Raw genomic sequence first — 127,238 nt, forward strand, 5'->3', positions numbered from 1 at the left:
TGGCATTACAGAGAATCATTAGCATTTTGCTAAGAAAATCCTTCACATTTTAATATTTAACTTAGCCTAACATGTAGAATTTATATTTTAAAGCAGGACAAAGTATACACCAACCAAGCCACCAAAACAACCCAGGAAAAAAAAAAAAAAAAAAAAAGGCGAAGCATTCCTGGATTCACAAAATCAAAAACCTGTAGCATACTGACACATTTCTGAGACAACAGGATTTTTTCCAACTGTTCTTACTGGATACCATCAACAGTTGTTACAATCTCATATAACACTATGTGCTGAACGTTTATTTTAGATGAACTATATAATATAATCTGCTATGGGTTATATATGTGTACCAAAATTTTTGCGGCTACAATTGGGATAAACAACTGTCATACTAAATGACAGTTAGAAAGAATCTTCCAAATACTTTTGTGCCTGGTTAGTATCACGTTAGTGGTTTCAGTTTTATACCTCCCTTCACTGCTGCATATTAGTGGACTATGATAAATTTTCATGGGATACCACAGATATACTATATCAGAAACAAAGAACACATGGGCTTCTACCTATAAAACTGCACATATATGTGATTTTGAAGACTTGCTGTATCTCTGATGTAAAAGTGTTTGAGTGAGTGAAAAACATACTGCAAAAGCAATGTATTTAGTGAGAACAATTTTTAATATAAAACATATTTCAAAATTATCTGAGGAAAAAATACCTTCCCCACCCCATAATTGAAGGATCTGTGCTATGACCATATAGAATGTCAAGCTTTAAGTGTAAAATTTAGACAGCAAAGTCTGCAATATATATTTATAATTTTGTGGACAAGGATAGTATTTATTCAGTTCAAAGATCAAAGAAGACCTATGCAGTCCATTTACCACTGAGTTGAGGAGTCACCTAACTGCAGAATATGGAATTTGTATATACATTTTTAAAAAAGAATTGTTTCATGAATTCATCAGTGAAGAAGTCCTACTGTTTGAAAAGGAGTAAGAGTCAGTTAAATACAATGTTTTATCAGTAATAGTGTCAAATGTAATTCATGTGGCAAGTCTGTAGTTTGCAAAACATTTGATGATTGGAAAGTGCTAACAAGCTTAATGTACATTCAAGTACATTGCTTCAATCTGAAGTGTACTTTCTCTACTGGAGCGTCTGGATGTATCATTGCTAATGCTAACACTGTGAATTTCCCACTTCAACCCACCAAATATTCTAGGAATAAAGGTGTACAAAATTTCTCCAAAGTGATGAACAGTGAGTCAGAGACACCCTTCCTTTACAGATAAGGAAAAACCCCTGAATCCACATTTTATACTTGAGCACCTAAACCAGTGCGTAGGCGTCTAAACAAAAAGCCCAGTTTTCAAAGGTAGCTTTTGTAAAAGTACAGCACGTTTTTCCATTTGCATGATTTTTCTTTCTAGACTAATCTGTGTATTCAATCAGGCCCAAACATTCATACCAGAGTATCCTCTACAGAGAATGGACACCTTTTCTTCATGCAACTGCAGTTCGTCTCTGACTGCAATCAAGCCAGCATGTAGTCAGCTGTCCCTCAGTCCAAGGAGAGAACAACTGTGACAGTATGTGCTACTGGGACAAAGCTGGACACCAGAGGGATGTTTACCAACGTAAATATGTCATGCAAACTATCTGTGACATCCTGACCCCACAGTGTTTGGTTCTTTCATCTCCTGAAGCGCTTTGATCCAGTGATGGACTGTGAGGAAATCCGCATGGCCTCTCAGGTGGGAAACCATTCTGACCGATGCAGACATGGCTGGACAGACAGCCTAAAGGCCTTAACCTTGCCTCCACTGGGCAAAGAAAAGTCCTTAGTGAAAATATGCTGGTATCCATTGTTCACTTAGCATAATCACCAGTGCTATTATTGTTAAATGAAAGAGAGCCTCCCTCCCCTAAAAGCAAAATCATCTATTTAGACACAGCAATGTTCTGCCTCCTTGTGTCATGCCACTCCATGGTCATTGCTATTTCTCCCACAAAAATGTCCAGTAAGGGTTCTTTTCCTTCTCAGGACTCTATTTCTTCCATCACTTCCATCACAATTGTTCGAGGGCCCGTCAGGATGAGGTTGCTCACTGTCCTGTAATCCACGTGGAGAACATTGAGGCCATTGACAGATACAACAAACTGGCAAACCTGATGAGAAAAGCAAGCAGCAAAAAACGTTAGACTTTTTTGGTAGGGTTATTTACACAGATGTACTATCGACTCCTGGGCATGCAAAAGCTCCAGAACTCTTCACATCATCTCATTTAGCACTCTTAAGAAAAGCACATTTCTTAAAATTAATTGGGCAAGTTAATTTTCAGCAAAATTTTTTTAAATATCACCGCAACTTTCAAATTGGGAAATTTTGAAGTCCTACATCAATTATTTTTCTTATAATGATTATATTCTTCTTATAACAATTATATTTTTCTTATAACAATGGTATTTTCTGATATCAATGGTGCTTTGCAAACAATATGGGACAAGACAGCTCTGGCTATTGCTGTTATCCTTAGTTTGTCTTAAACACTTCATAGAAACCATTTTGAACGACTCTTGATAGTCATTGTGAAAATATGCATCATGTTTCCAGGCTCAGGGCAAGGTCTGGATGGTGACTTCACTAGATCCAGTGCCAAAACCTCCACCGGTACAACACGAACCCAAAGGTTCCAAATTCTAAGAAATAATATCATGGAAGATGATGTCAGTACTAGGATGGATTAAAATGCCACTGCCATTTTCAGGAGATACTCCTACACAGATTTAATTCTTTTTACTTTTTATGTGAACAGTTTTTGGTTTTCTTCAGCAAGTAAATGAACTCTCATTAATTAATTTCAAATATGCTAATATTTTGTTTTTAAAAGCCACAACAAATTCAAACATTGAAAGTCTTGTATCATCAGAGGCTGTTTTCTGTCCCAAAAGTCTTGATAGAAATATTCTGACCAACATCACTGTATATCTTAAAAGAGTTAATTGGAGAAAAAGTCACATCAACATTGTAAAAAACTGAGGAGGAAAAGAAAGATAACAGTATTGATTTCTCAAAAACATTAAGCCTTCTCTGTATCTAATCATAATATTACAGTATTTGGTAAAAAGGCCAAAAATGTGTAGTATCTAGATCTGTGTTTTTAATTATAAAAATATGTGGCCTAAAGCAACAATAATATCATCCTGATGTTTCAATGAAAACAATACATTCACTAGAAGGTTATGTTACTCATAAGTCATCTTGAGTCTGTAAGAAAAAAGCTACGAAGCAAGTATCACTAGAAATTTTCACGCTTTATTTTATATTTTCACCTTTCTTATTTAGGCAGGAACACAACACAGAAACATATGCAGGAGAGGTGGGAAGCAGCTCTGGTGTCTTCCAGTGCTAGCTCTAAAACAGATTTTCTCTCAAGCCAAGTCATTTAACTTCTGTGCATCAGCCACCTTCCCTCTCAAGTAAAACGTGCAGTGAAACTCAATTCGTATTTGTGCAAAATGTACAGAATGTAGCTATCAATGTTCCATTTAAGCAAAATTATAGAGGAAGCAAAGCCAAGCCAAAAATGTAACATTTCATCAAAAACGCCACTGATGATTTTAATCTCTGCTCCTTAGAGCCTCTACACAGGAAGAGCGGCAGCAGCAGTCCCTGAAGGGAGGGCAAACTTCTCCCTTGCATCTGCCCCTTACCCTCAGAACTCCTCTGCAGAGCTGAAGATCCTGGATGGCCTTACTGATCACCAGATTCAGTAGCCTAAATGGTCACCAAAGTATGGCAATCGGCAATACCACTTAGCCAACTTCCATGGCAGTATGGATGTATCTTTCCTATACATTCATAGGCTATATTTAAGCTACAAGTAGCATTGGGAAAACGGTTCCATTTTTTGCATGCAGACAAAGCCTTCTAAATTTTAAGGATTTTGGTTGAAAAAGTCACCCATCATCCTCTGCAGTGTGCCTCAGTATTTAAGAGGCATGTCTATTTAGTTTAAAATGCAGATTATTGCAGTATCTGTAAGTCTCTTAACTTCCAGCAGTATTTCCTAATGCTTTCTATGGCTTTCCAAGATTGTATCAAGTTTTACTGAATTACAGCTCTGGCTCCAGAATAATATTTTAGTTGATTTAAAACAGACCTGCAGAAATAACATTGTCTCTTCTGGCTTAATGCAATTTTTGGAAGTTGAATGGCTGATGTTTGTTTTACTGCTGCATATTCTCAGACTTCTCAAGTTACTGGAATCCCAATGCATGGGACTCATGTTTGGCCAGGAACAGGCATGCAAGCATGTGATGGATAAATCTGCATGCTGGATCATATCAGGGACATTCCAGGGCCTTCAGGGAACATCCCTGCCAGAGGAACAGACTTTCCAGACCAGCCAGCCACTCGCACCAGGGCTGCAATGGTGTAAATGTGAATGGTACAGGCACCGCAATAGTGAACAGCAATCTGGATGCCAAAGAGTGAATTTCTTACACACAAGACAAGAACTGGCATGTCTGCATTCTCAATGTGTTTGGTTTAATGTATGCCCTTGGCAGTATTATTAATCAGCAATGCATATGGACTGAGAAGACTCCCCTTCATGCCATCCTTTGGACTGTATCCAAATGGTTTATTAGTCATTCCAATATTCCAATATCCATTTCCATTCCATATCCATTATCCATTCCATCCAAGCCATCCAAATGTCTTATTAGTCATTCCAGTATTCTAATATTCCGATATCCATTTCCAGTGGATAGGATTAGATGCAAAAAGCCCACCCAAGACAGATTAAAAGAGAAGTGTACAGAGGACAAGGCACAGAAAAGCATGCTTCTGTCCTAGAATTTCATGAAAAGAACAATGAGGAACAGGAGATGATAACAAAGAACCAGTGACCCTGAGGGTAAAAAGCTCTCTCCATGGCTCCTAGGGCTGAGTTTCTGCAAATTCCAGATCCAGCTCCCTCAGGAATAAAGAAATGTGGAGCCATTTGCTGTGTCCTCCACTCCTGACGAGCGGAGAGAGTATTGCACAGTCCTGTCCCCTTCACTATGCTGAGTGCCCTCGACTCACCCAGTTTTCTCCTCCCTACTGCCATTTTCCATCCAGTGTTGCATCCAGCAAAGGGAAATGAAATGCAGCACTGCTTCATGCATTTTGGCCACCATCAATCCTGCCCCCCAAAAGCCCACATCATGCATTGCTCTCTTGGTGGAGTTACAAAACGAGCGAGAGCAAGCGAGTACTCACAAACCAACCCTGACTGAGCATATCAACCCACATATTATTATCTCAGGAATTTTCTTAAAGAGACTGGTTTACAAAATTGCGATGATTTAATGTTACATTTATAAAAACACATTTCAAAAAGCTGTAAGTGCTCAGCTCATAGCTATAGCTGTTGAGGGCTTTGTAACTATAAACATGTAAATTTCTCTGTTGGTTTCCACACATCAGTAACTGTAATAGATAATAAACTACAGTTAAAAGAGCCTCAAAGAGCCTTTTATTGCTCATTTCCTCATAGCTCTCCAAGGAGCCTGACAGGAGATAAGCATCCATTTTTATCCCTCAGACTTCAAGAAATGACAAAGCCCAGAATAAATTCCAACCATTTTGTTGGTCAGGATGTGGTGATCTAAAAACCACACAAACTATAACAGTTAAAGTAACACTGAAATGAAAATATTCCTTAATTAATTTCAAATATTTAAATGTTACCGTAATAAACAATTATTGTTAAGTATTTCAATTTCCCACCTTGGCATACAGCATCTCAGAGAAGAAAGGATAGCAGAAAAGGCACCTCTGTCTTTCTGTGTTCTTTCACTGGCACATCCAGACAGTTTAACTAAATCCAGGTGTTCCCAGGAAAGGAAAACTTCAACTTTGGGCTTATATTTGAGCAAAAAGAATAGGGGAACCTACCACTTAAAGAAGTTAACAAAGATTTGTCATGACATTTATCATCAAAGTGAAGATGGTGAGAAGATGAATTATAATTAATTTAATGGCCAAAATCAGGATTGTGCTGCACTTGGATCTGTACAACCCTTACTCCCCCTCACTGGTTATTTCTCTTCCCTCCATGGCAAGCCTTGGCTGCCTACCCCTCCTTGGTTTTTCCAAGCTGCCCTGGAGTTGTACATCAACACCCTTTGATTTTCCTGCTGGGAGAATTGTCTGCTGGGCAAACCAAAGCCCCACTCCCTCACAAGGGGCTGCCTGCACCGGGGCTGGATGCATGAGCCTGTGTTGGTCAGGAACTGTGGTCAGAATGACTGGAGGATGCTCCCAAGGGATGTCAAAGACCAGCTGCAGGCACGGATGTGGAATTGCACAACTACCTTAAAGCAAATTATTGAATAAAAATATTGCATACCTATCACTAATTCTTAGCGTTCTGCCTCAGGATGACCTTAATATTTATGAATCCTACAGGAATATTTTTTGAGGACAGGCAGTTAGCCTAGATCCTCAGATATTCAGATGCTGTTTGTGCTATAGGCTTTAGTCATCTGTCCTTGTGAAGCCAGGCCTTGCTTGCTGGACTTTTTAAAATTTTATATATATATTTAAATACTTTAAAATTTTCCTTTTTTTTCTCTAGACACACTTTTTAGAAGGGTGCTGAGAAAGATCATGAAGAGCTGGAAATTCCCACCACAGAATTCAACTTAAGTGATGATTGCAAAGTTCTTTGGGACAGCCCTAAAAAAGCATTTAAATTTACAGATGTAGTGAGTACAATCATTCATCACTGGTCAAGAAACAACTAACAGCCATGCAGAGTTAACAGATAAAATATCTCAAAACAGTCATATAAGACCACGATTACACAGTCACTTTAACTTGACATAAAATTTTAAAAAAGCTTGAGATGAAGAGGAACACAAACGCCTGCGCCAGCATACGGGAGGCAGCATGGCTGGAGGTGGCTGGGGGACTGCCCTTCTCCACAGCAGCACACGTGTGCGCCCCAATTTCAGTGGCCATGGGTTAAGGCTCTAATTCTCAATGGATTTATCATTTATATTTTGGTGTCAGGGTCAGTGTCCAGAATCCACTCTGGGATTTCTTGCTAACTTCTCTTTAAGAAAGACTGTATAAACACTATTACTAATACAGATCAAATAGTTACCAAAGAAATCAGTGTTACCAAATACAGCATTGGCTTGAAATTCTTGAATAAAAAGCTATATTATGCAATTACACATTAAAGATAGTGGCAAAAATACTGTTTTTCATCTGTACTGATATTTAACCCAATTATCTGGGCAGTGGTGGGACCATTCAGGGTTTAAGACTGCAAAGCACAAAGTCTCTCAAAGCACACGAGTTTTCTCCTCCAACAGCACCAAGGTCAACCAAACAGCAAGGTTTCCATGCTCTGGCATCAGAGTAAAGACATGCTGAAAACATTGCCACTAATTCATTTCCATTGAGGGTGCGAATATTACTGTACGTGTGGCAACTGCATGAAGGAAAATCTTAAAAAATGCTGGAGAGAGAGTGTGAAACCCAGTCCTCCACTAATCTTTCACTCCAGAGCAGCCAGGATTTCACCCCTGGACTCTGTGCAGATCTGAAACAGATTTCTAGCAGCTGGCAGCTCAAACCAGGGCCATGTTCTGCTGCAAAGCAGATCCCTTTGAAACCAAGGTACTGCATAAGTTATTAGCACAATGCCAGAAACACACAGTTGTTGTGAAAGCTGTGTGCTAATCAGGGCTGGCTTGGTCATCCACCATGAGACAGACTGGATTTAACCCTTCGCTCTGTTCATAATTTGTACACACATTGATTTACATATAGTTATCGGACAGTTTAGGACACGGTCCCTTGACTACTGTTTCTTCTTATTATCTGATGTGATGTCAAAGTCACACAGATAATTTTTACTTTAAGACAAAGCATTCCCAAAACACATGGAAAAATGTATTGGCTTCTTTTTGTGGTTTGTTTTTGTTTGGTTTTTTTTTTTTGTTAAACCTCATTAGCATCAAATAGAAATTATTAATACAGGCAAATGTAGGAGTTATTTTCAACCCTGGAAAGTTCTTCAGCAATTTTCCTAAGAAGTAAAGCTTCTAAATATAACTTCTTTCAGAGCTGTCTAAGGAAAAGTGTATTTTGACAGTTTTACAGAATAAAATTGATACCAGAATTGACAATATAACTATTTCAAAAAGAATAGTCCAATGTTAGTGGTTTTGCTTCTTGCTAATGAAAATTAAAATGAAATCCATCACAGAAACAGGCTGCTTACATTTCTGTTCTAGAGATACCCTCAATTATTATAAATAGATGCTTTTTTCATGTCCTACTAATCCTACAGGGACAAGGATCAGCTGGTCAGTTTGAGTAGTTCAAGCTTATAATTGTTTCATTATGGTATTCTGAAACTCACTGTGATCTTTCAGAGGAAAGGTTCTTCATATGTGGTTAGCAAAACCATCTATTTTCTATGTGTAATCTGCAGGAGAGACCTGCGATATCCTGATTTTTATTAAATATCAGGCCATGCTGTCAGTAAGAACCCTTCCTTACAGGCACCCATGAAAACTGGGCCTGAAGGATTAACATTTTGCAATTGTCAGTGACCTGGAGATGTTTGAAGCAGAATACCCAAGAAATCAAGCTCTTTACACTTTATAGATACTTTTTTAAAACTCTGGGCCAGTACTAAGATAGAAAAGTTACTGTTTGATTGCTGTGGTGTGGCCACCGCTATCACCTATGAAGGTTACTGAACTGCTGAAACTGAGAAGGAAAAAGCAAAGCAAAAAAGGAAAATATATTCTTTACCAATGCTTGTTTAAAAAGGCAATAGATCTGCTTTGGCTTTTCTTGTCTTGCTGACAGATTTCAGCAAAATTCAGGCAAGGCTTAGGTGCTAACAAGAATGTAATATCTGAATCGCAGCTTTCCAGCCTTCAGCAAGGAGGAAGGGACATTCAAGCTTCCAACATTTTAAAGGAAGAGTTATGCTTCCAATGGGATTTCCCCTCTGACATTCCCCTCGCTCTTCAGGGGATGCTGGGAACTGCTGCTCCCATTCCTGCCTCCTGAACACTGCTGCATTCTCAACAAACAGATGGAAATCAAGGCATCACTTTTAAAATCTAATTTAAATATGAAATATGAAGGAGCTGAGAATAGAGTGAAAGTACACACTTACCCCCATCTAAGGCTGTTATTTTGTCACTGAGGAACAAAAAATTACACTGTTTCTATTTTTTATTGCAGTTACTGAGCGATTTACAAGCAGGTAACCATGCAGGTTTAACCTGACGGTTGTTCTTTTGAATAAATCTTCCGAGCTAGTTACCACTTCATCACTTTCTACATCACACATGGTACACAACCCCCTTAAAGACAACACCAGAGAATGAGGGTTCCCTCTCCTTAGGGTGTAAAGAACTAATCTTGCTTTTAAAAGAAACATGGAAAAAACAGGTTTGATTACTAAAGCTGGAGCAATAACCTGATCTGGGACCCCACAACCCTTTCTGCCAGCAGAAAAGGATACCCTTGGCCTAAATTGCCATGGACTCTGTAGATCCAGGTATCAAACCTCTTCCAAAGGGTAGGAGAGTTCATAGCAGGACTTGGTACTTGCATTCCCAAGAGGTGCTCCTCTCGCTTTGTGTTGGCTCCAGGCAGCAATGCACCAAAGGCAGGCACTGCTCCCTTTTAATCTTGTGCCAGCAAAAATAAATAAATGAAAGGACTTGTCTCCAGGCAAAATAAGTTCCCTGAAGTGCCTGACATGGTTGGAGGAAGGAGGCAATAGATACATATCTAGCTGGAAGCAAAGGGAAAGAGGGAGATGAAAAGGAGGTGAAGATAGGATCAACCTTTCTGGCAGCAGCTTACACTTAGATCAGTAAACTGCAACATAAGTTTTCAGATAACTTAAAGTCCCAATGAAATCAATGGCAAGATGGATGTTAGGGGAGAAGGAACAAGCGCAGAGCAATCTGAGGCAGGAGAATGATGACACAGAAGAGAGGATGCAGGGCTCAACTTCTTTTATACCTTTACACACACAGCCTACATTTATGCTGGTACACGGGCTCTTCTATTTTAATAGGTAACTCATAGCCATAAAGCAGAGGAATACCCCAGCTCAGCAAAGAGCCCAGGTCACAGAGGAGCCTAAGACCCAAGACTAACCTCCTAAATAAAAGCAAACACAGGCAGCACTGAAGTATTTGCTACTACTCCACTAAGCTTTACATTGTCACCCTGGAATGAGGAAAAGAGATGAAAAACAGAGGTCCTAAAAGCTGTGTTTCCAGTTAGATTTTTTTTAATTTTTTTTTTTTTTTAGAATTTATGCAGTCTTGCTAGGATTAGTAAATCAAAACTGGAACCTAACAATTCAAAACCTACTGCATGTTGCCAGAAGGTTAAAAAATCATGCAATGTCCTTTTCTACATAATTGAGGTTACTGGATGAAACAGAATAAATTGCAGCTGTGTGTTCCGCTCTGTAAATATCTCTAGCAAATGTGTAATTGGCTGTAGAGTGGGTGGTGTGGGAGTGGGCAAGTATCCAGGTCTTTCATAAACACAGGATTTTCTCTCTAAAGGGACACATTTCTTGTTCAATCTTTACACTAGTGTTAAGCTGGTCCACTGTCCCATCAGCAGGATAGAAGAGCATGGTACAATGCATAGCAGAGAAAACCAACCCCATGTAAAGAATTACAAACATATGCATGTAATTCTGGCTCTCTATCTTGGTCTGTGGCTGCAGTCTGGTATGGATGGTTTGCCTGAGCAGGGCTTCATTACATATTTTCATTACATACTTATTTTTTTGTTTTTAAAAGAGAGGCCAAATTTTTTATAGTATGCCAAACTCATTGGTCTCTAACTGAAAAAATCAAAAATTAAACATAATATAAAAATAAAAACCAAATACATCTAATAAAATAATATATCTTTTATAACATAATAATTCACATAATATAAAACTAAATCATAGATTCTCAAAGAGCCTCATCATTCGTCCAGATAGTGTCTGTCTCCCTCTCTTCCCACTGATGGCAATTAATGGGAATTTAAACCTTTTTTTTTTCACCAGGATTAGAATGAAACCATTGCTGTGCAAACTCCACAAATAGCATGGACAAATTAGAGGGGAAACCAGCTGACCTAATAGCGCAAGAGAACAACTCTTGTTTTGGGGAGGGCAGCTTTCGGTGTGCTCACAAGTCTCAGCTCTGTAGCAGCAGAGCTTCCCCAACAGATTGACTGAGCGGTCAGAGAAACACTGACACAGCAAATGGGAATTACTCATGTAGGTGAAATAAAGCTATCTGTAGATACCTGGAGGGTAATAACATAAGAACCTAATACCCTGAAATGCAAACCTTCCATAAATACAGAATAGGGAAATATAGGTCACTGCTTCTCATGGCCCTAATTGGGAACTGGTGTATAAAATGACTGACTTAATCTGAGTTCCAGTGGGCAATACCCACAGGTAAAATCAAGTTGGACTGGGCCACATCAGGAGAGTAAACTAGTGACTGCATGCTTAACTTTATAAGCATTTTTATTGTATACTGCAATTTGATACCCACCACAGAAAAGCTCTGAAAATGTTAAATAACCTGAATGGCTAGATGTGGCTCTGGGTTAAATAATACATCAGTAGCAGAAGAACACAGAGTCTTAGCTTAGAAATAATGTCTTTTTATGCTTGGGTTGACATTTTGGTGTTCTATTTTTTTCTTGGTATATCTACACCTAAACTACAGTTGCTGAAGAAAAACACACATAATGAATAAAGAACTTAAAAACTATGTATCAGTTTACCTCCAAGGTCAAATATAATCAGCTAAACTAACTAAATGTAGTTCGTTTAGGGCCCATATTAGTTTAAAATAGTCCCTAAACCAGCCCAAACAAGGGAGTTACAAGGGCAGTCGGATCTATGCAGGGCACTCTCGGCACCCTCTGCTATCAAGACTGCAATGAGCAGGAATGGTCTGTGCCATTTGAGACAAACAGCTGCTCTCTGTTTTCACAGACAAAAGTGCAATTGTTTTTCCATGTGTTTGACTAGCTAAACAGAGCCTTGGCTTTAATGCAACATGTTTCCCGAATCATTCACTTATATCATGAAAGGAAGCCAGCTTGTGTCTTGAGCAGCAACAAGAAAAGACACGGAGAAGTGCAGAGAAGGTCTGTAAAGCAGGCAGCCGGGGAGCAGCAGCATCACTGAAGCACTCGGGGCAGACAGCTGCAACAGCCACGATGCTGTAAACCCAAACAGCATCTGAGGACCCCTTCAAGGTTTTGAGTGAAATGAATATTGCAACTAAACCTAATAATACAAAATGCTTTTCATCCTCAATTGAGAGCAAAAGTAGTTCAAAATGCCAGCGTTTTGCTGGACTGGCCTCTAATTTCATGTCTTTATAAACACTTAGGATACACTTTGTAAGATTTCAGCCATTCTGCAGATAAGTTTTCCAGATAATAGTCCTCTCTTTAGAGACTAACTACTAAGAGTGACCTGCAATAGCCTAAGAAAGCTTGATCAAGGGTAAGATCCCAGCTGTTCTGGCAGGCACTAGATCTTGTCGTTCAATGGGCTACAGATCACTCTGGAATTTGGATGCTGTATCAAAATACAAGCACAGCCCTGTTTTACAGTGCAGCTGACAGCAAGACTGCTTTCTCTCCTTCTGAATGGCTACAGCTGTAAGACTTCACAAACAATCAAGAAAGTACTTTCATAAATGCACTATGTTCAGATATCTGGGTTTTCCTGCCATAAAACACCACTTACTCAAAAAGAATTTTAAACTTACTTTTTATTAAAATAATGTGACTAAATTTTTTTAAATCCACTGACCTCCGATTACAAACCTGCAGACAAATTTTTTTTCTGAATTGTATTTGCTCTTGATGCCAAGGAACCAATGTACAGACACAAGTATAGTAGGTCCTTGTTGCCCAACAGCACTTTAGGTAACTGGCCTACAAACAAGTTCAATTCTAATGTCAACTATATCATTGTGAATGCAGAATAAAGAGCTCTGAGGTATTATAAAATTTTCTGTATTTGCATAAGGCTTCAGTTGTAAACGAACAAAAAAAAGCCATTTTATTGCCCAGTGAAACTCTCTCTGTTAAAAGACTTTAGAAAAAAATCACAGTTATTGGAAATCTAATACTGTTCTGCAGGCCAAAATTCAGGTCTGGGATAAGCAAGGAAGACCTTGCTAAACCTGTGTCCTGTAAGTTGCGGGGGGGAAATTCACTGTTAAAGGTGAAATTTTTACTCAAAATCTGTACCCACTCCTTTTATATTTCACCTAGGAATTCCCGCTGCCTTCATTCCTTTCTCTATAGTGAGTAACATAGATGCTGTTTTTCAAAAACAGGACTGAAAATCATAAAAATAATTTTTCTGTCTTCTTTTGGGTGTTTGCAGTTTACATGCTGCTGGAATGACATTTGAGCACTGCACTGCCCATCTGCATGGAAGTGGATCTTTCCCCTTATACTTCGGGGGGTGACTTTTCATGCGCAGAGTTATGGTTTCTTTATCATAGAACAGTCCCTGATAGTCACAGCAAGCACCTAGTCTCTAGTCCAGTATAAAGCTGTCTGATTTTTTTAACTGATTTTATGTCTACTGACTTAGGAGAACAGAAGCCCACGGTCCATACAAGAGACCACAGTCCCACACCCCATCTACTTGGGGGTGACTGTGCATTTGGAGGCATCTGCACAAGGGCAGAGTTCACTTAACCATCCAAAACAACTTCAACAGAAGTATTATGGCCTCAGAAGAGATGTCTTCAAAACAAACTGATCCTCAAACAACTCCATGGGGAAAGAGCAAGGCAACCAAGGAAATGAGCAGAAAAAATGGAGATCCACCAAAAAAAAGTAGAATGTAGGATGAAATTTCGACATTCCCAAAGACCACGGGAGCTTTATCATGGCTATAAAAGAACCAGAATGTCATATTAAGAGTCTAATAGCTTATTAGTGGAAAACAGAGCAGAACAGAGGATAATTTTGGTAAAGACTAGCAGAGACTGGAATATGGTGCTATTGGAATTAGAAAGCCTCTACTCACCCCCAGAAGAGTTACAATCTGGGGAGGAATGGCAGGACGGTACATCACAAAAAGTATCTGGAGTTGATACAAACATAAATTCCTCATCAGGAGGAGGAGGAGGATGGCTTAGCAAGAGGAGAGTTGTACAGACTGAATTTTGAAACTCAGTGCAGCCTGTGCTGGTGTAACATTGCTGCATGGGAGTTGGTAGCTCCAGTCTATACATTTGGATCTATGTGTTGCTCTGAGACTGGGAAACCTAAACCATACACTGTGAACAACAGCTCCAGGAAACACAAGAACACTTTAGCAAACCTGGACTTGTATTCATTTGTACTGTTACAAATATGGATCTACCCATCAAACTTCTTGATTATGGCATTTTCCATCTGTCTAACCTCACAGTACTTTACAAGAATATCTGTGTATTCTGGTAGGAAAATGGTCAGTGAATATGTGACAAGGTAAAGAAGAGACTCCAAATCCAAGTTGTGTCTTCCATGTGGCCACCATGGGGCAGTTTCAACCAGCAGGCCAGTGGTAGAGTGTTTCTAAGGTAGTCTCCTGTCACTCAGAGAGGTCCAACAATGATAGGGGTTCCACCACGGAAAAGGAATAAAACAGAACCGAGTAGCTGGTGCAGCAAAGGGGCAGAGGAGAGACTGATTAGCAGCTCATCCAATGCCAATGCTGCACTGGGATTCCCAGTGACAAGGAGAAAGAGGAACTGCTGAGAAAACATTTTATGATTTCAATCAACCTAAAGACACTGTGCTAATGCAAGGATGATCAAGGACATAAGGACTCTGTTGTTGCACTTGTAGTATTCTGTAATGAAAGCAAAGAAGAGATTTGCCAAACCTCGTCTCCTTTTGGCAACCAGACAAAATTCTGGCAGTGACACACAATGCAGCTCCCAAAATCACATTTTCCTTCCATAAGAGAAGACCCTAGTTTGGTGAGAGGGCTGAATTCACAAAACTCTCAGACAAGAGGAGATGGGTGTAATGAAGTTTCCTGCCCAGTACTCATAGAACTGTTATTATGATCATGTTGATGGCAATAATCCCAGTATAGTTAGAGTAACAGGGTTTTAAGGTAGGTCCAACCTATTGAAAAGTGCTAACAGGACTCACTCTAAAAAAATTGGGAGCTACATTGAGGTTAAACACACTCACTGGAAATAGAAACTTTGGGTCAGTTGCAGAGGCATCACCACAGCTCACCAGCGAATTCCTTGAGAAAATGATGACCACAGACCAAAAGGAGAAGGCAGACATAGCGTAGGAACACCCAGGCACAGATTCATGCATCGAGTGGGAAAATACAGTGACTGCTATACATGCTCTTAAACAGTTGTCAAGGACAACCAACCACTAATCCTTTTTCAAGTTCAATGGCAGAGTATTTTCACATTCAGAAATATTTGATCTCTTCCAACTTCTGTTGTATCATCATGCTACTAGCACATCTGTCAACTAAATTTTTCTTTAGAGCCTTTTAGAAAGATTTCTACTAAAGATCAAATTAAAAAAAAGTATCAAAACTGTTGACCATTACATTCTTACTATGCTCTTAACACATCCTAACACGTTCACTCTTCTTGAGCAAGATTTACAAGATGTTCAAGGATAATGGCTACCTTACTCTGCTCACTCTCTCCAATCTCTGTGATAGATAGTAGCACAAAAAATCTGAGGGTCTGGTTACAGCTGAATAAAAGTGAAACACAGAGCTTTGTTTGAATTTTCTTTGGTTTTGCAAAACCAGAATTTATTTTTATGGTAAAATATGAAATTTTATTTCTTAAAATTGGATTTCTCTAAAGTCATAGGTGCTTGAATACAGCTTCCAGATTTCTATGGAGGAGCATGGGCCTTTACATTATAGTTTATAATTAAATACTATCAGAAAATTAGGCACTCACTTATGGAGACATGTTTGAAACTTATATATACATTTATATTCAAGCCCTACAGTAGTGGCATTCATCGCATGCAGTGCTATGTGCATTTAGTTCTGCTGCTTCTCTATTTATGGACAAGCTATGAAAGCATTTTGTCAGCAACTTTTTTTGAGTGTTCACATTACCAAATACATTCATTCTGAATTCACTCTAATGTAATTATCAAATTCAGCAGCCAGCTGATAACACAGCTAAAGGAAAATACCAACCTGCCTCAGTGTTTTCAGCCTGTAATTAAAAACAGATGGCAACTCGTGTAATTTATGCTTTTCTACAATCAGTAACATGTTGGTATAAGATAAGAATTCTAAGACTGAATTGCATCTGCTTCAACAACACCATATGCTAGTGCACAGTATAAATATTTATCCAAACCTACTTCATCTTCTCATTTAAAGCTCAGTCACATGTGATAGTGTAAGTACCCTTCAGATACCTCAACTAGCACTGAAGCATCTCCCCAGTACCAAACACTGAGGTATATTCCCTTTCCTAACTTCATGGAGGGTTAAATGGAGGCATGTTTGTTGTGCCTTATTTATACAATATAAAATACCAGTCTTCAAGCTCCCACTAAGATGCCTTTAGGAGCTACAAAGAATCTTCTCACTGACAATGTACAAGCTTCTCTACTTTTCCCACTATCCTGTAAAACACTGAAGTCTGACCACAGCCACAAATGGGATACTTTCCATATCCACTATTCCTGGGGGAATTTTTTTTTTTTTTAGGATTTTTAGACTGGTTTATCTTGCTTGTCAAACAGTTAAGCAATCACCAGGTTTGAGGTCAAATTGGCAAGGACCATGGAATGGGTTTTGCATTTCTCTGCAGCACGGGGTACGTTCAACCTCCCAAGAACCTCACAGTTCAAATTTCTTCCTATTGCAGGAATCTAAGGCATTGGCAATTCCTCTGATGTCACATGTTTTTGGGTTGGTTTTCCCACCACTTGGCATCTTATAATCCATAGCTTTTAGTCCTTTTATATTACACGCTGTAATATATTGTGATTGTGGCAGTATTTGGACTCTTTGGACTAATCAGATAATTTCAGGGAGATCGGGCATGATGACCTCAATGAACCTGACAGCAATCTGCTCCATGAGACAGTGGTTGCTCAGTTACACTTGAGATTTGGCTCTTATTCTGCTAGTGAAATCATTTGAGAACCTGGACCTGAAATAATGATTTGTGAATGCAGAAGACGATAGCACAGGCAGAAAATTTATGAGGCTGACCTCCTCCCTTTGCCAGCTTTTAAAGATCAGAAGGAGAGCAGAACCACGCTGAAATGGTCCTGGCTGTATGCCACAATCAGAGCTCAAAACAGAAGGGGTTAGTACCAGTGACCATATGTAGTCCTCCAACTCCCTGCTACTAACTGAAATGAAGAACTAGAACAGGATAGAAAAGCTTGAGTGACTACTGGCAATTTGTATGATACAAAGACCTTAAGCATAAAATCTACAAACACAAATTTGCTCAAAATCAGTTTAAGGAATCAGATATTCTTTAGCATTCCTCAAAGGTTAGAGCTGGACACTGATTTATCCAACCAAAGGGAAGAACAGATAATCAGCAAAATGAGTGATTAATTTATTTCTTTCACAAGCCTCACACAAAGCTATGTCTGCTTGCTTTGTCACACTCTGTTGCAGTGATGTCACACTAATCAACATGTGATGCAAAATTTAAGTCACTAGTTTGAAGTCAAGTTGTGTAACTTTTCAAAGAATAGTTGTACCTTAAAACTAGAAATTAATTTATAGAGTAAAACACTGAAAAAAGGGGGAAAAAGAGTTTTCCTGACAACAACTGGAAATATTTAGCAGTGTCATCCTCAGAGACCCAAATTCTACAGCCAGTCAATACTGAATATTAAAGCAACCTAGGAACTTCAAAATCCTGCTGTCCCTGTCTTCCACTGCTGACAACAGCAGACAGCAAAACAGAGCTGTAAATAACTTAGAAGTACGCATCGCAACACTGACTCCTTTCATAGCCCTGTGTCGCCTCCAGCTCCCACTTGTTAATGGGCTTACAGCAACCACGCTCTTCGCAAGGCTGTCACAGGCAACTGCACTTCAACAAACCCTGTCTAAAAATACTTTAATAAAGCTAATTTACAAGATATTTATTAAATTATTTTCTCAGCTTCATACTTGAAACCTCAGACTGCAAATACTAATCCTATTTACCAGCCCCAGAAGAGGTATCAAGACTTAAAGCCAAAAAACATAACACCCTCTCACACCTCTTCAGCAGACCATGCTTGCAGGGATTTTCTCCGAATTAAATTGTCTGAAAATTTCCCCAGAAGATGTCACGCATAAGGAGATGGCAAGTGCTGCCACGCAGAGGTGCACATGTGAGACAGAGACCTGTGCATCCCAGCCACAGCTGCTGTGTGTGGTCAGAGCTCCATCCCCAGCCCATTGAGATTTTGACTCAGACTCCCAATTCACAGCACTTTGGAACAGGGCAGGACCCCAGCCAAAGTCAAACTGAAAGCAAGCCACCAGAGTCTTCCAGGTAGGTTGTGCCTGTAATGTTTACTGCTTTATAAAATACATGGTAGAGTATTAAGTGCACAAACTGAGGTCCTAAAATGAGACTGTAGGCAGCAGTCCTCTCTCAACAGTTTGTCCAGTGTAATGCGGAGACGGGAATATAGTGCTCTCCAACAGAGGTAAAATCACAAGCTTTACAAATAAAGACACTTCCAAAAACGATTACACTGGATACATCTCCTTAGGAGGAAAAACCCTGCTGCTACTGCCAAGAACTTTTCTACAAACTGCAACGCCAAGTCTTGGCTCTTCTTCAAATTCTTGCCCTTTTCATCATAGCCAACTTTCCTTGTTAGCACTTCTTTGGTGTAGTGCTCAGAGCAATACTGGCAGACAAAAGCCTCTTGCACCAGCCCACCAGAAGTTACCATGCCCCAAAGTCTATTTTCAAAGTGCCCCTCCTGCAGCTTCCACACAGGGGAAGGTTTATTTTCAAGGAGCTGTCATATAAAGCCTGTCATATGATTCCTTTAGATTTGCCAGATTGAAGATTCTGTAAACAGATGGATTAAGTGACATAGATTTTTAAAATTTCAAATACTGCACTATAATTTACATACCTATTGCCATGGGAACACCTCAACAAAACCTCTTATTTTCCAAGAAAATTGGCATTTCTTCACCAGGAGCTAAAGGTATTCAGTGTTTCTGAAAATGGGGTGTCGATTTTGGTGTCTAAACAGGGACTCATCTAAAGTACTGCCATAATGTTTCATGTGCAATTCTGCTCTGAAAAGCTTTATATAAAGTTAGCATCTTTGCAAATAATCAGATCTGCCCTTTGTGCAAATTCGAGGACATATATACCAGTTTTACTGTTTAAAATACTGCTTGCTCCCCTCAGGACCATGGACTATTTTACATTCTCATGTGTTGAATGGTTCAGGTAAACCTCTGTGACTCCATCAGAGTACATGAGTGCATGGGGAGCATGAATGAAAGATACAAGGGCATAATTTGGTACATAAAACCAGTTTCAGAGGTGAAATACAGAAGAACCCAGCTTAACTGAAACATCCTAGTATGTAGTCACAGGATTGCCAGCATGAAACCAAAAGTAAAAACAAACCAAAGCCCTACTATATTCAGCTCTAAGCTGCCGAGTGCAGAAGTGAAATCTCTAAGATTATACATATGACACCATAGTGCTATTTTTACAAGTCAGGTTTCAGAATAGATCTATTTTGTTGCTAGCTGTTATATTCAGAGACTAAACGATACTGTAAAGTAACTCCCAAGTTCAGGATCTAGATCATACACATGAATAAATTCATTATTTTAAAATTTAAGTCCTTTAAATTTTAGGCAAGATTACTGTTTGAAAATTATACTCTTCATATAAAAATTGTAATTGTATATTATATTTAAGTATTGTATAAAATGCATTAAAAATTCCAGCTCCCTCAGGAGTCAAGACATTTGCCAGCAGAATGTGTCAGGGCCTTGTGCACCAACAGGCTCTGCAGCTGCCATTCCCCCTCCCAGGGGTTTTTCTTGCCTGTGCTCAAAAAAAGTAAATGTTTCAAAGTCAGTACATCCTTGTAGGTTTCATTTTAAAAAAACCCCAGCAGCTGGAGAGGAGAAACTCCTGTAGTGCATTTGCTAAGGAGGGTGCCACGGCAGGTCTGGCATCATGTGATGGGCAGGATGCCCATCCCTGGACTCGTGGCAGCACGCACTGCATCCAGCTTGGTGAGTGTGAATATATAGGCAAGAGGCAGCTGGGGTGAGTGTGATGGGAAAGGGAGATGTATCAGAAGGCAGGGCAAAATTCATGGCAAACTGGGCTGCGTGTGGAATACATCTGAAACCTTCAACTGTGTTCTTAACCATACAATAGAAGACGACACAAACTGATAATGTGATCATTGTGTCTGGCTCAGCCTGGACGTTGGAGTAAGTGTCGCAGCTAATTTCCCTTTCTTGCTTTTATCTGTACTTGGCATAATGTTTTGTTTTTATTTTTCCCACTGTACAGGACATTAATTCACAGATATACGCAGGATGTCATCCAAACCTGCAGGTGAGTCAATGGGCTCTGCATTAGCAGTACAAAAGTCTTCATATGGAATTTGTATTTATTTATTCTTAAATCACGTATGAAACTATTTCAGCTCTTTATGAAATATTAAAGTATCCTATATGCTTCCTTCTGAAATGTCTTGAATCTTAACTGCTTTACAGTGAACAATAGGTTATGCTAGCTTCACTTTCAATAGGTATGTCTGACTTTGCCTCTTCCTATATAGGTAATGTCCAGAAGCTGCACACCAGCAACCACATAAATTGCAAAGTAAAAGAGGGAAGTTAAAACTGTGCAGAGTTGGAAAAAGGTCAAGATAAACAAAAAAATCCCCCCAAACCCAAAACAACAACACCACCACAATGAAAAAAAACCCAAAGAAACCCCATGAAAGGAAAAAGGTCAAGAAAGCAACTTGGAAAGGATAAACAAGCTTCATAAGGAAAAAGGGCTTGAAGAATCTCAAGGACATTAGAAAAGAAACAAGAGGAGAGTGAAAGGCAGCAGAACTCACTGTTCACAAATGCCTGACACTGAGACAAAGATACTCAACCCTGGAAACAAAAGCACCTCTCCCTCCTCAAGTACAGGCAGCCCAAGACCTTCAATGAGCAGGACAAATACTTCTGGTAAATCATCCTGGTTTGAAAACCCACCTTCATCCCAGCCGCGGCTGCAGGCCCGCTGGGGTCCACAGCCTGGATGTGGCAGGGCTTGCTCCCCCGCACCACAAAGCCCCAGCCCACTGCATCACCAACGATCTGAAAAGTGGAAAGAAGGATGTGGTCACCTTCAAGCAGATCCATGAAATTCAAGGGAGTAATAGATAAATGGTTGAAGATATAATTTCAACATCTCTCTACTTCCAACACCTAGTAAAGCACATTGTGTACAGGCTGCTATATCACTCAAGAGAAAGGCTCTATCCAAATGATTCTTCTTGCCTTTAATGAACCTCTTTTGTGGAACTAGGAGGCTGTTAGAAACAATGCTTCCAATCACTAGGTTCAAAAATGTCTTTACAGAAAGGCTTTGTCTAATACGAATCAAAATTTCTGTCCCATCATAGTCTAGGAAGACCTAAGTAGAAAACTTCAATTTGGGTGGGTAATCCACTCCTGCAGAGCAAGTATTACCAGGAGCACAAAGTCTAGATGAGTTTGTATAACAATTAATAAATGTTAATTGCTTTATGTAATTTTACAGTCCATTTAAGTCAGCAGTACTACACTGGCATAAAGACAGGATAAACAAGTGCAGAATCAGACCTGAAATGTGTGGAAGTACTGATAACGGAGTTTGGGATTTTAAAGTACAAACCTTAGCAAATGCAAATAAGCTCTGATTATCCCATCAGAAAATGTCTGTTCAGATTACTTTATGCATACAACACGCAGAAAATTTAAAAAAAAAAAAATTATACTGGAGACATACCGTAAATGTTTTTCTTACGTATGGGGCTCCAGGCATCAAGAGCTCATCAGCACTCACAGGTCTCTTCAGTACTGTGGAGGTACATAAATGAGTATTCAATATAAACATTCCTCTGGAGTTTCTCCTAATAAGTAAGATACAGTGCTGGGATACATCATTTTGGTCACATTTCCCGTACAATCTTTCAGTTCTTGCAGACTTGCTTGAAAGTAGTAAAAGAGCCAAGGAAAGAAACAGCAGAATAACTCTGAGTACAAATTATGAGATCTTTGGAAAATCAGGGCATTTTTTGCCTGCAATCAAGATACGCTAAACACTACCACAAACATCAGAAGTGGCTGTTGCAGTGTTGAAACGAGTGACTAACCTTCCTGACATTGAGCAGCTTTTCTTCAGGGCTCGTTCTGTGCATGTTGGGTGGTCTCTGCTATTTTATGAGTTAGGTTTGAATCACAGAATTAAGTAATAAGAAAATTCTGCTTGAGTCAAGAATTATTCTAACAAAGAGATTTCTGCAATTGTAGGCACTGATATCTAACGCCATCTGATCCAGGGACAGCCTAGGTAACCTAGAGCTGACTGGGATTTTACATGAAAGGAAATACCAGTGAGTTTCTGCAGGTGATTCTCCATTGTCTTGCTATGCATTGGAATAATTTTCCCCTGAACAAGGTAAATTTAAAGTTCTGCCAAATCAAATCGATACTATTCTGTGTACCATTTCTTTGTCTACAAATGCTTCAAAAAATGGAGGACAATGGAAAGATATATGCTGTTCACTGTATCTGCCCGCTTCACCTCTAAAATTATGGCTGCTTTTCATTTAGTGATAAATAATTTTGGTGATGTCTGCCTTTTCAGTCACAGGTGGAAGATAAAATTTCTCACAGATGGTGTTCGAAGACATTCACAAGTTTCTTAATGACATTCATGGAAGCAGGGAGAATTCTAGCATACAAACCAATATGGGTTTTTTTGTCTTTCCCATGGATTTTGACAACCTGTCATTTAGCCAGCATGACACTTTGCAGAGCATGCCTAGTCAACATGAAAAACCTGAATGATTATGTTCATTCGACAAGTCAGAATCGGGTAAATCATCCATGCAGGACTCCCTTGAGCTCCTCCCTTCATTATACCTCCAGAAATTTTTTTTGTTTGATGATTTTTTTTCTGCATGACTGGCCAAGTCATGACCTGGTGGTTTTTTTAAGTGTTTGTCTGCAAGAGAACTCTTCTGACAATACATATACCTCTGTCTTGTGCTTATTAGCACGCAGTTCAGTGACATGTTCTGGTTCAGTGACATGTTCCGGGTCTGGATAGCAGGAAACTATTTGTGAAAAAAATCACTTTATAGTCCAGCAGAGTATTAAGAATTCCTCCATAACATCTACATCTGACAGCCTTCTGTTAACCTAAGTGAGATGACATATGGATCTGTACTTGTGCTATGGGAGAAATTACCTTACATTGCATAATTCTTTAAAATAAGTCTGTTTATAAGCCCATTGCTGTCTTCTTTCAAATATGAGTCTGTTAAAGCTATTCAGAGTTTGAAAAGTAGTCCTAAGGGAGAATTTCTCTTAAAAAATAAAGGATTTATGCAAGGGTAACATCAGCCTATCCTTTTTCTTCCAGTGTTGTGTAATCAACTGCATGAAAATAAATTTGTTCTCACTACTCATGGGTTGCCACTTCGCATATAATCAAAACCATAAATGAACAGAATAGTTGGCATACTTCAGATAACACACATTTATGGGCAGTGCATAAATGCTGTTTCATCTGTCCCAGAAAAGTTTCCAGGATGTAATTAATGATGTACTGGGGCCAAAGAGCTCCCCATACAAAATCTATCACAGCATTTCTGGGAAGTATACCTGAGAGATATTCTGCCAAAATGTGATAATGTGGCACTCTTCATATAGGCACAAACCCATTGCACAGAGGGGTAAACACATCAGGTGGTGCCGCATGCACAAGAGCAACGTATTCCAGGGATGCAATGACCACCAGCACTGAGAGCATTTCCCCAGCCTGGACAGCAGGTCTTGTGTAGAGGATTAAGGGTTCTGGGCATGCAATCCTACTGATTCCTTCAAATTATTTTAATTTAGAGCCTCATATTGAATTCCAGCAGACCCTAAGGAGAGGGAAGGAAATGTGCTAAAAGGAGAGAGAAAGAAAATACCCCCATAACTACACCTCTCTTTCTGATGGCCAGTCTGCACAGCAGGAATGAAATGCACTTTAGCTCACTCATCTCCAGAGTAAATTGACAACGTTTTGAACAGGATTCATATAGTGCTTGAGGCACTCTCTAGTAATCACTTCAAATGCCAGCATCCCTTTGAAAGCAAAGCTTACACACATCCACTGAAGCCTTCTCCCATTGCACAACACTCCCCACACTATCAGCAGAGACCCGGTAAATTTGAAATAATAAGGAGAACAAAGGGCAGCAGGGACTCTGCTTTGAAATTCAGGTCTGTTTCTGAGGGAAACAGAGAGGCCGAAACAATATCTATCCTGGTTTGTTTTTCCCTTCCCAGATGTACAGTAAGGAACAATTTTAAGTGAATTGTGGAAGAATGGGTGTGTTTAACCTTCTGGCGTGGGATAGGAAATCCTTTCAAAAGGAAAATAAGCTTCAAAACTACTTTTACCTTCCTAAACAGACTGGTGTAAGACCTAAACAAATGAAAATGTTGAAATGGTCGCTGACAGGCTGAAACAATGCTGCCTTTTTATAGAGGCTGATGTTTTCTGAGTTGTATCATTTCATAGCAACTCAAGCGGCCACTGGATAGTTAAACTCTCCTCTGACTTGCACTGAAGGAATGTTTCTAGGAGGAGATTTGAATCGGTTCAGAGCTTGGCAAGAAAGAGGCAAATCTGGGCCTCTGACTGCATGTCCTCCTAAGAGATAAACTGCAGCTCAAACCACAATTATGGGCTTGATGCAGAGATTATTGGAGGCAGACGTCTGGCTTGTGTTCAGCAGGACTTCAGGCTAGATGATAATAGTCCCCTCTGGTCTACAAAACCTGTGACACTGTGTATTAATGTATCCTTGAAAAGATAAACTTAGACACAATGCTAGACATTCTTCACGTTGCCTTCTCCCCAAAGAGATGTCTGCGCCCTGGCTCCTGTGCATCATAAGCAATGCCGGTGCTCACCAGATTTGGGGTTGCAGAGGACAGGGGGGCTGCTGCTGAGCGTTGGACTACTGCTGAAGTACCCGCTGCTGCCACAGCTACTCATGCTGCTCCTCCGTACTGCTGACACAATCTTTATCTCTTTGGTGGGACTCACTAGAAAGAGAGAAAATGCAGAGAGAAAGGGGACTGGTATCAATGATTAACCCATTTCCGTGCTTTCTTTAAAACAATAGCACCAAGCCATCCTTTTACTGACAACACTGGGAAGGGGTTAGTGTGTTCTACATAGTTAGAAGAGTCACCGTATGAGTATAATGCTGTAGCTAATGCAACAGCTGAACTGCTCCCATTGCAGTGTCTTCTAGGAGGCATTTCAATGCAGGGAAGTAACTTTTTCCAGTTTTCCTTTTACTTCACATTTATTCTTTCAGTTGTTACTAGATATTGCTGTACAACAAACGCTGCAGGGCCCCTTCCCCTCACTTTTACTCATCTTGAAAACTCCACATAGAATGTATGACAAGTTATTTTGCACTTGGGGGATTTTAACCTGTTCTGTTTGTTCATGGACACCAAACTTTGATCAGCATCTGAAATGCTATTGATACAGATACAAAACCACCCCCAGAAGCTAAAGATTTGGTAAACTGAGTGGATGGACAACCCCTATGAAGAAAGACACATGATACCCAGCCCTGCTTTTTTTCAGACAAACACTGAAACACCCCTTGTCCGAAAAGGATTTTTTACCATCACATGGAGTCACCCTACAGACAGCAGTATAGCTGATGAGTCACCTGAGAGAAAACTTGTGTGCTTTCTGTTGTCATGGTTCTGCTTGCGCAGGCAAAATGGGCTGTCATGGCTTTCTGGCATCAAGCGAGACTTCTCAGTGAGGAGCTCCATTAATCGCCGTCGCCGGCGGAAATTCATTCTGCACTGGTAGAGCAAGTTGCTGTCCATAAAATGGTGCTTGTTGGACACTAGGAAAAGAAATTAATAGAAAGTCTATGCCTGGTAGGACTGAAATCAGAGCATACCTATCTGCAATGCGTGCCCTGCACAACTTGGTGTAAGAAAGCAACACCCAGAGCTCTTCCCTCCCTTCTGCAGACTCAGAAAAATGAGGAAGGTGGACAGCTTCACACAGGCACCTTCAATACACATGCTTTTATAGCATCGATAACAAAGTAGGGACTTTAGTGGCCACTGCTGAGAGGAATCTTCTACACTACTTCGATTAATGACAAGCACTTCGTATTGTCAAGTGGAAATGGAAGTGCTTTATCTTTCTGTGACAGGTTGCATAATGGTCCATCTCCACGTGTGCTTCCTCTGTATGCCATTTTCTGCTGCTGGTCACTACAGACCAGACTTAGCTCCTTACATCATTTTTTTTTGTAAATTCATCAGTCCAGGGCAGCCCCTGGGAGCTCTTACTGACTACCTTGTTCAGAGCTACAGTGCAGCAAAGAATCAAGACCTGTGTATTTCCTCTGTCTTTTTCACCACAGACACCGTGTCCCAGACACTTCCTGTAGGCCACTTCCCCTGCTTCACACGGATACGCAAGGTTTGGGAACAGGCACATAGCCAAAAATCATTTCTTACATAATGAACAAAAGTCTTAATTACAACCTGTTTTGACACTGAGAGCAAATCCCAGGTGACTGGTGTGAGAGCAAGAGCGCCGAGCCTACCCTGCGGACTGCAGCACCGCCATGACGTCTGCGTGTTCGCTGCCACTGATGCTGCATCTTAATGAAAAATGCAGCAGCTGGACAGAGATCTGTGCCAGTACCTGAAAGCACTCTTACTCCTTCAGGGCTTGACTGCAGGAAAGCCCTCTGGAATACGCCCTGCATTAGTACTGCAGTGTCTTAAATAGCTGCAGTAGATGTTTTGGCTGCACTTTCTCCATCCTCACCTAGCTCCTGTGGTCACGTTTCACAGAAATGATTTCCCACAGTTGGCCTTTTCCACGAAGGATCTAGATTCTGGATTTACCAGGTTTATAAATTGCATTTCTTCCAATACTGAATCATAAGAACTGGTGTGTTACACGTATTTATATGTAAAGTGTAAACAGATATGCACTCAGGGGTCAGTCAAGTCTTTGAGTACATGACTCAGTTATTTGGCCCCAGCTTCTTACTGCAGACACCTAACTTTTGCCTTGCTCTTTGCTCTGCCCAATGTGTGGGGTCCAAAAGCAGCAGAGCCCAGGGTGCCGCAGCAGAGCCCAAGGTGCTACACCAGATCCAGAGGCTGGAGGCCTGCTGGCCTGCTTTCCCTTCGTCCTCATCCCCAACACACTCTTTCTTGCTCTCATCCCTTCTTAATACCTCTATGTGTCTCAGACTGCCCTCCATGAACCCCACAGAAGTACACCACATACATGATAGCCTTGTAAAAAAGGCTGTATTTAGACATGAATTGCCAGCATGTTATTTGATGCTTGTGAGCTGAAGGAATAGCCCAGCCACCTTCTTCAGTATATTTATGCCAGGGATGTCAAATCATCCAGACAATAATGAAGACGTCTGTCCTAGACCTGATCCTCAGGGCACAGGCCTCCATATGGATACAGAAACTGCCATGTGGAGTCAGACCATATGTCCATATTGCAAAGAAGCATGTCTCTTGCCTGCCTGGGCCACTGTCAGAGAGGGAACACTGTACAAATGCACTTTTTTGCCTTTGGGACACAAGGAATAATCAGGACACGGGAGCTTTCTGAACTGCACGTGCTTGTGCTGATAACTGTTGTTTCCTCAAATCAGCCATGTGCATCCTCCATGAGCAAAATGGCTTTGCTACGTTAAATTTAGCACTGCAAGCAATTCATTACTGTGTTCTGACACGTTAATTATTGCAGGCACACAGTGCTGCTGTGCTCCTCTTTTTGGACACATATAGTATGCAATACTATTAAATAACACTTACTAACAATCACTATTTCTGAAGAACAGAAATAAAGGAGAATACATTTGGAGACTTGCCTATATCCACAAAAGGATTTGCTATCAGAGGCAGAGTTAGTATGTAGGTGTTCACAGCTACCAGTCTCATTTTCAGATCACCAACACAATTAGTAGGAATATCTAGCAATATCCTACCACATTATTAGAATAACCTGATGTAAACACAAAAAACCCTTCCTCTTCTTTTTTTAATGACATCTTAAAGAGTTCCCTGAAACTTAAAAAGACAAGCTCTACTTATTCAGCTTGCTACTGGGATTCACACAATCATAGAATGGTTTGGGTTGGAAGGGACCTTACAGGTCATCTAGTTCCACCCCCCTGCCATGGGCAGGGACACCTTTCACTAGCCCAGGTTGCTCAAAGCCCCGTCCAACCCGGCCTTGAACACTGCCAGGGAGGGGGCAGACACAGCTTCTCTGGGCAACCTGTGCCAGTGTCTCACCACCCTCACAGAAAATAATTTCTTCCTAATATCTTATCTAAATCTACCATCTTGAAGTTTAAAACCATTACCCTTTATAGTCTCACTACACCCCCTGATAAAGAGTCCCTCCCCATCTTCCCTGTAGCCCCCTTCAAGTACTGGAAGGCTGCTGTAAGGTCTCTCTGGAGCCTTCTCTTCTCCAGGCTGAATAACCCCCACTCTCTCAGCTTGTCCTCGTAGGGGAGGTGCTCCAGACACCTGGACCCACTCCAACAGGTCCATAATCTGTAATGAAAGAGGGTCCCAGAAATACACCCTTGGAAGTAGGGTTAGTGTTGCTAACCATTTGCGATATAAGAAATATCAGTATGGTTTCTGATTCAAGTTAAATATTATGGCACAACAGTTTTTAATTAAAACTATTCTGTTCTATTTGTGTCATTAACTGAAGTGCTCTGCCAGTCTTCAGAAATTATGACAAACAGAAATCAACACACACTAGTGTTGCAGACATCATAAAGCACTCTGAAATTTGAGAATAATTACTGACCATGAAACTAGATAATGTAAACTTTTTAATGCTAATAAGCTGAATATATTTTAGTATAACAATACTTGTTTTGACTGAAATACTGTAATATTTATATACTTGCAATAGCAAAGCTTAGGCCTTACAGTGAAGTAATTCATCACTGTTGTAATTCTTTTAGTCCATGGAAGGGTGAATTTTTAGGTAATAAATGAATACAAGTGGAAAAGGTAAGACCAATGACTGCATGTTGTAACATATTTGTATATGGTTTACACAACAAAGGGTTTGTAGCCAAAATGCTTATGACAAGTTGTATTAGTACCAAATCTTGAGTACTCGTTCATTTTCATAGTTCATTTCCTTATTTCTACTGATAGTTCACATTGCATGTGAGAGTGTTAGAATTACAGTGTGCATCCTCAGTTTGAGCAAAATAACATATTTGTAGCACCATTTTTTGCATATTTAAGAAGAAGCTAAAAAAATACACAAGAGTAGTTAGTTCAGACTGCCTCCTCGTACATACATCATCAAACAAAGTATCTCACCAAAATTATTGGTGTGCCCCACGGGGCTTTTATTTTTTTTTAATCATCTGACGTATTCATGAGTTAGGATGAAATGTCCATGCCATAACTCTGCCTAAGGAAGAATGTATCCATCTGGAACGGTGTTGAAAGAGGGATTTCCAGACCATGGATCAGAAGGAAGGGGTTGAGGAGAGGGAGGTAGACACTAGTGCAAGCTCCCTCTGAAGCACTCCTCAGTGGCTGACTTTCAATCAGCATGCCCTCGTCCTTGATAAATCACAACTATGTGAATGCCAGACACAGAGCATGCACAGAGGGTTGTTTTTGTTATGCTTAGTACCTTCTAGGTGAAAGGCATGGGAGCTCAGCTCAACTACTTTAACAGTCCATGTTTTGCTGCAATCAGCAGAGAAAAATGGGAGTGAAAAATTTTTCCAAGCTGAGTGTAGAATGCTGAGAGGACTGCACAGACTTGCTCAGGAAGGATTTCTTTAAAGGTAATTTAGAGGTTGTTACCTCGAGCTACCGTGAGGGTTGACTCAGAGGCAGCAGCAGATAAACCTGTGGCAGCTGACAACTCTCCTGCTCCAGGTATCTGTCCCTCGTGGAGAAGTTCCTGCCTCCAGATAGGGATTGACTTAACTGCTCCTGAATTAGTTCACTGCCCTTCATAATGCAGCATAGAAAAGCAAACTGGCACTCATTTCAGTTTGTCTTAAAAAGTGAGGCCATGGCTGACGAGTATCAGGACCTGTATTTGTACATGATGAGGGTGCTGTAAAGAGCAAGGTGGGGTGACTTCAAGGGTTTCTCATTCCAACTTAATTCACCAGTGCTCGTGTGGGAACATGTTCAAGTTACGATGTACACCTTATGAAACAGAAGGAAATGTACCAGAGAGTAAAGTAAAAATATGGTGACTGGCGACCTCCAAAATCTTACAAGTGCACAAGGGCATTTATGGTCCTGGAGGGAAAGGCACCAACATTTAATTCAAAGTCACCATTGTCAAAATTTTGGAGGTACGGTCACAACCCACAAGTCTAATATCCTACATACACAGGCCACAGAATTTCTCCCTGAAACAGAATTTTAAAACTCTCATTTAATCTTATAAAAATACAGTTTACTTGTACTTTAAAGCAGCCTGTAATGACCACTTTACTCTTCCCCTTAGGAGCTCTTCAAGCCTTCAGTTACTTTCCCTGCCAGACAATAAAGATTTATCTCAAGGTTGAATTTGTTTAAATTCAGTTGCTAATCCCTGGACTTTGTCACACCTTCATCAGAAAGTTACATAAAGCCTGGTCAGAAATCTTTGTAAAGAAGTCTGTGAAGTGATGAAGCCAACTCTCAAACATATGTTTGATCAGCTGAATAACACCTCTTAAAATCTGACATTTTTTCAGGCCTCTTCAAGTCCTCTTCAGAATTTCTTTATCCTTCCTAAAATACAGCTATTAGCATACTCACAGTTACAACCTCACTCCCCTTCTCTTACTTGCTGCTGTCCTTTTTGTACATCTCAGGCTCATAGTAACAGTTACTACAACTGTGCTGCACAAAAAGCCTAAGATGGGAACAATTTGTACCCTGTACACCCTCCTTTCCCCCCGCACAGCATTGCTTCACACCAATGAGCAGAGGCTGTATTCTCATCTCCTAGATGTATTGCCTTCTAGTTGAACCATTAGTATACAAAAACTTATTTGGGGTAATGACCACTTAATTAATAGAGTTCAATTATTCGTTTACTGTTTCATCTATCTCTGGCATTTGCAAACTTCATTGGCAAAGATTTTAGCTAGTCATTCTCCATTTACATTACTGTTAAGAAGAGAAAAATCAGATTTATTTTGGCATTTCTCTGATTGGGAGCAGCACCCACTGTTGCAGCTTTGGTGCTGATGTGTCTGGCTGCTTCACAGTTTCTGTCCAGATACATAAAATATAAATTGCAATGTCCATGCAAATCTTCTTTCAGCTTCTGATTCTGACATAAAATCCCAGGATCTGAAAGGGACTCAAAGAGCCTTTTCTTTTCTTCTTTTACAAGGAGGCTGATGCACAAGAGAGAGAGAAATATTAGTTTTACATTAATTTCATAGAGCCAAGGAGGCTTTAGAAAGTACAAAAGCCTATTTTAATAAATGGTGTGACTCATGCCTTAAAAATTAGGCCATTTTCATAACTGCCTTTTCCCCCAGATCCCTCCCATCATTTCAATTCCCTGTGATTTTTAGTGCTGATAATCTGCGTACATCTTCACCACAGTGATTAATGTTTTCTACCATCCAAAAGCTGCAGCTCCCAGTAGGCCACATCCAGTGATGCACTCCAGCTGCTCTGCACATCCCCAGAAACACAACGCTGTCACCAAGCAAGCCTGTGGCTGGAGCTGGGGAACTGCTGCTTCGTGTTGAGGGAGCGGTGGGAAAGAGATCAAAGTCCCCCGAGGAGCCGGATGAGCAGCTTTTCCCAAGAGAGCGGAGGACATGTTGAAGTGTGTGCTTGTTTGTTTGTGTGAGCGTGTGCTTGTGCTGAGGTTAAGAGGAAGAGGTTATAAAAGCATTAGCAGAGTATATGGAGTTTTCAGCAGTGGTATGTCATGTCATTCCTCACTTAAAGACGAAAGCAGCACTGAACTCTTTCCAGTGGTGCACAACACATTTTCAAGCCTCTTGCTGCATGAGGCAGCAGCCCTAGTCTATTTGCAAGTATACTGTATCTTTTTACTGAGGTAGTTTCCTCTATTAAAATGACGTTAAACCCAGTTTGAAATTGCAGGAGATCATTCTGGACCTTCACTATTACTGGCTGCAATAGTCTGTGCCTTCATATAGCAAGTCACAGATAACCATATCAGTTTTGACCTCTGAAGTGGCAGGACATTGCCCCAGAAGAGTTGACATCATACTGAAAACAAGTGCAGGATGATGAGACACACACTGGTAGGCTGCATGGAGTAACAGGGGCTGCGGGTTTCTCTGAAGGAGGGCACAGCCCAAGCTGCTCCCGCCAGCTCCCAAGGTGTGTCTGGGGAAGGGCCTGGCTCCAGCCCTTGTATCCTTTTGCTTCCTCACTCCCCTCTCCTAAGTAGAATCAGTGTTTAAACGGGAAGGAAACAAATCAACTCTGTAAAATAATGGTTCCTTAAAAAAATGCCTCTCTCCATCGATAGCACACAACTTGCTGAGCCTGTCTCCTCTGTGCCTCAGGCCTTTTGCCAGCTCTGTGTCAGCCCCTTGCCAGAGAAGCAGTGGAGGTGTGTGTCCACTTTGGTTTTCACAGAGCAAGGGTGAGCCTGTGAGCTTGGAAAACACTGATCGGCTGCTGAGATTGTTGGTCCTCACCCTGGCTCCACGCTGCCCACCTCGGCCGCACGACCCCTCCACTCCTGCCCATCTCTCCTCCACTCCTGTCTTGCACCAACGCATGTGAGGCTGGAGAATAACCAACATTTTATTTTGCACTGGACAATGCTTTTCCCACTTCTCTCAAAGCCTTCCTGTTTTTGTAAAGCTAATCTGGCATCTGCAAAACATTTTAATAATGGTACCTATTCAGATTAGTTTCCTTTTATACATTGATGAATTCCACCTACTTGGAGCTACCTCAAATCAAGGAAGAGAGACTACAGATGTTCAGCAAGCACAGGGCCTTGGATCTTGGATTCCCTGCACCATATAAATACAACACCTGCATTGCCACCTTTTATGAATCTATATATGCTACATAGACTGTAGATAAGACCACCTGTGAATGTACTCAGCTGGCATGTGCATACTCTTGGCAGTGCAACTGTAGTATTTTTTTCTCATTTGAATTACAAGGAATTTGCTTTGAATGGACAACAGATCTAAGCTCTAGTTTCCACCGACCCTCTCATATAAAACTGCAAGGCAGATCCTGGCCCTGAAATACAAAATCCAGAGAGCTGTTCCAGCTTATCCTAGCTAAGAGTGAAGCCAGTGTGTCAAGAAGTAGGTAGGTCCTGGACCTGTAAGTAGGTCCAGAAAAAAACCTGTGGTGTAGTTAGAGAACCATGTCTTCTGAGCTGTTTCAACGAACTGTGGTGTATTCATGTAGTGCAAAAAAGTCTAGACAACTTTTATACTGCCTTTAAAGCATCAGGATTACAATAGACAACTGTCAAAAGTTTCTTGGGAACTGAAATACAGAGTATCCTGCTCTTACTGAAGTGGTATGTTCTGCTCAGTCCATTAATATTTTATTTCAGCTGCCTTAAAATAGGTATGCAGATAAGTGTTTCTATACACATTTTGTCATTCCAGTAGGTTTGCCATCTATTTGCAGTCTATTTTCAAATACACACAACTTACTCTAGTATGAAAGGCCATTGCTGAATCACACACATTTCAGCAGTCTTTTCAGTTTGTATATGAGGATTTATCATCTTTAATTTAGCAAGTTTACAGAACACAGCCAATTGCTTTTCTTTGCTTCCAAATAAAGTATGGAAAGTGCAGTCTGAGGCAAGGGAAGCAGAAGATGAAAAGGCCCATCTGGGTATCTTTTTTTCTGTTGCAGCTGTTAAAAAATGAAACCCATTCTCTGTCAGAAAAATAGAATTCGGTAGTTAATACGAAAAGAAGTCTTCATATGTTATTTACATAATGCATAGAGTGTGTGCATCTTTCAAAAACCAAACCCATTCCTGCTTTAGATAAAGACAACTGCAAGAAGAGCACAATGAGAAGCAGATAGAATAGGAAGCTGGAAGATTATACAATTACATATAGAGTTCTTATTCTCTGACTTTCCTACCAGGTCAAAATCACGAAAAATATGCAAAGTGGTCTTCAGATTTAGCAGAGGCAGTTGAATTACTGTGAGTGAGGTTACTGTCCCTATGTATGGGAACTGCTGGGGAAGAACTGCCACAGAAACAACCGAGTGCCTCTGTATGGCATCGGCTCAGGGGGAATCGGGCTTATAATAAAAACAAAGTTGTGTTGCAAGACTTCAAAGACTAACTGAAGGCTTCTGTTTTACTGAGATAAATTAAGGCACCGGCTGTAAAAATGTGATGTTTTACAGTTTTTAGCATGGAGTATACACAATGAATGCTTGGATATATCCAAGAGCTGATGTGATCCAGGTGTTAGATTGACTAGAAAAAGTACATAAAAAAATCTATGTGTTAATTTTGGAGAAGAAACCTATGACCATTTAAGTCAAGGATTTATGGGATGGTTCAATGGCACTTAAAAATTGCTACTTGCAGTTGATATTTGAAGAAAAGACGTTCCAAAGAAAAATCGCAAATTAAGGAAGAATTGCTTATTTCACATATATGGCAAGTTTTCATTTACAAAGTAAGAAATGTCAGCTAATCATAAGCAATTGGCCATCTAAGGTAAATGTAACAACACATACTTCACAATTTACAGCAATTTTAGATGAGAGATTTTCCCATGAAAGCAAAAATATTGTTAATCTACTTCCACAATTATAACAAACTTTCAACTGCATCATGTATCTTGATGCTTAAAACCAAATGCACTGATCACCTCGTTAAAAGAAACTTTGCTGATAAAGGTACAGAGTCCTTGCAAAGAACAGTGAAAATTAAATAAGTTTTAAGGCTTTTCTGCAGAGACAGTGAGATAGCGTATGTCAATATTTATTGTTCTCACTATGTCAATACAAAATGTTTGTTTTCATCTCTGAAAGTAATTTGCAGGGTGGAATTTTGCTGATAAAAGATTAACTCTTGAGAGGTGGTAAGCACCAGCTTCTGTGCTAAGTCAGCAGAACATGTGCCTGCCTTGAATGCACCAGGTCTGGCCAAGTGCAATTAACTCAATAAAATTTTTTTAAGCTGAAAGGTATTCTAAAGGAGGGTGGGGGCAGAAGACACTTATATCATGCCTACGACATCTTACCACATATTTTCTACCATTATAAAATCCTAGGACTAATAAAATGTTTCAAAGCAGATACCTGCTAGCCAAAAGAGATTTTTCCACCCCTCACTCATTGAGGAAAACAAAGCCTATGGCCTTTCCAGAACAATCACACACGTGTTCCTCTGTTGGTCTGAGGTTGGGAATCTGCATCCTGCCCGCCCGGAGCAGAGTGGACAGCCACACAAACTGCCTCGTGCTGAGCCGTGCTGCGGTCACAGCCTGGGGAAGGTGCTGGAGGGATGTCAGAGAGGAAACAACACCAAGCATACGCACCTGAAAGTAGGCAACAGCCTGGGAAAGAGCAACAGCAAAAGAGAGAGAATGTGATCTGGCACAAGTAGGTGAGCACTGCGGTTAAGACCCACACTTCTTGTAGACTCGACCAGGAGAGCGGCACATGCTATACTGTCTGCAGTGCCCGGCAATTCATACGTGTTTACACTCCACAACGTATTGAAAAGTATTTCTAAATGTGATATGATTTGGTCACTGCCACAGAGGAAATGCAAATATTCATCTTTCAAACTTGCTATCCTAAGAAGGCATAGGTTCTTCTTAACAGTATTAACCAGATTTTTAAATGGAAAGTATTTATCACTTGAAATTCTAGACCTTAAATCTTTCTGCAAGGCAGGCAAGACATTTTGCCATACCCCGAGCTTCCGTACCTGAGTCCTTGGAGGAGGACAGGAGGACTTAGCCTGTCATGTCAATGGTGCTCTGCTGCTGGGGCTGCAGGTGCAGGGTAAGTGCTCAAACATGTGCCATGCACAAGTATGAGCCAAAAAAAGGATTCTAGAAAGAGCTCTGTGGATACCCTCTTTCCACCTTAGACATCTCAGCATCTCTGTTTTCCAGACTGAGCGAGGGCTGTGACTGTGACTGGATGCTCACACTGTCCTCTGCCTGCCCCCTGCCCATCCTTTCTTTGGTCTGATCTACTCTGGAGTTGGAAGAGAACTAAGAGAACTTCATTCTTCTCTTGCTGCATGTGAATTTTGACCACGGTAGCTAATCTTTCTCACCATTTCCATATGAAGAACTAGGAAGGATCCAGTCTCCTAGATGAAAGATTTATCTGTTAATATTACAAAGGTCTACATACCTCACCATAGTAGAAATGGGGTTTTCTACAGCTGAAAAATGTGTTCTATATGCCTTTTATCCTTGGCCTTATTGGATGTGCGTCACCATGTTTATAATTCTTCACACAGTCTTTATTCCTATATTCTGGGGAAGACCATCAGTGTTCACAAATACAGAAAAACGATTGTGTTGGCAATTACACTGCCAACACAAGCCTTCAAGAAATATACAGTGCATAATACTGCACCTTATTTTTTTATTATTATTATTCCATAATACCTGGGGGTACCAGTCCACAGGAACAAACATCTGGTTCCTATTTGTGAAAATGGTGGTTTGTGGATTACAATTTGTATGCACCAGTGGGATTTTGGAAGGAAGCAATTCAGCTCTTAAGCACATTTCATCATTTTCATGCATGGCAGGGGAAATATGTATAGTTACATATGCCCAAAGAGATCACGGAGATTATTTTTAAACTGAAACATTTGATGGTTTTACAGCATTTATGCAATTCCTCTTAAACCACTGTTTTCCTTTTTAAAATTAGCATCAGTGTTTGTTTCCTGTGTGAAACCTCGTTTGTGTCTGACCAATTAAAGTGAAGATAAATGTGTCAGGAAGCTGTTTTGAATACAGTACCTCAGCTGCAGAATAGAGCTTCTCTGAGTAATTGAAATGAAAGTCAGTATCAGTAAAAATAAATTGCACAATTCAGTTGTGGCTGGAAAATTACTACTGAGATTGCCAACCTGATGCAACTATTTCTATTACTTTCTGTTGCCTTAGGTAAGGTAATAAATACTTCATAAGACCAGTACAGTAAGGGGTTTTTTATTCTGTATTGTGGATATCAAACAATACTGCTAGCAAAAGATTGCCTTTAGGGTAGGAAAATGTTTTATTCTCTACTCCGGCACAGTCAAGAGTCTTTCTGCTGGTTCTGCCAATGAGGATGCCAATTAGTGTCAAGTAACATTTTGGTACTACTGATGAGATACAAAACAAATGGTGCATAGTATGATGAAAAGAATTTACTGTACTAAAAGATAGAAAAATATCCTTTTTTTTTTTTTTTTTTTGGTAATTGGAATGCAATGAGACGGGGGGGAAAAAAGAGAATACCAAACCTGCCGTTTTACAGTTTATAACTCCGGTTCTATACTGGGGGTTTTCATTTCAAGCTCCCTTCTTAGAGGAAGCCAGCATTATATGACCCTTCAAAATGCACAGATTGTATTCAGTTGCTAAGGTGAACCCCAAATCAGCTCTGTGTTCTGATAGTACCCGCATCTTTATTCCTAACACTACCTAGACACATCAGTGAAATCCAAAGGAGAATTCTTTCTTAGCATGTCCACTTGTAAAGATAAATCTCAAGGACATCACTCTGTTTTATTTTACTTCCAGCTTGCCCATCAAATCAGTATGAAATCCCCACTGAGTTACCTGTGCCCTGATAAAAGCTGCGTGAGGAAGATGATGGTACCTTGGAGTGAGAAGGACATTTCCTCAGCCATCAACCAATTCCCAGTGCCCCATTTGCAGTCACTTCATGAGTTTCAAACCTCTCTCTAACAAGACCCTTTGCATGTATTCTTGTCTGCTAGAAGAGGATGGGCAGGCGACAAATCTGCAAAACTGGATGGGGCAATCCATAAAGGTGAGCAGGGCCACTGTCCCTCAGGAATCTCCCCAGAAACCCATCTTGACAAGGGCAAAATTATTTCCCTGCCAAGGTGAACTGCTGAGCATTTGCCTCAGTTAATGAAACAATGGTTGATCTGCAATAAAAGCCACATCCTGACTTTCTTAGCTCTGCAGAGATTTCAGTATCAAAGTAAATCCATCTTTGCACCAAATGTCAAGTTCTGACTTTATTTCCTCTGCAAAAACACCAATAGCAGTGTAAATCTCACTTCTGCCTTTTTTTTTTTTTTTTTAGGAAAGTTTACATTGTATATAATACACAGAAAATGCTTGGGTAAAAATAGGAATGAAATCATTGCTGCTATAAAGAGGAGGGGTGGCATACCTTCCCTGTCCATCAAGCTCCAAGCAGTTGGCATTCTATAAATCATAGGAAGCACAGAGGTAATTATAGAACTGGAAGAAGATTACTGTAAACATTCAGAAGTAGCTCCTAGTAATTGGAAGCTAAAGATAATGTGAGCATGATTACAACCATAAAGGAACTGTGCAGGTCGCTTATGCCCCAATTTTTTTCTATTCCTTAAAATGACATTTCTCACAAAGCAACAAGCAACCTAGTCAATCTAGCAGCTTGTATATTAACAACCTGTTAATACCATGAATTGTTTGTTCTCTGTCAGAATTAGTGTTGATGTGACAACATTTGGATGACCAGGATCTGCTTACTTTCCCGTTGTGCATTAAGCAACGTAGCTAACAGCTACTGCCAGCTTGTTCTGCCATCTCCTGGCACCCCTTCATCACTCCCAGAATGCCCTGCAACATGTTTATGGTGGAGAACGTGTGGTCAGAGAAGGGCAACTTGCACTGAGAGTAAATTATGACAACATGTAAAATAGGCTTTAGTGCCAGGGGTGTTCATTTCTTCACCCTCAGGGCAGTAGAGAGAAAAGTGTCTCCTCCACCCTTAATGGAGGGAGCTCCTAGGTGAAGGTGCATCTGCCAGCCACAAGGTGCTGGACCACAAAGAAATATTTCATTCCTGCCTCAAAAAGTTACACACCAGGACAAATACAGTAACACTTCAGCTGAAAGCGATACCCTCTTTCTTGCCCAAATACTCTAGAACAACTCTGCAACATGACTAAGAGGAAAGCTGCTTTTCTAGCACTGGATTGTGCTCTGCTCCTGTCCTCAAGTAGGACAATATAGAGAACCTGTCATTTTTATTCTACATAGAAAATTTATTACTCTAATCCCTACTTGATCCTTACAAAGCTATTTACCTTAATTCTACATATTGCTGGTAACAAGTTTTACAAGTTAGTTACCACAAGAATACAAGAGTTGATTTTCATCCACATCTTTATGTTGTTATTATGCAATCTCAAATTCTAGCTATGTTCTGCATTTGAGGCAAAATTTTCAGAACTAAGACAAGCTTTTGAAAAAGTCACTCTTTCATTAAATAAAGTTAGCTAGACTCCTTCCTGAAATTATTTAGAACTTGGACATACTATGACGAAGAAGACAAGAGCCCCTTCACATAATCCAACCTGAAGAAAGTACTTTAAAAAGTGTAGCTTTTGCTACCTGGCAGTAGCTTTCTCACCGTGCTGTATAATCCCGTGCTCCAAAAGCCTGCGGCCGAGCTGCTCTGCTTCAGTCCGTGTCGTGGCTTCTCCTTCCTGGATCAGCCAGTCAATGAACTCTGATGCCACAAAGGTCCGTTCATACTTGACTCCTTCCTCTTCCCTGGCTTGCAAAAGGGTATTTTCAGAACTCATCAGCCTGTTACAGGGCAGGGGAAAATTGGTAGTGAAAATGATTCTTCAAAAAGCAACTCCAGATCTATTCTGGCAAACCTCATTGATATTAAGCAAACATATGTGAACCTTTCACTGATTACTAAATCTTTCCTCAGTCTATTAATCTAAATTTAGGTTGTGAATTATAACTGCTTAGTCAAAAAAATTAGGCTTTATATCCCTGTGTGAAGTTAATGCCTTCTTGTTTTTTCCCTAAAAGAAAACAAAGTTCTTCAGTTTCACATTTCACCTATTTAGTTCTTTAGTTTCTCTAAAAGTCAATGTATAATCAACTTGGAAACAAAATTAGTCTAAAAGCACCAGATTGTGACTAATGTGTTCAAAAATTAATTTTTACAGTTAGCAGGACTATGCCCTGAAGTCATGTAGGTGGTTTTGAAAATTCTTCCTGTAAGCTTCAGAACAGCTGCAGAAAAATTCAAGAGGAAAAAAAAAAGGTAGTTCTGTGGTTTGGGTGGTTAATAAATGTTTAGCATCCAACACAGTGATGCAGCTGCAATCAGTGAAGTTTCACACCTGAACTCATTTTGACATCTGAGTCTCAGAGTCTCTGCCTCAGTTGGTTCCACGTAACACCAGAGTTCAGAGGAACACCTTGAGGTGTCTCTAAATCTCCTAGCAACTGGTATGTACCTAGCTTAAATACACTAATAAAATTATTTTCCATTCAAGTAACATACATAAATGACACAGCATTAAAAAAAAAGTCTCAGTAGTTTGTTAATGCAACAGTAAGGTTGACTGAGAAGACAATTTGAAAGAAGAAATAAGAATCCCTCCCTTTCAATACAGAATCTTACTTCTTTTTTGTTTTGTTGGGAGACTGAGCACCATAACCTCCATATTTACTAATACAATTTTTTTTCATAATCATTTTATTTAGTATAGTTTAGTAATAGGACTAGTGGTAAGACTTAAAATAACAGCTCAAGAATGGCATGAGGGTTTTTTTTCCATGTAAGACTAAGCCCCTTCCCATTCACCAACTATTTTGAAATAAAGGACACAACTGAACAACAACAGGAAAATACTGAAAGCTTTGCCATTCTGATCAAAACTTTGAATTTGAATCCATACATGGGCCATCTCTTTTGAACTGCCAGCAAGTCCAGAGATCGTGGAATATAATGTCACCTATTTTGGGAGGTATCAGAAAAGTCTGTGCCATAAGAACACAGGCAAAATTTTCACTTGAATTTACAATGAGGAGGTTTGACAGGACCCAGCCCTTGTTATTTCACCTGAAAGATTTATTCCCTTGACTTTAACAAGAGCTAACCACGAGCCTGAACTGACTGGATCTGACCACCAGGCAACAGATCATCAAACCAGGCAAAGGCTGCTCAGCCACAGCTGTATGTCAGTGGCAGATATAACAGAGTGCTCACTTAGATGTCGGTGCATCATTGCTAGCACCGCTGAACTGGGTAAGGACTAAGGAAGTCAAAATTAGCCGAAGGATGAGGCCAAAAGCAAGAGTATGTGCCACAGGGGACAAGGTATTGACTCCAGACTTCATTCTTTTTCATATTTTGTTTTACAAGCATCTGCCTGCAAGACAGCATTTTGTTCCACACTAACCACAGCTAATAGAGACAGCGCTCCAAGGGACCATCATTAAATGTGTCTCATTCACCAGGCTTTCTCCCCCCCAGAAAAAAATTCAAACCCAAAGTTCGCGTCTTTTTGTACCATTTGCTACGTGGTTACCCAGAACTGGTTACCCAGGCTCAGCAGACAACAAATAAAAGATCCTTAGGATTGTGTTAATTGTTCTTTGATGAATCTATAATTAGTTGACCAACTCACTGAAGTCGCAGATAGAGAGGTCCTTGAAAAAGAGAAGCTAATTGTTAGATTTTTACAGAGACACAAAAGAAATCTGGAAAAATATCAAGTGGAAAAACACTCAGCTTGACATTTCACACCCTTCTGTGTGTGCCCAGAATAGCACTGCAAAGGATTTGGACTTGTGAACAAACAGACATGACAAATTGACAGTTTAACAAACCCAGAAACAGCAATCCATAGACTTACATTGCTATCTGAAGTAAATCACTGTAACTCCATGGCTGTCAACAAAGCTGCACCAATTTACATAACCAAAAATCTGGCCTTTCATTAGCCAGAATAGGAAACTGTCTCCTAACTCTTCCATTTTCTCCTTGTTTCAAAAAAAATGAGGCTATTCATGTCAAAACACATTATTTGCTAAAACTGGTGTTATCCTGCATTAATGGAGTGTATTTAGCCAAACACTGAAATTCAAACATTTTCCAAAGAAAATTTTAACCTTGTTTTATCTAAATAACTGCACTAGAGGATAAATTTGACTTAACCACCATTAAGTTAAAATGGAAGTGATTCAAAGAATGCAGTCTCAAAATTACCTGAATTATTTCCTGAAATTAAAACCATAAATCTGCACTTCATTCACTACGAAATCTGGTTGAAACATCTCAGTTGAAGTCGGCATCATGAGATGACTTATAGCTCCTAAACCCAACTGCACCAGAAACAACAATGTGTGCCTGACCAAAACCTACTGAGAATTGCAAACATCGTAAAAATAGGATGCTTGCACAACTTGATTTTGTTAAAAAAAGAAAAGCTATGAAAGGTCTGTGCTGGATTTATTTAAGATTTGCAGGGAGGGTTTTGCTGAATGGGAAACATGTTTATCTCATGCAATCTATTTGGTCAGTCCTGTAGAGTATGAAAACTGATACCATCTTTGGACCTAGTAAACTACTCAAGAATTTTCACACAAGACTGTAAGAAATCCAGTAGGTTTCATCTCTAGTTATAAACTTGAACCTCAAAGCATGTTCACAGAAAGGATTACCAAAGCTTGAAATTATGTGCAGGGAATCTGAACTGATTTATGATTTTCAGTGCAAATGAAGGGAGAATACTATCAGAGATAGATTTTAAATCTTGTAATCACAAAGGTACAGACACTGAATATGTTCACAGTAGATGAAGGAGGTAATGCCACAAAGGAGGAGAATTCAAGCTACGAGGAGCTTTGTGGTCACACAGAAGGGAGACAGGGAAAGGGACCTCCTCAGTGGGGGAACAGCCCTAATGCTCCCGTGCTCCAGAGGGGAGCACAGGCCATTTACCCAAAACAGCTGTCTGAATGCAGGAAACCTACCTAACGCATCCATTCCTCTGCCCATGCAACAACCTGCTGATCTTCCTACAGCATTTTGCTCATTTTACCCATTGCAGGTACAAATCTGCATGGACTGATGTTGGATAACGTGTTTGCAATTTTGTCACATACAAACCACACTGGCTTCTGAATGTAACAGTACTCCAGCCCTAATGCGGTGGGTGGAGAAGAGCAGGAAACTGTATTATAATGTCTATCTCAAACTAGCAAAGTGTAGTGAAGATCAGGAACATCCACAAAATCAGACACAGATTTTTAAAATATATTGGATTCAGATAGATATCCTTTGGCATAGCTGCATTTCTCCTGAAATTAGGCCTACAGACATTTTGATAAACAAGTTGAATATACTGGTGAGTGACTTCAAATTTGTACATGAATACTTTTATCTGGTTGTTGCCATTTAATAATTATTTTAATTGCACTGAATTAATATTTTCTTTTTCAACAATATCAGCAAACTAATACAACAGATATATTACACATACACACATTTCACTGCAGAAATGTAGTATGTAGTATGTATTCTTTCTGTAGTAGCCTGACTTTCAGTATGAGATTTTGAGTTTAAAATGCATTCATGAAACTGAAATTGTTGCTAATAAGCATGCATGGACAAGGCACCTAATGAAACCCAAGTGCTCTGCACGCTGGCTTTGCTACAATAAACAAAGTGAAGCCCAGATAGCCCAGGTATGCATTCTTATCTCCCATGAATATAAAATATTTCCAGTGATCCATGGAGAATTTTTACTAGCTTTGACTGTCACAGACTGGTTTTGAAATGACATATACTTTTGCTCTAGACTATATTTAGCACTCAGGGTTGGTTTTAAAAGTTTCTGAACACTTTAGATAAATTGCCAAGGAGAAACAACCTCATGAGGATGCAGTTATATTTAGATATAGATGCTGTTTTTGGCATTAACTCCTTTTCCAAGATGGGAACAATCCATGGTGTTATGAACATTTTTCTGCTGGTATGGTGTTGGACAAACTGGACACTAGACATTGGCTTGGGTATAGTTCTGCCTGCAGAGAAATGAGGATGGAAGCAGACACTGGTAGAACAGAGTTCTTTCCACTATGGCTTCTTTCATGCAGAGGACTATTACCAGCCTCACCAACAAAAAATTATTTGTCTCACAGAAGAACAGAAAAAGAAATATAAAAAACAATTAGAAAAAAAGGTTTGCTACTGTAAGCACACTGATTGGCTTATGGTACTATGGGTCAGGCTTGCAGGTGCCGCGTGTTACAGAGTCTAAAGGAGCCAATGCTGTGCTTAGTAAGGCACAGAGGATTTTGGAGGTGGGTGATTCAATTCATCTGTCCCAGTGAAGGATTTTTTCCAGTGGTGTATTTTCTTGTGTCTTATGTGATTTATTTTTTTACTTTAAATAGTCACAGTCACTGAGTCTCAGGGAGTTTATATGATGGATGCAACAAAAGGAGTGGCATTTACAATTATTGGTTTATATTTCAGTTTAATTGCTCTTTTACCAAATTGACCTTCAGACCCTTGTAACCTTGAAAATAGTATTTATCATCAGCTTTTAAACTTGGGATTTTCCTGAGTGCTTTATTCTAAGAGGAAAACAAAATTACTCCAGCCAGAAAACACAGCATGTCTCCTGCCTGCTGCACGCTTCTGCTCTAACCGAGCAGTAGTGGGTAGAATTCAGTGTAGAGCAATTACTTCAAGCTTTTTGGTAAATAACACATCACAATTTTTGCATTAGTTTGTAGCATATGCCAACATGCATTCATTCTCTCTAATGAAAGTACCATGTCACAAACTGGACATGCTGAATAAAAGTCTCATTAATTATAGATTGGGAAGTTTGGTTAAACCGCCTAGTTATTCTACGGAAGTAATCCAGCAGGATATTCAGTATCTCAGCATAATCATATCTTTCAAATCTTACTTAGATGCACTTGGCTGGGATTTTTTTGCAACTACTTTTAATATAACCTTTGTGATGTAGAAGCTTTGCAGAATGGAACACTGAAGATTAATTTCACTATTATTTAAAATCATACCTCCTGGTGAAGCTGTGGGTATGGAGCCTCAACAGATTTTTAGCCACTTGTTCAGTGCATTTTGATGTACCAACGGTTTAGGTCTTGTGATTACAGTTTTACATGACAAGTCATCCTTTAGTAATTATTTTTGGAGAATAGAGTGCAAGGGCTTAAATTTACACTAAGTTCTCATATAGTATGTATTTACAACCCAGAACATCAGGAAATACTGGAAATCATTTTAAACAATATGCTACAAGTGAACATAGTAGAAAAGCAAAAGAGAAATGGGAAGAAAGGAGAAGAGTTACCAACTAAAGTAACAGGATTACCCAGACCCATTCCTGCATGATTTGAAAGCCTCTGACTATTCAAAAATAAATTAAGAAGTATAATTTGCCTCCCTCGGTACTATTATCAACACATTATGGATACTGAATGCAACATACTTTTCATACAGTCTTTGTCCTCTCATGAACACCTTCACTTCATTGTCCAGTGGAAACGTCCCGTCATCTTTTCGGAAGCGATAGAACAGTTTGACATCCTTGAATTCCTTATGCTCATCACAGACTGAAACGTAAAATAAATTAAAAAGTCTTCATATCAAAGTTAAGGAGCTGAGGATCCATTTAGAAGGTATCACTGCTGAACTTCAAAGTGAGCACATATGGAGCCTAACCCCCTGTATTTCTGAGCATAAAACTCTATTCAGTTCTAATCACCAGTGAAAGGCTGGATAAAACTTTCAGATAAGTAACCAAATTTCTAGGTGAGGGGGATAGGTGTTTATCAGTTTTGTGAGGATTACTGCAAACATGAAGAGAAAAAAAGCATCCATTTGCTATATACCCAGAAAACCTTTTGATGAAAATGGTCTATTAGCTTGTTTGTTTAAAAGGTCACCAGTGTAGAACCCCAAATAATTTAAGTATTGGCAAGCTTCTTAAAGTTACTTGTATCAGTTGAGCAATACTGTAGGAAACCTGAGATTCGCTGCAGAAACAGTTAAAATCAAAGCATTCTGCTCTATTAAAATTGTCTCAATTCCTCTGCCATGCCAGCTAGCAAATGGTAGGTACAACAGGAGCACACTGAGAAATGCTAAATAAGGTTTAGAAGACAGCAGCTGACGATGGGCTCTTGTAAATGCAGAACAGAGCTCCAGCAAGGGCATAAACTTATGGGAAAGATATCCCAACCAAGCTGCTCCTATCAGAGTTGTCAGCCCACGTACATAGGCTGACCTTCTGCACCCCAGAAGTGGGTGCACTACACCCTTTTACCTGACACAGGAGTTGGAAGAATGCTCTGAGCATCCTACAGAACCTAATGGAACCTCTCTGAATTTACACAAGCTCACTTCGCAAACTATTTTATTAAATTTGAGTGCAATACATGAACATTTTCAAGAAACACCTGTTCTGTGAGTAATATATACACAAACATATATAAAATTTGTATGGAAGTTACAGTGTGCAATTGGATCCTGAGGCAGAAAACATCTGAAGGTTGTTAAAACTTTAAACAAGCATTCAGTGATAAAACATCCATTGCTCGATTAAATTAAGTCACTCAGGCATCCACGCAACTCTTCACTGACATTTTCTCAATAGAGGATTAAGTAGTCAGATTTGAATACCCTATAATTACTTTATTCTTTAACTATCTACCGTGAGTCCCAGTTTCCATAACAACTCAGAATTTTAATTTAATAGCCAGGAAGAAGCTGTAGAAGTGGCACTCATTCAATATGTGCATTTCTAACTTTAATTAAGGTGTCGTTAATGTATTGCAGATAGCAGCAGTATTGCTGCACATACAGTGACCCCTGCATAAAGTCAATATTTGTCTGTTCGCGGTTGCTCAGTTTTCTCTTAAAAAAGAAACAAATGGTACTTTTGCCTTTTTGAAATGGGTAATACTGTACATTTGAAAGCAAGGGCTTGGATCTTCTTTGTTTGTGTGTTCCCTAGCCTTTATGTGCACCAAAAGGCAACTAAATGCTACCACTGAATTGGAAGTCTTCTTTTCATCAGCGTAAATTGTTATTCAAGAAGCTGAAAGGAACAGATCTCAAATAGACAACAAGTTTAGGAGAAAATTCATCAGGGCACAGTCAGAGCACTAACTTTCTTGCAGCTGTACCAGCACTAATGTTTGTGCAGCTGGTGTGAGGGACAGGGCCAGAGAACTAATCCACATGAGAAAAATGACCTTTTTTTCCAGCTGATTTTTCAGATGGGTTTTTCAGCTAGAAAACTGTGCTCTGGGGAGTGGGGAGGTGAGGGCAGTGAGAAGAGAGGGGACAGGATCCAGCTGGGGCTGCTCTGGAGGAAGGGAAGCAGCAGCACAGTCTCCAGTGACTTCCCCTCTCTGTACTGACATAGGGAATGTCACTCCACACCTCTTCAGCCTCTCCATGACCCTCAGGACACAGGTGACCTTGTGGAGCAGCACAGTTCAAGTGACATGCTCCCTTTCTGGCAGGGAAAGGATTCCACCTATCCAGTACTTGGTTGAAGAGCAGGAGCAAGATTTCTCTGTTTCACAGGAGTCAATAGAATTTAGCTTAGAACCTTTTATCAGCTGATGTTGCACTTACCATGGTGGATAATGCTGTGATCCAATAATTTCTGCACCAGTTTAATTGCCGTCTCTCGGTCTGAGGCCTCTTTATGGTCAATCAGCCAGTCAATCAGTTCTTTGGCAACGAAGCAGTTCGGGTACGTCTTAAGGTGGTGACGCCGATCTTTAATGACCTTTTCTTCATGCAGTCGGAGCCTGGGGTCAAATCATCATATGAATATCATGTGTAAAGAAAGAGCCTTTGTAACTAGCAAGAGTGGGATGAGAGTGGAGCAGACACACCCAAGCCCTGCTCACAGGATGAGCTTTGCAGGTGTTGGAGGGAAGAGGAAGAGACTCCATCACATGTCCAGCGCTGGAGTCTGACAACCAGGCAATCCACAGCAACCATTTGTTACAACGTTAAACCCCACACTTGGAAAAAGTGGTTTTCTGCCCAGTAGAAAAGATTAAAAAATGAAGAACAACACAGCATACTAAGGCCATTAAAATACTTCCTGTAAGTCAATTAAACTGTCAATAATTTGGAATTAATTTTCCCACATTACCACTAATACATTCCACATAACCCTTTAATTTTGTGGTATCATTGCCATTTTTTTTTTTTTTTTATATATCTCATTCATTTTTTTGATGTAGATTCTTCCTTGTCTGGATAACTGCATTTTGCCTCCAGCTGCAGAAAACATAGCATTTATGATTTAAAATTCAGGCACAAAGTTGTTCCAACACAATAATATTTAGCATTAAAAGTTGCCTTCCACTCCAAATAAAGGAGACCTGATTTCTCACTTGGGGAATTGTTGGTAAATGCTATCTAACTGCAAAATCTGCCCTACCACCTTGAAAGCAACTTGGTTGGGTGGTTTTGAGATGCTTGAGACAGAATGCAGGATCCTGATGAGAGTACTGCCTTGTTATTAAAGGTAACTTTACTGGGATTCTGCATCTTTACTTTTAGTCAGTTTTTCCAAATAAACAAAATGAGTAATATTATCAATGAATTAATGTATAGAGGTTTTTTTATGTTTTAAAAAGTTTTCTGCTTTCTTGTTTCCATTTTAATTAATAATTTTAATAATTCCGGTTTTTTAGTTCTGAAGAAACCATAGAAATCACAGTGATGGGCTGTTCATTTTCAAGTGTCTAGGATCCTACCTTGTAAACACTCTCACTGACTTCAAAGAAGCTCCAAGTAATGCTGTATTAATTGCTGGAGTTATAACTATCTCTATTTTCTAGAGAGGGAAATAGCGTAGAAGAGCATTAATATGAGCCTCAAGAAACACAGGGCAGGAGTCCAACTGATTTTCTTTTCAATGTGATTGCAGTATGAAACAATTATTTCTCTTTAGAATCAAAGAAAGGGAAATCAGTGAAGAAATCACTAAAGAACATATTATTAGGGCATTAGACAAGGCTTACGTATGATTCTACTTAAAAATAGTAGCAAAGCAATGTGTGTTTTGCAGCATTTAGCCTTGAACTACACTGGAATGGCCAATCTGTGATATAAATTCAAAATCAGCTTTGCAAACATCATTAAAAAATGAAGACTTCTATATTAAAAATACTGATAAATCCAATCAGTATTCTGGAAAGAAGTTCTGGTAAATATTCCATGTATTATGAAATTCTCCAAGCTAAAATACCTTTGCTTAAATCATATTTTCCAGATGTGCTCTAACAGCTGTTGCCATACTTAGAAAGAAAAGCCTACACAGTTTTAATTATAGAACATGCAATTATCAGTACGTCTGATGGAGCTGTACATTTAAAATATATTCCAGCTTCTGTTAATGTTCATCCAGTCTTACGTCTCACAATAACCTCCAAGAACAAAACTAGGGATTGAGTGTATAATACATAGGCAGATGGCTCGACCCAGCTCTCAGTCATCAGTGTAAGTCTAAATGGATAGAATTCATCTGATACAAAAGGGAAACTCCCTTTTATGAAATTCTTTGTCCAAACATCACGTAGGAGTATGCCAGGACTGATCTGTCATTCCACAAAAAAGCCAGTAGCCAAGAGCCCCAGAAATGAGTATTTATGTCTGAAATTCTGACTGAAAGCTTTCCTACAGTTGGTGGGCTTATAAATATTTCAAGTTCTCTGTCATGTCAAAAGACATAGGTTCCCACTCCAACCTTTTTCCTCACTCAGAGAATTTATAGGGTCTCTCTATATACCTTTTTGCCTATATTCATAAAACTCATAGAAATTTCATTATCTTAATTATTTCCACCCACTTCCTAAAGTGGATCCAAATTTGCTAAGATGTTACGAAATCATTAAGTCAAAAACAGTATGACCACATAAGCCTCAAGAAACCTGAAAAAACAAATTTATCCACAATTTCCAAATGGAAGTGAGAACTTCTGCAGTCTATAGCAATTATATCCATAATGAATTATGTCCAGGCTAATTTATTTGGAATAAAGAACAGAAAGGGAATTCCTATCTTCTCCCTGATGGTGTATGCTGTTCTATCCTTCTGGGCTCCCTCACCTCTACAAACCTGCTAAAACTGAAATTGTATGAAGGAGAAGTAGCTCAATAAATTGAAATGGTACCTTGTGTAAACTACAAATATGAAAGCCTCAGGTGAAGTTGTTGAGCATATATTGCAGTATGCAAATCAAAAGTTTAGGCAGAAATTCTACAAATGTGTTCAGAAATACTTATCAGGAGCCAAATTAAATGAGATAAAAAGGAAAAAAAAGTAGCAGTGAATGCAATTACACACTGAAATCAATGCTCAAGTGAAGTGGTAAATTCTTTATCCCTTGGCATGGGGAAACAGGCTTCTCACCAACAGACCTTGATGTTTTCCCTTTAAGTAATGTTAATCACTCTTCATCAGCTAGCCTGCATGATGACTGGAAAAGACCTAACGACACCAGTCACATTTCTCTTGCTAGAAGAAGTTTTTCTCAAGAGCTGCTTAGAAGAATTACCTCGCTGCCAAACCCTGACCAGTTTGAGGGGAAAAGGGGGAAGAGAGGGCAAACAAGGGGTGACAGGGGGACACCTTGATTCAATACGCCTTTGAAAAGTTGTCCTGTTCTCTACAACTTAATAGCTTAAGACCAGAAAACAATCTTGTGTACACCAGTACATCATCCATATATAATTCCATATATTATTCAAGATTACCTACCAGATTTTGCACTTGGGGCCTCAGTCTCCCCTCCCTGCAGAAAGCAACATGAGAATGAAAGCATTTGAGCAATTGCCTATGAACTGTAACAGGCATATGCAACCCTTTAATATTTACAAATTGATATCCATGGCTCTTATTCATGCTTACAACAAACAAAGACAGTCTGTATTTGCAAGCATCAATGCCAGAAGAGTTTTCTTGGGGGCTTGTCTAAACAGGAGTCGCTCCTAATTAACAACATGTAGGGACTCTTGCTCCAAATAAAAGTGCCTTCCTTCTGCGTAGCATGAACAGACTAACCCAGAACACACTGCTTCTGCTTTGCAGTAAGTGTATTCAGATTTAATCAGGAACAATGTTATTTTGCTGAGAGGCCATTAGGGATTTTCTTGCCAACTGTCAGAAGTCATGATAATGGAAAAACCAAAAATCTTTGCCTAGAAATGAAGAATCAGGCACTAACTGAGGAAGAAATCGCTCTTGCAGCTACATGAAACTTGCAGTTTGTTTTCCACCAGGGAAAATACACATTTTGAAGTTTCTTGCATCTTTTTCTGAACCAATGGGTAAGGTTTTTGCAAAGGCAGTGCCTGCACAGGAGTCTAGTTTTCCTTTTAAACCCAAGAAAAGACCAGCCCGCTGGCTGAAGACAGTAATGATGTCACTAACTGGACCACGGTCCAAATATCTCACCCAGCTATTTCCCTCTATTGAGTCTAGCAGTTTCTGCTTGGCTAACACAGAATTTGCAGAGCACCATCCAGTCGTGATTTCTATGCATGAAAAGACAAAAAGCCTCCTGCTCTTCTTGGTAATTTTCTGAATAATTCATCTACCATTTCCTAGTACATCCTATATAGTCTCTCTGTTTATCCTGGCAAAGGCTCAGTAAAAATGTGCAGGGAACAGGTTGGTTCCTGGCACTCAACAGACAACATGGCATGAAGACTTTCATATTGTGCTCCACTCCTTCACATCTTTTAATCTTCCTGAGGCAATCATACACACACACATACATATGCATATATCATAGAATCACAGAACCACAAAATAGTTTTGGTTGAGAGGGACATATAAAGGGCATCTAGTCCAAATCCCTGCAATGAGCAGGGACATCTTCAGCTAGATCAGGTTGCCCAGAGCCCTGTCCAACCTGACCTTGATTGCTTCCAGGGATGGTGTATCTAAAACCTCCCTGGGCAACCTGTTCCAGTGTTTCACCACCCTCATTATAAAAAATTTCTTCCTTATTTCTAATCTAAATCTACCCTCTTTTAGTTTTAAACCATTACCCATTGTCCAATCACAACAGGAACTATTAAAAAGTCTGTCCCCTTCCTTCTTATAAGCCCCCTTAAGTACTGAAAGGTCACAATATGATCTCCCCACAGCCTTCTCTTTTCCAGGCTGAACAACCCCACCTCTCAGCCTTTCAGTACCTTCCTTCTGACCATTTTGGCCATCCTCTAGACCCACTCCAACAGGTCCATGACTTTCCTGTGCTGGGGGGCCCCAGAGCTGGACACTACTCCAGCTGCGAGCACACATTGCCAGCTCACGTCCAGCTTTTCATCTTCTTCCAAGTCCTTCTCAGCAGGCCTGCTCTGAATCCCTTCATCCCCCAGCCTGTATTGGTACCAGGGGTTGCCCCAATCCAGGTGCAGGATCTTGCACTTGGCCCTGTTGAACCTCATGAGGTTCACACAACCCACTTCTTGAGCTTGTCCAGGTCCCTCTGGATGACATCCCTTCCCTCAGGTATGTCAACCATGACACTCAGCTTGGTGTCACCTGCAAACTTGCTAAGCGTGCCCTCAATCCCACTGTCTACGTCACTGATGAAGATATTAAACAGTACTGGTCCCAGTACAGACCCCTGACGGACATCATTCAACACTGATCCCCATCTGGACATTGAGCTGTTGACCACTACCCTCTGGATGAGACCATCCAACCAATTCCTCATCCATCGAACAGACCATATATCAAATCCATAACTTTCCAATTTAGAGAGAAGGATGTTGTGGGGGACTGTGTCAAAGGCCTTATAGAAGTCCAGGTAGATGACATCTGTAGCTCTTGCCTTGTCCACTGATGTAGTCACTCCATCACAGAAGGCCACTAAGTTGGTCAGGCAAGAATTGCTCTTGGTGAAGCCAAGCCATAGATTTATATAAATAGATATATAGAAATGTGTGCATACATATTTGTATATATGTGATATATATAAATAAATCATAAATATACAAAATATGTATATATGTAACATTTGTATCATGATGTATATTATACATCATATATATGAGATATATATATATATAATCTATATCACAGGATACATCATTATAGAGCAACCTTTTTTTTTAATGGAAGAACAAAACATCAGTGAAGAGACCATTTAAAATGGAGATTTTTAGCAGAATTTACTAATTGCTGAACAATATACACTGATATTGTACTTAGTCATGGCACAAAGTATGTCTTGCTTCCGAGTGCTCAACTGCTACTGATGAGTTCCAGCATGCTCACAAGTTACTGCTGCATTACATCTCAGTTTAGCCCATATCCTTGGTTTCAGTGACTATCCCAGCTTGAGCACTGCATTGAACTACTACCTTAAGGTAAACTCTGAACAAAACCATATTAGATCCCTTGAAAATGAACAATGATATGCAGATGGGAAAAGCATTGCAGGGGTTTCTGCTATCTTCAAATTCATTCACACATTTCATATATTTTGGAACTTTTGTTAGAGAAGGACTTACTTATTTTGAACTAAAGCAAGTCACAGTGTCCTTTGTGACAAAAAGATATGGACAACAAAACCTATCTTGCCAAATATGAGAACAATTCATGGTGGCTAAAGAGCATGGCATTTCCACACCTCTTCTCAAGGGACATCATGGGTGCTCCACTGGCAGGTACAACTGCCCCTTTCCGTTGGAAACAGAACAGGTTTGTATCCTCCCAGAGGTCACAAAGTTTGGCTGTTTTCTGAACATAAGTGTATGACCTGTCTACAGCACGGTATCCAGGCATCTTACTCAAAGATGGCATTTTACAAAGTGTCTCAGAGACTTAGAAGCATAATTCCCACTGAAAGTTAAAATTCACAGGTCAGCTGCAGAGCAAATTCAACACAAAATAAGTGAGCATATGGCAGTGTTTATATATATATACACCCAGGAAAATACAGAACTACTTGAAAAGTCCTTTACACTAAATGTTTGCCTTTGCATTGTCAGAAAAAAAAAAAAAAAAGGTCAGTGACGATATAAACTTTGTACACAGAGGCGATCATGAAGGTACTCTGCAAATGCGATGTGTATTGCTGGGACAAGCATTTCCAGCCAGGCTTGCCAAGTCTCAGCTGAAGTGTCAGCAGTTTGCTGCTGCCTATTCCTCTTTTCTATTTATGCTTCAGCTCTGCAATAACTTACTTCTGTTACTTGACATTAACAGGAGCTATAATACCCTTTAAAACATGGGGTCGTACTGAAATAGAATGAAGATATTTCTGTGCTGGTAGCTGTGGCAGAGAAGGAATTTTACCATCTGAATTAGTGTTAGAGAGGGTGTCTTCAAAGCAGCTCCTGATATCAGTTCTCATCACTGTGTTTATCTCCACCTTTTTGCCCACAGCCATGAGGAGATGCCAGGACACAGAGCCAGATAGAGAGATTTCAGATAAACCATCTCTTGGTGCACTGCAGAGGAAAGCCTAAAGCTTCCACAGAAGTGACAGTTTGTCAGTGCCCCTGTGGCTTTAAATAAAACATTGGGGCTGCCTCTTTTATGAAGTCCTTTTTCATAAATTCAGAAAGTAAATAGGTCACTGAGCCTGCAACTGAGCGTGCACAGGGACATCCCCAATACTCGTAACACCTTAGTAACACTGGCAGGGGTCAAAGCAAGCTCTGGCAAACAAACACAAGCATGGCTCAGGGTTTAGGATGAAATCAAAATGACGCCTCTTGGAGACACTCTTTCAGCCCAGAATTTCAGGTCAGAAATTCAGACCCACAGCCTCCCTTGTGAGTACTCCATACTGCAGAGGAAATTAGATCTGTGTGTTTGTATCGACCTTTCATAAAACTAGAGACCACTTGCAAAACTAAAGTTTGGAGTTTTAAACCTCAAAGGTGTATCATCGGAGCCTGTATCTGGTCTTCATTTAAAACAACACAGCATAACATTATTGATTTGGTAAAACAGTGCATGTAAATAGAATCCTTAGGTAACTTTTATATCAAGTTTTGGAATGTTTATGCTGGAATTTTTATAGGGTTTGACCCTGTAAGGAAAAGGACGTTTTCAGTGGACTGCTGACTCCTCTCCACTTTTTTCTTTGTGATGTGATATACCCACGTGTGAGGGCAGTCTAATAGTATCACCAAATCAGAACAATATTTGTTCACCTCTGTTTTTCAAGAAGCAGAAAAACTCAGGTTTTTGCAAGGTTACAGATCTAATGACACTCTTCTTCTCATGTCCACAGGAAGCTGTGAAGAGGCTGATCTTGCATGCCAAGACATTTCACTTTCATTTCACTTTTAATCAAAATGTGTACAATTATAAACAATACTTCGAATTGCCTGAGCACTTGAACCTTGAGAGCTTCTGTCTCTCTGGAAAGTATACAACTGGGTTTTACAAAGACAAAAACACAAAATGCAGGCAAGTTATTATTTCACCTAGTCATAAGGAAAGTGGAAGTCTGCCTGTCTTGCTCCAGCTTCTTGTTTTCTGGGCTGAAGCTGTCAGAAAACAGGAACTCACAGTTTTCCTCCTCTATAAGGAAGTCAAGTATAATTGTGCTTCTCACTCATGTATGGATGAACTGGGATGCACACATGGGATAAATGTGTGCAGGTCAAGGTCTATATGATGCTGCTATGTGAATCTCCAAAAGAACCAATGTACTCCTCACTGAAGAACAAGCCATCTTTGCTGATGTACATTAACTAGGTTTTATTCATAGTATTTTTCTGTGTCTCCATTGCAAGGATATTCTTAGGCTTACTAAATCAATAAGTACTATGGGGACTAACTTTCTTGGGGATGTATTCCCAAATCTAAACTGAAGACTGAAATTTTGAAGTACAGACCAGAAACCATAGGATAACTGCTGTTACCAACATCCTTTGACTGGATTAATACAGTAGCCATAAGTCCACCAACTGTCGTGGACTTATGCTGAAAATCACTCTCAATAAAGTAAGAATTTCACAGAAAGAAAGCTGAGGAAGGAACAGTGTAGGTCTCATGGGAGGCCAGTGAAAATCAGTGAAATTTGTGTCCAGGAATGCAAACCTGTTATCCCAGTAACATAGCTGGGAGAGGTAAATGTTCCTTTGAAATGCTAAATGGGGCAAATAAGTCAAACAGCCCAAGCCCTACTGCCACAGCTATTCCTGCTAGCACTGCCATTCAGGATCCTGACAGAGCAGGAACTGGGGTAGGATGCTGGACTACAGGTCTGCATCAGTGGAGTCAAGAAGAGGGGCTGCAGCAGGGACACAAGGGGCTGTGGGTGCCAGAAAGCTCTGCTGTGTGACTACCACTCTCTTGGATGCACATTGCATCCCAAGGAGGCAGGGGAGCCATAAAAAGCTACAGGCTGAGGTCCCTTATGCAGCAAGGCTGACATCTCTTTTACAGTTATCCAGAGGGAAAAGCTGAGTATGACCTTGCTATGCTCTAGCGCTGAGTGCAGCAAGTTTCAGATCTCCTGAGAAACAAGGAGGTCTTTCCACCCACCCATATCTCCCAGCACATCTGGGGAAGAGCAGATCCATGACACCCAGAAAGGACCACAGTACAGAACAGGTTTGCACTGCAAACAGTAAAAGGTGTCATTACCTACCAGAGGTAACCCAAGAAATCCACAGGAGAACTGAAAGCAGCCAAGTGCCTTATCTCAAGTGCAATGGGATATTTCTCCCACCCTGTCAATGGGACAAACAGTTTTGATGAGATGTGTTATGGCTTTGGGTAACCCCTCATCTCAAAGTCCTTCCAGGCCTGGCAGCTCTCAGCCTAAGCACCACAGACCTGCAGAAGACCTCCCTAATATTTTATGCTCCTCGAGGAGTACCGTTTGCACTCATTTCAGTGGTCCTTGACAACCCTGCTGAAAGCAAGAAAAAAAATTCCTGCCTTCATCATTAATAATATGTCATACTGCAGTAATATCTCAATTGATTTTAGCAATTGTTTTCCATCTCTACACAAAACTCTTGACCAATTACTGTGCTGTGTAATCATGAGCCTCATTAAGCACAAATAGCCAGTACCTGACAGAGAATAAAATGAGTACTAATATACTTAGTGCTATGTACTGTTGTTAACAAACCCAATTCAAGACTTTTTGCTCACTTCCAACAAATACGTAGGTTCATCGTAAAATGAGTATAGATGCAATACTCTTTCAATATACTGTATGTTGTATTAAAACAACCACACTTTGTTTCTCTCTTCCCATTCTAAATTAATATCTTCCTTTTTTTCATGTTTAGTATAACTGCATTACTGGGCTTTATTATTATTTTGAAGAAGCTGTGAAAGCAGTAAGTGAAAAAATACTGACTAGAAAAGGAACTCTGTATTGGATTTCATTAAATAAAAAAATAATCTTACCATATTTTGGCACCGATTCATGCTTTTTATCTCCTATGCATGGCAATACTGCAATATGCAGGGTGTTACACTGAAGAAGACATGATTCAAAGGAGTTCTTTCCACTGTCTTCCAGAAGTCTATTAAAATCCAGTGGTTGGTCACTAAACTATAAAATAAAACTGGAACTGATGCAAATTTTTAAACACTGAGAATAACGATCCATGTGACTGGATCACCTAGAGGTGAATAAATTGCTAGTGGATGACCTTCACGGTGCAAAAATAGAAATGAAGGAACAGGTAAGACTATAAAATGCAAGGTTGTGCACTAACAACCAAATGCTCTGCTGAGAACTGAGAGCTTGGAGGCTGAAAGCAGCAGAGACTAAGAAATAGCTGAATATACAGTAACTAAACTTTCACTGACAAGCTATCAACAGGCTGAGACCATACAAAACACAAAGGCAATCTTAGGTTGTACTGAGATGTTTCCAGAAATCATGTGAAATCCAGTTGTTCATGTCATTGCATATGATATTACAGGACATAATCTAAATATTGTATATTGCTCATGCCATCCTCATTCAAGAATGATAAAGTCAAAGATACACAATGAAGCAGTGCAATGCAATGAAAAATGATGAGCCCATGTCATAAGCAGAGAGAAACAGATACTGGTTTGGGAGTCTAGCCTTATCTAAAGAAAAAGTGAGAGGAACAGAACTGCTGTCTATAATCTTGTAGGTGAGTTCAAAGCAGAGTGCAAGAAAAGCAATTTAAATCATGCTGAGTGATCCTAAGGTAAAAATTAGACAAAGGTTTGGAGTAAAATTTTCTAATTGTTACTCAAGGCAAGAACTTATCTCTTAGAGAACTGTAATAAATATACCAAAGGATGATGAGTTATAGTATTCTGCAGAATATCAGTCCTGTTTTTTATAATTATATGACTTACACTGATTTCTATGAACAACCTTGGGAATACTACAGGGAGGAAGAATATCAGAGGTTGGCCCTGGAATGCACTATACCAGAACTGACAGTCTTATTTAAGTCCTGCTTCATGTCAGCTGGAAAAAAGAAAAGCTCTAGTGCTGCCTATATTCGGACATTTGCTCTTTATATTAAGGCTTTTAGTAAAAGTGGGTATGCAGATAAACAGACATTCTTCATGTGCTTGCCAAGGCACAGGAGCTGTAAGTATGATGAAAGACGTCTGTATTTGTGAGCACGCTTCCTTGCTTTTGTAACAAGATACTACTTCTTTTTCATTTTTACTGTACATGCATACAATAGCCCTTATGTGGCTGATTGGAAGGATGGGTATTTAACTGGCCTGTCAGTATTGTACAGTTAACAACAAAATAGTGGCATGGTTTCCTCCTAAGAACTTTGTCATATACAGCAGCATCAAAAAATGTCTGGGGAACTGCTGTTCTGGGAAACCCCAGCAGTGGGCAAGCAGCATGCATAGAGACCAAGGGTCTGGTCTGCATACTTGCTAAATCAAAGTGCCAGGAGAAGCCACAAGGGCAGAGGATCCCTCTGCCAGCTCCACATCCCAACTCTGCATTTTACCTTTAAGTGAAGCCTCTAAATGCCTGTACTCAGTTGGCTTTCCTGCCTTTATGTGCAACACCCACCCATCCCGCTGAGACCCAAATAACCAGGTTTGCAGGAACCTGCACCCTCTCATCTGAGATCTTGTGAAGCTATCACAGAGAACCTCACTATATAGATGTAGTCACCCAAGTCTTTTCAAGCCTGGAATTTGTCTAATTTTATATAGTGGCATATGATTTTTTGTAAAAAAATTATTGAAATAATACAGAGTATGTAATTATTAAAGTAAATAAATCAAAATAGAAGCCTAAATAGACTCATGTTACAGCCTTTTTCAGTTCCCTTAAGTTGTCATGTTTGCTTAAGAAAAACATTGCCTTGAGTGTAAAATATAAGCCAGTATGACCTTCACAACCAGCTAGAGGCAACAAATCAGTATAATCCTAATTAACATTCTGCTCATTTATATATGTTTTTCTTAAAGAGAAACCTGTAACATCCAAAAAGGTTTCACTGCAATTGCCAAGTGAAAAAGAAGAAATGAATCACCATCTACAGAGGAAAAAATAAAAAATGTCTTGGAAAGCTATCGATTGCCCGAAACTACAGTGAATGAGTTTCAAATGGTAACAATGATTTTACTGAACAATTCTGCAACATAACACTACAGTATTCATTTTTTAAACATAGAAAGGATTGCTCTCTGACGCAAATGTTTTAATGATAAAGAACCATCCTATCTGCTTTAAATCTTCTTTATCTAGGTCACACAAAGATGTAACATGAAGAATTATGGTTTATGAATTTAAGGAGATTACTCAACAGCATGTAGTTACTCACTGCTTAAATTCTGGCAGGCTAATGAAGAACTTTATCATTAAAGACAATGGATTAATAAAAATCCTAGTTGAAGACTAATTCTATTTAAAGGATTTTACTTTTGCAAAAAACTAGCCTGGAGATGGTTCTTTGGATGAGCTCAGCGTTTTTCTACATCTGATATATGAAATGAACAGATACACAGCTGCTACATAACCACTCGTTATGAATAGTTCCTTCTGTTCAGGATGCTATCAAGGATCTTGTCTTGTTTGATTAGGCCTTGTTAAATGTTCACAAATAGATGAGCTTTGAAAAGAAAAATATTACAGAAGTGTTCTTCCTCTGCCTTTAAAAGTAAATGGAAATTTTCCTTTAAAATAATAAATAAATCAGTAAAGAGCCCAGAGAAGTTCTGGTGCTCTGTTGAACAGCTTGCTCCCATTTTGGGCCATGTGTTTGCCATTTCTCATCCTAGGCAAAATTCTCTCTCCATACACGTGGAAAGCTCAGTGGACAGGTACTTATGTATTCTGACAATAAACTCAAACCATAGCTTCTTACTACTTTAATAAATCAGAACATGCACGCTGATCCTTATTCACCAAGTAACGGCATCAGCTTTACATAGGCTGCCAACCTCAGTTGAATGCTGGTAGACTTAGATTACAACAACATGGTTACGTTTACAACACGCTTCAAACTTTAGGTCAGGCCTGAACTTGAATCCAAAACACACGCTGCACAGAGTTAGGGATAGGCTTTAGATGGGCAACAGGACAAGAGGAGGTGAGAAGTTAGGGCCTGCACTGTGCTTTTACACAGGCTCAGATATTCACCTATCATCAGTGTAAATGGCCCAACACTGTGTGTTAATTCTAAACCCAATTCATCTACTCAAGATGAGCCTTGGCATCACCTGTCCTGAAAAAAGGCAGGATCTGTAGGAGCCTGGGTATGGTTGTTCCTCAGATGGTGTCAGCGACCACAGTTGGGCACATGGACCACAGGCACTTCTTGCTGCAGCCACGCAGACCTGTGGAGGCACTCTAAAGAGCATGCCAAGGGTTAGTCAGTTACCCACCCTGCCTATCAAAGGCTCAATACAAACAGTGCCAATTAGGTCTTAATTTTAACGTAACTACAAGGAGCTTTCTGAATGCTGAATTATACAAGATTTCAGTCAATACGTAAGTAGGCTGTGCATATATGAACTGCTGAAACTGCAAAAGGTTTGTGGCCACTGGAGACATGAAATCACTGATCAAGTGGCCAACACCCTTCTGTGCCTTCTTCCACAGATCTATCATTTTCTGAGGTGGAATACTAATATTTTACATGACAAGTTGTGCTGTGTACAGTCTTCAGCCTGCAAGCAAAAAAATTTTCCTTAGCCACTATATGTTTAAATAAATTATTCTCTCTGTGTTTATTGTGCTCCTCCTAAACAGCATACGTGACCCTTTTTTCTTTCTCCTTTGTCCCAGTAATATGTCTCCCAAGAGTACTGTTGTTGTTGGCCTCATAAACTGAGATGTTCCATATTCATCAGAAAATAAATCAACACAGAATACAAACATATTTCTCGTGAATTTATGTAGAATACACTGTTTCAGCTGGTGATAATTTACAGATTTAACAAAAAAAAGACATATGAAGTTCTTAGTATATTAGTTTGGAGCAGGTCTAGCCCCTCTGTAGTCAAACAAAGTGAATGCAAGCAATTGTCTTTCAACCACCACTGTTTGATTCATTACAGTAGGCCCAAAGTATAGCATTTGGAAACACCACCACTTTATAGAAACCTAAACTGATTGGATTTTCTCTGTTATGAAATATTTTTAAAGGATCTAGGCCTTGCAGCATTGTGATAAAGCACAGTGGCATACAGAGAAAGCAACAAATCGCATTCCTTTGTGCGTGTTGAAAGAAATATTATTATTAGTTTCAAAAAGGTGGGATAATGGTTGGACACACACCTGATTTAATCATGTCTTTGATTGCATCTGTAAAGGCAGGAGAATATATCTCATTACATTCTAAATGAATTACTGGATGAGACATGCCTCTCCAAGGGGAAAAAGCGTTAACAGTTCTAACACCTTCTTCCCTCAACAGCGGACTGAAAATCCACTTTCCACAAAGTTGGAGCTGCAGGATTATGGAAACGCAGGAATTTATACACACAAATAAACTCCCAAACTGGGCCCTTTGTGGACAGTGTGAGAGGATCTGAGAGAGAGCTCAATCCGTTTGTTGTATTGCTGTGCAGGCAGTGAGCACAGAGGAGCAGCTGGTTTGCCCTGCGATTACTGTTGCTCTTGTAATGCCAGCACGACACAGCCAGCAGGATTCCTGGCACTAATGTGATCTACTGGCCTTCCTCTGTTACTCTGTACACTGCCCGCAATCTTTTCTCTATTCTTATCCTTAACAGGCTGATATAAAACCAGTAAGTCCCAAGTATGCAGTTGGTTTCTGTCGTTCAGGTTCTTAAGAAATGGATCTACAGAAAACCTCACAGACACCTTGAAAATCTCGGTGTCAGGAAGAGTTGTGATGCTGGCATCTCAGGAATCTCACATGATCTGGGGTAAAATCCTGACCTGACTTAAGACAGCGTGGTCAAAGGAATCAGGTTCTCACCTTCACATCTTCATAAAAATCTCACTTGAAACAGAAAGATTTCAGAAGTTCTTCTCACTTGAAACAGAAAGATTTCAGAAGTTCTTGGCCATTCATTTGAAAATTGATACATTACCCATCCTTAAATTTGCTAGAAAAGCTGGACAGGTGGTACTGTCAAACACTGTATCCGTTGTACAAACTAACCCAGTTGATTTTGCACTGAGGTATGTCAGGAAGCATTCTCACAAGCCCTCCCAACACTGCAACTGAGTGGATAACAATCTCTGGTTACCAGCCTGTAACAGAATGCTGATAACATCAGCCACCACAGTTTAAAGAAGACATCACACTATGCCTTCATGAAATATAGAGTAATTCAGGTTGTAAGGGACCTCTGGAGGTCATCTTGTTCAAACTATACTGAGAGCATGTCCAGTTAGTACAAGTTGCGCAGGGTCATGTCCAGGCAATATTTTAGTATCTCCAAGCTTCTCTGGGTCCCTATTCTGATTTTTTTACTTACCCTCATGGTGAATAATTCTTTCTACCTCTCTATCTCTTTTCCTTTTCTTTTTTCCCTTTTTCTTTATTATCATTAGGTAACGCAAGGCATACTATATCACTTGCATAATTCATAATACATTGAGTCAGTTATCGTGTATCCAATTAGTACATTGTGGGAAATCAAAAAATGTCTGGACTTTGAGACTTGTCTCACTGTTGTCCACTCTGTTGGGGATTTACGAATCTAAGTCACTTGTCTCCCTCGTTTGAGCGTGACATGACACACCTTTTTGCTGTCTATTTTAGATAATTGCATAATTTTGCATAAATTAAGGTTGAGATTATAAGCTTTTAATAAACCTTGGTTTATTTCTTTTGTTTCATGTGCTTTTAAGAACCTACTTTCATTGCCCTGTCTAATTAGACAAGCAGCAGTATTATACCAACGGCTTCTATAATGGAGCCATTTTTCTTGTCAGAGATCTACTTATTAATTTAACTTCATCTATTTCTACCATTTCCTAAAAGACTTGAAAGGTCTGAGTTTATCCAAATGCTATTAGTTTTGAAAATACTTTAGTTGTCCACAAGTCTTTAAGTTTCTAGCCCCAAATAATTCTCAAAATGCAATCTGTACAACCTCTTTTGGGATTTGTACACGATAATGCTACTTTTAGCCTCTTCACATCACAATCTTCTCTTTTGCACTGACCAAGAAGAAAAATAGCACTTTAAGCTAGAGTTATGCTTTCTACATCTTACTAAAAATAGCTAGAGGAAAGTGTAAGTTAATTACAACCTGAGCATCAGGAAACAATTAACAACTTTCTATTATATCACCCTGATTTCTAAGCTACATAATTATACGCTACTGCAGAAAAGGATGTGTGATTATCAAGAGAAAGATCTTTACTGAAAAAAATGAAAGGAAATTGTTCCACCGCTGACAGTCAATGCTATAAATAATGTTTAGCTAATATCTTTCCAGAAGTCATTTCCATTATTTGCAATCCTAACTTTGAGTGATATGTTGGCCATATGTTGTCAGATTCTCCTCCCAAAGAGGATGAGCGTAAGTGCTGGACTCTGATTCCTTAGACAAATGCTCACAACTTAAGCTTCATGTGAATATTCTGCAATACTCATTGGAATTAAATTAAAAATCATTGGGTTTACAAACTACTGTAATTATGCCTGCATTTGGTTTGCCTCTTAAATCAGAGCTAAGAATGGCTTGTGAAAACACGAAGGAATACACAGGCCTGATTTAAACAGCCCCAATGCTTTGAAGACGCAAGTAACAATGTGAAGAGCAACGGATACAACATATGAATACCGTTTTTTAACCCCTGACAATAAACTCATTTGGGCCAACATGCAGGAAAGTGCTGCAAACACAGAGCCAGCAGATTCTACAACAGTTCAGACAAACACCAGTAAAACACTATGGCAATATACCCACTTTGGCAATGGCATTCGGTGTGAGAAGCAATTAAACAAATCCACGTAAACCTTTACAAGTCCAGGTCAAAGGCCACTGTGCTAGATGACAGCTGTGTTACCAGGGATGGGAGAATCTTTCCAAATGAGGGATTAGATTATATAAAAATCCATAAAGGATAAATATTATAATTTTAGTGCTGCTTATGAGCAGAACAACTCTGGTCTCTGCAGATTCCTCGTGCAATGCACCTCCAGGACAACTATCCCTCTTCCCCAGAAAGTTCAAGTTCTGTTCTAATTTCTCCTTCCCTATTATTTTACACCTCAAGGCTGCTTCTATGCACTGTCCTTGACAAAAATCAGCTTGTCTGGCTCTAATCTAGCTGGAACGCTTTTGGAAAGGTAGTTTCCACAGCTCTTGATCTCAGTAACATTGCCCATCTTCCTGATTCCTTCCATTGCCTCCTCCTCTTCTGTCACACAAAACACATGTTCATCTTCTCTTACAAGCTCCAACCTTTGCTATCACCATCTCTCAGATGGTATTGGCTTTTGCTCTGAGAGGCCATTTAGTTCTCATTTTGCCATTCAGTTTTAAATATTCAAGAAAGAATCTTTGTGCTTGTGGATTTAATACACAGGAGGCACCCTCACCCAAACAGCCACTGAGCTGTCTGGACGTAGTCCCCCAAACCCTGTCCAGCATTGCTACGATCTTTATCAAAAACTTGACATCTAAACAGAGGTTGAGCAGGGAAAGAATGGAATAAAGGGGTGAGAATGGGGCTCCTGGAGTGGCACAGCTGTACTTTAACATCAGGGTTTCACTCCATGAACATCCAGTCTCACTGTGGTTCTCCAGTAAAAGGGGGAGTTTGTAGAGCTCCTCACCCCCTAACCCCAGGTCAGCTGACCTTATTCCTTGCACTGTCATTGGTGCTAGTTTGACACGAAGGTAACCTGGCTGAGCTCCCCAGACTGCTCACCGTGGGGTCAGACACACACCAACGCAAGGGCACCAGTCCAAGCAGCAGGAGCTCTGGTCCAGGGGCACTGGGCTGCCCTTTTCTGCAGCAGCAGCTAGACACATTGGCTCAATGCTGCTGTAAAACCTACAGCATGATCTGCAGTCCCCTGGTTCTCCACAGAAACCAAAAAACTCTCATCTGCCTGCAAATCCCTGTGACACAGCTGTGGGAGCCCATGTAATCACCCACACAATTGCAAGGAAATGGAGAATTATGGCCTTGTTATGTGAAAACCAGATTCTACATTTGCTCTGAATTAGCAAGCCCAATCAGGCATATTTTTTAATTATTCATAAATGCACCTTTGAGATCTGAATGCATTTACTGGATTGAGGCACTGTTAAGAAGCAAACTACAAAGACTGTAAAATTATAGGGCTGATAATTAAGGTAGGGGGTTGCATTCTGAAGTAGTGCTGTCACATTGGTAACCCTGTGATGTGCTGGTCATATGAATCACATAGTGTAAATTTCAAAACATACGAAATGTCAATATTTGCCTCTATTCATGCACAATACCTTGACACCAGTGAAGAAGTAAAGGTAAAAACTTTGAACAGGAAAAATTGCAAACACAGTTTCCGTTCCTATCTGGTAACAACATGTGCATTGGGCCTTTAAACTCAACATGATTTTTATAGTCTGTCTTCTGCTGGAGTCTAAAATTTTTTAATGGGAATCCAGCAAATGTCTGACCAATGTTGAGTTTAGGCAAATTAAGCACTGAGGGAGTGGTCAAGCAAACCCAGCAGTGGCTGCTGCCACTGTTCCTTCTCTCCATCCTTGACCATGTGCTTCTGCCGGCTCACTCACCGCGGTGCTGGCACTGGTCTGACCCTCATGCTGAGCCCGTTTAGAAAGTTACATTTTTCTTATTTGGCTTCAGCTGCTTTAGTTCCCTGAACTTCTGTCCCAGACAAACACCAGTGCACAGTGCAAGGGAAGCAGTAAGAGTGGGCTGGTAGCAGCCTGCAGTTAGATCTGATGTATCAGAAAACCACAGCTTTAAAGCGTAGTTCAGTGACATGGGGTAAGCCAGCACCCATTTCTCCCCTCGTATTTCTTCAGAGAAAGCTTTTATGTGGTCATGTGGTAAATCAGTTTGTAAAACTGATCCAATTGAAATATCAGCCATCCAAAAGCCCTGCTGATCACTTCCCCAGTGCAGGTCACCTTATGGCGATGGTCCAGAGATGCTTAAGGCAGTCCAAAGGAAGCTCCTTTGGCTTCACAGGTTTCTCTAGAGTCTGTGAGTTATCTTCTCCCTTTTTCCATGCTTCCATGCAACTCAATGCTTGAGTTTTCCAAAAATAAAGGATCAAGTCTGCACATTATTTTACTTCCACTCCTGCTATACAGCAGTCTCCTGGCAGTGTAGGTTCAAATTTTTTCTTTAACTCTGAGATCAGTTTTATTCTTTCTGCTGCAAGGAACAAAACCATATTCACAATACAGTCATTTCTCCTTAAGGCCATGGGAAAAGGTCAACTCTCCAAGCAGTTAAAAAAAAATATGTAAAAAATTAAAAGCCATGACTGTTGTTGATATTTATGAAATTGATTAAAAATCTCTTCTCAGCTTTCCTTCTGCTAGTTAGTGGAGGCAAACTGCCTTTGTAAATCTGTCTCTCCATTCTATAATACCAACAGTCTTAGTCAAACCAGTGTAACTAAGGATCCTTGTGAGCCTGTGTTCAAATAGGTTTAAGCTGTATTTAATTCCAGTAGTTTATAGATGAAAATTGTTTAAAATATATGGTTTATATGTCCTGTTCTTGCTTAAAAAAAAGAAAACAACAACCCATGACTAACATGTGAGGTTCATCCTTCATGCATTCATTCAATGAATGCCAGCAGTTCTGCCGAGACCTGAAGCTTTGCAGTTTCTTTGTTAACCTTTAGAGCCCAATGCAGTTTTTTCTTCAGGGACCCTGTACACGAACCAAACCTGCTTAGCTCTTGCTTCTTACCCAGCCTTTCATCCCCTTTGCTAGTTCATCAGATTAATCTCTTCACATGAAAGTTTATCTGAGGAGATGACTGTATTCAACCCTGGCCTTGGACACAGGAAAAAATTACCTTCCATTTAGCAAAAGGACACACACGAGCCTGCTCTGACAGGAAGAAAGAGGCAAAAGAGTTAACACAACCACAATACAAGGGTGTTAAAAATAAAAATCAGAATAAGCAGCAAGAAAGGTAGAAGGCCCAGAGCCTCAGGAGGGAATGTCTGTTTCTGAGAGCAGACCCTAAGCCAAGAGCTACCACTCAAGCCAGCACTCAGTGCCTGGACACTTAGTGATAGGGATGAAAACATCTATGTCACGAACTTAGCTGGACTGCAGAGAGGCTAACGTTTGCTGCTGTGATCATATCCTTCACTTTCTTAAGTTTTACATTACAGAAAGCACTGAAATTCTTCAAGTTTTACACTTAAAAATTGCTGGAGTCTACCGATATAAGAAATAACTCAATTAACAAGAGATGCACTGATTCCTCCCTAGTTGCCCATTTATCCCATAACAAAAGCTGGTTGACCTCCCTCCTGGCTTCAGTCTGGTCTCTCACTCTACAGATGTGATTTTGGAGGAAGAAAACAGCAGATCCTTTCCTGAACATGGTACCCAGAGGTCCCCACCCATCCCAGCATACACACAGTATCACCTCTGCATCTCCACACTTGGGAGGTATTTTTCTCCACACTTTCGGGATATCACTCTTGGGCGTGATGTCTGACCTCCCAAACCAGAAATTCCAATCCCGACAGAGTCCCACTTCAGTTCCCCAACTTTGGCAGCTTTACACAGACCCTCCTCACCGGCCAGAGACTACCACTGCTGCAAGAAACCGCTACCAATTGCAGCCAAGATACGTGTTGCAAGGGCTTTATTTTTCTTCAGAGCATACAGTGCCTACCCCTCCCAGGACTTGAGAAATAGCTCAAATTCCTAGGCGCTATTGCTACACAAATAGTAAATAATAATGACCAGTGATAGGAGGACTCCTCTGTTATGGTGCCAGCCTACAGCTGCTGCCCCCACAGGAGCAGGGATCATGTAGTCAGTGCAAAGCTAGATTGCTTTTGGCATATTAATTCAACCTCCTCTGCATGGGCATCAACGTCACAACAGTTTCCTTCACCTGTTCATGGGCAGCACCTCTAACATAAAATAAATAAAAAATATTCTTGCACATGCTACACACATCCAGGATCCTTTGCTTCCCTGCTGATCTCTGCTAACCTGAGACAAAAGTTAATGATTGACTTCGTCTGGAATGGAATACATAAAATATACAGCACAAACCACTTATATAACATCCACCTTCTTGTGTATATAGCAAAAGAGTGATTGCTATTTGCACATGCATTGTTAACTACTCGATCTCTGAGTTGTGCTTGAGGAAAGCTGCTGACACGAACGACTGAATTATTAAAAGGCGTATCTTAAAGAAAAGAACTGAGCTAACAAAAGCCTTATGTCTTGATTTCTAGAAATGTTGAATAGCCACAAATTTTACTGAAGGACATAAGAAATTGAGATTCCTGGCCCAGAAATCATATACATACACACACACACACACACAGAGTGTGCATGCATGCATGCTTACATATACATACTGGACTTGATTTCATCAAAATTAGTACAAACTGGCAAGATTGAAACATGTGAGAAGGTGCACCAAGTAGTAAAGATTCTAGAAAAAAATCAAGATATTTGAGAAACACATGCTTTTTATAAAACTAAAATTATTAATATTAATTAAAAGATATCACTTGAAGTGTTGTGATAGGGCAGAGTTAGCAGGAAACTTCTTGATTTCAGAGCACTTAATTTTGCAGCTCTACCAACCTTCACTTTGAAACCTTTTCTTTCAGTGTATTACTCTGGTGAAACCTCACAGAGAAGATTGCCAATTTTTTGATTGCTTGATTTTGGAAAACAAATTAATGAAAGTGAAATTTTTTAGACAGAGAGTTCTGGAGCACTCTGTTTCTGGAGACCTCTGTTTCAGAGGTCTGATGAGATAATCTCCTGTGTCCTGTCTGCCCTGAAGAAGTCAGCAGACAAGAGCCTTCTCAAGTGAAACAACAGAAAACTATTGTTTTTCAGGGTTAGTTCTGAGCCCAATCAGTAGCTCTTGGCTAAGGGAAATGTAGCCACTGACAGAGAACTAAGGAGGTTGCAAGAACAAGGTGCAGGCGGTGGAAAAACACATCATGTCATTAGGTGGAAGTACAGTACTGAATTGGCTTAGGCAGATTACAAAATCTCATTTTAATGAATTCTGTCCCTAAAAATGGCATATACGTTTTTTTAATATCTGAAAATCATTCAGGACCTGAATTGAGACAATACTAGACAATTCTGTATCTTAAATCCCTAAGTTGCTTTTAGTATATGAGCTTACACAGTTGTAGCAGCACATCACTAGCATGTTAATGTACTTTCAAACACAGTGATACCATTTAATAAATTATGTAACTATATGCTTAATACATTTCTATATTATAGCAATACATTAACACTAAGGCTCTCTTGATTACATTTCTCTAGAAACTGTTATTGTTATATGCCCTGGGTTCTTTGCACCGTAAGAGTTTCAATGAACTTTTGAACTCTACCACCATGAAAAAGGTTGGTTATTTATTGCTCAGAATAAGAAAAAAATTTATGGACCTGTAGGTGCTATCATCCTTCAGAAGTTAATGACTCTGAAAGTTATTTACTCCAATATGTTAAGTTTTCTTAAAGTGATAATCTTCCTGAAGTAAGACCTTTGGAAGTCCAGTGAAAACTGGTTTTGACTTGTCTTTCAGCTTCAAGATGTATAGCTGCTTACTATGTAAAACCTTTTATAAGATGAAACTCTGATAAAAAGGCAAACAAATTTCTGTTGAACTATATCTTGCATTTTGTATCTTCCGAAAGAAAGAAAAATCTCTAAGAAACATGCTTCATATTTCCTTAAGCAGAAAGAAAGAAGATGCTGAATTATAAGAACTATCAAAATCACTGGCTCATCTAACAATTTTCCTAATTATTTACTCAACTATTTAACAGAAATGTGAATCGGGAAAGGTGTTCCTTTGTGTAAAGGCTGGTGATAAAGAGGTATAAGAAAGTCTCCAGAGACATTAAATGACATTCAAGTTACACGTACTACAGAGAACTGCACCATATACACAATGGCAATTTCTGATTTTAAAACAAACAAATAGGTGCTCTTTTAATATTGCTGTTTGGTCAACTGAAGCCTGAAGACACCCTGACTAACTAGGCACATTTCTGCAGGAAGTGAGGGTCTCTTAGAAGATACACCAGATTTTGGTGTCAATCTCGCATCAAGAAACAATCAGTAGACAGGAAGATTTCAGACACCCCTGACCTCTAAGACAGGCAGCCAGCATGAATATCAAAACATACCCACTGAAACTGCTTTTGGTTTCCAGAGGCAAGATCAGCTCTAAATTAATGCTCAAACCCAGAGAGAGATACTTTAATCCTTCTGCCAAACAATGCTGAAACAGGCATAACCTGTTGCCTTGGACTGAGAGGAAAATGAGCTTAGAATTGCTCTGCTTCCAGTAAAATTACCGACTTCAGTAGTGCCGTTATACATCCCCGTTATTAGGCTTCTAAGGAAGACTATCCAAAGCACTAAGGGTGTGACATCTTCCTTCAGGCACACCCAGCGAGACCAAGGAAACTCAGGGACATTTGCTTCCCTCGGGGTGCCCCCAGGCAGGCATTGCAGTCAGGGATGTAGGGGTGGAGGCTTTGAAGGGCTCTCCCAGTCCCGAGGAAGCTGAGGGCCCTGTGATCCTCTCAAGCACAGCTCACAGTTTCTTCAGGAGACAGGTCCGTACTCATCACTTGTAACTTACGGAGCCTTTTAAGGGCAGTTCTGTTGTAGCCAGCCTCAAGAGAAAGAGCTCACCACTGAACATCTATAGGGTCTCTGGAACTGCAGCACAACAGAGGGAAGAGCTGGGTTTTCAGGTGGTTGGAGCTGTCAGGCAGCCAGAGCCTCGGCTGTTTGTCCTTGCAGGGCCGTTGGTGCTGCAGAGCCCACAGTCAGATCATGCCCACCCAGCCCCCACCTTGCTCTTCCTAGTCTCCTGCACAGCAGTGAGAAGCAGCCAAAGGTCTGTCATGAAGTGCCACACTGCCGAAATCTTCAGCTTTGTTTCATGGCTGATAATATAAAGGCTCGCCAAGGGCCAAACTTCAGAACTCTTCACTTTAAAAAATATGTTTCTATTAACTAAAAGGAGTTAGGTATTCACTCTGCCAGCTACTGGATATAGAAGCAAAGGACACTACTGGATGTAAAAATTTACCACATTAGCTAACATACAGCTCAAGATCCTGTTTCTTTTTCCATAAATCACTCCACCCATGGACCAGGATTTACATTATGGCCTCATCTCCCGCAAACTGCTCATGCCCAAAGCTGGTGAGTGCAAGCGTAGAGCCAGTGTGTGCCAGCAGCCAGCTCCCTGGGTGCCAGCTGACACAGCACACACTGGGGCAGAGGCTCCTGACCTTGCAGAAGAGAAACACAGATCACAAGCAACCGAAGGACAATTCCAAGGAGAGGGAAGAAACTCTTTGGTCTCCTCTGCTACCTCCCCTAGCCAGTGTGCACTTGCCTGAGGAGGGGAAAGGGGCACAGGGCTTCCATCCCCACAACGGGCACAGCCAGTGTGCAAAGCCAGGCTCACCAAGACACTGCTCAAATAACCAGCTCTCACTGCATGAGGAAGTCCCTGCCAGGGAGGGACAGATGTGCAACAAACAGGTCACAGGAATGGGGGCTATAAGGCTATTCACGAGGCTGGGGCAGGAACTTTGTAAGGAATTTAAATCAAGCAGCTCTCATAAGTATTTGAGTGTAGACACGCGTGCTGTTTGGTCTAGTGTAAGAGTGCTTCAAATACCTACATTTGGTTGGGTTTGTGTAAGCAACACCATGCTCACAGTTTCGTTTTACACTTTTACTCCTAAGTTATGTGTTCATCTTGCAGTATGCAACACTTGCTCATATGCACTTTCACCCAAATACACACATAATCACCTGTCTGGCTGTATCACTCCCGCTGGGGGCTTATCTTGCATTTGTAAGCATCACTAAGAATAGAGTACAGTATGTTTCCTTGAGTGCATGTGTGTGTTGGTTTTCTATCTTCTGTTTGCCTGCCCCGAAGGCTGCTGAGATAGCCTGTCTTTGATCCTGAAAACCCTCCACATTTTCATTTAGCTTTAACAATTATATACTTATCTTGGACAGGAAAAAGGAAACTTTAAATGCAGGGTTGGCTAAAACTTGTCTACTGGTGGTTTTCTATTGCATATTTTGCAGCTTTTATTGTCTGGAAAACTAAAGAAATTGAACGCTTTGCACAGAGTATCCCAACAGAGAAACAAAACAAAGCTAACAAAAAAATGGGGGAAGAGATACAATTTTGGGTGCAGTTTCACAAGACTGTTCCAGCTGACCTAACAGCTCACCGCTGCCAAAATGGGAGATCTTGCTTCTTCTCCACCACCTCCTCTTCCTGCTCCTGGCTCCACATTCCCAGCACCTATCTCCTGTGGGTTCTGGCAGGCAGCAGCTCAGAAAACTAACCTACCCGCTGGATCACCACATTGGATCTGCTCCTGAGAAGGTGCAAGAAGTACACAAGGAAGCACAAGGGAGGAGGTGAGACTACACAGCCAGGAGTGGGGAGTGGGAAAAGCTCCAAGGGGAGAGCAGATCTCCCCACTCAGCAGTAGCTAGATATTATGGAGCCTGGATTTTTCATGAAATCACAGTCCAGGGAAATCTCAGCCACTTCCCACAATTCACAAAGGAATGTCCACAGGTAACCTCACAGGACAGGAAACAATTATTTTGTATCTGTAGATCATCTGCCCAAAAATAGCACCATTTTTCACTCCCTTAATAAATGACAAGCGTCATCCTTGATTGTGACACTGATGAGCTGATTCTAGAAGACACATTTGTTGAAGTTTCCTCATCCTTCTCCTTAGGGAAAGATCTCAAAGGCTTTATTTTTATATTTAGCTATCAGGTATATAGAAAGATTAATGTGATCTTAACAGAAATTTTGTATTAGCCTTGAATTGTCAACTTCTAGTGAGATAAATTAGAACACCGGGATCCTTATCAGACACTCAGATGAACAACTCTGCACTAAGCCCAGCATGCAGGGCCTGTGTACGGGTGCACCCTGTCACCCTAGGTTTCACTTTGGGCTACTTTGAAGAGGAATCTCAAGCTTGGAGCAGACACTGGTGTGTACTGGAGCCAGACCACTATAACAATGTTTACTCCCCAAGCATGGGTATCACTGGTGTGCATCACAAGGTGTCAGTGGTCCTCACCATGTGGATGCAGCTGATAACAATGTCAGTGTCTGTACTAGCAGCAGTGATGGCACCTCCCAAATTAAGCAACATTTCTATCATTTTCCAGTGCTTCCCTGGCATTTGAGCAAAAAGTTCAAAGAAAATTCAAGCAAAAACTACTGGGGAAATATTTTTACAGTCTCTTTCTAGTTAGACATACAAGTAATAATAATAATTAAAAAAAAAAACAAAAAAAAACCCAAAACAAAACAAAAAAAAAACCCAGGATTTTTCTTCCGGAATCACAAGATGTTCCATCAACAAACCGAAAGCCTTAAAATTTCTTTTTCTCCTCCGTAGCGTATGGGTACAGATGGCACACTAAACACATCACAGAAATTAAAAATTAACTGAGTCGGGCATTTTTGTTAAATGTTTCTGTGCTGCACACAACTCCAGTCACACAGCACTGTTAATTACTGCTGGCACTGACAGTAGGGATCCCCTTCCATCTGCTGGGACCAGCTGATTCAAAAAAAAGCCCCAGGCAGCCCTCGGAGCCAGGCGCAGCTCCGCAGGGTCACTGCCCGCCGCCGCCGCGAGAGCCGGGGCGCACACGGGGCTTGGGCAGGAGCCGCTCCGGAGTGCTGAAACACTTTATTGCTTACGGTTTCTTTGGGGGTTTTTCTAATCCTTAAAGATGCAACTCTCCTTATGCATCGCTTGATCCCTTTAGCGACGCAGCAGCCTTTCCCTCAGACGCATCCTGCCCCACGCAGGGGAGCAAAGGTGCCCGGGGCAGAGGACCCCCGAGGCGGTGTCACCTCCCTCGGCTGCCGCCTCCCTCCTCCTCCTCCTCCTCCTCCTCCTCCAGGCTGCGGAAAGCGGGGCCGGAGCCCGGGGCCGCGCTGGAAGCAGGGCAGGTGCTCCGGTACAAGGACAGCCGGAGGGGACAGACCCTCGCCCTCCGCCCCGCAGAGCCCCCTCCCGCCTTCAGAGGGGCCGCTGCCGACCCCCGGGTACGTGTCCCCGGCGAAGCGGGGGGCAGGCACCGCTTACCGGAGCTGCTCGCCGGTGAGCAGGACCTCGGCCATGTGCTCCAGCTCCGCCGCTTTCTGCTGCATGCTGCTCATGCCCTCCTCCATCGCCGCCGGCCTGCGGGCACAGCACCGCCGGGTGAGGGGGGACCGGGGCGACACCACCACCCCCCCCGGCCGCGCTGCCACCGCCGGCAGCTCCGCGGGGCTCCTCCCGCCCGGCCCCGGCGGCTGCAGAGCTGGTCGCCGGGGGTGGGGGGGCAGCGGCAGCCTCCCCCCGCCGCTGGGGCTCACCTGAGCGGGGCAGGTCACTTTTCCCCTCGGCAGGCTCGGATCCCCCCCCCCCCGCCCCGCTTCCCGTGTTATTGTGTCACAGGCAGGCGGAGAAACACATGGCTGCAGCCGCCGCCGCAGCCGGGCTCGCCGAGGCAGCAGCGTCCCCCCCCGGCTGTCACCCGGCAGGGTCGGCGCTGCCAGCCCCCGCGGGAAGGGGCCGGACCCCGCCGGGGGCTGCCACCGCCCCGGCTGCCCGCCGGCCCCGCTCGCCCCGGGCAGCTCCCCTCCCCTCCCGGGTAGAGGCGCCGAGCTCCCGCCCGTGAGAACCCCCGCGGCCTCCCCGCAACGCGGGGCTGGCAGAGGAAGGCAGCGCCCCGGAGAGCCGGGCTGGCTCCGCGGGTGTGCGCGGGCTGCCGGCTGCGGTGGGTGCCCCTGCCGCCCGCCCCGGCGCCGCGCTGCGCCGTGGCAGTCATCCCTGGCGATGCGAGGGGAATTGGGGGGGGGCAGAGAGGGAGCTGTCGGTCCGGATTTTCACCCTGAAAAACTGCTGCTGCCCTCCGGCTGTCGGGCTTTCTGCTCACCTGCTACCCAGGGGTTATTTTCAGACACTGGTCCCCTGTCCACCTCACCTCTTTGTCTCCAAGTGACAGCGGATGCAGAATTCTTGAGAAGGCAGAAGAGCATTTAGTCTTGGCAATGGGAAGTAAATTGCAAGGTCATGAACACTGTCAACACTTCTGATGGGGAAAAAAAAAAAAACATTAAAAAAAAAAATCCAGAAGGCACCTTCTGCGGTGGTCCAACCATGATGTTCATTTACAAACACGTGCAATTAAGATACACCTACTCATTGCCTTTATTTCTGCCTGCACATACTCTGCGTGCATATGCTGAAGTGTTTGCAATATTGTCATCAATTTGGGACCAAGACCATAGTTTCAGGACCAAAAGAAGAATTAAGAAGGAATCAAGTGAACCTAGTAGTAACCAGGCTGCAGTCAGTGGGAAGAAGGTGGTTCTCTGCACAGCCCACAGTTGACTTGCAGTATTTATTACCAAAGGAGGCTCTGGATGTAAAAGAATGAACTTAGAGTCAAGGAAAAAATGGACAAGTGCTTGGAAAAGAAATCTACAGAGGGTTACTAAGCAGACAGCAGTCACATCCAGCTCAGGAAATTCTCTGTTCTGAAAATCATCGGAAGCTAGGCAAGCATTTGTGAGACATTTCATGTGTGCTTTCCCTGCTGTTCCCTAAGCATCTGTTTATAGCCACTGAGATGAATATTGGACGGTGGACTTTTGGTTCAACCCAATATAGTTGTTTTAATGAGCACCTTTGCAGCTCTCAAAGAGCACTAGAGATCCGTTGATGGCAAAGGGAGAAAAACAGAATGTGCCTTCATTTCATTCATGGAATGGGCCAGGGAGAGAGGACACCTTAGGACTGTAAACACTACAGCTTTGCCTTGCTTGCTGTAAATTTGGAATACACGCATTTAATCGGAATACTTGCAAACACCCTCTAATTCCACTCATACTGCAAACATACAAAGTACAGATTCACAGAGCTGGAAACAAAAAGGGAATTGAAACAACCATCTCATCTGACCTTTAGGACAAAGAATTTGCACAGTATTTTTATCAAGTACTTATCACATGACTGAACGAAAGACAATTTCAAGAGAATGCTATTGTACATTGCAGACCATTCTTGGGTAAGCCTTCAGCTCCATCACCTGGGTTGGGCTGATTCAGCCATTCACCACTGCTAAAAGAGGATACGCTGTTCTCTACTCCAGCAGCACAATCTGCAATGTGTCTTATGCTAGTTTTCCCACATTTAGGACCTCTGCTTGCTGCAATTCAATTCACTAAACAGGCAGGAGAGTACCAGGAAGCGGAGAGTTTCTTCTGGACTAGCAAGCAGAGCTGTGCAGATGGCTGTAGGGTCCAATGAGCAAGCACCAGAGCTGGCACAGAGGTGGAGTGGGCCTGGGCATCTGGGAGGAGAAACAAAATAGGAGGAAGAGAGAGAGGAAAAGGGGGAAGAAATCTTTGGGCAGCAGCAAGCTATCGGCTTGACTCAGGGTACTTGTGGAACTGCAGCCTGAAATGCCTATCTTTCCTTGCATAGTCTTGCAACTCAGAATGTGCAGGCCAGTGCAATTTCCTGTGCTGAATTTTTTAATGATTATACATGGCCATGTTTGCACACTGATATCCCATCTGTAATTTGTTCCACATGTTCACACTGAAATTTCTTACTGTTACAGTGTGCCTAAGAGGAGGGAATTGGGTATCAGTCACTTCATGCCTGCTGTCACCCAAAAATAGTTAATTTGCACACCCCAAAGGGTCATGTTTCAGTCAAAAGCCAGTAATCAGCTACATAAAATAACGTTTAGATGTTTGTATCTTGTTTGTTTTGAATGTACAGACTACTATAGAACATGAGGTCTAGCAAAATATTAAATTTTCTTGACTCTTCCTCCCAGGGGACACTGGCCACCAAGACTAAGATGCTCCTCTGAGAGGGGGGACAGCATGTGCAGAGCCTGAAATCCTGACAGCAAGAGAGAGAGAGAGAGAGATCTCTCTGAGGTAACCTCTGGGAAGTGGATTGACTGCTTTTTTATAAATATAGGATCAACTTCAGGAGCTGGTGTCTGTTTTAGATATAAATACATACTTGCATTTTACTTTAGGATGTCTGGAGTTAAAGGAGATGAAGGTAGCTAGTGGAGAGTAAAGCATTACTCAGCCAAGAGCATGACAGATCTTTGAGCTGGAGCCCTGGGACACTTTAAAACTCATCCTCCACAACATCAAGAGAGTAAGAAGAGTCCCATAGGTCTAGTGTAGAGTTGGTGCCACAGGCATGAGGGGAAGCTCAAGTGTCTTCCAGTGACTTTTGATGATGCTGGAGGCTCTCTGGCATGCAGTAAGGTATTAGGCTATACATTTGAACCCCCAAGGTCATGATGCTCTGTGGAACATCATGCATGAATAGGGCCATTGTATTACAGTCCTGGTTTTAGAAAACTTTCTAGTAATTCCTATAAACTTTCTTATCTCACTGAGTAAATGTTCAAGTGGTGAAACGCTAGATGTTTACACAGCAAAATAAGAATATTACCTTCACCACTTTAAAGAATATTGCATCTGTGGCCTACATTTTGACTTGATAAATTAAACTGAAATTTGATAAATTAGTTTATTCTCACTAATTAATTTTCCACAAGTTTATTTTAGCATGAGACATTCACATGAAAAATTTACCGATATTTATGTGTGTACTTCTCATTTCTCATATAGCATTGTTCCTGAGTCCCCTATAAAGTTGTTTGTCTTTCCCCTGCTGGGATGACTAGAGCTTTGGAAACAGGAAAATGACAGACAAATCATTAAGGCATTGATCACCTCATGCAAAAGATGGTGAAGTACTTCAGGGAGAAAATGCATTAGCGGGTAAGCTGTTTGATGGGTTAACAGTTTTGTTTTTCCTAACATCTTTTGTATAAGAACCAGCATTATATAAACATCAAATTTAGAAATACTTGGTCTCTCTCTTACTAAGACAAATTAAAAATAGGGGGTTTTGGCTTTTCATTTAAGTAGCTCTTGCAACACTCACAGAAAATTAGCATTTTTTTTTTTCTATATTACCATGCTTATTTGCAAAGAGAGCTCACTTGTCTTTGTATTTCAACTGGTTCACTTCCTTAGCAAGAGGGGCCTGGCAAGGGGAACCAGAGGAACTACCAGGTATTGTCCAGTCTCCCCTCCTCTTTTCAGGCTATGTACAATAGTGTTTCCCATTCTTGGCAATGCACAGATTACATTCATTGCTGTTCATTTGCTGCTCGAAGTTTGAACAATTTGTCTGCTAGAAACCAGTCAGAAGAATCAGTGCTTGTGTGATTCCAAGGACTGAGTGCATCTGGCCAAGCTAATTTTAGTCTTGTGATAAACCACAGGAAAGGTTAGTAAGTTTTCAGAAAGAAAAAAAAACCCAACTGGTATGTTTTAAACTTCTCTTTTTCTATTATAACATCCAAGTTCCTGCAAAAGCCACCATGGTGAGATAACAGGAGGAATTTTTCATAATCTGCCCAACATTTCAGCAATAGAGACTCATATCTGTTTAGATTATTACATTTCATGCAGCACTGACCTGGTAATCATTATAATAGTGAGCTGAAGTGCAGAGAAAAAGGCATTTTGATCCTGAGATATGCAGAGACAATCTGAAAGGGGCTTTCTAAGCCTTTCCTTACTCAGCTTTTCCATTTTGTGTTAAATGTTCAAACACTCACTGGCCCAGAGACAGTGAGATTCTTGTGCAGACTGATGGCTAAAGCACAAGGAGGAGATGGGTACATGTTTTACTGCTTGCTCCTGTGAACAGATAAATATTTTTATGGAAGCAAACAGCTTCAATAATAAAAAATATCAGAAATTCACATCAGAACAGCAGACCCAATATCTCAAGTTGACAGTATGGTCTGTTAAACTGGCATTTTGTACTACCCAATGCCAGTGATGCCATTTGTTCTATACACTTGAGACCCTCTATTTATCTATTATACCTGGAACATTTTCTATTTTCTCTTATTTCATATATTCAGTAGTTTGTAAAATTTTCTAATTTTGAGCATCACAAATATATTTACCTGTCAAAAAGCACCTGTAAAACTGTCAGAAACCTTAATCTTTCAAGGTTCTGTATGTATTTTCAGTAGTTCTTTTTTGGTTTGTTTTTTTGTTTATTTTATTCTGCATTTAACTGATAGCATTTATGAACTCATTCAGACTGAGCTATGTCTACTCCATAGTCCAGGTCGTTTTCTGGGACTCTTACAGTATCCAGTTTAGTGCAGGAGCTGGGAGGTGTAAGTCAGCTGGGAAGTGTGACTAAGAGCTGAAAAGGAACTTCTTTCTAAACCACATCTCAAGTGTGAAGACAACACCTACTAGCTAAGTGGTAAAAGCCAGCTTAAGCTGTCCCCCAGCTATATCTGTGTTAATGCGCTCTGATGTCTGGTTGCAAGATCAGAAAATTTTGTTTAAACCACTGTGGCTTGAACTGCCGGTTTGACTCTGCACTGTAACCAGCCCTGAACACTCAGGCACTTTTTTTTTTTCTCCTTTTGGAGCCAGTACGTAAGAGCTGAGATTCAGTCTGAGACTCCGTTCCTTACTAATCCTTTGCTACCTATTCCTGCTGCTCAGCACGAGTTTCTGTTAACTGTTGCTCTTTCCATGCTGCCCGTGAAGGAGCACTCTGCCTGGCAACCTGGCTCCTTCTGCCCTGGAGAGACCACCGCAGCCAGGGTTTGGGGTAGGTGGGGGCTGCAAGCATGCAGCGTGCACGTATCTGTGGATATGTGGTTCTGGTGGCAGGAACAGATGCAAACAGTTTGACAGGATGCCAAACAGCTGCCGCCACAAGATACAGAACTGTACTGCTCTATGACCCATGAGGCTTTTAGTAAAGAAAAACAGTCTTTGTCAAACAGTACTCTACAAAGCAGAGGTTTCAGCGTTGTCTCTATCCCTAACCACATCACATCCTGTCGTTAGGTGAGGCTGTGCGACACACAGAGAAATCCCGGGGCCGAGGAACAGCCGCCAGCCAGCGAAGCTGCTCCTCCGGCTGACAGGCCCCTGGGCCGCAGGCAGGGCACAGTGCAGCTATGCCACCAGTGCTGCGAGACCTCAGCGACCCTACAAACCGATGGCATCGCTCAGCTCCGGTGGGATAATCACCACTGGCAGCTTCTCTGGCTCGCCTAACTCCTGTCTGTTTATGTCTGCATGATAAACCGTTTCCAGTAGATCTGCATTTAATCACGCCGCCACCCTGTGGTCCTTCCAAGAATTTAAGTATGAAAATGCCTGTTCGAAAACGGTTGTAAATTGATGCTTGACAAAATAAAAGACTGTTAAATTAAGCTAATGGTAATTCTATAAGGCAATAATATTTAGACAATATAATCTTTGCACAGGATTACAAATACAAACATACTTGACTCCATCATTAATTTCCCTCCACAATGAACACCAAAATAACTACCCAATCTAGTCAAAATGAAACATTAAAGTCAGTAAAATACTAGATAAGTCAATATTCTATTTTATGAAAGCACCTTGCAAGGAAGTGTTTGTTTGGGACCTCCTGGGTTCTCAGAATATTTATGGATCTCTTAGAGTGTTCAAGCAATGAGATAAACTCAGTGGAACATGCTTCTAAAATAAATCTGATGCCACATTGTGCTGATATATAGCAAAATGATCAGATATGACCAGTCTCTTTATTGAACCAAAGAGAAGGTATTTTTGGTGCTACAGAGAACCAGAATTCTTCATGCTGAAAGAGTTTTGCTGCAGATCTGCATCAGGGAAACTGGGTGCCAAAGGAACTGGGTGGAAGGAGGCACTAACAGACACAACTGGGATGAAGCAGAAACATAGCAACATTTTCTCATAAGAACAAATTTAGGTTTCTTGAAACATATTGCCAAGGGCTGAACTATAGTGGGAACAAAGTCTCAGCAGAGAAAAATGCATCTGAAAATCAGTCTGTAGTTGTGTCTCAGAAAAAAACTTCACCATGGTACATTCGCCAGGAAAAAGGGGTGAAATCAGGATAAAAGGGTAAAGGAAAGAGCTGTGAACAGAAAAGGAATGGGGAGAGAGAACAGAAGTGGGACTTGGACTGAATAAAAGAGGGGGAAAAAAACAGGAAGGGAAGAAGCTGTAAGGAAGACAGCAGCAACAGAACCAGGCTGAGGTAGGAGGTGAAAGGTATAAATTGTCTTTGTGAGGTGCCTCAGAGCTTTGCCCCTATGAATTACACTGTCTTCACAGTGGGATGCTGCTCTGTCTCCACAGCAACCAGCAGAGAGATGAGACCTTTCCTCCCTTGATGCACTGACTCCTCTCTTTGGAGTAGGACTCTTAAAGATGTCAGTATAGAAAACTGGCCTGGAAGCATCTGAGAAGACCTACTTACTGCACATCCCCACTGTGGAATAGGATCAGCTACACCTGTGCTTCTCCTATAACCCAATTTGGCAGACCTCAGCACCCACTCCCCCTGGAATGCAACTTGTATTGAATTTTTAATTAAAGATTTCTAAGTTTCTTAATTGCCTTTCATGTTTGTCTCATTCAAATTGTTACATTTTGGGGGGAAAACTCATGTAGTTCTCCAAAGAGGGCTTGAAGTGCAGTATCTCCCCTCAAGCTTTACAAAGAATCTCTTCTCAAGAAATTCATGATGACAGCAGCCTCATCATTCACTTACCGAACAATTTCCCAGGGAAAGGCAATTCTGTTAGGTAAGGTCCTCACCAAAACTGATGACCCAGTCTCCAACAACTTGATGGAAGAAGATGACAGGACAAAGATCTCTCCTAACTGTACAGACAATGCATTTATTTTCTGAGTCAAGACTAATTGGAGAGCTGAGAGGCCAAAACATCCGATGAATGAAAAGTTACTTCTGTTGTCCCAGTTATAGCTTACCATATGTTGTGAAATTGTTCAGCATCTCAAGACACTAATATCCCTTGTGATATACTCGCCTAATCATTACTAATCATTACTCACAGGGTTGTAAGAAAAAAATTCCAGCTACTCATTGACACAGTGATTACAATGGAAAAATGTTTGGTCTCATGACAAGCTCTAGTATTCAGCAGCAGGAGAAAATAAATACAGATGGTTAGGATCTTCACAGAAAAGTATCAAAAATATAATTGATACAGGAGCATTCATGCTTTAGGCATAGGCCCTAGTAATACCTGATGAAGTGGGTGGAAATCTTCAGAACAAAGTATTTGTTGCAGAGATGTCTGCAGAGTTTTTTCCACTTTCATGTCAGGCAGATGGTTTGGGAGTAAAAAGGACATGAGACTAGGACTCCTAGGTGTATTGGAGAGCAGGATGGGAAGGGGATAGCCTGCTTATCTAACATTTCAGCACCAGGAGGAAAGTTGAGAATTACAAAATTGAGATAATAACAAAATCGAGCTAATCTGGTTGACAGGGGATGTCCCAACAGATTGGAAATCGGCCAGTGTGACACCCATATATAAGAAGGGTCAGAAGGATGATCTGGGAAATTACAGGCCTGTCAGCTTGACATTGGTGCCCGGGAAGCTGATGGAGCAGCTCATCCTGAGTACCATCACACAACACATGAGGGACAACAAGGTGATCAGGCCCAGTCAGCATGGGTTTATGAAAGGCAGGTCCTGCCTGACAAACCTGATCTCCTTCTATGACAGAGCGACCTGCTTATTGGATGAGGGAAAGGCTGTGGATGTTGGTTAGCTTGACTTTAGTAAGGCCTTTGACACCATTTCCCACAGCATTCTCCTGGCAAAACTGGCTGCTTGAGGCTTGGATGGGCACACGCTTTGCTGGGTAAAAAACTGTCTGGATGGCCGGGCCCAAAGAGTTGTGGTGAACGGAGTTAAATCCAGCTGGCGGCCTGTCAGAGAGGGACATGGGGGTGTTGATCGACAGCCAGCTGAACAGGAGCCAGCAGTGTGCCCAGGTGGCCAAGAAGGCCAATGGCATCCTGGCTTGTGTCAGCAATAGCGTGGCCAGCAGGGACAGGGAAGGGATCTGACCCCTGTACTCGGCACTGGTGAGGCCGCCCCTCGATTCCTGTGTTCAGTTTTGGGCCCCTCACTACAAAAAGGACATTGAATGACTCGAGCGTGTCCAGAGAAGGGCAACGGAGCTGGTGCAGGGTCTGGAGCACAGGTCGTACGGGGAGCGGCTGAGGGAACTGGGGGGGTTTAGTCTGGAAAGAGGAGGCTGAGGGGAGACCTCATCGCCCTCTACAGCTGCCTGAAAGGAGGTTGCAGAGAGCTGGGGATGAGTCTCTTTAACCAAATAACAAGTGATAGGACAAGAGGGAATGGCCTCAAGTTGTGCCAGGGAAGGTTTAGACTGGATATCAGGAAGCATTTCTTTACAGAACAGGTTGTTAGGCATTGGAATGGGCTGCCCAGGGAGGTGGTGGAGTCCCCATCCCTGGAGGTGTTTAAGAGTAGAGTTGACATAGCGCTGAGGGATGTGGTGGGGTTGAGAATGGTCAGTGTTGGGTTAATGGTTGGACTAGGTGATTTTCAAGGTCTTTTCCAACCTAGATAATTCTGTGATTCTGTGGTAATTGTTGGATGGTCACAGCCTGAGATCTTATTATTCAACATGAGTGAGAGTGAGACTAGAAGGCCCTACAAGCAGAAGTAAGATAAACAACTAGAATTTATCAGAATCAGGTATTTGTTCTACAATTTATATCTTTCCAACACTGGGGTTTTTGGACAGAATTTTTATGATGTGCTCATTTGTATTGTCATTTTAATCTTAAACTGTGTAAGGCTTCTGCTCCTTTTGTTACATGAGCTTTTCCTATATTGGCTTCTTCATGGTCTGTAAGGAACTGAAGGAAGGAATCCCTCAAATGTTCATTGACACAGAGAACCTCAAGGACAATCTGTGGCCTTTGTGATTAGTCTAAGGAATGTCACCCAAGGAAGCAGGAGAGTATCGAAGGATGGACCCCCCACTCCCTTACTGTTGTAGACAAACGCCTTAGATAAACCTCCAAGGGGGGAAACGGACGGAGTGAAACCTAAAGTTTCTCATCAGGCACAAGGATCGCTGGCTCCATTGTGTAAGCCTGACACTTTGTGGCTGTATTGTGTAAGCCTGACACGGTGCAGGCCTTGCTAACAACTTGGTGACTTTAGCATTGAAGAGGTGAGGAGGCCTGATAAAGAGGTGATCATTTCTGCCCCAGAAGCTGGATGATTGCTCAGAAAGCATGATGTCAGCAAAAACCTGGGAACTGAGGAAAAAATAAAGGTGGACAGGGTGAGCATGATCACCAACTCAATTGGACAGGGGGTGGTGCACCCCATTCCCCTTCAACACAGGCACAGAACTCATGCTCCACCTTTTTCCTCGTCTCTCATGGAAATGAGTTAATGGAATACCTGCCTCTTTTGGACTGGTGTGCTAATCAGCCTATATGATGAACGTAAAAGGCGACAGAAAACTTTGCTGTGTGTGCACCCACCACCCAAGATTACTGGACCGGAGACATCACTTTATTCAGGGGTGGTGACCAGATTTCTTGGACTCTCTTTCTCTTCTTTCTTTTTCTTTCCTTTCTTTTCTTTCTTATAGTTTTATAAGAGACCACATTGCTTATTATCATTTTCCAAGTTTAAATTGTTTTCTACTGCAAGTAAAACTTATTAAACTTTATTTTAAAAATTAAAAAATTTTAAATTTTTTTAATTTAAAAATTTTTTTAAATCCCAAAATTTAAATTAAGGTGTTGTTTCACCTTAATTTAACCCAAGGAGATCACAGAACCTCCCTGGGCTCCTAGTCCAGGTCGTGACATGGTCCTTATTCAAGTTTTCATCCTCCTATTTTTTAATGTCATTTTCCTGCACCACTCCACTTCTCCATTGTATACTCATCACAAATAGAATATTTGATGCATCTTCCTGTCTGTTTTGGGGGTTTTTATATATATATTTTGAATAATATGTCTGTGGTTTTCACATTAATTAATCTATTTATTTATTTTAGATTCATACAGATATTGTAGGTATGTAGTTTGCTGGGATATACTTGTATACACTGTAGTCCTAGCAATGCCTCAAGATATAATAATAGATTAACTGCAAAAAAACTTTCTCAGGTTACTACTGTGCAGACACTATCAGGAAGTGGGACTATGTAATAACTTGCCAGATGAGACACACTGCTGTTTAGGATGTCACTATTAATAAATTTCCCAGATTTAGCCTTGAAATTAGCCATGAAAGATTTTACACAGTATTTTTTTTAAATTACATTTCATTCAATTTACCTGTAGACATTTATCTCCTAGATACTAATGAGAACACTGTTTCAAATTATTTTAGCAGCAGGTGTATTATGTGATTAAATTTTAGTATGAGCAGTAAAGTATTGCTGTTAATTTTGCCAACTAGCAAAATCAGCTGAGTCTGAAATACAATTTTTGCTGTGTTAAAAACATTCTGCAAATCTATCCAGACAATGCAAATGGAGCACGGCTTCCATGGTGTACTTGTGCATTAAATGACATGCATGCTTGTCATATACTCTAAATCTAAAAGGTCCCTATAATACATTCTTGAAAAAAATGTTCTGCTCTTTCATGCCAAGGTTAACAGAAATCATAGCACCTTCCCACCAGTTGCACCGGTGTTTATACTGTGAGGACACGCTCTAAGAGCTAAGAGTGTCCTGGCTGACTGGCTGAGACTTGGGGAGAAGTGACAAATGTAGGCTGCGTACCAACTTGTTCAGGTTTTACCCCACTTTATCATGAATGACATCAGTGTGGCATGACTGATCCTCCGGCTTTGTTTGCAATTATGTGTGCTGTCCTTGCAGAGAAATTACATAACGAAACAGGTATCTGAGCACCGGTTGTCTCATAAGCATTGGATATCTAGGTTCTTGTTTGTCACAACTGTGTACTGTGAAATTATCAAAGTAACTTCCTAACAGTGTTGATGGTGTTTGTGCCCCAGCTATTCTGACATGTGCTCTCCAGTTTTGTGCTTGAGTGTTTCTTCTCCACTCTTTCTAGCACAGAACCAGTTTTATGTCACTGAGATACTCCAAGCTATTGTATAGTTTACACAGTTATTTAGGTTTGGTTACAACTGTTTATTTTTTCCTTATTTGAATATAACTGTTTTGCCTCTCCCTGGTGGCCCGTTAAGAGTGACAAGACAGCAATTATCTGATATAGCAATGAGCTATTTGGTTATTCTACTAATAGGCTGACATTTTCCCTTGGTCTTGTTATCTCCCGCTTTGTTGGGTTTGCCATCTGACATCATCCGGTATGACGGTTTTACTGGGACATAATACAAATTAATCAATGCCTGTAACATAGAATATGCAAGCTACTGCTTTGCTATTTTAGCTATTCATTTAAAAAACAAAAAAAGTCAAAATATGTCTAACTCAATAACCCAACTCCAATGAAGAGCAGAAGAGTGTGTGCTCTGGTGATTTAGGGGGTCTGAGCTGTGGCTAAAACCTGAACATTGTGATTAACAGTTACAAGGATATCTAACCTTTATGGATTTGTCTAACCCTTTTGTGGATTGCTCTCATTTTGACAAGTTTCACAATTTGTTGCAGAGAAAGGTCTTCTCTCCTGTTATCCATAATTTACTTTCTGTTCATTTCAGTGGTATTCCTCAGTTCTTACATTTGAGAGAGACTCTCATTATTCAAGATATGTGTGCACCATGGATTTATACAATGGAAGAATTATATTGTCTGTTTTGGTTTTTTTTCTCTTTCTTATTTTTCTAGGAAGAAACTGTAGCACATTCATTGTAGACAGTTATTCTACCACTGTTTCACAGGATTCTGCAACATGCTGAAGCAGCATTCCGAGCTCCTGTCACACCCACAGGTCCAGCTGCCATGGTCACCCTCCGTGTTGAAGCACAGTGGGCACATCCATGGACAGGCATGTCTAGACAATGAGAAACTGTTATTTAATGGGTGAAAATGTAATATACATGCTAATTTTAAAAATTACAGGTGGCATTTCAGCTGAAAAACCAAAACCTTGACTCAGTTTTGTGAGCCTTTAATCAAACTGAGCCTCTCGTAGAACAATGTCCAAGAACTGCAACTGTGAACTGTGCAGTTATCACCAGGCTGATAACAAGTTATGGTATTCAGCTTTGGAGCTGTGCCAGTTTTTACAGCGCCGGCTTTATTATGTTTTTATTTTCACCTTGTGCTTTGAAAGACATTCAGAAGTTTCTAGTGTGTACATCTTTCTTTGACATTTAAACACCTGATTTCAAGTAGCCCAATTTTCTCACTACATTTTACTGTAGAGCTCCCAAGCACTCCAATTGCCATCACACCTGGGAAGTCATCCTCCCAATGTGTTGCCTGATGACTAGAGCCTGACACTGGTACTGTGCACTGTTACAACACGTTATGTTATCTCGCAGTTCATTGTTTTATGTCTTATTTGTGGAGCTTTGGAGTTATTTGAACTTCCTTTCTTTGATATGTCACAGCTGTCCTTCATTTATTTTGCTGTTCACATCCTTGATGTTTGAGTCCTGGTAAACATTAAACAGGGCCAGGAACTTCAAAGGCAGGACTATAATAATCTTCAACAATCCATTTTCTGTTTTGCTCACTTCACTCAATGTTAGTGAACCAGATTCCATTAACGCTAATTTCCATTAATATTAGTCAGTTGAAAAACTACACCAAATCTTATCTTGCTTGAGACTTGATTTCATTCCTGCCTCCCTGCCCCAGCCCAGCTGAGGATGCAGGCTATTTAAGGTATCAGCCTACTTCTCCCTCATACCAAGACCTTTTAAAAAGAGGTGTACCTCTCAGCTGTACACCCACAGCAGTCACTTAGTCTCAGATGTGCACCTTGGGGGATTGACTTCAATTGATGATCAGTTAAATTGGGATGGCGACATTAATTGCTTCCTCAACTCTTATTTCCTTTCTGCTACAGGAGAGTTTCACCCCTGCTTGTGCCATGATGTCACATGCTCCTGACCCCTGACAGTTTCAGTCTCCCATACCAGATCAAAGTGAAACCAGTACTCATTTACACTGCAGCAAATCCAGAGCAAATAAATAATCCCACAGCATCATTATAAAATAGCTTCAGGATCCTATCAAGCTTCCTTACCATAGCATGCATTTCCTTATAAATTGACAGCAACGTTGATAGTTCAGCATCTTCTCATGTTCTCTGTAATCCAAATTCACTAAACCATTCATCCGTGTTTCAAGAAACATCATGAAACTTCATGAGTTCATACACAAACCAGTTTTTGTCAGTTAGGTAACGGCTCTAAAGTGTTCTCAGTGAAAACAGAAGCATAATACAAGTTGTTTCCTGAGAAATGAGACATGTTTCCTATAGATCTTTGTCTGGTTTTGCTGATAGGCCAGTTGGCTGCTGCCTCTCAGAATGGACCAGAGCTGCTTTCCCCTAAGTAGGGGCTCCAGTATATTGTCCAGCCACTGCTTTCAGCAAAACTTTTAGGAAATTTACCTGCCAAATTTACCTGAACTTGAACAGCAACATCCAGAGTGGTGAGGGACAATATGACAGGCAGCACAGCTCCTTAGGAAACAAGATAAAAAGTATCTAGAACCAGAACTACTAGGATAAACAAAAGTGGTTGTAAAAATTAGTACAAATGTTCCTGACCACAGATCAGTGTCAACTCCGGAATAACGCTCAGTGATTTTCTTCCCAATGAGTTTCTGTGATGTAGCAGAGCTCTTAAGATACAAACTCCATGAATTCATGCATTGAATTAAGTTCCTTTGTTATACCAGAATCTCTTTTTTTTATTTCACAGAATGAAAGGAGAAATTAGAAGCAGCAGGCATGCAAAGTCACTGGGAAATTGCACAAATTAAGGTATAAATTAAAACCAGCATAATTAAGCTGCTATGTAAACAGTAACCATGTGAGCATTTGCTTGGTAGAACAATGATTTTCTGGTTTGCCTCAGAGGTGTGCAGGAACAGATTTATATTAAAGCAAAATGTAACAGTCAGATAAGGCTGTATATATATCAGTTTGCACCTACATATTAGTAGAAACTAGTCAGAGTGCCTCAGGTTTCCTGTGTACACAATGACTGTATCTCCACCTTCCAATAACTGAAATAAAACATGAAAATATGACAGATCACTGAGTTTTTGAACAAGCCATGGCACATGCAATAGAGGTAACTGCCTCATTACTTTAGTCAAAGTTTTCTCCAAGGTCAGTTGCCTCACTGGTGCCACGCAGGCAAAGGACCTTCTGACAGCAGAAGATGCCTGACTCAGTCACATGTAACAGTTGTTCTCTGCCGGGCTGGGTACTGAACCGAGCCGGCTCCTGCTTCTGGTTCCAACATGAACGTGGTACGACCTCCTCACCTCCTCGTCTGGGTCATCTGGTGCAGGCTTATATCAAGCACAGAGGAACTCTGTAAGCGGATATACACAATTTAGGAGCACAAAGCAATTATTTGTTAGTTAATGCACACAGCAGACAGCTAGGACTAATGAGCTACTAGGCTGAGTGTTAATATGCCCCGCAGCAATACCTGGGTGAGTGTTAATATGCCTCCCAGAAAGACCTCGGTGAGCTTTGAGAAACCAAAGGCCTCCCGTGCTGTTCTTCACAGAGGACTGACTCCCAGTGGTGCTGAGCTGCTGCCTTCTGAGCCTCCGCTTTTGTTTTTTTCTTAGGCTTTAAGGATGTCAATAGACTTCCTCTTGAATCTCCGAGCTGTGGACTATTTCCATTTCAATAACTGTACTTGCCTGTGGTTTTTATTTATCTCTGTCATGGCTTTAGCTCAAGCACTTCCTCACAGCTTCCTCAAGCAGATGGAGCCCAGGTCGCTCCACAGCACAAAGCTCAGCTGGGCCGAGTCAACAGGGAGACAAACTCCTCCGTGGGACCATGCAGTCCCTTTCCTAAGGGATCATGTAGTGACAGCCAGCAGATACTTGCCCTCGATCAGGCTGTCCCTGCAGCTGTCGTGACAGAAGGACCAGGGGTGGATGACACCGGTGGGTGCTCACCTGCAGCTGCCACACCCCACGACTTCCTGGCCACAGTCAGGCCCGGCCATGGTGGCTCGGGTGGTCGGCCTTCCTCTCTCCACCCTTGCTTTTTGGTGTCGAGGAAATATGTAGAGAGTGCTGCCTCAATCAGAGATGGGCAGGGGCTCCCGTATTGGGCCTGGTTTTGTTGTGTTTTATAGATGTTTTATTTAGGGCATTTTGTGGATTTTTACGGCATTTTAGTGGTATAGAGAGAGGATTTATCGTAGCCCAGCCTGCCTCTAGCGCAGCCCGTCAGAAACCGGGAGGTTCGTCCGTCTGGGCCGGAACCGGCTGCCGCCGAGGAGAGCGGTTCCCCTCGGCGTAACTCCGAGGTGCTGCCGCCCGCCCCGCCGCTCACGACCGGGCGCCTCGCAGGCAACCAGAAAAACCAACCAAACCAGCGGCGCCCGCCTCCCCGCCTCTCCCTCCCCGCCCCTCGCCGCGGCCCCGCCTCGGCGGGGAGCGGTGTGGCGCGTTTTTCGGAGCGAATCGGCCCGGCGGGCGCCATGCGGAGCCGCGCGGAGGTGGACGCGACATTGCAGACGGCTAAACTGAACCCCGCGGAGCTGCTACCGGCGGTGCACTGCCTCAGCTTCGGTCCGCAGGCCGGTACCGGCGAGTGCTGCCTCATACAGCTGGAGCCGGGCCTCTGCGCCGAGCTGGAGGCGGGACGCAGGTACGGGCGGGGCGCCCCCTGGAGGCCCGGAGGTGGGGGGGGGGGGGTGTCGTCGCCGTCCGGGTCGCGCCGAGGCGCGACCCGGACGGCGACGACACCCCCCCCCCCCCTCCGCCATCACCGCTTGCTGTGGTGGCCGGGACGGCGACCCGAGGTAGGCTCAGAGGCCGTGTCAGGCCCGCCCCGCGGCGGGAGATTTCTCCCCTTAGAGCTCGCCCCGCCATGCGCGGGAGAGTGGGAGCAGCGGCGCGGGGTGGGGATGAAGCAGGGTTGAGCCTCGGGGGGCTGCGTGCTGTCAAGGCTCTGCTGTCCTACTTTTAGCGTTAAATAGCTGACACGGCCCTTAAACGGGGCTTTTTCCCAGTCTTGGTCTAATACGTTTTGCGTGAAAATGTAGGTTTCCTTTAAACCTGGCTGAGTTAAATCGGAAACTAAAAGCTGGCACCACCTAAAATAAGCTGGGCAAAGCAAACGTAGCCAGCACTTTATGATGAGTATTTATGACACGTTTAGATTATTTTAGCAAAATAACTGTTGCGCTCATTAAAAAGAGATGGGATAGGTGATGGTTCATGCATTCTAACAGTGTGAGTCGGTGATAAGGACCTAAACCAAACTCAGTTCCTATTCCCAGAGTAGCAGCTTCATTACTCAAGTTTCCTACCTCTGTAGGCCTTTGTATTGGTGACCTCTCATTTTCTGATTTTTTTTTTTTTTCTTGCATATGGAATAATTGCTTCTCACGAGACTCCTAGCCAAAAGTGTGGAGAGTTTCTTGCCAGGCATATAAAGAGAGATGCTTAAAAATTTGTGCTTAGGAAAGGAGATATGTCTTTAAAAGAATCCTTCTGACTTCAGAGATTTTCTTACTGGAACTCTTGACGTTGGGTGGATGACAGGGGATCTACAACTTAGGCAAACACAACAGCGAAGGACATAACACTGTTCCGTCGGCATTTGGTAGGATGCTTACGTGGCATCTAACTCTGGACCAAGAACAGATTCTAGTTAAGTTTTTGATAGTTTCAAAATTTTGTTCTTTACTGCAATGCCAGTACAAATGTTTAAAATGATACAATACTAGAACTCCCTCTAAAGAAAACAGTCCTGCGAGCTGTATGTTGTTAAGCCTGCTCATAGTCAGTGCAATACTGATAAGGTGTCATTGGTTAGAGGCCTGAGTCATGCTGAAGAGCACTTGGGGCACAGCTGAGCTCTGTTCATGCATGTGAACTTTTGGAAGCAAGATGAGCAGCTTGATGAAATTGAATGTGAGCACTTAATTTAGTGTAGCCTGGGAGGAAATGAATGTTCCCCTGTTGTGGTCCTGCTTTGGTATTATCATGTCCTCTCTAAGAATCTCTATTTAATCAAGTATGTGAGCTTAAGGCATGGGTTTGCACTGATTCTTTATACTGAAATGTGCTAGAAGATGGTTTTCTTTCCTGCTTGGAATTACTTGCAAGAAAATGTGTTTTTTTGAGAGGAATTATCTGAAGGACACTGCCCAGTAGGCACAATCTCTGTTTACTTTCTTGTTTCAGAATGGGCCAGTTTCAGTCTTCATTAAAGAACAATTCTAGTTGTAATCTCATTTCTAAGATTAGTGAACTAGTTCAGGCTTTAAGCATAACCTAATCAGTGTTTTAGGGGGTTTTGTGTGAAAAGGCAGGTGAGGAAGTTCAACTGTGATCTGCATAAAAACCTTGAATACTTGTGTCTTAGAGTGGGAAAATTCAAAAAGTTGAGGAAAAAACATAGTGTTAAGATATTTTAGATTAATTGACAATTGCATCTTTATATTTTGGTGTACTGTGACTGTTACTACCAAATAGAACTGCAGTTTATAACTTTCTTACCAATGGATAAATGTGAAAAAATATCAGACAAGTTTAACAGGTGTTCATCCTGAAATAGAGGTAAAAATACATCTTTATTTTTGTGCTTTTTTTTTTTTCCAGCCTAGTAATCCGTGGTGAAAAGGATGAACAAGCAGTGTTGTGCAGCAAAGATAAAACTTACGACATGAAAATAGCAGATACCTCAAATATGCTGCTGTTTATTCCTGGTTGCAAAACTCCAGAACAGCTGAATGCCGATCAAGCATCTTGTAATATCATTCATTCACAGGCATGTCTTTCTGCGTTTTTGTTTGTTTGCTTTAATTCTTTACTTTGTTATTCTCTATAATTGCTTGGATTTTATCAAAGATACGTATGTGAATCCTGGCTGGGATTCAGTTGCCTAAACATAGACTTCTAATGCCATTTTAGATGCCTTGTGGTATTGGTCTAGCTTTGAGCTGCCACTACAGAAGGACGTGAGTCTCCTGTAGGTTCTTTGTAGATTGAACAGTCCCAAGAGGATGTCTTTATAAATACGCTTTATACACAAGGGGTACGCTATACCTTAGGGTGCCCAGAATGTCTCTAGGGCCCTTCTTTAGGCAACTGAACTTTATCCATAATGTATGATAATTATTGCTTCTAAGAATTTAAAAGTTTGGTTTATTTTCAGTGGATAGTAATTACTTGTGGTAGGTATTAAGAGCTTTCAAAGAAAATCTAATTTCTCAGTGTTAGCAGCTATTTTTAAAATAAGCTGCTTGCAAATTGATTCTTAAAAGTGTTTTCCCCAAAAGGCAGATTATACCATGTCATGCCTGAATAGTATTTTTTAAATACAGAAATATATTCAAAGGTGACTCTCTTTCAACTAGCATCTGTAAAGGTTTGTTGGAGTGAATGATTTTAGAGTTCTCAGTTTAAAGAATTCATTGTTCTCTTCTGAAGCATAGTTAATAAAATTCTACTCAAAATAGTTGCGCAATTATTATTACTAGGTCATTATTTGCTGCAGCGGATATAGTGACATCATTGAGGAGTAATCCTGCTTGTCCTTAGATGAACATAATAATCAAAACAACACAATTTCTTCTGTGAATTCATCAGTTCAGCTGATAGAAAAAGTTAATTCAAACTAGATTAATGAGAAAGTAATATTCTTTTGTATTCTTTTTTTGCTATGTTTAATGATCTCAGTAGTCCTCTGAAGTCACACATGTCAACATAATGTGATTTGCTTAGGAATTATTTTTAGAGTTTTATTTCTAAGAGCTTTCTTAATGTTTTCAAAAATGTTACATGGTGTATTGACACTGCAAATTGTGAAACATAGCAAAAGATGCTATGTTTATTCAGTATTTTGGGGCTTCACTGCCCTTCTGCAGTTTCTGTGCTGCTCTTTGTACCATTTGCAAGGCTAATAATACTCACGGCCAAAGCATCTGCCATTTTATTCACCTCACACAGACCAGTTCCAGTTATGAGCTTTGGATTACAAATTAGAATTATTTATTTTCTTTTCTATGTAGAGTACCTTCTTGTTCATTACCAAATTGCTCAGAAAAGAACTTGGCAAGAAACAAATTCTAACACTTAGGTAAATGCTATTTGACATGGAGGGAGGGAAAAAAGCTTACAAGTTTATCAGGAAATTAGTATTTGCCTGAATTTTGTGCCAAACAAGCTACGGAATAGTTAGATTAAATACTGAAAGCTTTCTCTATATTAGAATTTGGATAAGACTACTTCTACACATAGGTGGTTTGTGTATAGTTGGTTTAAATGGAACATTATTTTAAAGTTTGGGGTTTTTTTAGTGGATGACTGTAGTGCTAGGGCCTGAATAATAGATGAACCTCTACAACTAAACATTATCTGTTATTAATATCTGTTAATTAGTAAAATCTGTATTATCATTAGCGTTCATTATTAGTATCTGATCATTAACAAAATATGTATGCTCACTAGTGAAAGATGTAGCTTAGACAAAATGTAATTAGTAGTGAGGATGAAATGCTGTGAGAATGTACATCCAGCTTCCCTTGTTTACAGCAGTGTTCAAGGCTTAAGAACCCACGTGTTTGTCCTTGTTAGAAACTCCCTTGGTTCTTCTCCCCGAGCCCTGTCCAGGCTTTGTGTGGAATCCAACAGGAGGATGAAACCAGATGTTTCTGCTCAAAACAAAGATGCAAGTTATTCTGGCTTGCTGATTTTTGGTATATAAGGCTGGACCCGCTTGCAGCGACTTGGGGTGCCTCACCTACAGATGGACGCACCGCGTAGGATTTCCCACTTGCCGGGACAGGCTCTGCAAACCCTCGCTGTAACCGGGGCTGCGCAACCACTGTGGGGCTGGGTGATGGTAACATGTGCAAGTGGTGATGGATCTTTCTTAATCACTATTCTCCCCATCGTGTAGTAATGATTAGGTGATTGCCTTGTTTAACTGTATGTAATAGTAAGTGTGCTATTCCGTATTTTTCCTAGTGCTTATTTTCTGTAGTATTTAGTTATATCCTTTGTTTATTAACAGTAAAATCAGCCTACTCTTTTCTCTCTGGTGTCTGAGTTTAATTGGCATCCTCGATCAGTAGAACAATGACCTTAAAAAAAAAGTAGTCTGGTAAAGCATTTGGGGTATTATCTGGAGGCTTTTTTACAAGGAGCTAGTGCCTAGGTTAGGAGTCACAAACCTGGAGCCTGTTATGCCTCTGCTATTCTGTACCCACTTCTGTTGGTTTGGTAAATAGTAGAAGCAATGCTGAAAGGCCTCCAGTACTTTGCTCTCTTCAAAAAATCTCGCAGGTATTCTAAAATATGCCCCATTAAGCACCTCAGGATTACTCTGAAGATAAAGTTTTATTTCATTAGTGTTGTTGAATCAATTACACCAGAGCTTCCTGTTGCATCCTTTTTATTTCTGTGTTGAATCAGAATGAGAAACAGAGATGTCTTGTTAGTATGTGAAGGTGTAGCTTACTGTTTCATTAATGTCTGTTTACTTGAACTTAGTGATGTGATGATTCATTAAGGTGTAAAAAGACCATGAAGTAGAACCCAAGCATGGGAATAAGTGAGGAAGATGGGAACAGGATAATACAGGAGGAGTTTTATGGCAGTACTATAATTTAGTATTAAGAGGAAAAGAAATGTTGATGAGGACTGCAGAAATATATCCTATGATGATATTCTATCATTTGCAAGTAGAAATGAGTTGTTACCTTTGTCATATCGCTGTGAACATATTTTTATCAACCAGCAGTGGGTTTTTATTCTTCATTGCCTGTGGTAAATTTTTTAATCGAAAATATTACAATGATTGTTTAAACTTTAAAGTACTTACCCTATTAATTACTAGATTAACACTTTTTGCTGATAATTTTTAGTAAACTTCTTTGAATCCAAATGGTAGATTAAAATCTTTTAAGAGGCACTGTTTTTTCTTGTAGATTGCTGGTTTCTCCAATAGCTACTGGGAATTAAGGAGATGTCGACCAAAACTAAAGAAACTGAGGAAACTTTTAATGGAAGATCCATATGAAGGGCCAGATAGTCAGAACGATCAGACTTTAACATTTTCAAAGGTAAATCAGCTATATAAATTACTTTCTTGTGATTTGGTAATGGGCAAATTAAAGAGAAGATATTTTTCTAGTTAAGAATGTGTCTTTGCTCCCATGTGTTAGAGTGCTTCTCTGAGTTAATTTTTAAAGCATACTATTCTAAACAATATATTAATTATGAGCACTTCTACTGAGTAGCAGGTAAACAACCTTTATTTAGTAAAAAGAGGACAAGGCAGGACACCAAAAGAGACTGGGGATTTCCTGTTTTATGTGGGGAGTTTCCTGAAGACAGTCTTCACAACCTTTTGTAAATTCCTTGAGAGTCACGTGACTAAGGTGTTATGTAGCCTTCCCTCCTTCTTTAGGGCTGTCCTGTATGAGCTAAGTATAACGTCACAGGGCACTCACATACAAGTCACTTGCTAATCAGTAATTTATGATGACAGAAGCAGGGAGTTGCAGAGAATGATGAGGATGATATAAGGCAGAGAATAAGACTGACACTACAAAAAGACACCAGTAAAATCCTTTTTCTGCTGCCCTTTTATGTCTAGGAAATCCACTTTAGGATCTAAATAGTAATGGAGAGACCTGGACTGGGTGGCATATAATATCAGATGAAAGGCTTGTAAAAATCCTGGAGTTTTGTTAGTTTGGTTGGGTTTTCGTTTGACTTTAGAAAACAGAAATGGTTGCTCCAAAGTATTTTACACTTGAGTCTTGACTGAAGCGGATACTAACAAACCATCTGTTTGCTTGCATATACAAGCATGGATGTTTGTTTTTTCCTGTGGAGGGAAATGCTGCCTCTCTCTGGGTGATGAACAGCCTAACTTCTGATAAGTTACAGAATCTTTCCCCCAGCATTGCTTTTTCCCGCTTTCATTTTTCCTGCCTGCTCTGGTCTAGGCATAAAAGGACACAGCAGCAAAATAAGGGATGTCCAGGAATTATCAGCACTGACAAAGGCTAGCAACACAAAAATGTATTTTATGCAATAGTATTTACTGATAATTTAAAATGTATTTTATAAAAACATGTCAGTGTCTCCCCAGATGTTACTGCCTAGTTTGAGGACGGATCTTCTCTGTTTTGAAGAATGTTTCACATATCAACTTACAGAGAACAGCTAGATATATCTGATAAATATTTATGAACCTTAGCTATGCCAGTGGCATAGCTTTAATCTCAAAGCTCTCCATGGGAAAGCTCTCTTTCCTATGTGACTAGTTCTCACTTGAATCCCAAACAACATGTGTGTAGTAAAAATTTTTGCTGTGTTGTTGCTTGCACTTAATATTTATTGGGTGCTGGAAAAAATAAGCCATGTTTAATCTGTTTGAAAACCAATTACTCTGTTTTGGTGGCTTACTGTTCAGTTGTTTGTACTGTATCATACACAGAGAACTACAGGAAAGGAACCATAAGGAACTATAGCACTATAAGGTATTACTGTAAGGAAGCCATAGATTAAAATATGTGATTTAGGAAAGACAGAACACATTCGCTTTTCATTCTTGCTGTGGTACTTTACTTAGTATGGTGCCTACTTGTGCTAGTTTGACATCCTGGGAATACAGGTATATTACTTCTGCACGGCACAAAGACTTCCCTGTAGTTAGACTGGGTTTTATATTGAAGAACCCTTTGAGGGAAAAATGTAAGTTACAGTAAAAGTTTCAGAGAGTGTGGTAAACCTTAGAGAATTCAGAGCTTGTGGGGAAAAAAAAATCTTCTAAGTCTTTCTTTCATTATATCTTACAATGCATTTAGCATTCTTGCTGAAGCAAAGGAGCAAGGTTAACTGGGTTTATTTTCTTCTTTTTTCCCCTGTTGCAGTATACAACGGAAGATCTGTTAAGTCTGATTCAAGCAAGTGAAGAAGAAATAATGCACCAATTGCAGGTTATAGATGCCTGCAAAATTGGAGGTATTCATCTCTTAAAGAATATTATTGCCCTGTTTAGTTTTTTTCCACAAAATATATGTATCTCCTCTTTCTAAAGCCCAGTCCACATCCTTGTCTTTCAAGGTGCAAGTTACTTCAAAGTACTAAGATCTTCCGTATTTCCTATATCCTCTGCTGCTTTGAAGCTGATCAGAAGGGGAAACCTGAGCAGGCATTGAGTAGTCTGGCTCTTCACAGGGTAATTCCTTGTTTGCTTCACTGGCATCAGAGTATCCCACCCATAAATATTTTTTGGCTGATTGCCCTCTTTGTGGATGAGTGGGTACTGCTTTCTGCAGTTCTAGAGGAGAAAATAGCTGAGCCTTAGGTAACCCCAGTCCTTTCATAGTCTCTTGTTCCTCCCAGGCTGGATTTATCTCAGAAGTCTCCCTACCATGTGAGGCAAGGCTGGAACAAGTGTCTCACCTTGGGATGGTCCTACTCATCCTATAATTGGCCAAGCCCAGACCCTCACCTGGACACCAGCTGACAGCAGTCCTAGAGTCATAGAATTACATAGGGCAGAACCCAGCTCTAGAGGTTATCAGGTTCAAACCCCTGCTTTAGAACAGGGCCAGCTTGGAGCTGGCTGCTCAGGGCCTTGGCTGGCCAAGTTCTGAGCATTTCCAAGGATGGAGGTTGCACGACCTCTGTCCAGGCTGTTCCAGTGTTTGACTATCCACAAGGGGAAAAAAAATTCTCCTAATACCCAGCTGGTATTTTTTCCCTTGTTGCAACTTGTGCTTGTTGCCTCCTGTCCTGTCACTGAGCACCACTGAGAAGACTTCTGCTCCATCTTTTCTATACTGTCCCATGAGGTGGGTTAGGACAATCTCACATATGACTTTCCTTGTCATTTACAGCTGTACAGCACCACTGTACCAGAACTGTGCTTTGTCACATCTGAATTTCTGTGAACTTGGCGGGACTTGAACTGCCACTTTGCAGGGCCAGTGCAGGCAGTTCAGTTCATGCAGTTCTGTATGTAAATTAGTTATTTTTTTCCAGGTTGGATTTATCTTGGGATGGGATTTGTAGTGTCTTTGTATCTGTGGCAGTTAATCTACATAAACAGTTATGAATAATTGAGATGATTTGATTTCTTTCTCCTTTATATTTACTCTTACTATTCTGTTCTTTTTCTCAGTTTTAATCCTGAAAAGGACAGAATGCTGTTGCTATACTTTGTAAAGGTGTGACTTAAATGTCCAGACTCCTGTAATGTATCTTCAGGGGAACAGAATCGATGTGTTAATGTTTTTCTTCTAACCCTGTTTTGTTGTTTTCTGTTTGGCAGGATATTGGAGAATCCTAGAATTCGACTATGAGATGAAACTGTTGAATCACGTGGCTCAACTAATAGACTCAGAGTCCTGGTCTTTAAGTAAGGTTCCTTTACGTACCTGCCTTGAGGAACTTGGATGTCTAGAGCCCACGTAAGCAATAACTTTTAGTACTTAAAATTGTCTACAGTCATTATTAACTATACTAGTTGCAATCATTATTAATTATTTATTAGAATTATAGTCTTATAACTCTAGATTCCAGTTACTGTGGTGTTAATGATGTATATTTTAGAGCCAAAGAAAATACAAGGGCATTACTAGTTTAGACAGGTTAATAAACTGATCTTAGTATCTATTGGTAGTATTTCCATTGATTCAATAGTTGAAACATTTCTGCTGAATCATAAATGATGGAAGTGGCATGTGCTTAAGCCATAAATTACTGACCATCTTGAAATACTTGTTCTGAAGCTAGCCAGAAATGTTTAGTTTACATCTCGCATAATGTCTGAGATGGTATATTTTTCTGGTGTAATACTGAATTCAAATCTGAAGAGTTGAGTTTATTGTACTGCCATTTGGAGTCATTAAATAATTTAAGGTTACCAGTCAAACAAAGTCTTAAGTTTACAATGTGTAGTGTCTTCCATTTATTTGGGTTTTGGTTCAAAAAGAAATCTTACGTTAGTATTAGTGTCTTCAGATAGGTTGTAATTTTATGCCAGGAGTCTAGAAAAATGCCTGCTATTCAGTCAGGGGTAATTAACTGCCAGGTTTGTGACTTGCATCACTTCTTATTGGAAAGAAGCAACATTGCAAGAGTCTCTCTTCCTTATTCTCCTTACGCCTTTTAGTCTTTACTAGAAAGTGGAAGAGACTTTTGGGATGACAAGTCCCATCTGTCTTTTTTGTCCCCTTTTGTCCTTCTTTAACTTCTTAAGTTTTTTTATCAATTTGTTCATTTTAGCCATGAAGACATGTCCCATCCTTCATTCTCCTTGATTTTTTACTTTACCTGTTCCTTCATCTTCTTCTTGGTTACTGTTTCTGTAGTGTCCTAGGGGACAGTTTTAAACCTTGATTTCTCTGGTTTTTTTTCTTTCTCAGAGACATGATAGAACATATTCTTTTAAGCTATGGAAGGAAATACATTGATGATGGTAAGTTTGAGAAAACATGCATATTTAAATTTTGCGTAAGGGAAACATTAATGAGTAAATGCAGAGTTTGTGGGGATGGCACAAATAAATTAATTTGCTACAGTGTCAGTAAAAGGAGGGAGCAAACTGAGTTAAGAATCAGTAAAATTGGTAGAGAAAGTTTCATAGGAAAAAGTATTAAACTGTACAAGACACTAGGGAAAAAATCAGGATCTATCAGAGGTATCTGAAGTGATTTATTAGGTGTCTACAAGCTATAATTTTGTGAATAAAGACGGTTCACTGATAAAATTTAGATGGAATCACTCTTTAGAGAGATTCTTTATCTCAGATGTTTAAGCAACTCATTGTGCCATTGTGAATAGTCAATGGCATGTAGACCTCCCTGAATTCAGCTTAGCTGGAGTAGACATCTGCCTCTGGGTGCGTGAACTTCACCACAAGATCCATTGATTGTATTGATTAAATCTTCGTTGCCATCTCACACGCAGACATAATATTTCAGTGCCTTAATCTCAATATTAATTCTTCTGCACAGTTGCTTTAATCTCGCCTTTGGCTGAAGTAGGAGTTGTGCTCAACTGTAAAGGACATAGGAAAGTAGTAGGAGTGACACAGATTGTCTTAGAATATTTAGGGAGGTTGCAAAAGGAACAAGTTTGAATTGCAGGAAGGTAAGGTGACTGGAAAAAGTGGAAGTGTTTATGCCTGTCATTGTTCAGAGCATTTTAGCCAAGTCAGTGTGAAAGAAAATAAATTCTAATTATTCACTTCATCATCTCGTATTATAAGGATGATTAAGGAATTGGTTAATTTTGATTAATTGTTCAACCACAGTCAGTCAATGCTTTAATACAAGCCATTCAGAAATAGGGATGAAAGCTGTAGGAGAAACATTACTGTGAAAGGGGAAAAGATAGGAGGCCAATACATTTATTGATGATGAGTACTGTAGCTTGGACAGTGCTGCACACACGCCTAATATTCTGCTTAATTTGTTCTTGAGAATGAGAAGATACCATCATTTATCCAAAGTAATACTAAGTCAGGTTACACCCTGAGGAAAAGAAAAACCAGGGTACTTGGTTTGTAGAAGACTGTAGAACAGAATGGAAAAATGAAGCTGTTATCCTTTCTTTTATCAAAAAGCAAGAACCCAGGATAACCCATTTTTTGTTCCTCAGCAGGGGACGTTTACTTTGAAATGCATGAAGATAAAATATGCAGAGCTATAGCACAAATGCTTTTGCAAAATGCAGTTAAATTCAATCTGTCAGAATTTCAAGAAGTCTGGCAACAAAGTGTCCCTGAAGGGATGACAACAAGACTTGATCAGCTTAAGGTAAAAACAAAGTATGGATTCTTCCCATGAGTAGGCTGTTAACTGACTTGAGCCATATTGTAGATTTTATAAATTAATGGGGATTGAATGTGTTGTTAAGTACATCTTGTGACATCCACTATGAGCACCAGTAGTCTGGAATCACGACAGTTCAGGCTTCTGAAAGTCTGGCACATTTCACTTTGAAAAAAAAAAAGTTGCAGCTGTACAGTTAATACTTGTAAATATAATTAGAACAGAAGCTGAAGCTATTGTCGAGCAGACTGTAGTGACAGCCAGCAGAGTAGCAAGCACCATGAAAATCCTTCTCCTCAAAGGAGACATAGATATTGGGACTTAATGGATTTCCCCCTCCCTCCTTGTCATAAAGGAAATGATAAACACTGCCTATAAAACAGCAATTTTAAGATACTTTTTTCATTTTGCTTCTAGCAGTGCAGTTTTAGAAGGCTTTGGAGGTGCAAAGGGCGACTTGTATGGGTTATCCCCAGAAAGAAGGAAGGTTAATTGTTTAGTCTTTACATAACATTTTCTCTGGGATGCTGATCTACAGGGCTTGGCACTTGTGGATAGAACCTCAAGACCAGAGACCATCTTTCTGCTAAAAGTGGAAGACTTACCTGAGGACAATCAGGAAAGATTCAACAGCTTATTCAGCATACGAGAAAAGTGGACAGAAGAGGATATTACCCCCTATATACAGTAAGGCTAGATTTCATTTTATTAAAATACAATTAGTGTTATATTTGTTCCATTCCTTTTTGCACAGATGACTTCTTATCAGCTATGATTGCTTCTGCCGATTTTAAATTAATATGAATTCTGTATGAATAGAATCTCCACCCCTGGGAAATATAGCTATATTTGTTAGATTTAAACTTGCTAAAAAAGCTGATCCTACTAAATTTAAACGGGCGGTAACTGTCTTATTTAATTGAGGTGGACTTAACTCAAAGGATAAACCTCCTGACATTCAGGATCAGTCTCCATAACTTAAGAACTGTAGAGCAGCAGTGCTTCCTGTGCTGTGTCCTTTCTTGTTCTGGTGGTTAACACTTACACCACAGTGCTTTCTGGAAGGCCAGCCAGGATGCAGGTGAGCAGATATACATGGTAGCCCAGAAGTAACTGTATCAAACCTTTATAAGTGGTTCTAAATTTACTGTAGTATTACTAAATAGTTCAAAGTTAACTGTTTTGCTAGATTGAAAACCTTTTAGAGAACAGCAATAATAAAACCCAACCAACCCCCCTAAAAAATAAAATCCTTGTTTCTGAAGTAAATCATAGAATCATTTAGGTTGTAAAAGACCTTTAAGATCATCAAGCCCAGCTGTAAACCTAACACTGCCAAGGCCGCCACTAAACCATGTCCCTAAGCGCTACATCTACACGTCTTTTAAATATGTCTAGGGATGGGGACTCAACCACTTCCCTGGGCAGCCTGTTCCAGTGCTTGACAACCCTTTCAGTGAAGAAATTTTTCCTAATATCCAATTTAAACCTCCCCTGGTGCAACTTGAGGCCGTTTTCTCTTGTCCTATAAAATAATGTAGTTTTGCCTGTTGCTTAAATGTCAAGCTGAGTTCTAAACAAGGTAACTTAAAGCATTATGTGACAGTTAAGTAGTAGGTTTTATTAACTCCCCGAATACCCTAATCCAGTTTATTGCTATACTTACAAATATGTCACAGATTCATTTTGTATGAGAATATCTCTAATGCCAATGTGTTTTGCTTTATTTCCTACATAGAGACTTATGTGCAGAGAAGCAGACAGTTGGTGTTCTTCTGACAAAATATGCTCGCTCCTCAATGCAGAATGGTGTTAAGGTTTATAATTCTAGAAGACCCATCTCCTAACAACTATTGCTTTAAGAACTGAGAATACTGAATGGAGTGAGTGTTGCTTCTTACTTCCTCCTGAGGACAGGAGTTGTCAACCAGTATCATATGGTGTTCTTGAGTTTAAGCAGCTAAACTTCTTGAATGAGTTCTGTTTTCTGCTCAGCTAAGTAGAATGTGAGGGCACTTGCCTCTTCTAAGAAACAGCCCTTGCCCACCTTCTTTTTCCTTTGTGTCTGTAGTTATGCCAGGAGTCAAGCTACTTCTTGAATACACTTTAGCTGTCTATACGTAAACTGAAGTCTGACATTAAAAATTAAAACCTCTTGGATAATAATTGAATCAATTGAATATATTTCAACAGCAAAACGGAATACTTAGTCTGTTGCCCATCAGTGAGCATTCTTTAAAGATTACAATTTCGTTGCAGTGTTGACACTTTGAATACTGCAGACCTTGACAAGCTCATAAACAAGTTATTCCTTGTTGAGACTAAACACTAGTCTTAATTTTGGAAGGTGGTTCTTTTTGTGGTCATGTCTGTGAATAACATTAACACAGGCTCTTGACACTTCTAACACTTGGCAGAATTGCCTTTTAAATATTACAAAAAAACAAATTGCAGTTGAATGAAGATATGAGAGAATAGTTGGACATTGTCTTATACACTTTCTATAAACTGACATTACAATGTAGCTGAGGTAAAACTAACGTTTTACAGAAGACTACCTTTGCTTATAAAACTTTGTAATACAATTATTGTTAAAAAAACTTTGTTATGGCAAATAACGGCACACAGAAATTGTATTGAAAACTTGAGGTGGAATATTATTCTGTGTAAAGCAATGAAACAGGATTTTTTTATGATACTGTCATAAAGTGGAATGCCTGAAATTGAAGTTTTGTAACCATAAAGAAGGATTGCATGTCAGTAAACTAGAGTTTAATACTAAATTGTTTTTTTTAAAACTTAACAAATGTAGGGGGGGTTATGCAAAAAGAATTTGCTGTATCAAACTCAGATGTAAGGTATAAAAAATCTTGGAACTACTAGGATGCCAAATACAGGGTGAGTGGGGAAAGAAACTATACATCAGATGTAACTCTTAAGATGGATTTGTGCATCCCTGGAATTTTGTTATAGATAAAAAGCTGAATAAAAATTGCTGCCTGAGCTCTGCTTATTCTTGGCCTACTGATGTGAGATCAGTTCCTGTGCTCCTCATTTCTGAAGCATACAAGTGTGGTGTTTGATGCAGCTGTGAAGGGCCTCAGCTGGCTTACAGTGGCACTCTGTCAGGAAGAATTGCTTTGTTCAGTCTGGTTTCAGCACCTGTGGTCTTTTAATTGCACCAGAAGGTTCCCTCTGAGATCAATGGTAATACACACATAAAAGCCTTGAAACTAACTTCCGTTGCATCACGGAAGGTTCCCTAGTTTAAATACCCAAGACAATTAACAGTCTTGTACTTTGTGATACAGATACTTAGCGTGTGGTTTGTTTTTGAAACAAGAATTCAGGTATTCCACGAATAGTGCTGCATCATGGTGCTGAGGTAATGATTCAGGTTTATATAAAAAATTTTTGCATGTTCACAGTGCTTCTGTTTTGTCAGGCACTGAAAATGAGATGATGCTTTCTAAATTTCAAGAACTGCTGATTCTGAAAGGGCTAACTCCATTCATTAGCTGCTTTGACACAAGCATTTATTTTAACATAAGGTAGATGAATCAAAACTTGCTTTTACTAGGACAAAACTCGGTTACGAAGAAACTTCATGCAGCGTCCTCCTGATACTGGAACTAAGGACACTCCGCAGCACACTTTGGTGGGAGGGAAGAGGCCATTAACCCGATCTCATGTTGTGGCTCAGTGCCATGCTGCCGGCAGCGTTGTTGGCTTAAATCCTTTTTTTATTCAAAAGTGAAGACTGACGTGTTTTAGTATCTTCCTGTGAGTCTCTGTCGGGTCTGCCCTTGAGCCCGGCCCCTGAGTAAGTTCGGGTATTAAACCTTAGTTTGCGCATTCAAGTAGCTGTGTTTGTCAGTCACCGGAGCTTTACTAGTGCAAATGCAGGTAGGGGGAGGCTCCCGCGAGTCAGCCACCAGCCGTGGGCTCAGCCGGACGCTGGCGGGAGCTTTAGCAGGGGCAGCAGCGCGCCAGCCCCACGCTGACTCCAGCCCGCGGGCGGCAGCCTGCCGCGGCCTCTGAGGGCTGAGCCGGGGCTGGTGCTGTCCCCTCATGAAATAAACCCCGACTGTAAGTCAGAACCGAACAGTTATTTTACGGACCTGACCCTCACCACGACCCGAGGTGTCCGGCCGGAGCCGGGAGCGGGGCGGGGCCGCGCCACCCCTCGTACCCACGCGCGGGCGCGCGCAGCCCGCACTCCCGCCGACCTGAGGCCCCGCCCCACCAGTGCGTGCGCATGCGCGAGCTGCGGCTTCCCCGCTGCTGCGCTGGAGACCTGCAGGGCGCATGCGCAGAACGATATGACTCGGCCCCGTCTTTTGGATTATTTTTGCGGTTTTGTTACTTTTTTTTTTTTTTTTTGCCTATGGATGCCTCTGTCATCGGTAGACCACCCTTCGAAAAACAAGATTCCAAAAGACCTTCTTCGTTAGAGAAATAAAGCTCCGCTAAAGGGGCTGTGACCTTTCAACTGTCGGGGTCAAGGGTTAGTAAGAAAATGGCGGCCGCTGCAGAGTGGGAGAGCGTTGGCGGGTGTCGGCGGGCGCGCTGCTGAGGGGGATCCTCGCGTGGCCTGAGGAGCCCGCGCCGTGCCGCTGGGCCGCCCTTGCCCTCCATGCCGGCCAGGCCCAGCCGACTGCCCCGGACGAGAAGGAACCGCATGAGCTCCCAGCCCAGCCGCCTCCCGGAGCAGCGCCCGCGTCCGCAGCGACGATAAGGCTGGGCCACGGGGGGCTCTGCGGCACCCCCTGCGCTCCCCCTCCGCTTCCCCTCCCGGCCTACTCGCCCCCCGGCACCGTCTCTTCCACCTGTCAGTGGAGAGCGCTGCCCCAGCCGGCTGTCCCAGGAGCGGGGACCCCTCGGCTGTGCCTACCCAGCCGCCCTGGTCGTGACCTTCCTGTTCAGTAGCTCCCACGTCCACTGCCCGTTGAGCCGGTTGATTTACGCAGCTTCTGCGGAGAGGAAGCAACACAGCGCCTCCGAACTGGTATCGTACCCCCAGTGAGGAGCAGAGTTGTGTGCTGCACTCACACAAGGTTATATAGAAAGACCTGACTGGTGTTTGTGCTATAACTATGGTGCTCATTCGAGCTGAAGATGCCTAACTGTGGGGAGTCAATGATCCACTGGGGAGATGAGTGATCAAATACAACCTGGCACAAGGAAAAATCAAAGGACCCATCAAGTGAGGATGATGTTGATGCCAGTGTGACGGTCAGCAGTGTGTGTTTAGTGCTGCTGTTCAGGATGAATAGGAAGAAAGGAGACAAAGGATTTGAGAGCCCAAGACCATATAAATTATAAGTATCCATATTTTTTAAAGTTGCTATGCTTGAGACTAATGCACATTTGAAACAGGCTGATCACTAATTATTTACCTGAGAAGGTTGGAACTATTGCTTATGATGTAGCTTGTATTCAGGAAATGTGTGTTGTAGGTGTATGTTTTATTGTGTAAATAGACTCACGGATAGTGAGTCTGTCAACTGTGCAGTCTCATAAAGATATTTACATTGTGTTCTTCAAACCTCAGAGATCTCTTCACACAGTATCAGCACTCCAGACCATGCTACCATGTTTCATTCTTCTGTGTCAAACCCTTTTGACTTAAGGGCTTTTTTATATATAAAGAATGCTTGCATTTGTGGCAAGCAGCTATGTTAAGCAAATTGTCATTTTTACACATTCATTATTTTGGTTGTAACTAAGCTGTAAAGCAGTTGGTTGTGGATTTCAGTGACTTTATGTATTTCTGTTTATACCTCCATGATTTCTTTATAAATCTGTAACACAAATGTATTTCTAAACAAAATCACACTCATTATCGTATATATTTTAATGTGTAGGTAATGTCTGAATCCTTCACTGGATGCTAGATTTTATCGTTCTCTTGTAGGGAATTTTACTGAACTTGCTCAGCTGAAGCGAAGTAACTTTTTAATGCACAGGGCACATAAGTACGTGCATCTCACGTGTGCTGTGGCATGAAGGTTGAATTATTACAAGGTTGTATCTTGAGTCGTGAATAGCACTACTGTAAAGTGTGGTGAAGATGCCACCTACTACAGAAAAATTTAGAAGTAACTTCCAGAGTTTTAAAAAAGTTGGAATTATTATTTTATCTTCTGTTTTTTAAATCAGAGAGTTTTTTTACCGGGAGTTCTAACAAGTCACTCAAAATTTAAGCAAATGCATTTGGTTTGTTTAAAATACCTATCTTGATGAATATATAACCATTATTTAAAATAATAAATTCTTATGATACACTAATTGTAAAAGCATTTACTATATCTTTTTTCTTGTATAGCACTTGCTTGCATAAGTTATGTATGAGAGTCAACTCAGCACATACATTTTTCACAGGTCTTTGATTGCAAATATTATGGCTGCATGCTGTTTCTAATACTGCACATCACTAAACTTGATTCTATATCATTAGTAATACTATATTTTTACATACTGTTATGTGATGTTCAAAAGCAGTGTTATCTTCCTGTGTTACTAATAATATACTGGTATGATGCTGTATTTGATTTTACTGGACCTTTTCTGACCTTGTCTGCAACTTCTATTCGTTATTTATTTTGGACCATGTAAGAGATGTAGATGATCATGAATTCTCATGCAATATGCAGTAGTTATCTATATGTACATACATCCTGTCTAAGCTCTCTGTTTTTTTTAAACTGAGTTAAAATATTACTTTAAATGCTGGCATTTGTGCAAAACCTTACTTATTTTAAATTATTATTTTTTTTTCCAGCACAACTCACCAGGTAGTTTGTATCAACAACATAAATTTTCAGAGAAAATCTGTTGTAGTAAGTATTTTTTAATAAAATGTGAAAGTAGAAATTCAGAGTCTGGGTTCTTTTCATGATTTGAGAGGAAACAACTGTACATACTAGCTAATTATGTTTTTCAGCTTCTTTATATTTTATACTTTCTAATCTGATGCCTCTTACAAATCTGTCATTCCCTGAGATGTATCAAATACAATATCTTCTAATTGTGAACACTTTAGTCTCCATAAGGAAAAGCTTTCTAAAAGAAGGTCACTGCATTTTAAATAATTTTACAAAGCAATTTGCAATGCAATGATGTTCAGTAAAATGCTAGCTGATGTTAGGCATAGGGTTATAGAGTTTTTTTGCTTAAATGTGAGTTCACTGGGTCTTTGAAGAAACCTTCACAGTTTCAGGCCTGAAGTCATTCAGGCTTTTTGTGAATTTAGATATCTGCCTAAATGGATTGTGCTTATGTTTTAAAAACTGTTGTCTCAAGTTCAGCTACCAAAACCTGAAACATAGAGCTGAAAAACATAGTGATGCTAGTAACTTGAAATCTAATCAACAAATGCAGATCACTTCCAGTAAAACAAACATGATTATTAGTCATGTTGAAGTTTTTTGCTTTGTTTGGTTTAATTTCACAGCTGGGAAACTTTGCCTGTTAAATGGTGTGAAAGAAAATATATTCCAGACATCTCAAAAGGCAAACCAATTTCCTTTTTAAATAAAATATTAACTTTTTTTTTTCCTATGATTTTCCTTTGAAATGCATTAATAAGAAATTTTTTAATATATCTCTACTTTGAGAGTTGGTAAAGATTTTATAGAAGGTTTTGATTTGTGTTTTCATAGGGTTATGTGGAACTGACAATATTTCCCACAGTTGCAAACCTGAATAGAATCAAACTGAACAGTAAACAGTGCCGGATTTACAGAGTAAGAGTCAACGATTTAGAAGCAGCTTTCATCTATAACGATCCAACGCTGGAGGTTTGTCACCATGAGTCAAAGCAGTAAGTGATGTGTTTAAAGATGTAGTGTCTTCTGTTGCTGTTAAGCATGACCTATTTTATTGTACTGGCAAGTTTTACCTGGTGATTTCCTAATGGTAATTTTTGGTATGGTGACTTAATTTTGGGAAAGTATTTCGACAGTAATTTTGACTCTTACGCTATTCTTCTTTAGAATTTTTTCTACTAACATTTCCTTGTAATTTTTTGTAAAAGTATCAAAAACTTTTTTTCAAGTACTTTATAGGGAGAAAAGTGGTAGATGCCAATAGTATTCTCAGTGCTTTAGAAAACTGTCCTTCTTGTGTATTTTTTCCCTGGTAAGAAAACACCTTTGGCTAAAATGTTTTATCCTTGATGGACTTTAGGTTTATCTATGCCCAACTTTAATTTATTTCAAGAAAATTTGGGTACATTATTGTGGCGATAGCATTTTGTTTATATTTTTGTAGAGAACATTTTACAGTTGTCCAACTACATTCATATGAGAGTTCCATGTGAGAGGTTTGCAATTAATTTTGGGGTTTGTGGGGGTTTTGTGGGGTTTATTTTTTTATTCCACAGTTGGTTAAATCAGTTTGGTTGCATCAGTATAATATTATGTAGACCAAAGCTATTACATTCTGGTAATTTGTCCTGTGAAAATTGTAGTGATTTTTATGATGTGTAATGTCAGACTGGATGATCATTTTTGTTCCTTTCTATTTTTAAAGCTAAGAATAGTCATACGGTATCAAAGTTCTTGGGAATGTTTCACATTTTGCTAATAAGATCTTGTAAGAATTATTTCTGATTTTATTTATATGTCTAGATAACCTTATATATAATTAGCTTATTACTTTGAAACAAATAACAGGAATAAGGCAAATCATGTGACTGTATCAGGTTAACTATTGGATTGCTAAATTAAGATGCTTATTACTGGCCTTCAGCTGTTTGTTGTGTCCCCTTGGGCAGTGATTGCTCTGAGATATTTGCTAGCTGAAAAGATGGAGAGGGCTCATTAAGCGGCTTCAGAGGTGATATCACCTTGGTTAACTCATATAGCTGATGAAGGCAGGTAAGAACTAGCTAGACTTATTCTGAAGCAAACTGCAGAGAGTTCATACAGTCTTGCTGGTTAGATTTGTGAGAATAGTGGCATTCTCAAATGATATAGCTAGATATATAAGAGGTTGTCTACCCATTGCCTTAATGACTAAAGCCTTTGAGATGTTTCTTAGCCCATCTCAGTTTTCAGGTTAAAACTTCTCTGACTGTTGTCTGAAAACTAGAGTATTAAAGATAACTTACGTTGTTCAGTTACTGAGATTCAAGTGCTACTTTTTATCCTAAGTTAGACATCACTGGATTCAAACTGTTGGTTTGTGGCAGACACTGTATTCCTTTGTTCATCTCTTATGCAAGAGTTTCAATAATTCAGTTTGCAAATACAGTGTTCATTTATATACAACACTGAATTGGATATCAGAGTTCTGAAATGTTGTTTGAGTCCTGATACTGAACCACTTGAGCCTATTAATTCTGTAGTTCCCATCTGGTTTGTGCCTTAATTTTTTGTTGCTGCTATTGCTCGGTAAGTCCTCATTGCAGGGACTCTTAATTGTTCTGAAGAGCTAGAAAGTAAAGATTTTTGTCTTTCCAAAGGAATCAAACTTTCAATATTTATTAGCACTGTAGATGACAGTGTAAGTCCTAGAGTGTTATCTAAACTCACTTCGAAATTTGAAAGGAAAAGTTTCAGGTTTTTTCACCATCTGATATTGAAGAGCAAGTTTAGAAACATGTCTCTTCCCACATGTTTTGGGGAAATGATATGGGAAGACATTTTGGTAAAAATCTCATATCTGGCTTTTGGTAAGAGAAGCACCATGGGCAAATGTTTTCATTAAGTATTCTCTTCTGATTTTACTGTAACATGTTTATGTTCTCACACCTTCTTTTGACTGGCTTGGTTGGATTTAGGGTTTGCTAAATTGTTAAACAGCAGCTGATAAGAAATCGCAGAGTCCTTTAGGTTGGAAAGGACCTATTGACCTAGTCCAACACCCTGCTCAAACAGGGTCAGCTAGAAAAGGCTCCACAGGGCTGTGTCCGGTTGGGTTTTGAGTATCTCGAAGGTTGGAAACTGCAGTCTCTCTGGGCAGCCTGCTCCAGTGTTTTGATGACTCCCACAGCAGAAAAGCATTTTCTTGTATTCAGATGGAATTTCATGTATTTTAACTTGTGTCCACTGACAGGACCAGAAGCAACGGACACAAACTCAAATACAGGAGGTTCCCTCTAAACATCAGGAAACACTTTTTTACTGTGAGGGTGACTGAACACTGAGACAGTTTTCCCGGAGAGGTTGTGAAGTGTCTCCATCCTTGGAGATATTCGAAAGCCATCTAGACGTGCATGTGGGCAACCAGCTCTAGGTGAACCTGCTCGAGCAGAGAGGTTGGACCAGGTGACCTCCAGAGGTCCCTTCCAACCTCAGTGATGCTGTAGTTCTGTAATAACTGAATCATGAATAATTTATGGAAGATGTGAGAAAGGAGCAGCTTTTAAAATGATCAGAGTGAGCACTCCCATATGTCAAGAAAGGGATCAGGAGAGATAATTCTATCATTTTGAGGAGAAAGTGAGTTTTTGTTTAACATCTTAGTGGTATAGTAGAACATCTCTTTCTTCCATAATACCCTGTTTAACAGCAGTGAAGAGGATAGTGCATGCAAAGTGGAATACTGTCTCACACAGGACTACAGTGGCCAGTGGTTTTCACCACTGCAGGCTTTCACAGGGCTATCCAAACTTAATAGAAAGTCTCTATATTTCAGAACTCCTGTGTTATTATTCATAGTTAGGGAAGACAGAGGTCACCAAATATTTTTAATGAAAAACTAGTATACCTGATTTCTGTATCTCAGAAGTCAAAGGCTGTGTTACAGAGTATTAGATATGTATTTTTTTACATTGGAATATCTGGTCAAAACTGGGTATTGAGCATTGATGGTAGCTAAGTTTTGATTAAACAGAGCACCTCTGCTCTTAAGGCAGAATTACAAACAGAAATGCTGGAAATCTTAAACCTCTAGAATTATTACCTGAAACAATTTGTCAGTGGGTTTCCTCAGCTCTTCTTTACAAAGCAGTGCTTCTAGAGTAATCTTTGTATCTAATACAAAGTTTGTAGTAATCTTTGTATCTAATAATTCTTAAATGTTGATTTCTAAAAGAATACATAAAGTATGTAGAAAAAGATGTTAATTTAATGGACTCCTACCTGCCTTTTTTATCACAGTTAAAATATTTTACAGACTTCTTACGCCCTTAGTTAGCAACAGAATTCAATTTAAAATGGAAAATTCTTTATTTAAAGCCACTGTAAGTATTTCTTTGGGAAGACTTGCTACAGCATATGTGGCTTGAGAGGTTATGTTTGCTGATAGGAGGTGAAGATCAAGTGAGTGAAGTGGTTTATTGTTGTGCAGATTTTGGCGTGCAAGAAAACATAGTTAAAAGAGGGTTGAGAAAGTCAAAATTAGAGAGAGCTTTATCTATGAAATACAAGCAGTGCCAGCTGAAATTGTTCCTGTCTCACCATGATGTTCTTTGCTACTTCTTGGGTGAGATCTTCTGTCAGATCAGTTCTTTGTGTTCTGAATTTGAACATTCAGCTTGTCTTCAGTTCAAGTAATACTTCTGGGTTTTATCATCTATTGATGCAAAAATCAGTGACATGTGGTCTCTGTCATTTCACATTTTGAGTGTTTTAGGTGGAACGTATTTTTTGGGTCTTGTGTATTGTCATTTTTGCTGAATGACAAAAAACCACTCACTAAAAAAGTAATTAAAAGTCGGTGAATTTTTTAGGTAATGTTAGAAACCTTTAATTAGTGCATTAAATATATTTTCAGCTTTGATGCCATTGCCAGTTTATCCATCAGTCACAAACCATAATTTAATGTAACAACTAAAAGAACTTCCACAGTTTATATGGAAATAAAGACAGTCTTCCATCTTGTAATTTCTTCCTGAGGCTACAGAACATATAGCTTTTTCATGTTAGAATAGATGGATGAACTTATGTAACATAATCACTCCTTCCCTGGCTAAGCAGATGCTCTAAGGTATAAAACAATTCACATAATTTTACCATGTGTACACAAGGTGGCAGAGAATCCCATTTTGATCATACTTCTAAGGAAGAGTTTGAAATCTTGCAAAGGTTGCAAATAATGTTGGAGAACGTCTGTTTGGGTCTTAGGGCTGCTGTTGTTGAGTGTTACAGCTGACTCTGTCCTCCTTACCTTCCCTCTTTTCCTTGTAAATTGTTACATTCTCGATTCTATCAATAAAGGAGAAGTGGGATTTATTTTTCTGGGCTATAGTATACAGAAATTCCACAGCGTGTTTTCTGACTACTGAGACAACTGCTTGTATCTCAGCCTTATTTATGTCAAAACAGGCAAAGGAGATCTCTGTTTTCTTAATCCTATGTGTAAGACTAAACTATTCAATAGCAGCAGCAAAAGTTTGGGGTTTCAATGCAGTGGTTTGATCTGTGATAAGTGAAGTTTATGATGATCTTGCTGTTACCTGGTTATGTGCTTCATATGTTTGTGTGATAACTATGGTGCAGGGTTGGAAAGCTATTGCATTTTATTATTATTTCATGTAAAGGAAGATACTTTTTTGTATAGCTAGCTAATGTGCACATAACACTTTCCTGTGCATAGCTACTATATTCAGTGTCATTTTAACCTTCGGCGGTGTATACCTGTTCATTCACTAGTTCAGCTCTTTGGGTTTTTTTAACTTGAAGCCTGTAGTTTTTAAACATTAAAAATAAGAAGATATTTTTATATCCTCCAACTTCACTGTTCCTTTAGTTACAAGCAGCAGTAAACTGTGAGAGAGAGCAATGTGGTAGTCTTCACAGTATGTCTTGTAATATTCTTTCTTCTGAGAAGTCAGTGATCAAGCCTTTAGCCTGCGCACAAAATAAAAAAAAATACTGGTGGACTAAGCATGTGTTGTTTTGCTGCAATAAATAACCTTAATTTCTACTGGTATGATGCTTATCTAGTTTTAAATTCATGATGGACTTTGTTAGAAATAAACAGAGGTGTAGAGAACTTTTGAAGCAAGAGATGGCAAAGCCCTTAGCCTTGGTCAAGAATGAAAATCGGCTTTTTCAGTGTGCCAAAGATTTAAATTGTTTATTAATAAATTACCTATACAGGTACGTATTTTTATAGATATATAAAAAATATACTAGGTATAATATATGCTATATCATATATTTTGGGGTTGGACTCCAAGACCAAGTGCTAATTGTACCTGGGGAGTAAAGTAGAATAGTAAATAAATTGCAGGTAATGACAGGTCATGAATTACATGTGGATCAAAGAAATTCCTTTGCAAAGTTGATATTAAGTACTGTAAGAATAAATTAGTTTATAGACCATATGTTTGTGCTGTGTAACAGTTAAGTAACACCTCTGCAGCTAGTAGTGAGGGATGCTATGGAAAGTTGACACGAAGGTATTTGAAATCAATGAATAGCTTTAAAAAATAAGTCTTCACAGGATCACTTGGTTCCAGTCAGTCAACAAGCATGCACTTGGGCTGTAATTATTAGTGCTTTAGGTGAATTCTGATAATAAAATATATATCTACCAGGAAAAAACATGAATGCATATTACTTTTTCATTGTCAATCTACACTTAGCCTTAGGAAAATTTATCTTTGTTCCTTGGGCCGTAACTTTTGACATGTGCTCTGTTTTTGTTAAAATGACCATATCCAGTTTATTGAGAGTAGTTCAATCTATGAAAAAATTAATCTGTGGTACTAAGCCTTTAATGGATTCCTTTTGCAATGAATCACCCATTTGAATTGGAACACTTCACGAAAACAGAAATATCAGAATAGACTGTTTTCCATAAAATGTTAAGCCCTGTGGAGTCTACCTTTCTTGCTATAAAATAATAATCTTTTCCTGTCTATGAACCCATTGATGTTTAAAATGGAACCACAAGCTCATCACAATCCTCAAATCTTGAGGAAATTCTCACTGATATATTGGAAAGGGATCCCCTATCAGTAGCAGTGAATTTTCAGAAGCAGTTTAGATTAAAATTTAAACATTTGAGACCTTGCAATCTAACAGAATGTTATTGCTGTTTTCTGTTGCCAATGTCTTTAATTACTAAGATAGTTCTTAGTCATGCAGTCTTTCTTTAAAGAGAATTTTTCCAGTGGTATTTGTTTGCCTTCCTAGGATGCCATTTGGAGACAGCTTAAATCACCATTGGTTGGGGTGATTATGATCCCATTGACAGTCTCCTATGCCTCAGTAGTAGCACTTCTTTGACCCCTCAGTATGTCAGATCAGGAGCTAAACCTACTGAAAGCTATCTGCAAGGTTGTTTGTTTTTTTTTTGATTTGGCACTTTCAGCTTCATTACTGCAGGGTTGGATGAACAGTAGTCTCCTTAATGAGTGAGAGAGTAGGAATGCATGGCTGAGACTAGGAGACAGCACTTCACCTAGAGTTTTGTTTTGAGTTGTTCTGGAACCATAGCCAAAGTTATAGTATATTCCACTGTACAAATTGAAGCTTGTGCTTTTAAAACTTGTTGGCATTATATTCTATCTTTAGGTACACTTCAGCTATGAAAAAGGAAAAAATGATTATGTATTAAAACTTGGGATTTGGGTGTTTCTGTGCTCATATGCTCCAATTTACTATTCACGTCCTATTTTCAGAAGGTTCCAAGCAAAGTAGACAAGTTTACTGCTCCTGACATTCCCAGTCTTGGTAGTGGTGCCAGGGAATTTGTGCACTATTATTGCCAAAGATGAAGAACTGCATGAAAATATGTTCTCAATATATTTCAGTCTTTTAGCAAAGTTTTTTAGATGTGGAAGGCTAGGAATATAAGTATGGTGTTTGACATACCTAGAATTACAGGATGATTCTGGCATGGTTATATTATCCTTCAGTCTTCCAAGTAAGGTACTGTAATTTGGGTTGAATGCTGTTTCCTCTGCGGGTGGTGAATAGAGAATGGTTAGATGAAAGTAAAATCCCGCAGTGAGATCATGTCTGCTTTGTGTGGACTTCAGATTCCATTGGAAGAGTGGAGTCTGCAGCCAAAGGTTAATTTACTCCATTGTGGTACAGTAATCCTGCACCTGGGTTGGGGCAATCCCTGGTGTCAATACAGACTGGGAGATGGAGTTGAGAACAGCCCTGCCGAGAAGGACTTGGGAGTACTAGTGGATGAAAAACTGGACATGAGCCAGCAATGTGCACCCACAGCCAGAAAGCCAACTGTGTCCTGAGCTGCATCAACATAAGTGTGGCCAGCAGGTCAAGGGAGGTGAGACCCCACATGCAGTGCTGTATCCAGCTCTGAGGACCCCAACATAAGAAGGTCATGGACCTGCTCAAGTGTGTCCAGAGGAGGCCCAGAAGATGATCAGGGGGCTGGAGCACCTCTACTATGAAGAGAGGCTGAGAGTTGGGGTTGTTCAGCCTGTAGAAGAGAAGGCTCTGGGGAGACCTTACTGCAGCCTTTCAATACCTAAAGAGAGTTTATAAGATGGGAACAAACCTTTTTGCAGGGCCTGTTGCAACAGGACAAGGGGTAATGGTTTTAAACTAAAAGAGGGTGGATTTAGGCTAGATATAAGGAAGAAACTTTTTACAATGAGGGTGGTGAAACATTGGAACAGGTTGCCCAGAGAGGTCGTAGATGACCCAGCCCTAGAAACATTCAAGGTCAGGTTGGACAGGGCTCTGAGCACCCTGATCTAGTTGAAGATGTCCCTGCTCAGTGCAGGGGGCATTGGACTAGATGACCTTTAAAGGTCCCGTTCAACCCCAGATATTCTGTGGTTCTGTGGTAGCGTTATCCTTGATTGTGGCTTTGCCCCCATAGTGGTTGGATTCATCAGTTCTGGGGAAAAAAGGTGGTAAGTAATTCAAACGGTTTCTCTTCAGGTGTAGTTGTTTGAGCTTTTGAAGAATTCTGTGTACTACAGGATTAGACTTGAGAAAGGTTTTGCTTCCATGTTCTACACAGTTTAAAAATCCATTTTGAAAAAGTATAAAAGCTATTTCATAATAATGCAAAAGCAGAGTTATTTTTGAACTTGACTGGTCATCCTCCAGTCTCTGAACATAATCACATTAAATAATAAGAAGATAGTATCCTGCTCATAACCACTTTAACAGCAGACATATGCATATTCCTGCTCATTTCAGTAGATAACAGTTAATGTAAGTCATAACTGAAGTAATGGTATGACTTCAGAATGAAATGTGCAGTCAATTAGCAGCTGATATATAGTAGCTTCAACAGCTCAAACCTGATTACAAAAATCTGTGTTTGCATGCTAAATAAATGAATTATGGTAACTCGTTAAAAAAATTGTTTCTAGAGACTAAAAAGTATATGTATTTCTGTGTTTGCATATTAAGGGCAAAACTTCAGCATCTAATATTTTATGTGATATTTACAAGTACATAAAATAAAACTGTTCCTATCCATCAAGCTAATGGGGAGGAAAAAACATGGCCAAGCTAAAATCTTACTACATTTAGAAAAACAATATAAAAGCAAAACTGCAGTATATAAGGAGGGAGATCCTCAAGACAGATCTTTAGAATAAACATACAAACTCAATCCAAATTTTTTTAAACATTTTTTAATTTCTCTTGCAATAAATGTAAATATTACTCTTATTTGGAAGAAAAGAGCACTGAGCATTTCCATTTAGTTCATTGGGGATTAAGTCTTATTCATCATAGATCAGTTCTGTAAGACCCTAGTTTTAAGTTCTGTTTTTTAAAAACTAATCTTTACTCCTTTTTTCCCTCCACTCCTTTAGAAACAAAACTAAATACTTGGTTGAACATGCACCATGAAAATCATATGACTTCCAAAGTCGTTCTTTTGTAGTTTAGCATGTACTTTAAGAATTAACTGGGTATTTCTGACAGGAGGAATCTCAACTATTTTTCCAATGCCTATGCTGCCGCAGTCAGTGCTGTGGACCCAGATGCTGGAAATGGAGAACTCTGCATTAAGGTTCCCTCGGAGCTGTGGAAACATGTTGATGGTACAGTAAAGAAACCATACTGAGAAATTAAGATGTCCTAGTGTTGTTAGCTATGAGTTTGCATAGGAAGGTAGTAGATTTAAATAAAAATCATAGCATTACATTATTTTATGAAATGATGGTTATTGCTTCCTTTTTCCTCATCCATATCTTTTTGTTTGAAGTCTGAAAAATATTTTCATACTTCTAGGTAATATGGAGAAGTGGTTACAAACATTCTTGGGTGGTCATGAACCTAGAAGTACACATGAGGAAGTGGGTGTAATGGAGTATATTGGGTGATAAATTGTAATTTTGAAGCTGCTTACAATATATATGATCCAACAGGGAAAATAATTTACAAGGATATGTCTATACACATCTTTTACTAAAAATATATTTTTTTCCATCTCACTTTGAAGAATGGTCGTTTTAAAAATGATTTGGTGGTGAAAAGTAGACTACTTTATAAACTGGTATACTAGATCCTGGAACAAGGAACTCTTAATAAATCACTCTCCAATGTTGATTGTTTTCTTACATGGATTTTATTAGTTTCTTGTATTGTTTTCTTACATGGTTTTATCAGTTTTTCCTATGGATTTGTGAGACCTGTGAGAGAGTAATAACAACTGTATCATGAAGCTGATTCATGTAGTGTTGTCAGATTACACCTTAATGGGAAAGACACTTCTGTTTGTTTTAATTTTTGTTTAAGGTCCTGTTGTCTTACTTGTAAGTCTAGAAAGGAAAATATTCAAACAGGTATAATTTTTCTTTTTAAAGTTTGGATGCCAAAATATGGTGAGACTTGTTGGATAAATTTCACCATATGCTTGAATTTATTTTCTTGCCAGTCTATTCATAGGTGAGATTTCTGTGAAACTAAACCAAAGCAAAGACACTTAAGTTACAGGAAAAGCTTTAACTATAATAAGAGGTTTTGAGAAACTGCAAATGACAATAACATGTCTTTTAAGAATGTGCCTGTTAAATACAGTTTTTGTAAAAAATTATTTCAGGAAGGGACAAAGGAGACCATGGTTAGGGTACAATCAGTGTATAAAGATTCTTTACTATTGGGGAGGTGGAAGATGAAATGTAACTCCACTTGCAGTTGTTAATAAAGATTCTTATAAATTCATATCCTGTAAGTTATGCTTAAGAGGTCTCAGTTTAGTAAGCAGTTGAGCAATGCTTTGTAACTAGACCTGGAGGTCCATGAGAATGAAGTAAACACATAATCAAGACCAAGAGTCCAAGACTGAATTATTATTCTGAAATAACATTCATGTAAGGTGTATATACTTACTTCAATTTTGGTCTTGGTGCTGCAGAGTTAAAAGTCCTGAAAGTGCATATAAACTTTTCTCTGGACCAGCCAAAAGGAGGCCTTCATTTTGTGGTACCGAACATGGAGGGCAGCATGGCAGAAAGAGGGGCTCATGTCTTTTCATGTGGTTATCAAAACTCTACAAGGTAAGAAAACTATCTTTGAATGTTAGACTGTATTTCTTACAGGAAATGCAACTAATTTATTTGAATTTTTTTTAAGTTTGAAAAATACTAAAGCTTAATTTGTGCTTGAAAGGAGCTTACCAATGTGAAGTAGCACCTAATGATTAGTAATTAGAATTCCTGGTCTTTATAGATCAGCAGGAGGTAGTGACAAAGAAACTTGTGCTTTATAAAATTACTGTATACTAGAAGTCAATATGTCAACATTCCGAGTATTAAGGAATATAGTTTTGAACTGGAGAGAAAAGTCATCTGTGAAAAAGAGAGTATAATTGTTAAGTATAATTGTTAACCGTTTTTCCCCCAATCTTCCCTAGATTTTGGTTTCCTTGTGTTGATTCATATTCTGAGTTGTGTACCTGGAAACTTGAGTATACTGTAGATGCTGCAATGGTGGCTGTTTCAAACGGAGATTTGGTGGAAACTGTATATACTCATGATATGAGAAAGAAGACTTTTCATTACATGCTGACTATTCCAACTGCAGCTTCTAACATCTCCTTGGCAATAGGACCTTTTGAAATTCTTGTTGATCCATACATGCATGAGGTAATAATCTTCATAGAGGCCTTTTTTTTTTTTTTTTTTAAAGTGTTAGTGACTATTTTTATGTTGTAACCAGTATATATTGATCAAGTATGGGTATGTCTAGATACGACCTCCATTACATGATAAAACTTATCTAGTAATGCCTGTATTTAAATTTATCTCCAAGGTAAAGCCTTTAAATGAGCAATAATTCCATTTATGTCTGAATTTATGGGGCTAGTTTAGTTGTAGTTGATAAAAGCATATTTCTTAAAATATCTTTAAACCCATCCTGTTGCTGGTAGTAGATATAAAATTATTGCTACACAATTGAGTAGTCTTCTGAACTAAAACTGACACTGAGTTTTCATTCTTAACAGATTGTTACCATAATATTGAAGTCCACCAGTTAATATTTACATCCGTTGTTTTAGATTTGGTAAGGATGGACTTGGCAGCCAGGTTACGTTACCAGTTTAACTTAAAGAATGGTCTGCATATTCTTCTTTTAAAAACATGAGAGGAAAATACTGGGAAATAGCTATGTTTTGCTTGATCCAAAGACAAACGTTGGATTTTAGTCCTCAGCAATGGTATTCTGTTGACTTTTATTGGTGAGTCATACTCACTTGTGAAAGATAATAGCTGTTTAAAAAAAAAAAACAAACCAGTTGTTGATATTTGAAAAAAAAAACATGATAAATTTCTGGAGAGTTTGACTTCTATAGAGCTGACTTGAAGTTATATATCATTCTCAGCTTGGTTCCTGTGTCAGTGCTGAAGTCAGTGTTGTTGGCTGCATCATAGGTTTGTGGAAAAAACAGTAGTATCAAAGGTTACTTGTAGTTTTAGCTGTCACAAGTCTTCTAAACAGTAGCACTGCTTGACTGATTTGAAAATAGCCAAGTCTTTACTGTATAAAAGAAAAATATTGTCTCCAAAAGACATTGGATTACAAAATCAAAAGAAAAATGTCATGTTTTTAAATGATAGACATTACTGGGTAGACATTGTTACTGTTCTTTGTCTGCTAAAAATTATTTTCCTGTTGTTGCTCTTACAATTAAGATGGACTGCCTGGTGCACTTTTCTGCCATTGCGGTCATTATCACAGCTTGAAAATGCTTTTTTTTTTTTTTTTTTCTGTTAAATTTACAGCAGCTCTATGTTTGTTGTGTTGTGGTTTTTTTTCTGCTATATAATATTCTTGATATTTATGAATTTAAATATATTTGTCTTGTATCAAACTTTCCTTTGCTTGTAGGTAACTCACTTCTGCTTACCACAACTTCTCCCATTGCTCAAACATACCACGTCATACCTTCACGAGGTGTTTGAATTTTATGAGGAGATTCTTACCTGCCGCTATCCATACTCTTGTTTCAAGACTGTTTTTATAGATGAAGCTTATGTTGAAGTAGCTGCTTATGCATCCATGAGTATTTTCAGGTTAGTATTTGAGAAAATTACACCTTCTAAATTCACAGGCCTAGAAGCTCTAGATCCAAAACTGTTGAGAAATACGTGAAGCTCTTACTGGTTTTGTAGCCTGAGTTTTGGGCTCTCTGGTTTTAAAAGAATGGCTTTTATTGATATTACAGGCTTTTAATACCATTTCTAATTTTATCTGCTATAAAGGTGTTGTGTTTATATCTTCTTTAAAAAACAGTTGGCAGTGGCTTCCTCTCTAAATTAGAAACACCATGCATGAAATATTTAAGATTAAATTAAGTGCAGAAGTTGGACTATGTTTTATTTTTCTTCAGCTGGGGTAAGGTACCAGGAATCCAAAAGAGTTTCACCAGTTAAAAAGAAAACTGCTTTGCCTCTACACATGAGTTGTTTATAGATGATAATAGCAGGAGATCTGCCTGGCTTAAGGGTATTAAAAAAAAAGATGTTACTATCTCATTGGAAAACCACTGAAGGAACTATTTGTTTTGGCTTTTAAAGCAACATCTCTAGTTTGTTTCTTTGGAACTGAAGTTCATATTGTGTTATTTTCTTTTTACGGGGGTCCAGCACAAATCTCTTACACAGCGCAATGATTATAGATGAAACACCACTGACAAGGAGGTGCTTAGCACAGGCCCTGGCCCAGCAGTTCTTCGGATGCTTTATATCCAGAATGTCCTGGTAAGTATTTTACCATTATACTCTCTAGAAAATGGGAAAAATCTAGGAAACTAAAACTTTAATTTGCATGTTGCATTTTTCCAGAAGAATAAGTGAAATGGTAACTGTAGAAGAAAGGAAAAAAAAAGAAATAATAAAACCTGCTCAATAAATGAAAATCCGTGTTTGTTGTTTGTTTGTTTGTTTGAAAGGAGAATGTGAGATGTAAAGGTTCCAAAGACTGGAGAGATTGAACATGTCTTCTCTCAGAAATTAATGCTATTGAATGTCGTAGTGGGCTTTGGCACCTGGAGATTTTAGAAGGAAGAGTCTTTTGTATCATCAGTAAAATTTCTGTCAGATATTTTGGATATGAAGAAGTGTAGCTGGCATAGGAATTACTTGTGGAGTGCAGAACTAATAAGTTACAAAGTTGAGGGAGAGGAATGCAGAAATTAGTGTGAAATGCACAAATTCATTGGTGTGGTAAGCTGCCTGTAACTCCATCTCAGAAAATCTCTCCCTACTGGCTCTTGCAGTTCTGATCAGTATTTATTTTAAAGCCTTTTACATATACTTTACGTATCAGGTACAAGGAGCCTATTACTTTTTTCATGGCAAAAGTGTAAATTCCAGAGTATCCTTGGCTTAAAAAAAGAGAAATCAATGTGTTTTTAAATTGCTGTTTGTACTATTGCAATTTCTCTTGCTCGTCCTTATTTCTAGCCTACTTTCATGGTGAAGACAATTTTTTCCTCCCTCATAATGACTCCTTTATTTATGTCTTTATTCACTTTATCATAGCCTGTATGTCATTCTTATGTTTAGAATTCTAATTCATGGTCAATTTTAGTTTTTGTCAGTATTTTTCTCTCTTAGAACATAACTCTCAGAACAGGTGTTTATAAATGGGTGTCCGCCAGAGTGTGAGATAGGTATTTTGTCTGCTTGCTGTCCAGAGCTTCTCCATTGTATTGAGATGTTTATCAGCAAGCAACAATCATACAGATTAGCAGTTATTTTAAATTTAATGTCCATATCCCCTGCTCTATTGTTACTATTTCAGCTAAATAGTTTGCTTTTATATTTTAATCGGGGCTTCTGTGGTAGAAGTTGAGTTTTCACTGCCTTTTCAGTTTCATCATTCCCATCCAGGTTCCAAGTTAGATACATAAATTGTTTCACAGCTCATCAGACTCCTGTTGACTTAGAGACGTTATATAACCTGCTGAAATTTGTGGCTGTTTTGAGCTGGTCAGAAATACCATCCCTTACAAAATACCTTCTGAAGTGTTGTAATTCATGCTTCTTTCTTATTATAGGTCAGATGAATGGGTGCTAAAGGGAATCTCTGGTTATATTTATGGCCTTTGGATGAAAAAAACCTTTGGTGTTAATGAGTATCGTCACTGGATTAAGCAGGTAACAAGATAATAGTATTTTTTTAATTTTTCAAACATTTTACATCAAAGAAGATGCAATGTAAAACCAGAATATGACGCAGATTTGCATTGCAACTTAAAGAAATGTTTAGCAGCGACAAAACTTAAAGCTGAAATATTTTTGCCACTTACTGCAAGGAAAAACACCAAACATATTAATCAAACTATGTTTCTGTGATTGCCTTATGAATAATAATTTTCATGGTCTCTCTGTGCAATTAGTTTTTCTTTTGGCTTTTGCAAAAAAATAGAAAGAAAAAGTAAAAAAAGATTGTACTTTTTTGAACACTTAGAGTAGAATATGGGATTCATAAGGAGATGTGTTTGGTAAATTCTGTTATGCTGTGATGGCCATCCATATAGCTCAGAAGAGCTCCAGTGTTAGCTTGAATCAGTAGTGGATCAGATATCTTTTAGTGTCATTTAAGTACTAAAGGAAATAATGAAAGAGTAAAAAATCCCTGTTGAAGGGATTTCTTTTCTTGGCAAAGAATTTTCTGTCTATACCTTACATTTCAGAATGTAATGCTCCAAGACAGGCACTTACTAGTGATAGCAGCAGTGACTCCTCATTCTTCGCCAGTAATATTCATGCACAGAAAGATGTTTCTTCTTCCTCTCAACACTTCCATTCCAAAAACTAGATTTCTAACCCCGTGGGTTCTGTTTACATCTCTCACTCACATGGGGACCCAATACCATATCCTTATCTGCCTAATGTCCATTCAGCTCACTAGTCATGTGCTGTCTGTGCTAAAGTGTGGGTGCTACAGAGAACAGCAAAACTGGATGAAGGTCTGTCTCGAGAGTTCAGTGCTGCATGCAGCAGAAGTTGCTTCTGGATATCAGTTGCTCATGCCCTTCCCTATGAGTTAGATAAGTGCTTCCACATAAAACTGAGAAGTGCTACTGTCACAGCCACCAGTTTTGCCTTTACTGCTTTGAATGTATCAAGATAGGAAAGTGTGTAAGATTATATGAATTGATCAACATTTGGAAATCCCTTGACTGACACTGGGTTGCAGACAGACGTCAATTAACTCTCCCTGTGCTCAAGCTGACCCTATTTGTTTCAAAAGCTGTGTTGGGTGATAGTGAGCCCATGCAAACATCCTGCCTTGAAGTGTGCTCATTAAAATGAGCAGAACATGACACAAATTCAAACTTGTTCTGCTTCAGAGCTGAGCTTCTGTCTGGCTTGGGCATGGGTAAAGGTGATTTTCTGTATGCTGCAGTATACTGTGTAGGTATACCCAGTATTAATTTACAGTGCAAGGAAATGGTGATCACCTTTATTTCTTTTGGTCAAATACAGCTAACTTATTGAACAATAAAACTCTTTAGACATATTATAGTTAAATATTGTTGTGGGTTGACCCATAATCCAGACTCCAGAACAAGTAGTAACTGCTGATTTCTACTGTTTTATTTTTGTTTGCCATGCTGAGGAACATCCCTGATTTTAAAATGCTCTTTGTGTTTGTAAATAAGTTTAATTAGGAGGTATGGCTTGAACAATGGTATGAAAAGCTTTCCTGTCTTCTTTGAATAATTTCTCTACTTTTTAAAGTTGTTTGCTTATGTACATTTTAGGAGTTAGATCAAATAGTGGCATATGAACTGAAGACTGGTGGAGTCTTACTGCATCCAATATTCGGAGGAGGAAAAAGAGAAAGACAAGTATGTTATTTTA

At 40.1% G+C, this 127,238-nt stretch overlaps 3 protein-coding genes and 1 long non-coding RNA gene across 5 annotated transcripts in view; 3 read left to right on the forward strand and 1 right to left on the reverse strand.

Moving 5' to 3' along the window:
• Positions 1 to 655: 655 nt before the first annotated feature.
• On the reverse strand, positions 656 to 75,522 carry DEPTOR (DEP domain containing MTOR interacting protein). The gene is made up of 9 exons (XM_074898501.1): positions 75,232 to 75,522; positions 48,063 to 48,241; positions 45,907 to 46,030; positions 40,038 to 40,216; positions 26,078 to 26,263; positions 25,299 to 25,433; positions 22,114 to 22,184; positions 21,336 to 21,440; positions 656 to 2,172 (listed from the first exon to the last, which is right to left on the reverse strand). Exons 1-9 carry the CDS (start codon positions 75,315 to 75,317, stop codon positions 2,044 to 2,046), a joined length of 1,194 nt encoding a protein of 397 aa, XP_074754602.1. The 5' UTR covers positions 75,318 to 75,522; the 3' UTR covers positions 656 to 2,043.
• Positions 75,523 to 77,979: 2,457 nt separating this feature from the next.
• On the forward strand, positions 77,980 to 81,355 carry LOC141956779 (uncharacterized). Its single transcript, XR_012633015.1, has 3 exons — positions 77,980 to 78,086; positions 78,801 to 78,953; positions 81,069 to 81,355. It is a non-coding gene; the product is annotated as an uncharacterized LOC141956779 (long non-coding RNA).
• A 10,266-nt stretch (positions 81,356 to 91,621) lies between these two features.
• Positions 91,622 to 106,024, forward strand: DSCC1 (DNA replication and sister chromatid cohesion 1). 2 transcript variants are annotated; one of them, XM_074897586.1, is made up of 9 exons: positions 91,622 to 91,860; positions 93,822 to 93,990; positions 97,154 to 97,288; positions 99,110 to 99,200; positions 100,516 to 100,654; positions 101,612 to 101,664; positions 102,849 to 103,006; positions 103,560 to 103,708; positions 104,760 to 106,024. In XM_074897586.1, exons 1-9 carry the CDS (start codon positions 91,691 to 91,693, stop codon positions 104,866 to 104,868), a joined length of 1,173 nt encoding a protein of 390 aa, XP_074753687.1. In that variant the 5' UTR covers positions 91,622 to 91,690; the 3' UTR covers positions 104,869 to 106,024. The 2 variants fall into 2 exon arrangements, with proteins under 2 accessions (XP_074753687.1, XP_074753688.1); XM_074897587.1 differs by having other exon boundaries at positions 102,852 to 103,006.
• A 1,409-nt stretch (positions 106,025 to 107,433) lies between these two features.
• Positions 107,434 to 127,238, forward strand: part of TAF2 (TATA-box binding protein associated factor 2) — a 63,365-nt gene continuing 43,560 nt past the window's right edge. The window contains 11 exon segments of the mRNA XM_074898502.1: positions 107,434 to 108,342; positions 109,809 to 109,863; positions 110,686 to 110,846; positions 119,845 to 119,963; positions 121,280 to 121,421; positions 121,778 to 122,009; positions 123,253 to 123,437; positions 124,011 to 124,124; positions 125,426 to 125,525; positions 127,139 to 127,210; positions 127,212 to 127,225. Of these exon segments, the coding sequence (XP_074754603.1) occupies positions 108,290 to 108,342; positions 109,809 to 109,863; positions 110,686 to 110,846; positions 119,845 to 119,963; positions 121,280 to 121,421; positions 121,778 to 122,009; positions 123,253 to 123,437; positions 124,011 to 124,124; positions 125,426 to 125,525; positions 127,139 to 127,210; positions 127,212 to 127,225 (1,247 nt within the window). The 5' untranslated portion in view covers positions 107,434 to 108,289.

The sequence above is a fragment of the Athene noctua genome, chromosome 2 (genome assembly GCF_965140245.1).
Source record: "Athene noctua chromosome 2, bAthNoc1.hap1.1, whole genome shotgun sequence".
Taxonomy (NCBI): domain Eukaryota; kingdom Metazoa; phylum Chordata; class Aves; order Strigiformes; family Strigidae; genus Athene; species Athene noctua.

Bases quoted from the DNA above. Each gene is read 5' to 3' on its own strand.
- DSCC1 (XM_074897586.1), top strand. From the start codon at position 91,691: ATGCGGAGCCGCGCGGAGGTGGACGCGACATTGCAGACGGCTAAACTG. The intron at 91,861-93,821 runs GTACGGGCGGGG...TTTTTTTTCCAG, and splicing joins GAGCTGGAGGCGGGACGCAG to CCTAGTAATCCGTGGTGAAA. The intron at 103,007-103,559 runs GTAAAAACAAAG...GCTGATCTACAG, and splicing joins CAAGACTTGATCAGCTTAAG to GGCTTGGCACTTGTGGATAG.
- DEPTOR (XM_074898501.1), bottom strand. From the start codon at position 75,317: ATGGAGGAGGGCATGAGCAGCATGCAGCAGAAAGCGGCGGAGCTGGAG. The intron at 46,031-48,062 runs GTAAGTGCAACA...TTTACGTTTCAG, and splicing joins TCACAGCATTATCCACCATG to TCTGTGATGAGCATAAGGAA. The intron at 22,185-25,298 runs GTGAGCACCGGC...GTACCTCCACAG, and splicing joins CCTCTGCAACCCCAAATCTG to TACTGAAGAGACCTGTGAGT.